Genomic DNA, 141,886 nt, shown 5'->3' with positions numbered 1-141,886 from the left:
AGGCGGTGATTGGTCAGCCGGTTGCTGGGCGGGAGGTGGCTGTGGCCGGGCGGGAAGGCTAGAGCGGTATGTAGAGTGAGAGATAAGGGAGCCTCTTTGTGGGGGAGGGAAAGAGAGCTTTCACATAGGGGCAGAGTTTTCCAAACATTCCCGACTCCTTAAAAGAAGAAAAGAGGGGGTCAGGGGCGTCGGTTGTCTCTCTGGCTACTTCCTGCTGACAAGGGTCGACGGGGGTTCTGAAGAGGTTTCTTTTCCTAAGGAGTCTGTATGTTCGGGGAGAGGTCCACTTTTAGCACTCCTTCAGGGTAAGGTTGGAGCGGCATCTGGTGGATGGTGACTCGAGTTAGTTCTTGAAAGCGCCGCTGTAGGAACTGTAGAAAGCAAGGAGCAATAAGTAAGATTAGGCAAATGGCTATTAGGGGCCCAAGCAACGGGGACAAGAGGGTATACATAGAGGAAGACCACCACGCCGTGGCTTCAGCCGAGAATTTTTGATTCTGCAGGTTAGTTCTGAGTTTCTGGAGGTTCTCGATTCGGGTTTCTACTAGGCCGGATTCATTGATGTAGTAACAGCACTCTTCCTGTAGGAAGATGCAGGTTCCTCCTCGTTCGGCGGTGAGTAGGTCCAGGGCTCTTCGGTTCTGCAAGGCAACTTGGGCAACTGAGGTAATCTGTCGTTGGAGTGATGCTAATGACTCAGCAGAGTCATCAACTGCAGTTTGGAATGTGAGGTTAGCCGGGCTATAGCTTGGTGAGAGTGGGTTAGTGCTCCTCCTCCCAGTCCAGCTGCAAGTGCTGAGGTTACTAGGGAGATGCCTACTGCTAGGGGCAGAAAAGCAGCTCGCTTGGTGTGGTGGAGCGGTGCTTGTAGCATTTGGAATTCGGCTGAGGAATATATAGTGAGTCGGGGGACTAAGGTCACTGGGAGGCATAAGAGAGTTGGGGATTGGCCGGTGTGGAGAGTTTTTGTGAGGGTTCTGTTACACCAGAAGAAAGTTCCCTTTGGAGCTGTCAGATTAGTAGTTACCAGTATGGTTTTGTTACAGTTGGAGTAGGTCCGGCCTAGGGAGTAGCATACTGGTAGCTGTGTAAAATCAGGTGGAGTGTAGAGATTTACTTCCCTGATGGGGGAGAAGGGAGAAGTTGAGGCTGAAAGGTTGAGTGGGATGGGGTAGGGGACTGCGACGAAGGGAGTCTGTCCTAAGGAGGCACACATGAGGCATTAGGTTAGGTCAGTTAATCCTGAGAGGTTAGCTAACTTGATTCCTTCTTTGAGAAAGGTTAGCCAGGAAAAAGGAGACGAGTGTGGTTGCAATTGGTTATTCAGAGATTTTTCTTGTAGGTTAATAGCGGAGTGGACTTGGTGGACCGTACGTACGTATGCCCGCCAAATGTACAGGTGGGAAGAGGGATATGCGGTGGTGCCGAGGTCATATAGGGCAGCTTTCTGGGGGTTTTTCCACCGGTCATTCCAAGGGTCAGGTATGAGAAGAGAATACCGTGTATAACCGGTTCTGACATTTCCTTCTCCATCTATGTCTGGAACAATTTTGAGCCAGGCAGGAATGTTTGGGTGCCGCTGTATGTCAAGGGCTGGATGAAGAGAGCAATCACCCCAGGTGCAGCCCATGTAGGAGCGCCAGGGAGTATCACTGCATCTTCCTGATGGTTGGTCATAGTTGAAACATACGACAGGTAAAATCCCAATTCCTTCATGGACATTGTAGAAATGAGTGATGTTTAGGTATATGGTGCTTTGGCACCAGGCTGTGGGGCAGTCAGCAGTTGCAAGAAGATGGTTGTGGCTGTATGGGGGGGTGTTACAGATAAAGTTGGTTTTGGTATAGTTTTCAGTTAGGAAAAATCTCCATCTGTAGGGGGTGTGGCTGCTAGGCCCTGGTAAATTTGACAGATAAAGGGCCAGTAGGAACAGCCTTCCAGCATGAGGAGGGTCCATGAGGGGCCTTTTTTACCCAAGACAGGTGAACCCAAGATGGGACTTCAGCGACTTTTATGGCCAATGGAGTAGTGAGGATGATGGTATATGGTCCCTCCCACCTGGGGGCGAGGGGCTTTGGGGAGAGGGATTTAATAAGAATTAAGTCCCCGGGGGAGACTTTTTGTGTATTTTCAGATGGCTGGGTGGGTTGGGGAAGAGAGGCGTCGGCGTGTTCTCGGAGAAGGCTGCGAAGGAGAGTAAAGTAGGGGAGGTAGCTGTCTAGAGGAGTGGTCTCTGGTGGTGGGGGAGTTGAAAGTAGGAAGGGGCGACCATACAGCAGCTCAAACGGGCTAAGCTGTGTTGGGCCTCGGGGGCTTGCTCTTAACCTGGTGAGGGCGATAGGAAGCAAGGTTACCCAGGATTGGCGGAGCTCAAGCATGAGCTTGGTCAGATGCTCCTTTATTAGGCCATTGGCCCATTCCACCTTACCAGAGGACTGAGGATGGTAGGCGGCGTGTAGCTTCCACTGAATTCCTAGAGAGGTAGAAACAGCATTAGTGACTTTGGAGATAAAGGCTGGGCCGTTGTCTGACTGTATGGTGGCCGGGAGTCCAAAGCGTGGGATGATGTCTTGAATGAGATGAGTGGCCACTGTCCCGGCAGACTCAGAGGCTGTGGGGTAAGCTTCAATCCAGCCTGAAAAAGTGTCAACAATGGTTAGCAGATATCGGTACTGTTTGTGCTTTGGCATATGAGTAAAATCGATCTGCCAGTCTTGGCCAGGTAGGAACCTGCGTAGCTGATGAAGCTGGCGCCGAGGATGACAGGAACCCTGGGAATTAGTTTTTGCGCAGACAGTACAGGAGGACTGGACTTCCTGTATGGTACTGAGGAGGTGGTGGGGGTGAAAAAGTGGGTTGAGGAACTGGTATAGGGCTTTAGGTCCAATGTGGAGTGAATTGTGGATGTCTTGGATTATTTGGTACCTTTGCTTTTCGGGGAGGATGAGGAGGTTATGCTTGAAGGCCCAGTCATCTTTGAACCGTACCCCGGGGGTAGACTGGAGGACCTGAAGTTCTGAGGTGGAGTATTGGGGGCTATATGACTTGGACAAGAAACAGAGAGTGGAAGTGGGTGGCGGATGGTTTCTTGCTGTATCTTTAGCCACCCTGTCTGCAAAGGCATTCCTCGCGGCTACGGGTGAGTTCAGGGACTGGTGTCCCTTACAGTGGACGATGGCTACCTTGCTAGGGAGTTGAACGGCCTGGATAAGGGCAGCAATGAGTTTTCCATTGAGGACGGGCATGCCCTTAGTGGTGAGGAAGCCTCGTTCCTTCCAGATCATGCAGTGCGAGTGAGCTATGAGGAAGGTGTACTTGGAGTCAGTATATATATTCACTTCTTTGTTCTGGGACCAGGATAGGGCCCGAGTGAGGGTGACTAGTTCAGCCTGTTGTGAAGTGGTCCCAAGAGGAAGGAAGCGGGTTTCTATAATTTCAGAGTGAGTTACTACAGCATAGGCTGCTCTCCATGGCCCAGTGGGATGGGGTATAGAGCTGCCATCAACAAATAGGGTGATGGAGGCAGATGGTAAGGGTTGAGGGAGCAAGTCGGGGCAAGGGGACTGGGCTAATTTGAGGATTTTAGTACAGGAATGTAGGGGGCTGGCATATGGAGGGCAAGGGAGGAGGGTAGCCGGGTTTAACGAGGAGCAGTGGGAGAGAGTGATGTTGGGGTTCTCAATAAACAGTAGGTGAAGCAATTGGATACAGGAGGGCCCGAGGTGGGGCAGGGAGTGTTGACTGAGCAGTTCGGTCAACCTGTGTGGAGAAAAGACTTGGAGTGGGAGTTGTAGATTGATCTTAAGAGCTTCTGTGGTTAGGGTGATGGCGGCAGCTAGGGCTCTACGACATAGACTTGACCCTCGCTCAGTTGGGTCAAGTTGTCTAGACAGGTAGGCTATGGGCAGAAGGGTCTTTCCTACTGGTTGGACTAGCACTCCTACAGCTGTGTGTTGTTTTCCATCTGTGTATAACTGGAAGGGTAAGTTGGGATTAGGCAGGGCTAGGCTGGTGAAGGTACATAGGGCGTTAAGCAGTGACTTGAATGCCCGGTTGACAGAACCTGGTGAGGAGAGTGGTCCCTCGGGGGCTTCTGCAGCAGCATGGTATAGGGGTTTAGCTAGCAAAGCATAATTAGGTACCCAGTGGTGAAAAAACCCTACCAGTCCTAGGAAGGAGAGGATTTCTTTCGCTGACTCAGGGGCCTGGAGCACCTTTAAGGCTTGTAGTCGGTCGATTGTGATGGACCGTCGCCCAGGTGTGAGCTGTATACCTAGGTAGGTGACGGTGGGTGAGGCTATTTGTGCTTTGGTTGGTGACACCCAGTATCCCCTATCTCCTAGGAAATTGAGCAGGGTGGTGGTGGCCTGGATACACTCTTGGTGGGTGGGAGAGCAAATAAGAAGGTCATCTACGTACTGGAGGAGGTGAGAGGGCTTGAGGTTGCAGTGGAGTAGGTCAGTGGCGAGTGCCTGGCTGAATAGGTGCAGGCTATCTCGGAAGCCCTGTGGAAGGACTGTCCAGGCCAGTTGTTGGGACATGTTCGTAAGGGGATCATCCCAAGTGAAGGCAAAGATAAAGTAGGAGTTGGGGTGTAGAGGTATAGTAAAGAAGGCATCTTTTAGGTCTAAGACTGAGAAACAGGTGGTCCCTGGGGGAATGTTAGAGAGAATGGTGTATGGGTTGGGGACAACTGGATGTATGGGAATTACGGCTTCATTGACTAAGCGCAAGTCTTGGACCAGTCTATATTGTCCTGAGGGTTTTCGTACTGGGAGGATGGGGGTATTACATGGGGAGTTAATGGGGATTAGGAGGTCTTGACCTTTTAGTTTCTCTATGATGGGTCGGATACCCATATGGTGGGCTTTAGAGATGGGAAATTGAGGGCAGGAGAGAAAACAAGGCGAGGAGTCTTTAAGGCGGACCTGAACTGGCTGGTGGTGTGTAGCTACAGACGGGTTGTTAATGTCCCAGACCTGAGGGTGGACTCTGGGGAGTAGTTCGGATAGGGCTTTTTGGGGTTCGGTATCTGAGGTGAGGGCTAGGAGAAAGAGGCTGTGTGGGTTGGCGGTGGGGAAGGTTATGACGGCCTTCAGCTTTGAAAGGATGTCTCATCCTAGGAGGGGTACTGGGAAGGTGGGGATTACTAAAAAGGAGTGGGTGAAGGGAGTGGAGTTATATGAGCACATGAGTGGTGGGGTTTGGTAGGGGATACTCGGGGTCCCGTCGGTTCCCATGACCGAGACCTGGGAAGGGGTGAGACGGCCAGAATAGGAAGGAAGTGAGGAGTAGGTAGCCCCCGTGTCCAGCAAGAAGGAGACACTTTTACCCGCTACCTGAAGTGTGACCCTAGGCTCGGCGAGGGTAACCAGAGTTGGAAAGCCAGGGCCCCGCTAGTCGTCTAGCAGCCCTAGTAGACTGGGGAATGGAGCTCCCTCAGAGGTTGGCTCCTGGCAGACAGGCTCCTCCCTACCGAGGGTGACTGCCAGCTGCGTAACGCCAGTGTGTCTGTTTTGAGGAACCAGCACCCTGGGGAAACTGGGGCAGTCTGACTTCCAGTGTCCCGGGAGCTGACAGATAGGGCAAGGCTTAGTTGGTGGCCGTGGTTGTGGACAGGCCCGGGACCAGTGTCCTTCCTTTCCACATTTGAAACATGCCCCTGGAGGGGCATGTGTTCCAGCCTTGGGCTTCTGGTTCCCTGCCGGCCTTAGGGCCGCCACTAGGGCTTGGGTCTGGAGGGCAGCCTTCTGCTTCACGTGAGTTTGGCGGGCAGCCTCAGCCGCATCTTCCCTGGCATTGAATACTTTAAAGGCCATTTTTACCAGGTCTTGGATGGGAGTCTCCGGCCCCTCTTCTACTTTCTTTAGTTTCTTTCTTATGTCGGGTGCTGATTGAGAGATAAAATGGGAGGCTAATACAGTGGCCCAGTTTTGGGAGGCTGGATCTAGCCGAGTGTACCAGACTAGGGCTTCTTGTAAGCGGGCGAGAAAGAGGGCGGGATTCTCATCGGGTAGTTGGGTGATTTCTCTTAGTTTATCATAGTTTACAACTTTGTTAGATACAGTATCCATTCCCCTGAGGAGGTATCTAATCATGCGGTCTCTCTTGGGTACATCAGACCCTCGATTAGCCTGATAGTCCCATTGGGGGTCTTCACCTGGGATTACTTCGGGGCCTAAGGGGATCTGGTTATCTATAGCATGATCTTTATCTGCTTGGTTTCTGGCTGCCGCTAGGATGCACTTGTGCTCCTCTACTGTGAGGGTGGAGGTACAGATAACGCGGATATCATGCCAAGTGAGGCTGTATGCTTGAGTGAGGTATTGGAATTCCTTAATATAGGTGGACGGGTTGGCTGAGAAGGATCCTAAACATTTCTCAATTTGGGACAGGTCTTGGAGTGAGAAAGGAACATGGACCCTGACTAAACCTTCCGCACCTGCTACTTCTCGGAGTGGGGCCAGGATAGCTGGTTGGTGAGAGCGGGTGTGGGCTGCCACCAGAGAGGCAAGAGGAAGTGCGGCCTCCGAGGGAGGGGGCTCAGAGGGAGTAGAGGAAGAGCGAGGCATGGCCTCTGAGGTAGGAGGTGCAGAGGGAGTGGGGGAAGGGCGTGCTGCTGATGGCGACTGGTTACCGAGGTTGGCAGGAGGGGACAGATGTTCAGGCAGATCCTCCAGTGAGGAGTAGGGAGGGGGAGAGGTAGTGGAGGAAGATTTACGAGGGGTACGAGCTAAGAGGATTTGGTAGGTGGAGCAGGAAGAACATAGGTCAGGGTGGGTACAGAGGTCCCAAAAAGCCTGAACGTAAGGAGTTTCATTGTCCTTGCCCATGCGGCGACAAAAATTGTCGAGATCTCGGAGGGTGTTGAAATCGAAAGTGCCAGTCGGGAGCCAATGTGACTGGTTACTGAGTTTGTATTGGGGCCAAGCCACCTGGGACAGGAAGACAAGCTTTTTCTTTCTGAGGGTTTGGGAGTATCCCAATTTGGTAAAATTTCGCAGCAAGCACCCAAGGGGAGTGCTGGAAGGTATTTTGGACTCCGAATTTCCCATGGCGGGCGCAGCTACAGACCCTCCAGCATGGTTGGGTAGATGCAAAGAAAAGGCGTCCCTTTTCGTTGCAAATTCCCCGGAGTACAGTTAAGTACAGTTAGGGAAGCGGTCAGAGGGGCATCCCCTGTCTGGCAGCTACCCCTTTGAAGGCTCCTGGAGCTGGAATGGAGGACTTCCTCGGCTCGGCCGAGACTAGGCGAGGAGTTCGTGCGGAACACCAGAGGGGAGCAACTGCACCATGCCGTAGGAGGAGGAGGAGAAGGGAAGGGGGGGGTAAAGCAAGAAAAAACTTGGCTTACCTTAATCAGAGCGTGGAGGTGGCAGGGCCAGTGTTGGGTAGGTCAGGGGAGGGGGCCGTGGCTGGGCCAATGGCCCCAGCTCCCGGGTTTTGGCACCACTTGTCCGACCTACCCTCTGCGGGAGGACTGAGCTCGTTCGGAAAAAAACCGGACCGCAGGTTAGAAGAAAGTCTTAAGTTCAGGCTTTATTGAAAGGAAAGAGCCTCCGGGCAGACCAGCCGGGAAGAAGAGGAAAATGGCCGTGCCGCTCAGAGGAGCAGGGTTCTTTTATAGGGGGATGAAGGGCTGAGGGAGTGGGGAAGCTGAGAGAGCCGAGGTGGTGGGCAACGGTTGGTCAGTTTAAACTGCTGGGCAGGAAGCTGGGCAGCGGGAAGCCGGGCGGCGGGAAGCCAGGCGGTGGGAAGCTGGGGAGTGCTGATGAGGCAGGCGGTGATTGGTCAGCCTGTTGCCGGGTGGGAGGTGGCTGCGGCCAGGCGGGAAGGCTAGAGCGGTATGTAGAGTGAGAGATAAGGGAGCCTCTTTGTGGGGGAGGGAAAGAGAGCTTTCACATAGGGGCAGAGTTTTCCAAACATCCAGCATTGGTGACTTATAGAGTTAGGATTTCAATACGCAAGCAAGTCTTTAAATACTACTCCTTAATCTGGGGAAAGTAAGACTAGGTGTCCTGCATTTACACTACAAATGAAGTGAACCTGGTAGGGGCACATAGAAATCCAGAAAAAAGGGAGTTGTTTCATGGCTCAAAATTGGAACAAAGGCCTTACATGAACTGTATTACAAATTGGGATTCCTATTAATGTCTCTTCCAGGTGGTAAGCAACTAACTCATCACCCTAAGAAGTTCATTGGATTTAAACTTAGAATTACCTGGAGTCAGATCAACAGACTGTCATAATTTGTTCTTTTTCTGGGAGAGAAGGACACTAGTAAAACTACAGGTGGGTTTATCTAGTCATATGTAGGTACAAGTGAAACAGTTGTTGTCTAATTCCTTGTAGACTCATTTGATGAAACTAGAATTTGTCAAATGTATTTATCATGGTGGTCTGGTGATGGATGCATAACCAATGTTGGTAAGATTGAGGGCAGTAATTACTGTTTGGGATAATGTAAGAATGGCATTAGAATGAGTATGTTCTGACCTAACTAACAAGTATAACAAAAATGAAAGAAAAGGGACAAAGGGCCATTGTGGGTAGATGATAACCAGGGGTCTATAGACAATGAAAAGAAAATTACCATAAGCAAGCAGATGAAAAACAAAACAATTTTTATAGAGGTCTTGGTCTGACATCTAGGGCAGAAGCTTTCTATTATTCAAGGTTATTCGTTCTGAGGGTCTTAAATTAGCTCTGTAATTCTGAAGATCAGCTATGTGCAGAATACCCTGGAGAATCCCCAGTTTGTAGTTTTCTATTGGAGTAGCCAACTTGTTTCAATTTTTAATTGCTTCCTTAGTTGTGAAATGAGTACAACTTGACTCCCTAGAGTTTGATTGATTGATTCCCTGGAGTTTCACTGCTGTATTTTTTGCTATTGGTACCTGATAATGTCCCTCACAATGAGGTTCAAAAGCAGTTTTTCTTGGATGACTTTTCCAGTAGACAAAATCTTATGATTTAACATTACAAAGAGGCTGTTTAGGAAGATGTGGGAAGATAAGACTGTTGGTGAGCGTACATGAGTCTTTTACCCTATTTTGCCATGCCTGCATACAGCATGGTAAAGTATAGCATTGGAGGTAAAATCCCTAAGTAAGTGGGCCTTCCAGTTACCGGTTCTTAGGGGGAGAAGTGATATGTCCGAAGGAAGTGAACCAAATGGCCATACAGGATTCTGGAAGTACCTTTGCCTAGAGAGTGCAAGGGTTTCTGAAAATTTTGTTAATTTTAAGTATGCCATTTATTCTTCCAAGCTTTCCAGAAGATTGTGGATAGTAAAAGAAGTATAATTTTTGGGTAAGGGGTAATGCCTTATGGAGTCTCGTTATACTGGTTCCTGTATTAGGCTGTTCTTGTATTGCTATAAAGAAATACCTGAGACTGGGTTTCGGGGGAACAGGTGGTACTTCCAGTTACATGAATAAGTTCTTGGTTACATTAATAAGTTCTTTAGTGGTGATTTATGAGATTTTGGTGCACCCATTACAGTGTACACTGTACCCAGTGTATAGTCTTTTATCCCTCATCCCCCTCCCACCCATTCCCCTGAGTCCCTGAAGGTCGTTACATCATTCTTATGCCTTTGCATCCTCATGGTTTAGCTCTCCCAACATCCCAACATACTTTTTTTTTTTTCAAGATGGAGTCTTCCTCTGTAGCCCAGGCTGGAGTGATCCTGGCTCACTGCAACCTCTGCCAAGTGTGTCGACTTTAGATCTTTCCTTGCCTCTCATATGGGCATTTATTGCTATAAAATTTCCTCTAGACACTGCTTTAAAATTGTCCCAGAGATTCTGATATGTTGGGTTTTTGTTCTCGTTGCTTTCGAAGAACATATGTTTCTGCATTCATTTCATTGTTTATCCAGTCAACATTTAAGAGCCAGTTCAGTTTCCATGAAGCTGTGCAGTTCTGAGTTAGTTTCTGAATCCTGAGTTCTAATTTGATTGCACTGTGGTCTGAGAAACTGTTTGTTACAATTTTCGTTCTTTTGCATTTGCTGAGGAGTGATTTCGTTCCAATTATGTGGTCAATTTTAGAGTAGGTGCGATGTGGTGCTGAGCAGAATGTATATTCTGTGGATTTGGGGTTGGAGAGTTCTGTAAATGTCTATTAGGTTTGCTTGGTCCAGATCTGAGTTCAAGTTCTGGATATCCTTGTTAATTTTCTGTCTCATTGATCTGTCTAATATTGACAGTGGCATGTTAAAGTCTCCCACTATTACTGTGTGGGAGTCTAAGTCTCTTTGTATGTCATTAATAACTTGCTTTATGTAACTGGGTGCTTCTGTATTGGGTGCATATATATTTAGGATTGTTAGCTCTTCTTGTTGCATTGATCCTTTTACCATTATGTAATGCCCTTCTTTGTCTCTTTGTTTGTTTAAAGTCTATTTTATCAGAGACTAGGATTGCAACTCATGCTTTTTTTTGCTCTCCATTTGCTTGGTAAATCTTCCTCCATCCCTTTATTTTGACCCTATGTGTATCCTTGCACATGAGATGGGGTTCCTGGATACAGCACACTGATGGGGTTTGACTTTTTATCCAATTTGCCAGTCTGTGTCTTTTGACTGTGCATTTAGTCTATTTGCATTTAAGGTTAATATTGTTGTGTGTGATTTTGATCCTGCCATTTTGATGCTAGCTGGCTGTTTTGCCCATTAGTTGACACAGTTTCTTCATTGTGTTGATGCTCTTTACTATTTGGTATGTTTTTGGAGTGGCTGGTACTGGTTGTTCCTTTCTATGTTTAGTGCTTCTTTCAGAAGCTCTTGTAAGGCAGGATGGAATCTCTGGTGATGGAATCTCTGAGCAATTGCTTGTCATAAAGGATTTTATTTCTCCTTTGCTTATGAAGCTTAGTTTGGCTGGATATGAAATTCTAGGTTGAAAGTTCTTTTCTTTAAGGATGTTGAATATTGGTCCCCACTCTCTTCTGGCTTGTAGGATTTCTGCTGAGAGATCTACTGTGAGTCTGATGGGCTTCCCTTTGTGGGTAACCCGACCTTTCTCTCTGGCTGCCCTTAGCATTTTTTTCCTTCATTTCAACCCTGGTGAATCTGATGACTATGTGCCTTGGGGTTGCTCTTTTTTAGGAGTACCTTTGTGGTGTTCTTTGTATTTCCTGGACTTGAATATTGGCCTGCCTTGCTAGGTTGGGAAAGTTCTCCTGGATAATATCCTGAAGAGTGTTTTCCAGCTTGGATTCATTCTCTCCATCATATTCAGGTACACCAATCAAATGTTGATTAGGTCTTTTCACATAGTCCCATATTTCTTGGTGGCTTTGTTCATTTCTTTTTACCCTTTTTTCTCTAATCTTGCTTTCTCATTTCATTTCATTGAGTTGATCTTCAATCTCTGATATCCCTTCTTCTGATTCAGCTATTAAAACTTGTGTATGCTTCACAAAGTTCCCATGTTGTGTTTTTCAGTTCTATCAATTCATTTATATTCTTCTCTAAGTTGTTTATTTTCATTAGCATTTCGTCAAACCTTTTTTCAAGGTTCTTAGTTTCTTTGTATTGGGTTAGAAAATGTTCTTTTAGCTCAGAGAAGTTTGTTATTACCCACTTTCTGAAGCCTGTTTCTGTCAGTTCATCAGACTCATTCTCCATCCAGCCTTGTTCCCCTGCTGGTGATGAATTGTGATACTTGTAGGAGGAGAGGCGTTCTGGTTTTGGGTGTTTTCATCCTTTTTTGCGCTGGTTTCTTCCCATCTTTGTGGATTTATCTACCTGTGGTCTTTGTAGTTGGTGACTTTCAGATGGGGTCTCTGAGGGGACATCCTTTTTGTTGATGATGAAGTTATTTCTTTCTGTTTTTTAGTTTTTCTTCTAACAGTCAGGCCCCTCTGCTGTAGGACTGCTGGAGGTCCACTCCAGACCCTGCTTTCCTGGGGATCACCTGCAGTGGCTGCAGAACAGTAAGGGTTGCTGCCAGTTTCTTCTTCTGCTATTTTTGTCCCAGAAGGATACCTACCAGATGTCAAGTCTGAGCTCTCCTTTATGAGGTGACTCTTTGGATATACAGGGGTCAGGGAGCTGCTTGAGGAGACAGTCTGGCCCTTTAGGAGCTCAAGTGCTGAGATGTGAGCTCCGTTGTTCTGTTCAGAGCTGTTGGGCAGGTACGTTTAAGTCTGCTGTATTGGAACTCATAACCGCCATTTTTTCCCAGGTGCTCTGTCCTGGGAAGGGGGGGCTTTATTTATAAGTTCCTGATGTGCTGCTGCCTTTTTTTAGAGATTCCCTCCCAGCGAGGAGGTAGTCTAGTCACAGTCTGCCAGCAGAGGCGTTGCTGAGCTGCCGTGGGCTCTGCCCACCTGCTTTGTGAACTTTCTTGTGGTTTTGTTTATAGAAGTATAGCTAGAACTGCCTTGGTAATGGTGGTGTTCTTCAGTAATGGCAGACTGCCTCGGTAATGGTCGACGGCCTCAGTAATGGAAGACTGCCTTGGTAGTGTTGGATGGCCTCAGTAATGGCAGACGCCCTTCCCCCCACCAAGCTGGACTGTCTCAGGTCCAGCTGTGATTGCTGCAAAATTCTCAATCCAGAGTGTTTCTGATTGCTGGTCTTTGTGGGGGTGGGACCCGCTGAGCCAGATTACCTGGCTCCCTGTTTCAGTCCCCTTTTTTTTTTCAGTTGAATGGGTGACTCTGTTTCCCAGGCGTTCCAGGTGCCAGTTGAAACAGCACCCAGATTTGTGTGAGTCTTTGTGCAGAGACCTACTGTGCTGGCTGAAACAGCCATGCTGGGGACTTGTGGCACTTTTCCACCCAGGAATCTCCTGGTCTAGGGGCAGTAAAAATTCATTTGGAAATGTGGTTATCACTCACCCTCTGCTTTCTTGCTGGGAGCTGCACTCCAGAGCTGTTCCTATTCAGCCATCTTGGATCATCTCCCAGTGAGTTCTATATAGTAAGTGAAATAAGTTCTGCCATCTGGGAAGATTTTACCTCAAGTAGGGGACTATATTCTAAAGAGAACTTAAATTAGTAATAGCTTATCCTGCTGAATAACCTCAGGTTCAGTTTTAAGGTATCATCCATCATAAACAACAACACAAATATTAGGCCATGGTTCTTACAGGCATCTCTAATGAATCTGAATGAGGTGCAGAAAGTTCCATAACTTTTTCTTAGGTAAGACAATTGTGAGGTTCCTCCCCCAATGTTTTTTTTTCTGTTAGGAGCAGGAAAATGGCAGGATTCAGAGTGCTGTAGTGGTGAACAGAGGTGCCACAGGGAGATAATAATAGAGTACTGTACACCAGGCATGGTGGCGCATGCTTAAAATCCTAGCACTTTGGGAGGCAGAGGCAGGTGGATCACCTGAGGTCAGGAGTTCAAGACCAGCCTGGCCAACATGGTGAAACCCTGTTTCTACTAAAAATATAAAAATTAGCCAGGCATGTTGGTAATCCTGGCTAGCTACTTGGGAGGCTGAGGCAGGAGAATCACTTGAATCTGGGAGGCAAAGGTTGCAGTGAGCTAAGTTCATACCACTGCACTCCAGCCTGGGCAACAGAGTGAGACTCCGTTAAAAAAAAAAAAATGGAAAAGGAATATTGTAAATGTTTAATTGTTTAATTAGTTGGTTGAACATGAAAAACTTTCTATTCATATATAGAAAATGCTAAGAAATCCATTAAAAACCTTTTAGAGGAAATGAGTTTAACAGTGTTGTACAAGATCAATATATGAAAATGAACGCTTTTATACATGTGTGGTGAATAATCCAAAAATGAAATTAAGAAACAATTCCAGACTAGATATGATGGGTGACACTTGTAATCCCAGCAAATTAGAGGGCCGAGGCAGGAGGATTGCTTAAACCCAGGGGTTTTAGACCAGTCTGGGCAGCATAGTGAGACCCTGTCTCTACAAAAAATACAAAAATAAGCCAGGCATGGTGGTGCGGGCCTGTAGTCCCAGTTACTTGGGAAGCTGAGGTAGGATGATTGCTTGAGCCCAGAAGGTTGAGGCTGCAATGAGCCATGATCATGCCACTGTATTCCAGCCTGGGTAATAAAGCATGACCCTGTCTCAAAAAAAAAAAAAAAAAAAAAAGAGAGAGAGAGAGAGAAAGAAAATACAAGACATCAAAAAGTATAAATTTAACAAAAGAAGTGGCAAAAATTCATATTCTGAAAGCTACAAGACACCGTTGAAAGAAATTAAGGAAGATAAAATTTAAAAATCCCACATTCATGGATTGGAAGACTTACTATTGTTAAGATAATAATACTACCCAAATTGATCTACAGATTCAAGGCAATCCCTGTAAGAATCCCAGCTATATTATTTGTAGAAACTGAAAAGTTGAGTCTAATATTTATATGAAATTGCAAGGGATCTAGAATAGCCAAAACAATCTTGAAAAAAAAAATAATAGAAGGACTCACACTTGCTAATTTCAAAACTTACTATAAAGCAACAGTAGTCATGATAGCACAGAACTGGTAAAAGTATGGATGTGCAGACCAATAGAATAGAATTTAGAGCTCAGAAATAAACCTATGTGTCTACGGTTAACTAATTTTCAACGAGAGTGCCAAGACCATTCAATGGGGAAGGAATAGTCTTTTTCCACAAATGGTACTGGGACCCCTGTACAGCCACATGCAAAAACTGGACTCTTAACCTAACCCAATATATAAAATAAATGCAAAATGCATCAAAGACCTAAATGTAAGAGCTAAAATGTGAAAACTCTTAGAAGAAAACAGGGATAAATTTCACGACCTCAGATTTGGCAATGGGTTCTTAGTTAAGTTAGTAGCTGCTTTAAGCTAGGGTGGCAGACTGGCGTTCGGGGAGAAACAGCTAAAGGGTATGGGGTTTATTTTTGTAGTAATAATAAATGTTTTAAAACTGACTCTGGTGATGGGTACACAGCCCTGTGAATATACTAGAAACCACTGAGTTTTACATTTTAAATGAGTGAATTGCGTGGTATATGAAATATATCAAAATGTAGCTGTTGTAAAAGGGGATGAGGTCAGCCCTAGGGAACTGGGGAGCCTTAACCATGACCTGAACTGCCTATATCTGGTTCTCCTGAGCATTGGTGGTGAGTGCTTCCAGGGAAACACCTGGGAGAGAGGCCTTAAAAAGTGGTTTGAATAACCAGTGTGCAGAAATAGGGGTGATCCCTAAGACTGAGGCCTAATTTGCTGGACTTGTTTGAGCAAATGAGTAAGGGTGATGAGATGTGGCTGGATATCCAGGGACCACCAGAAAGAATCTTTGTAAAAATCGCAAAGTTTATAATTTTTGAGAGGTTATCAACTCCCAGTATAAAAATTTGGCCAATATTCTTGGTAGGGGATATTCCTTTAGTCCTTGGTTTAAGATATCCATTCATGGTCAGCTGAACTTCTTTGAGTTCATATACTTATTACATGAAAATTTATATTTGGAAATAATTGTAGATTCTCATGCAGTTGTGAGAAATAATACAGAGAAATCCCATGTACCCTTCACCTAGTTTTCCCAATGGTAACACTTTGCAAAACAATAGCAATATAACAACCAGCATACTGGGATTGACACAGTTAAGATACAGAATGCAGTCATTCCTCAATATCCCTGAGGGATTGGTCCCAGGACCCCTATAGATACCAAACCTGAGACTGCTCGAGTCCCTGATACAAAATGACATATATTAGTATTTTCATATAACCCATGCACATCCTCCTATATACTCTATCTCTAGATGACCTATAACACCTAATACAATGTAAATGCTGTGTAAGTAGTTGTTATACTGTATTGCCTAGGAAATAATGACAAGAAGGAAGTCATCCATGTTTAGCACAGATACAACCATCCTTTATTTTCTGAATATTTTTCATCTTGTTTGGTTGAATCCACAGATAAGGAACCCATGCATATGGAGGGCCAGCTGTACTTCCGTTACCACAAAGATTCATCTTGCCCTTGTATAGCCACATCTCTTCCCTCCTGCCCTACCCCCTTCCTAACTCTTGACAACCACTCATCTGGTCTCCATTTCTATAACTTTGACATTTCAAGAATATTATGTAAATTAAACCATAAAGTATATGAGCTTTTGAAATTGATGTTTTTCTTTTTCTTTTTAAGACAGGGTCTTGCTCTGATGTCCAGGCTGGATTGCAGTGGTGCTGTCACAGCTCACTACAGCATCAACCTCCTGGGCTCAAGTGATTCTCCCACCTCAGCCCCTCAGAGTGCTGGTACTGCAGGCATGAGCCATCATGGCTGGCTAAGATTGGCTTTTTGCATTTAGCACACTTCTCTGGAGAGTCACCAAAATTGTGTGTATCAATGACTTATTCCTTTTTATTGTTGAGTACCAATCTATGACATGGATTTACCAGATTGTGTTTAACCATTCATCCATTGAAAGATGCATGGGTTGTTTCCAGTTTGAGGGCTATTACAAAAGAGCTGCCATGAACTTTCATAAACTGGTTTCTTTGTGTAAATAGAAGTTTCCATTTCTCTCAGATAAATTTTCAGGGATGCAATTGCTAGAGGTAGTAGGATTGGTGCATGTTTAGCATTTTCCCCCCGCCGAGACAGAGTCTCACTCTGTTGCCCATGCTGGAGTGCAGTGGTAGGATCTCAGCTCACTGCAACCTTCACCTCCCAGGTTCAAGCAATTCTCCTGCCTCAACCTCCTGAGTAGTGGGGATTACAGGCCCCTGCCAGCACATCCAGCTAATTTTTGTGTTTTTAGTAGAGATCGGGTTTCACCATGTTGTCCAGGCTGGTCTTCAACTACTGATCTCGTGATTCACCTGCCTTGGCCTCCCAAAGTGCTGGGATTACAGGTGTGAGTCATCGCACCCAGCCTGCATGTTTAGGTTTTTAAGAAACTGCCAAAATGTTTTCCAGAATGGCGGTACCATTTTATATCCCCACCAGCAATGTATGAGTGATCCTGTTTCTTATATCCTCATCAGTTTATAGTGTTGACACGATGTTTTACTTCAGCCATTTTCATAGGTGTGTTGGGATATATCATTGTGGGTTTGATTTGCATTTCCCTAATGGTTAATGTGGTGGGACATCTCTTCACATACCTCTTTGCCTTCTGTACATCTTTTTTAATGAAATGTCTTTTCCTCATTTTCTAATCAAATTGCTTGTTGTTTTACTGTTGAGTTTTGAGAATTCTTTAAAAATTCTAGATACTAGTGTTTTGTCAGATATGTGGCTTGCAGATATTTTCTTCTAGTCTGTAGCTTGTTGTTTAATTCTCCTCTCTCTCTTTTTTTATTTTTTTGAGATGGTGAGTCTCACTCTGTCACCTAGGCTGGAGTGCAGCAGTATGATTTTGGCTCATTGCAACATCCGCCTCTTTGGTTCAAGTAATTTTCCTGCCTCAGCCTCCCAAGTAGCTGGGATTACAGGTGCCTGCCACCACGCCCGGCTAACTTTTATATTTTCAGTAGAGATTGGGTTTCACTATGTTGGCCAGGCTGGTCTCAAATTCCTGACCTCAGGTGATCTGCCCTCCTTGACCTCCTACAGTGCTGGGGTTACAGGAGTGATCCACCTGTAATCCTGGTGCCTGGCCTGTTTCATTCTCTCAATGGTGTCTTTCATTGAATAAAAGTTTTTTAAAAATTTTTATTGAAGTCTAATGTTTTGACAAGGTATAAGGTTCAGGTTGTGGCTTATTTATTTATTTTGCCTGTGATTGTCCAATTCTTCCTGCACCATTTGTTGACAAGACTATCTTTTCCTCACTGAATTGCTTTGGCCTCTAAGTAAAAAAAAAAAAACAGTTTGGTATCATTTTAATGCCCTCTCATTCACTCTTTTGGTGAGAGGAGGATTCCAGCTCTGGGGTTTGGGGGACGGCTGAACACCTGACACTCAACACTTGAAAGAAGAGCTCCACAGCAGTTTATGAGTCACATGTACTGAGAGGAGGATACCCCATGTCCACTGGATAACATAGGGGCTGCATTTGGGAACAGAGTGAACCAGCAAGGGCTGTGGGAAATAGGCTCTGTAGTAACAAGAGGGAGAGATGACTCCTGGTTCCTGTAGCCTGTAGGAGGATGTACTGGCTTGTTTGAATATCTGTGGGCTGGTAGGAACTGAACCCTATTATTCTGAGATAAGCAGGAACTGTGCCTGGTCCCCATTACTCTGAGATAAGCAGTTAACTGTGCTTGGTCCCTTTGATAGGGGGCGTTATCCACCTTATCCATGAGGAAGAGTGGAGAGAAGATCTTATGGTTAGGCCATTAAGAGCCCTACTGATTTCACCAGATGTCAAGGCAGCAGTATATATTATTGGGCTTTAATTTTAGGCCTTACAACAGGCATATTTGTGTATTGCTGAATTTTCTAATCTGTTCCACCAGTCAGTCTATCCTCCTCCAAAACCACATATTCTTGATTACTGTAGCTATTATCTGACCCCTGGAGGCCTCTTCTTAGGTGTCTCTTTCTGGCTGACCTGTGGTTTAGCTGGCTGTGCTTAATTAAGTGGTGTTACCAGACTCCTCCGACTTGCCGACCAACAAAATCACTGTTGTTAAGAGTTCCCTTAGGTTTGAACTTCCCCAAACTCTGCTTTAAATAAAGTCAATTCCTTCAGGGGTAGCTTTGGAGCTCTCTAGTCTTGTTGACTCTCTCCCACTGGGCAAAATTTCAGAGCCACTACTCCCAGGTGATGGGTGGGGTGGTAGCCTCAGATCTTCTTGGCTTGATTCTCTTGGTGTGGAATGCCTGTCCCATGATTGAACTGAGATGAGGGCAATGGGAGCCCCTGTCTCCTCAGCCTAGTGCACCAGGGATCTAGGCTTATCCTGTAAGTTGGGGCAGTGTGGAGGAAGGAAGCCTCTGATCTCTCAGCTGCATACAGTAGGAATTTAGCCTCTTCAACTAGGAGTTGGAAGAGATGGGGAATCTTGTGGTCTGCCTTTCCCAGCCAGACACCACATCTCTTAATTGGGAGCTGAGGGGAGGGGGAGCCCTGTCTTCTTCATCACACCTGCTGAGAATGGAGCCTTTATCAAACTGAGCTGGGAAGGAGGGTGCTGAGGGATGGAGTGGATTGTAGCTCAAGTGCCACGACTCTTGTTCTTACTGAGTTTTAGTTGAGATTCCTGAATAAATGTTTCTTCATTTGCTGTACACCCTTAGGACAATTTCCAGATATTAAAAAGCTTCGCCAATTATGCTTATTTCACTGGGGAGGGGGTCTGCATAGCTCCTCACCATGCCATCCTGGAAGTGAAACTCCTCCCTATGCAAAACTTTCAGAGTCAATATTTTAGCTAAAGAGGCTAAAAATGTCATCAACAATTTTTTTGGTAGACTGACGGAAGTGTAGGCCCAGGGTGGCCTACACAAGAGGAAACTGACATACCAAAATTTCCTTGGTATACAACAGAGGAAGGGATCCAAAGACTTGGGGAGATTAGAATGTTAAAGTGGATTTATCTTATGAGACCTGCTCATCCACCTTGAGAGGGTCAGAGGATCCTCCTTTCACTATAGTTGTGACAAATAAGTTTTGAGATGAACTTCAGCATCCTTGAAGAGCTCTGTGATGGCTCTCTTTTTTCCATCTTTTCTCCTCCTCCTCCTTTTCCTCCTTATTCCTTCTTTTTGTCCTTCTTTCTTCTCCTCCCTTCTCCTCCTCCTCCTTCTTCCTTTTTTTGAGACAGAGTCTTACTTTGTCACCCAGGCTGGAGTACAGTGGCATGATCTTGGCTCACTGCAACCTCCACCTCCTAGGTTCAAGCAATTTTTCTGCCTCAGCCTCCCAAATAGCTGGGATTACAGGCACACACCACCATACCCAGCTAATTTTTTATTTTAAAAACTTTTTAGAGATGGCGGGTCTCACTATGTTGCCCAGGCTGGTGTTGAACTCCCACATTCAAGTGATCCTTCTGCTTTAACTTCCCAAAGTGTTGGGATTACAGGTATGAGCCACTGCATGTGGCCATGGCTCTTTAAGTAAAAAATACAGCGGGAAAAGCTACCATCAAACTAAAACACTAGGTCGGGTGTGTGGTGGCCCATGCCTGTGATCCTAGCACTTTGGGAGGGCAAGACAGATGGATTACCTGAGGTCAGGAGTTCAAGACTAGCCTGGCCAACATGCTGAAATCCTGTCTCTACTAAATATACAAAAATTGGCCAGGTGTGGTGGCAGGCACGTTTAATCCCAGCTACTTGGGAGGCTGAGGCAGAAGAATTGCTTGAACCTGGGAGGCAGAGGTTGCAGTGAGCTGAGAAGTTGCCATTGCACTTCAACCTGGGCAATAAGAGCAAATCTCTGTCTCAAAAAAAAAAAATAGAAAAAAGAAACAATGGTCGGCTGTAGTGGCTCACTCCTGTAATCCCAGCACTTTGGGAGGCTGAGACACAGGTGGGTCACCTGAGGTCAGGAGTTCGAGACCAGCCTGGCCAACATAGGGAAACCCCATCTCTATTAAAAAAAAAACCCACCCCCACAAAAACACTAAACATAATGAGCATAATGAGGTGAATGGCACTATGTGGTGGCACTTAATCACTGAACAGAAGTTGGGTATGGTTACCATATGGACAGTAGAACAAACACAGTCATCAGAATAGCCTGGCTCACAAGGACCTTTGGTGTTGCTACGTGGTGTTTCTGGAAATAAAAGAGATGGGGAAACCTACTGAAGACTTACTTGATTTGTATAAGCAGAAAAGATATAGGCCTAGTGAACAGAAGTCTGACATGAATCACCAAAAGAGAGAGTCATGTCTCCTCAATCAGACTTGAGTGAGTTCACAGATCCAGAGTCCCTTGAGTGAAGGGGTGGCTAGATCCCCCTTCATGAAGGACATTGGTACCCTACCAAAAATGTACACTGTTCATCTTCCTTTCAGCCTTCTCCAAAAGTACCTGCAGCCATTTACCAGGGTGACTGTGCATTAAGGACAGAGAAATATCCAGATGTTTTAAGGATTACTCAACACTGGTTCTGAGCTGACACCAATTCCTGGAGACCCAAATGTCACAGTGACTCATGAGAGAGCAGAGGCATAAAGAGGTCAGGTGATTGATGGAGTTTTAGGTCAGATCTGTCTCATGGTGGGCGCAGTAGGTCCCAGAACCTGTCCTGTAGTTATTCCTCCAGCTGTGGATTGCATACTTCAGATAAATATACTCAACAACTGGCAGAATCTCCACATGGCTTCTGTGACTTTATAATGAGAGTACTATGGTAGGAAGATCCAAGAGGAGGCCTTTGAAACTGCCTCCACCTACAAACATAGAAAATCAAAAACAATATCATATTCCTGGAGGGACTGCAGTGACTGGCATCACCATCAAGGACTTGAAAGATGCCAGGAGGCAAACTTGCCAATTTTTCCTCTTCAAATATAGATGGATCTTGGTGAATGATGGTGGACTATTGTAAACTCAATCAGGTGATGACTTCAATTGCAGCCGTTGTTTCAAATGTGGTTTTATAGCTAATCAATATATCCCCTGGCACCTTGTATGCATATTGATCTGGTGAATGCTTTTTTCTCTAATACTGTTCATCAAGAGTATTAGAAGTAGTTTACTTGCAGATGGCAAAGCCAGGACTTCGCCTTCAGTGTCCTACTTCAAGCATATACCTACCCTCTAGTCCAAAGTAATAATCTAGTTTCAAGGGACCTCTAATGCATTTCCCTATTACACTGGGCTATTACACTGATCATATTATGCTGATTGGATCTGGTGAGCAGGAAGTATTAACTAACCTAGATACATACATTGGCAATATACTTGCATGCCAGAGAGAGGGAAATAAATCCCACAGAAATTCGGGGGCCTTCCACTTTACTAAAATTTGTAGGAGCCTAGTGGTCTGAAGCATGTCAAGATATCTTTCCAAGGTAAAGTAAAAATTGTTGCATTTGGCCCCCTAAAAGGGACCACTAAGAAAGGGTCACAAAGCGTAGTAGGCCTTTTTGGATTTTGGAAGTAACATACATCTTATTTGGGTGTGCTACTCTGACCTATTTACTGAGTAACCAGAAAAGCTACCAGCTTTGAGTAGGGCTCAAGACAAGAGATGACTAGCAGATCCAGACTGCTGTGTGAGTTTCTCTGCCACTCTGCCATGACCCAGAAGATATGACTGTGCTTGAAGTGTCAGTGGCAAATAGGGATGCTGTGTGAAGCTGCCGGCAAGCTGCTGTTGGTGAATCACAGTGCAGACCCTCAGGATTTTAGAGCAAAACCATGCTGTCCTCTGTGTATAATAACTTCTCTTTTGAAAAATGCCTTGGAACAGAATAGAAAACCCATGTATACTTACATGGGTCCGGATGAATTTTTTTTTATAAAGGTGCAAAAACAATTCAATGGAGGAGCAATAGTATTTTCAACAAATGGTGCAGTAGTGATATACATAGACAAAAATAGAAATAAAAAATAAACCTTGACCTAAACCTCACACACTTGTCCAAAAAGTAACTAAAAATGGATCACATACTTAAATGTAAAATTGGAACACTTGGGTTGCTTGCACACTCGGGGTTGCTTTCACCCAACTGTCCATTGACAGATGAATGAATAAATAAAATATGGTCTATTCACACAGTGGAGAATTATTAATAATATTAAAAGTATGGAAATTCTGGCACATGCTATAGCTGGATGAACCTTGAGAACATCATGGTAAGTGAAATCAGCCAGTCACAGAAGGATAATACTATATAACTGCACTTACGTGAGGTATCTAAAGTAGTTAAACTCATAGACACAGAAGGTAGAATGTTGATTGCCAGGGCTGGGGGAGAGGGGAATGAAGAGTTCTTGTTTAATGGGTGCAGTTTCCGTTTTGAAAGATAAAAGCCTTCTGCGGATAGATGATGGTGATGGTAGCACAACAACATGAATGTACTTAATGCCACTGAACTGTACACTTAACAGTGATTAAGATGGTAATTTTTTAAAAAAAATTTTTTATTGCATTTTAGGTTTTGGGGTACATGAGCAGAACATGCAAGACAATTGTGTAGGTACACACATGGCAGTGTGTTTTGCTTCCTTTCTCCCCTTCACCCACATTTGGCATTTCTCCCCAGGCTATCCCTCCCCACCTCCCCCTCCCACTGGCCCTCCCCTTTTCCCCCCAATAGACCCCAGTGTTTAGTACTCCCCTCCCTGTGTCCATGTGTTCTCATTTTTCATCACCCGCCTATGAGTGAGAATATGCGGTGTTTCATTTTCTGTCCTTGTGTCAGTTTGCTGAGGATGATGTTCTCCAGATTCATCCATGTCCCTACAAACGACACGAACTCATCATTTCTGATTGCTGCATAATATTCCATGGTGTATATGTGCCACATTTTTCCAATCCAGTCTATTATCAATGGGCATTTGGGTTGATTCCAGGTCTTTGCTATTGTAAACAGTGCTGCAATGAACATTCGTGTACATGTGTCCTTATAGTAGAACGATTTATATTCCTTTGGATATATACCCAGTAATGGGATTGCTGGGTCAAATGGAATTTCTATTTCTAAGGCCTTGAGGAATCGCCACACTGTCTACCACAATGGTTGAACTAATTTACACTCCCAACAGTGTAAAAGTGTTCCTTTTTCTCCACATCCTCTCCAGCATCTGTTGTCTCCAGATTTTTTAATGATCGCCATTCTAACTGGCGTGAGATGGTATCTCAATGTGGTTTTGATTTGCATCTCTCTGATGACCAGTGACGATGAGCATTTTTTCATATGATTGTTGGCCTCCTATATGTCTTCTTTCGTAAAGTGTCGGTTCATAACCTTTGCCCACTTTTGAATGGGCTTGTTTGTTTTTTTCCTGTAAATCTGTTTGAGTTCTTTGTAAATTCTGGATATCAGCCCTTTGTCAGATGGGTAAACTGCAAAATTTTTTTCCCATTCTGTTGGTTACCGATTCACTCTAGTGACTGTTTCTTTTGCCGTGCAGAAGCTGTGGAGTTTGATTAGGTCCCATTTGTCTATTTTGGCTTTTGTTGCCAATGCTTTTGGTGTTTTGTTCATGAAGTCCTTGCCTACTCCTATGTCCTGGATAGTTTTGCCTAGATTTCCTTCTAGGGTTTTTATCGTGCCAGGTCTTATGTTTAAGTCTTTAATCCATCTGGAGTTATAAGATGGTAATTTTTAAGTTATGTGTATTTTACACAATTTAAAAATTTCTGGCTGGGCATGGTGGCTCCCAGCACTTTGGGAGGCTGAGGCAGGCAGATTGCTTGAGGTCAGGAGTTTGAAACCAGCCTGGCCAACATGGTGAAACACTGTCTCTACAAAAATACAAAAATTAGCTGGGCATGGTGGCACAGGCCTGTAATCCCAGCTACTCAGGAGGCTGAGGCAGGGGAATTGCTTGAACTTGGGAGGGGGAGTTTGCAGTGAGCCAAGATCACGCTACTGCACTCCAAAATGGGTGACAGAGTGAGACCCTGTCTTAAAAAAATAAAAATAAAATAAAATTTCTAAATATAAAAAAAATCACTTACAGGAATGTTCATGGCAGCTTTGTTTGAAATAGTTAATAACTAGAGACAGGCTGGCCACAGTGACTCATGCCTGTCATTCCGGGACTTTGGGAGGCTGAGGTGAGTGGATCACTTGAGGGTAGGAGTTTGAGACCAGCCTGGCCAACATGGTAAAACCCCATCTCTACTAAAACTACAAAAAATTAGCTGAGTATAGTGACACATGCCTGTAATCCCAGCTACTGGGGAGGCTGAGGCATGAGAATCGCCTGAACCCAGGAGACGGAGGTTGCAGTGAGCTGAGACTGTGCCACTGCACTCCAGCCTGGGCAACAGAGTGAGATTCTGTCTTAAAAAAAAAGAAAAGAAATAATTTCAGACAAACTAAATATCCTACAATGGGTGAATTATTAAACAAATGGTGGTACCATAGAATACTGCTCAGCAAGGTAAAGGAAGAAACTATTGGTACATGGAACAATTTGGATAGACGTCAAGGGTATTATGCTGAGTGAAAAAAAAAGCCAGTTTCATAAGATCATGTATTATATGATTCCATTTGTGTAATGTTCTCAAAACAATAAAATTATAGAGATGAGAAATATTAGAGGTTGCCAAAGGTTAGAGATGGTGGAAGAGAGAAGAAAAGAGGGGGTGGGTTTGACTCAAAGGCAGGAGCACGAGTGGTCTTGGAGATAGAACAATTCTGTATCTCAATTGTGCTGGTTACAGAAATCTACATGTGACATAATTGCATAGAACTACACACACACAAACACACAAACAAGTGCATGTAAAACTCATAAAATCTAAATAAACTCTATGGATTGTACTATTATCAGCTTCCTGGTTTTGATGTACTATAGTTATGTAAGATGTTACTACTTGGGAAAACTGAGTAAAGGATACATGGGACCTCTCTGTACTGTTTTTGCAACTTCCTATCTATATCTTTGAATCTGTAATTATTTCAGATTTAAAAGTTAGAAACAAACAAAACCAAATTTGCTTTGTGCCTTTACAGAGTCTGAAGCCTTCACCACTGACCAGCAACTTACCATGCAATTTAAGTTGCTCATCATGAACTGGCTGTTGTCTGATCACTGAGCCATAAAGTTGCATGTGCACAGCAACACTCCATCATCAAATGGAAGTGGTATATATGAAATTGAACTGGAGCAGGTTCTAAATCTGCAAGCAATTGCGTGTCTTCTCCATGTCCATGGCCCCTGCTATTGCTACATTATCCTCCCTCAACCCCTACCCACAGCTTCATTAGGAATTACCTATGACCAATTGCCTGAAGAATAAAACTCTTGGACTTGGTTTACACATGGTTCTGCATGATCTGCAGATATCACCTGAACATGGACAGCTGTAGTGCTGCAATTCCACTCTGGGATGGCTCTGAAGGATGGTAGTGATGGGAAATCCTCCCAGTGGGAAGAAGATAAGAGTAGTGTACCTGGTTGTTCATACCTGGTCAGAAGTATAGATCCATACTTTTTCATGAGCAGTGGCTAATGGCTGGATGGTCAGTACTTGAAAGGAACATAATGTGACAAGGAGGTCTAGGTAACCGGTACGTGAATGGACTTCGGCCCAAAATGTGGAAGATAATTATTTCCCACATGAGTGCTTATCAAAGGGTGACCTCCACAGAGGATTTTAATGAGATGGGTAGAATAACTCATTTTGTGGGTGTCAGTCAGCCTCCTTATCCAGACAAATGGACTCGTGAATAAAGGGCTAGGGATGGAGGTTACACATAGGGTCAACATGGACTTTCACTTGCCAGGGACAATCTAACGACAGCTCCTGATATGGCATCACTTCTGGGGTCTCAGCCAGCTATCTGGTTGTAAGTGAATTACATTGGACCATGGAAAGGGCAGCGCTTTGTTCTCACTGGACTAGACACTTAGGATACGGATTTGTCGTTCCTGCCCACAGTGCTTCTGCCAAAACAACTAACCCTGGACTTAATACTTTAGTATTTCACACACTGTTGCCTCTGACTTAGGAACTCACTCCACAGCAAATGAAGTGTGGCAGTAGGTCCTTGCTCATGCAATTAGCTGGTCTTACCATGTTCCCAATTACCCTGAAGCAGTTGGCTTTACACATGGGTGTAATCAATCTCTTTTAATTTGGCCAACTCAAGATGTAAAAGGTCTGTTGAAAATGGTGTGCATCAGAATAGCCTGAGCTGAAATAAATTGTCTATTTTAGCAGAGAAAATGGGAACAGAATAGAAGAAACAATTGTGTTCCTCTTGATAATGTTTAACTCTAGCTTGTCAGTATTTTCACTCTTCTGTATGTTTGAAAATTTTTATGCTAGACTTGAAAACCAGAAGCTTGTCTGAGCAGGCTACCCTCTTACAAGACACTGTACCCTTCCTTCTGTGTTGCAGGTGTCTGGGTCACTCGGGTAGGTAGATGGTATAGAGGCAATTAAAAAAACAAAAACAAAACCAAACATGGCCCAGGGCTGATATATGCATGTGCGACCAAACTTTAGAATCAGTATGAATCCACAAGTGCGCTGACATGCAGGTCATTTAAATGCTTAATCTAATGAAACTCAAACATTTACTGGAGTTGGGAATGAGCACTTTCTCTACACTCCTCGTCTTATTCGTCCCCTGGATCCTCATTGCACTTGGTCTCTCCCCTTCCGTGCTCCTATGAACGTCGCCGGGGTCCGCAGTGCCAGTTCGGGTAAGCCCACGGTCCCCAGCCAGCGGACCTCTCCCGAGCCCTTGAAAGCGCAGCCAAATTCACCTAGCCGGTTCCGCCCTCTTGCAGGCGCTCGCTGAGCCCCTCAACGCCAGGCCGCTGGTCCAAGCCCCGCCCTCGGGTCCTAACGCGAAGCCCCCGCGGGGCTGTCCGCGGCCGCGCCGGGCTCCTCCTGCCGTGTATCCCGGCCGGACAGTCCCCCACCCCTGCCTACGCTGCGGTGTAGACTCAGGCTTCGGGAATTCAGCTGCAGGCCTAGGCCCACCGTTTGATGAGGAGCAGTCGCGGTAGGCGGTGGGCAAGGCTGCCCTGGGCGCAGGCCGAGTCGCGGCTCGGGCTCCAGCATGGCGACGGCGGTGCGCGCTGCGGGCTGTCTCCCTGCGCTATGCCTCGGGACGGCGGGTGAGGGCTGGGACGCCGGGAGCAGGGGCTCTGAGCTGGCCGGGAGCTGGGGGTTCGCCTGGGGCCTGCAGAAGCCTGGGCGGAGGGAAGCGAGAAGCCGCGGCCCGGTTCCTCACGCCATGCTCCCACCCTTTGCAGACCCGCTGTGTGACCTTACCCGCGTCCTCTCCCTCTCTGGGTTTCGGAGCTCTGGTCTGTAAAATGAAGGGGAACTGGACGTCGTTCTCCAGGGTTGTTTCCTTCGCAAAACCGCTTGATCCTGCTTGGCGAAGAGGAGCGGGAACTGGCCAGTATCGCCTTTTGGGTGTGCGCGGCCCCCGGGTTCATTTGGTAATGTCGGGATGGGCTTGCCCTCCAGCATTACCCTCCGTGATAGGCTTTGCATTTTCTGTTTGCTCAATTTTTTTTTTTTTTTTTTTTTTTTTTTTTTTTTTTTGAGACAGAGTCTTGCTCTGTCGCCAGGCGCCAGGCTGGAGTGCCGTGGCGCGATCTCGGCTCCCTGCAGCCTGCGCCTCCCCGGCCCAAACAATTCTCCTGCCTCAGCTTCCCGAGTAGCGGGGACTACAGGCGTGTGCCACCACACCTAGCTAATTTTTGTATTTTTGAGTAGCGACGGGGTTTCACCATGTTGGCTAGGATGGTCTCAATCTCTTGACCTCTTGATCTGCTCACGTCGGCCTCCCAAAGTGCTGGGATTACAGGCATGAGCCATCGCGCCCGGCCCTGTTTGCTCAGTTTTACTGGAGGTCCACAATTCAGCGTTTGTAGTTTCGAAATCTGAAGACCCCTAAAACCCGAATATATGTATTTTAAAACTAATTTAGCTGCAGTCTTTGCAGTCATTTGGCAGAAAATCTGACTAGAACATTCTTTTGTCCATGTTGTCGCCGTCTCCTTTTTCAAGGCCCTGTTCAAATAGCTCTGTCGTAGCTTTCCTTCATTTTCCTCACTTTATCTTCACAATGCCTTCGTGAGATAGAGACTGTTACTTCCATTTTACAGATGAGGGCGTCAAGGCACACAGATTCAGAAACTTGCTTAAGGTTAGACTAGGTGGACATCAGATTTGGCACCCATACCACCTGACTCCAAAGCCTGTTTTTGGTAATAGCCTCCTTGTTGAGATATAATTCACATATCATACAATTAATCCATTTAAAGTATATGTTTCAATGATTTTTAATATATCACCAGAGCGGTGCAGCCAATATTATCACTCCAAAAAGAAAACATGTACCTTTTAGCCATCACTCCCCAGCTTCCCATTGGCCTCCAGCACAACCACTGATGTACTTTCCCTTTCTTTCTGTAACCTGCCTGTTCTGGACATTTCATATAAGTAGAATCATGTAATATGTGGTCTTTTGTGACTGGCTTCTTTCATTTAGCATAATGTTGTAAAGGTTCATCCTTGTAGCATCTCCTCATCAGTTGAACATTTGGTTTGTTTCCACCTTTTGGCTCTTAGGTCTATTTTGCAAGAAACATTTGTGTGCAATGTTTTTGTAAGTATCTTTTTATTTCTCTTGGGTATGTACTTAGCATTGTAATTGCTGGGTTCTATGGAAACCCGATGTTTAATGTTTCTTTCATTCCCACCTTCTGTCGCCCAGGCTGGAGTGTACTGGCACCATCACCGCTCACTACGGCTCACTGCAGCCTCCATCTAATGGGCTCAAGTGATCTTCCCACCTCAGCTTCCTGAGTAGTTGGGACTACAGGTGCATGCCACCATGCCCAGCTAGTTTTTCCTTACTTTTTGTAGAGAGTGGGTCTTACTATGTTGCCAATGCTGGTCTCTAACTCTTGGGCTCAGGCAATTCTCCTGTTTCCGGCCTCCCAAGTGCTGGCATTATAGGGTGAGCCTGTGCTGAGACCTATGTTTAGGTGTTGAGGAACTGCCAAACTGTTTTCCAAAGTAGCTGTACCATTTTACATTCCTAGCAGTATATGAGGCTCCCAGTTTCTCCACATTCTTGTCAGCACTTTTTGACTTGTCTGCCTTTTTGACTATAGCCATCCTAGTGGATGTGGGTTTTTTTTTTTTAATACAGGGTCTCACCCCATTGCCCAGGGAGAAGTGCAGTGGCACAGTCACAGCTCACTGCAGCCTCGACCTTCTGGGCTCAAGTAACCCCTCCCACTTCTGAGTAGTTGGGACTACAGGTGTGTGCCTTCACACCCGGCTAATTAAAAAAAAAAAAAATTTTTACAGACAGGATCTCACAGTGTTGACCAGGCTGGTTTTGAATTTCTGGGCTCGAGCAGTCCTCCCGCCTTGGTCTTCCAAAGTGCTGAGATTACAGGCATGAGCCTCTGTACCTGACCAGCATAGTGGACGTGAAGGGGTATCAGTTCGTGGTTTTGATTTGCATTTCCCCCATGAATAAGAAGCATATTATCATGTGTTAATGGCCATTTGTGTATGTTTTTTGCAGAAATATCTATTCAAATATTTTGCCCACTTTTAAATTGGGTTGTCTTTTAATTGTTGAATTGTAGGTGTTCTGCATATATTCTAGGTATAAGATGCTTATATCAGATAGATGATTTGCAAAATTTTTGTCCCATTCTGTGTGTTGTCTGTTCACTTTCTTGATAGTATTTTTGAGCCACAAGTTTTAAATTTTGGTGAAGTCTCATTGATCTGTTTTTTTCTTTTTGTTGTTATGCTTTAGGTGTCTCATCTGAGAAGTCATTGCAGAATCCAAGGTCATGATGATTTACCCCTATGTTTTCTTCTAAAAGTTTCATTGTTTTAGCTCTTACCTATAAGTCTTTGGTCCATTTTGAATTAAAATTTTTTTTTTTGATTTTGAATTAATTTTCTTTTCTTTTCTTTTTTTTTTTTTTTTTTTGAGGCGGAGTCTCGCTCTGTTGGCAGGCTGGAGTGCAGTGGTGCAGTCTCAGCTCACTACAACCTCTGCCTCCCGGGTTCAAGCGATCCTCCTGCCTCTCCCTCCCAAGTAGTTGGGATTGCAGGCGTGTGCCACCACACCCTGCGAATTTTTTGGGTTTTTAGTAGAGACGGGGTTTCACCATGTTGGCCAGAATGGTCTCGATATCTTGACCTTGTGATCCACCCACTTCAGGCTCCCAAAGTGCTGGGATTACCGGCCTGAACCACTGCGCCCGGCCCGAATTAATTTTTATATATGATGTGAAGCAGGGTGCCAACTTCATTCTTTTATATGTTGATATCCAGGTGTCCCAGCACCACTTCTTGAAAACATGATTCTTTCCTCATTGAATGGTCTTGACACTTTTGTCAAAAATCACTTGCCATAAATGCTTTGTCGGAGCCTGTTCTGGAGTGCCATAGTGTGTGAGGGGGCACACAGTACAGTCAGCCTGGTGCTGTGGGGGTTCCAGAGGGAAGTAGGAACACTGCAGAATCAGGGAGCCTTCACTAAGAGGTGATGTTTCAGACAGAGAACCTTGCAGAGACACAGAAGTGTGCAAGAGCACAGTGGGTTCACGACTGACTATAAGTATGGCCTGGCCAGAGGGAGGATGGAGGAGAGAGAGGTGGGGCAGCAGGCTGGTGTGGAAGCTTAGGGCCATATGGCAGGCCTGTAGGCTATGCTGAGGAGTTTTGACTTTGTTCTAAAGGTAGTAGGGAACCAGAGAATCATCTATCAGAGCTGTGAAGTGACAGGCCTGTTGTTTTAGAAAAGCATGAAGCAGAGGGGGAGAAATTGAAAGCAGAAAACCTGCTAGGAAACTGTTGTTAATCTGTGGCTGAGCGATGATGAAACTTGAGCAAATAAGAGTCATTGAGGCCACAGGAAAAGGTACAGCTGACAGGTGGATTGATTTTTGAGGAGACTGAAGGGCTTGGTAACTAGTTGGATGAAGGGAGAAGATGAGGTATAATGTCAGCTACTTGACAAGTTGTCCTGGAGCCAAGAAATTATTTCTTCCCTTGTCTTGGTTCTTTATTCTATAGATATATTTTATGGGTGTTACTGTTTAAAATGTTCCTTTTCATGTAGAAATGTATCTTCATTTTTTTTTTTTAATTTGCAGGTCATTTATTGGGGAGACAGCTTTTCCTAAACACCTTACCAACAGCTTCCGTTTTGGCATGGAAGACTGCTCTCAGCAATGGTGAGATTCATTAATGCTACTACCTTTTTTCATAAGATGTAATGTTGGAGTAGTTCCTGTAGTTTTTGAAAATGTAAATAATCACCTGCTTTTTTCTCTTCTTTTTTCATTTTTTAGCCTGGTTAGTTTTACTACAATAATCACATTCTTTGTGATAGAAATACATAGGATCTGAAGAGTATTTTCAGATTTCTTAATGATTGTAATTGTTATGATCCCACACTTTAAAAAATAGTAACTAAATAATAATTACGGGGTTGTTTCTGTGTATTAGAGCTATTATCTTGATTAATCCTCACACCAGTTTTTATGAGGGAGTTATGATTCCTGTTTTATAGACAGTGAAGTGAGTCTCTGAGAGGCTAAGTGACTTGTTAGGAACACACAGCCAGTACCTGGCAGGATTGGGACCTGAGCTGTCTGGAGACTGTGATGCTTTCTCATACTGTAGCACCAGCCCTTCACTGCCTTTCACTGCCATAGGACAGGACCCTCTCTTCATTCACTCTCTAGGAAGGAAGGAAACTAACCCATGCTGAGCCCATTATACTTGTGATCTGCTAAATCCTGCTTTTTTTACATGGAATATAGTTAGGACAGAATTGAAATCTTATTGTCCCCTTGAGTTCTTGGAACTCTCAATTGCTAGGCTTGGCTTTGACTCTTGTTCCCTTTCCTCTTGTTAACTTCACCTGTGAGATGCCTTTATACCTCAGTTGAGAGGTCCTGGAGAAGAGCTTAGCAGACCTGGGCTCTTCACTTTGTCTGTTCACTTGTTGGTTGGTTGATTCACTCACTCACTCACTCACTCACTCACTCACTCACTCACTCACACACACACAAGATGCTTCTCTATTACTGTGAGCCAGGCAGGGTCCCCGGCCTGAGCTAATGTGGGGCCTAGAGAGGGCTTCTGTGAGGAAAGCAGAGCAGAGCGTTTATGGCCAAGGGGACAGCCCCTGGCAAGGCCCTGGTTGGGGAACAGGCTCACTGTTGGAGTGAAAGCAGAATTCTCTGCTCCATTACTTCCTGTCTTTGCAGCCACGTAACCCTGGGAGCCCTTCTTTCCTCATCCATAAAACAGGGATAGTAGTTTCTACTTTGAACTGTTATATTATTTCTTAAAATGTTGACCTTCCAAAAAGGTACTAAAAGGATTATATTTTAAAACCAATTCCCTTTCCTACTCCTCATTGCCAGTGACACTTTTTAATTATTTCAATTTTCTCTGGTTATATTTATAAATTATGTTGTGATATTCTTTATCAACATTGTTATGTTAATTGAGAATTTAACTCTTCATTTTTCCTGCTTTCTCCAACATAGTTATAAGCACACTTTTGATTAATATCTGATGAGTATTTTTATTATTAAGTTTGTATATACTTATAGCTGAGTTAGGTAGAATTCTATCATTACATTCTCTTTTTCCTATAACAGTTTCCTTAGTACCTATTACTATATTTTTGTAAGTGCTGCAATAGATGGGTCAGACAAATAGCAATCGTTTTCTAAAATCTCTCAAACACATCATTGATCAGCTGGTTTGATGTAATATATGAGATTTAAATTAGGAGGAAGAAGTTCATCATGGTGAAAACTGTAAATGCTGAAACAAAAAACCCTTAAGATCAGACTCTGTGTGGTGTTTGTTTTTGAGAGTCTTGCTCTGTTGCCCAGGCTGGAGTGCAATGGCATGATCTTGGCTTACTGCAACCTCTGTCTCTGGGGTTCAAGTGATTCTTCTGCCTCAGCCTCCTGAGTAGCTGGAACTACAGGTGTGTGCCACCGTGCCTGGCTAATTTTTGTATTTTTAGTAGAGACAGAATTTTATCATGTTGGCTAGGATGGTTAGAACTCCTGACCTCAAGTAATCCACCTGCCTTGTCCTCCTGAAGTGCTGGGATTACAGGCATGTACCACCATGCCCAGGTAATTTTTGTATTTTTGGTAGAGACAGGGTTTCACTGTGTTGGCTAGGATGGTCTCGAACTCCTGACCTCAAGTGATCTACCCACCTTGGCTTCCCAAAGGACTCTGTGTCTTCGACTTGACCCACACAAGGGTGCTTTTTGGGCTTGGCGCATTTTGGACTCCAGGGCAACTGTTTCCTGAGACGGGGAGTTCATGGACTGAAATTAATAATAATTCAGAGAATGAGAGCAAAACTGATAATTGATCATTGACGGATAATCTATAACTGAGTGATTTAACATAAGCTGATGCCATCCCGTTTTAAAAATTACAAAACATTTTAAACAAAGTCGGTTGTAACAGTATATTATAAGTGACTGTTTCTCAACTCTAAAGTCAATTTCTTTCTGCTTTTGACAATTGGACGTTTTTAGGTACATTATTAGGAGAAATATTTCAGGCTTTCAAAAAAGGTTAAAGAATTCTAAATTTGTTAGTAACAATTTTACACTTTTTGAAGTATATCCGAGATTGCAGTACTAAACAGTACAAGATTAATAGAAAAAAAACAAGTTCCTCATATCCAGTTTTAAATGTATCGTATTTCTTCCCCAGAGGCAACTGTTGTTTCCAGGTTCCTGCATACTTCTGGGTTAGTCTATGAAGTGCATTCATGGCCACTCCTTATTTTTTGACATGAAGGGTAGGATAGTGTACATGCTCTCCTGCACGTTGCCCTTCTGACCAGGCCAGTTGCAGGTCTTTCCACCACAGTATGTTGCTGGCTGCCTACAGCAGAGGGCGCCAATTGCCCTGTGTAGACTGCTCACCTAGGTTGTTGAGGGCAGTGCAGAAACCCTGGTATCTTTCTTCACACATTGCGCCCATTTTGTGGATGAACTATAACTTTCCCAGTTAGGATGGGCATTTAGGTTGTTATTGGTCAAAAATTTTGTTTTGTTTTATTTTTAAAACAAAGATTGTCCTAAAAATCTGATTCTTAGAAGTTCAGGATTTTAGTGACTTATTTTCGTTAGTGATGATTATTTGATGTTAGCAGTGTTTTTCCACAGCCATGAAGCATCTAACTCAAAGTTTAACCCATCTACCTACAGGCCCTTTGTCATCACTGGGAACCAGAGACACCCATCCTTACGCCAGCTTGAGCTGTGTGCTGCAGACACAATGCCGTGTTTCTTCTTCTAGTCACCTGATGGGCCAGCAGTGTAGACCATATAGTTTCTTCACTAAATGTATGTAGAGTGGCCACAAACTTCCTGTTCCTTGAAACAGGAAAAGTATTTCTTGTATCTGAATTTTTCATCTTTTTTACATGAATTAAGATTTTAGTGATTAGAATGTACTGTTAAAATGAAAATGTTCCTTGATGTACCTCCTAGAATTATCTTACATGCTACCACTTGTATTTTGGGGAGTTCCAGTTTGCTTTAGTCCCCTCATTTGGGGCACCTGAGGCCTGAAGAATATTGAATCATGGCCAATATCCCTTGCTGACTTAGATTCACACCAAGAATATATTCATGTTTTCATTTGTGCCTTAGTTGAGGAGACAGAACATCTAATTGGGAAAAGTTAGTTTTAAGGAGATATATTTATTGACACTACTCTTATTTATGATAGCGTTGGAAAGAGTCTAATCTGAACTGAGACAAGCTTGTCAGGTAATAAACGGAGATTGAAGGCCAGGCGCAGTGGCTCATGCCTGTAATCCCAGCACTTTGGGAGGCCGAGGCAGGTGGATCATGAGCTCAGGAGTTCAAGACCACCCTGACCAATTTAGTGAAACCCTGTCTCTACTAAAAATACAAAAATTAGCTGGGCATGTTGTCACGTGCCTGTAGTCCCAGATGCTCTAGAGGCTGAGGTGATCACACCATTGCATTCCAGCCTGAGCAACAAGAGGGAAACTCTGTCTCCTAAATACATAAATAAATGGAAATTGAATTCACAACTCAGCATTAGGCAGGTTAAAAGAAATTAGTATTACAAAGGCAGTTCATTATTAGTTTAGAATATTTGGTAAATGCAGAAAAATAAAAAGATAGTCACATATATTCCTACTACCCTGAAATACTGAGTTTGCTGCTTTTTTAATGTAGTAATATATTACATTTTTCAATAGACTTCTGCAGTGCATTCTTAGGACCATAGACTATTTCATTGTCTAGATACAGCTCGATTTAATTTGAAAAATCTCCTTATAACTAGGTCATTTGTATAGCATCAACACAGAAAAGTTTTGGTGGGGGGATTAAGCAATATAGGCTTAGCTGAACCTGCAGATTTCAGTACAGAGAAAAGAGAGATGTGTAGAGTTGGGGCTGTTAGTCTCTCCCCTTGGTATCCATAGCCCCAGTTTTTCCTAAGAGTTCACTTAGTACTTTAGTGGGTATATCAGATTTACAAGCCTTGGGAATTTTTATTTTTTAATAGCCTTTTTCTGTTCTAAAAAGCCTTGTTCTAGAAGTGGCCTTACCCTCCGAGACCTAATCCTTCATGGTTGTTCTACCCTTGCCTCGGACTCTCTTAATTCACCGGTGTTCTTCCTCAGTTACAAGACTCAGAACTTTTGTGCGTTTATGGCTCCAAGTAAATAGTAAGATTCACTCTAGTGAGGCCAACTCAGTTGAAACTAGCATGTGGCTAGTTTATGCTATTTCAGTAGGAAATAGTCTTTGATTTTCTGAATCTCCAGGAAATAGGACATACTTTTTCAAAACTCGTTAAGATTTCCTATGAATATTGAACCTTGTACTTGCAAACCTATCTCTTTTCTGTAGAGGATCCACTGTTTAAATCCCTTTGATTCAAATTAGCAAGCTGTATTACTAGCATGATTAAGAGAGAAGTAACTCGGTATATAAAATTAGATACTACAGTGGATTTATGTATATGTGTGTATATATAAAACATGAACTTTATCTTTTATAACTGTGATAGTTCATACGTCTATATATTAACCTAGCTTCACCCTTCTGGAAAATGACAGAAAGGATTGAAATGATAGTAGATGTATTCTCACTAGCCATTTAGGTTATTTGGAATCTTAGACCTGTTGTAAACATAGTAAAAACTCTATTAAAAGAACTTAACCTAATTCACCTTACAGCCATTACAGAACATTATGATCATGAATCATATTTAAGAATATGGGAAAAGACTCACAAACTAATATATACTATGCATACATGTATAAAAAAAGGCAGAATGTACATTCTTATCTAACAGTGGTAATGGGATTATGATTATTACATTCTGTATTTTCCAGATAAAAAATAACTATTTTATAATTTGAAAAATGATTAAAAACATTTTTAATAGCATAATGGTATTCAAACGTTGACTAATGACTTGCTGTCTTTTTCTTTTTTTCTTTTTTTTTTTTTTTTTGAGACAGAGTCTTGCTCTGGCTCCAAGGCTGGAGTACAGTGGCATAATTATAATCTCAAACTCTTGGGGTCAAGCGACCCTCCCACCTCAGTCTCTCAAGTAGCTGGGACCATAGGCACATGCCACCACACCTGGCTAATATTTGAATTTTTAGTAGAGATGGTGTCTTACCATGTTGTCCAGTCTGGACTCAAACTCTGGGCTCAGGTGACCCTCCTGCCTCAGCCTCCCACAGTTCTGGGATTATAAGAATGTGACTGGTCAACAGTTGATTTTATAACTATAGATTGTGGTCCAGATTTATGGGTTCAGATTGAAATGTTGATTCTTGTTTGGATTAGGAAACTTAGGAAGGATAGTTATTAGTTATTTTACTGCTTATAATGGAGGCAAGAGGACAGGGAGGAGGCCTACATAAAATATCAGGGAAAAATACTTATTGGTAAGTAACTGAGATTTAAATGCTGGCTTTTAAGCAGTTAGAGGGAAAAATCAAATAGTGAGAGTTTTGTGGAGGAAAGTAGTAGAATTGTCTCTTCTTGGGCTTTCCAAATGTAACCATCTGATATGTGCAAAGAATGATTTAATCTTGCTTTTATTACCTCAGTGATACATGGGTAAAGCTATAAGCTGACCTCCACTTCCCTTAATATTCAACAGGAGAGCATAGACCATTGCTTGAAAACTGCAGAATTAAAAACCAAAACCAAAACCAAAACCCTGTTTCATTACAGTGACTGCAGGTGAGCTGTGGAAAGGTGCTTTAGCAGAGACTGGTGCTGGAACAAGAAAAGGAAGAGGCAAAAGAACTAAAAAGAAGAAAAGAAAGGATCTGAACAGGGGTCAGATCATTGGTGAAGGTAAACTTATTTATAAAAACAACTAAAGTGCTTTTTTAAGTTTTTTACCCCAGATTTTAAAGATATTTTACAAACGAGAAGCATCAAAACATTTCTCCTGAAGGGCAGTAGAATATATGGTTTTAGAATTCAACCAGATGATTTACTACTCATTTCCAGGATTCTGGGAGAGGAAAATCCCATAGAAATGGATTTATTCGTTCAGTGAGCATTAAATATCCCTGTGTGTCATCTCCTATAACAGTGTGTGCCCTCAAAGAGGTTATGATTAGTGGTAAAAGAGAGAATAAATGGAAAGTTGGCAAATATTCCCTGGAAAGGGAAGATAGTAAATGTTTTTGGCTTTGTGAATTACATAGTCTGTTTTGCAGCTGCTCAACTCTGCTGTTATAGAAATGTTTTGGGTTTTTAATACTTTTAGATGCTTTATATCTGTATAGCATCCAATTTTTCAACAAACAGCCACATACAACACACAGTGGAGTAGGTATCACTATGTTCCAGTAAAACTTCATTTACAAAAACAAGTGGTGGGCTTGGTTGGCCTGGGGGTCTTAGTTTGTTGACACCTAGAACACACGATTGTTTATCCTCGTGGTTTTGGAAGAGTAAAAATAGTGTAGTGTACTTCAATCAGTCTTGTATTGTGCTTGCTGACAAACCATCTTTGATAGTAATGGCCTTTCAGGAATAAAGAAAACACCTGCTACCACACTTCCAGCATCACATGTCTACTCGAATGTTTTTCTTTATTTCTTACCTTATATCTTATTTTTTTTAACACTTGTTTTTTAAAATCATAAGAATCATGTATATATACTTTTTCAGTAGAAAATGTAAAGATTATAGAGAAACCTAAAGTCCCCCTGGATGCTGCTTCTACCTTCTTCAGTCCTCTCTCCCTCAAGGAAACCCCTGGCTTCATATTGGTGTGTTTCCTTCAGTTTTAATACATAAATACCTAAAAAGGTATTACTAAAGGTATTATGTATTAAATTTATGGATAAATACCTAAAAAGAAATAGATATCTTCTTTAAAAATATAATTTAGATTATGTCACATGGTACTTGTCTGACAGTTTACTTTCTTCATTCAATAATAGGTCTTGGAAATCATTCTACATTAGAACCTAGAGAGCTACCTCGTTCTTTTGATTTAGTGCAGAATGTTTCATATGTTTGAGATGCTGTGGTTCGTTTAACCAGTCCACGATTGCTGGACATTTGGACTACTTGCATTTCTTGCTTTTACAAATAATATTTCAGTGGACATCCTTGTTCAAGCATCCATATGCTTTGTACCTGTATGTGAGTGTTTCTTTAGGTAATACCATGAAGTACATTTGAAATTTTGATTGTGCCAAGTTACCTACCAAGGTAATACGTTAGCTTAAGCTCCAGTGAACAGTGTCATCATTATCTGTACATGGATTGCCTGACTTTTTAACACTTGGAAAATGAGTACTTAAAAAAAATTACTATTTATAATATTTTTAAACCTTCAGGGCAATGTGGTTTTCTGTGGCCTGGTCTGAATGTTCCTCTTATGAAAAATGGAGCAGTGCAGACCATTGCCCAAAGAAGCAAGGAAGAACAGGAGAAGGTAGAGGCGGACATGATCCAGCAAAGAGAAGAGTGGGACCGAAGGAGGAAGATGAAGGTTAAACGGGAGCGAGGATGGAGTGGAAGGTCATGGGGAGGCGTCAGTCTTGGACCCCCTGATCCTGGTCCTAATGGAGGTAGCAGACTCCTGGTTTTGTTTGCCTTTGTGACAGAGAGAGTACTTGTAGTTTAAAATTTCCTTGAAATGGTATTATTACTTGTCTTTATATTGCCTTTTTCCTAAAAACATTTGAGCATCTTTGAAATAACATATATTAATATCCCAACTGTATTTTGTGGAATGCAGAAGCATTCTACTAACATGATAGAAAGCACTGGGTTCCTGGTGTTTATTGTGTACCTTCTCAGATCCTTAAATGTGGGGATGTGCACTGTAGACCTGCCGGAGCTGCCAATAGGATACAGTATTTTCCAAAAACTGTTGGCCACAGGTGCACTTGTGGAGCAGCATGGCCTGGGAATGCTATTTCCCTACTAGAAGTCAGCAAAGCAGATAGTTTTCATTAATCCTATAAAAGAACACATGAAGCAAATATTGAAAATACTTAGGCCAAATTTGAAAACAAAGTTTCCCGCTCCCTCTTTGAGTATGCAAAACAGTAAAAATCATCCAAGAAGCCTGTTCTTGTCGATGAATGAGAGAAGAGGAAATAGCTGAGAGTTTGACTGCTTTCTTAAGAACTTTGGCATAAAGAGGAGGGGAGAGGTTGAAATGGAGAGATTCCAAGGAACATGCTTAGAACTGATCAAAATGCTTCAGTCAGGAGGAGGAAGGTATGGAAGGAAGAGAACAAAGTCAATGAACCAAGTCCCTCACAACGGCCCAGATCCAGAGTCTAGAGAAATGGCTTCACTTGATCACAGAAGGAAGGGCAGGGCAGAGAATCAGGAGAGTCTGTGGGGTTGTAGTGGAAAGGTAGGGGAGGGTGTTGCGTGATGTGGCTGCAATTGGTCTGTAAGGAAGAGGTGGAATCATCTGTGGAGAGTAAGGTGGGGACATTGATGATTATGGCCTCCAGATTATTTATGAAAAGGTAGGGTATCTGAAACTGGCTTTGAAATTAGCCAGTGGAGTGAGAGTTGAACAGTTTACAGGAAGGAAGATTGGCTGTGGGTTGATGTGTGTTGAAGCTGACTAATGCATACATAAGCTTTTGTTGGTTCTGCTGTTCTATTTTTGTTTGATTGAAATTGTCTGTGATAAAACTGTTTAAAAAAAAAAAAAAAACATAGGGAGTCTTTGAAATGGCTGCAGTGGTAAGTGGAGAGAGACCTAACTGAAAGGACAAAAAGGCCAGCTAGCAGCCGGGAAGACTTGATAGAATTGGAGTCCATGAATTTTTATTGGCCCCTGTGTGTGAATACTTTGACTTCTCTCTAGCAGCATCCAGCAGGTCAGGAGTGGCCAAGAGCTGCAGGTCTGGCTAGTGTGGAGAGAGCAAAGGGTGAAGGGTTTGAGGGCATTCACAAGATCTGGTGGAAATGATGGACTATGGTGTCTTGGCTGAGTGGGAGAGGCCGCGAAGACAGAGGGAAGTGGAAGGGAAAGCAGGGATCCAGGGTCTGGAGGGGCCAGAAGCTGATGAGATAGAGATGGTCGGGGAGGAGGGTGCCGGTGGGGAGATCAGTGTCTGAGTTTATGAACTTACTGGTGGAGCAGTCTCTAGTGATGAGGGGTGACTGGGGCATGACCTTGAGAGTAGGACCAAAAGATCTGTGATGGTGCTCATGCTGAAAATGCTTTCATGTTAGTTGTGTACACACATTTCATCTGTATGCCTGTTTCTTTTCTTCCTGCAGAAACATACGAGGATTTTGATACCAGAATACTTGAGGTAGGCTTGCAGAATTAAATACCTGGTTAAGCCTTTGGAGAGGTTGGGGTGGGTGGGGCAGGGACAGGACAAGAGGAACTGTGAGGGAATGCCTTGGCATGACTATTTGTGTTACACAGCTGATCTGGGGAAGGAAATTATGCAACTTTAATTTCATTTACTTGATACTGGCTCTTCTGACTACTGTACTGTTTGTGGGGGTGCTACCAGATTGAGGTCTCATGATAAGGTGGTATTGTTAACTACAGGATTTGGAGATGAGGTTTAAATTTCCTCTTTCCTAAGACATTGGGAGTCTATTTTTGAATTATAGACCAGCTGTATCTAGCACTCAGTGCAGGAAGCTGGGGTTGGGTGGGGCCCTGGGGTAGGGCACAAAGCTTAAATTTGTGGTGCATGTCTGGTTTTTGATGGGGAAATGGTCTCTGGGTTGCTCACTAGCCTTTGAAACCAAGCCTGTATCAAGTAAACTATAGTCACTTTCCGGAGCATTCTCCAAAATAGTCGAATTCCCTTTGAGCTGGCACTGAATGCTCAGTGTTTAATACCATGTGGAATAATCATTTATTGAGTTTGTGATTGAGCCTCACCTAATATCTGTGTTGTTCCCTCAATATTAATTACATTGTAGGATTTAAAATATTTACCAATATTATATCTTTGGTATTTCCACTTAGAGCTTTTGAAAGTTAATCTCTTTGAAGAATTCGTATATATGTGGGTGATTTTCTATAAGATCTGTGGGAGTAGATTCAAGCTCCCTTTTTTCCTTTTAACCCCATTTTATGGGAAAGAGACAGCTATGTACTAGAGAGCCAGCTGCTGTGTAAGCAGTTTAGTTAACAGTTTATAGTTCCTGGCCTTTTAAGTACACAGAAAAAATATAAATTTTCCTATAGTTCAGAATAAGCAAGTATTTCCAAATATTTCCAAATATGCGAATCCTGCTGGGCACGGTGGCTCACACCTGTAATCCCAGCACTATGGGAGGCTAAGGTGGGTGGGTCATGAGGTCAGGAGTTCAAGACCAGCCTGGCCAACATGGAAAAACTCTGTTTCTACTAAAAATACAAAATTAACCAGGTGTGGTGGCACATGCTTGTAACCCCAGCTACTTGGGAGGCTGAGGCAGGAGAATTGCTTGAACTCGGGAGGCAGAGGTTGCAGTGAGCTGAGATCATACCATTGCACTCCAGCCTGGGCAACAAGAGCGAAACTCATGTCTCAAAAAAAAACCAAATAGCTTAATCCTTAGCATAGAGAGCCAGTCCTGTGCTGGTTATGTCTGTATACTGCATGTCATAATTTCTAAGGATTATTTTCCTCACATTTTAACATCTCTGACATTGGGATACATCTTACAATCAGTGATAAACTGTATCAAAGTTTGATCAGCAACTTTTTTCTTTCTTATGGTACATTCATTAAGACAGGATATATCGAGATATATAATGTCAAATTCCTTTAAAGTGTTTCTCAGTTGAACCCTCTCATAACCCTGTGAAATGAAGAGAAAGTCTCGTTTCCGTTTTCTTCCTGAAATAGTCCGGGAGGAGGTTTTGTTTGGAGAAAGTCTGCTACTTGTGCTCGGGAGTTGGAGGATGTTCTCTGTGTGTGCCTGTTCACCATGTATGCCGGCAAGAAAGGCAGGTCCCTCCAGTTCCCTCCTTCAGATTTTCTTAATGTGCTATATTTCTGAGACATTTTGCCTTTTAGGTAAGAAATGTTTTCAGTATGACAGCGAAAGAGGGAAGAAAGAAATCGGTCCGTGTGCTGGTGGCTGTGGGGAACGGAAGAGGAGCTGCAGGTGAGTGGGGAGTGTTGGCACCTCAGTGGCGGTGGTGTGCAGGGACAGGTGTGGTACAGGCCATGCTGTGGAGCCCACAGTATCATGCTGCTGGCCAGACTTTTTCCACTGATTAAACCTTTTAGTGGTTTGGGTTCACAAAGCTTGTGTTAAGCCCATGACATCCCTTAGAGAGAAAAGATGAAAATGCCTTTTCCTCTGAGGAAAAGGAGTATTATAAAAGGCTTAGGACATTATTTTATTATGCATAATAGTGGAAAATTAGAGAGAAAAACACTAAATGTTCAATGGGGCCATGGTTATAAAAACAATATAGCCATATAATGTAATATTCTGTATCTGTTAAAGAATTATGGGAAATTACTTATAAAGTAATGTGCTAAGTTAAAAAACATAAAAATTTTATATAAGACTATAAAATCCTAGTTTTTTAAAAAATACGTTTATATACAAAGAAAAGACTGGAAAACTATACACTGAAAAGGTTAATAGTATTTACTCCAATTAGTAGATTTGCTGGTCATTTACGTTTTTCTCCTATATATAGTTAACATAGTGGATACTGGTTTTTGAAATGTGTTCATGTCTATTGAGGGAAAAGAAAACAGGAAAATCACCTAGTTAGCCCATACTGACATATGTTTCAAAACATGTATATATATATATATATATGTATATATGTATATATATGTATTTATGTGGCCCAAGGAAACCAGGCCTAACAGCTACCTTTGTACCTTTTCTGAAATGTGATGTTCATATGATTGTCACATATCATTAAAAAATTTTACACAAAGGGGTCACATTATAGCCATAATTTTGCACCGTGATTTTCTTGCATAGTATTATACTCAGATATTAATACTCAGATTAACATAAACATTGTCCTTGATTATTTGTACTGGTTGCAAAGCGTTCCATTGTCCATGGATAATTTTTGTAACCTTTTCCTTGCTGAATATGTTGTTTCCAAATTTTTACTAATTATAAAAAATAGTACAGTTCGTGTATATGTAATTTGTTTTACTTCTGCAAGCATATCAATAGGGGAAACTTGTTGCAGTGAAATTGCTGCCCTAAGGTTATATGCATTTTGTGTTAATAAATATTTCGAGATTTCCCCTTCCCAAAAGCTTGCACCAGTGTATGTTGCTATACACCATCTCGCCCTTGCCAGCCTTGGGTATCATTAAATTTTACTGATTGTCGGTATCATTTGTGAAACCAATCTCTCAGTTTTTATTTGTATTTTTTAAAGTATGAGAGCTTGAACACGATTTTACATGTTTATTGGCTGTCATTTTTTTTTTTTTTTGAGGTCTGTTCATTTATGTGCTTTGCCCATTTTTCTGTTGGGTGGTTATTGTTTTCCTTATTGATTGGTCTAAGCTGTTTGTGAGTTAAGGACATTAGCCCTTTGTCAGTCAGATATTTTGACTTAGGTTTTAATTCTTTCCCCACACAGATGTTTTAAGCCTTTCTGTCACAAATGTATCAGTCTTTTTTCATGACTGGGTTTCTGTCTTGCTTAGAAAGCATCATTTGAAGATTATAAATATTAATAAGTGTCCTCATATTTTCCTCTGGAACTTCCATGGTTTCATTTGTTTTGTTTAAACTAGGAATTGGCATTCACAGCCTCTTTTGTTCCAGGTCTCAGAGGTCCCATGTATCGTACAGAGCAGTATTGTCTTATGTTATTTTCCCCTGTATAATGTAAACACAAAATATGTTGTTTAAAACAAGATACAGTGGCAGCAAATAATGGCAGCATCTCTGTAACTGCTGGTAAACCATATTTCATAGTTAAGAGTTTATAAACTAAAGAGTCATTGATTTGGATTTCTGGTTAATTAAAATCTGAATTCCATTTGACGTTCCAGTGAAATCATTGTTTAGTTTGTAGCAGTGGATGTTTTTTCCCACTGCTTCTGTTTTGTTTTCTTCCTTCCTGAGACAGGGTCTTGCTCTGTCACCCCAGATGGGGTGCAGGGCATCATCACAGCTCACTGCAACCTCAACCTACTGTACTTAAGTGGTATCCCGATCTCAGCCTCTTGAACATGCAAGGATAACAGACACCTACCACTATGCCTGGCTAATTTTTGTATTTTTGTAGAGACAGGGTCTCACTATGTTGCCCAGATTCGTCTTGAACTCCTGAGCTCAAGCAATCTGTTCATCTTGGCCTCCAAAAGTACTGGGATTACAGGCATGAGCCACCATGCCTGGCCCCTGTAATCTATCTTTAAATGTTCAAAGTGATTTGCCTAATTAATTTACAATATACTTAGTTTTTTAAAAGTTGAGTGTATTTTATCTAGCTATTTTTAAAAGGCCACATCTAACCTTGGCATTTATAAATACGTCTAAATTTATTATTTCCAGAATAATTCAAAACAGATCTCTATAGCTTCATGTTTTGTTATGGGTTTTTTTTGTTTGTTTTTTGTTTTGATACAGGGTCTTGCTCTATTGCCCAGGCTGCTTGCTGGAGTACAGGCATAGCTCTGTACCCTCAAACTCCCAAACTCAAGTAATCTTCCCACCTCAGCCTCCCAAGTAGTTGGGACCACAGTCAGGCACCACTATGCCAGGCAAATTTTTTAAATTTTATTTTTAGTAGAGACAGAGTCTTGCTATGTTGCTCAGGCTGGTCTCAAACTCCTGGACCCAAGTGATCCTCCCAGCTTAGCCTCCTAAAGTGCTGAGATTACGAGTGTGAATTACCATACCCAGCCAGTTATTGGTTTTGTATAGCAAGTCTTTCGTGGGTGGGGGAAAGATGAAGTGCTAGAAAATATTGTAGGAGGTGAAACGTGAAATGTGGTGAAAGCCACATGGGCCAAATTTTTGTCTCTTTTCTTAGTTTTGCTTTTTGTTTTTAAGGTTTTGCTCTTGGGAAAGCCACTGACCGGTTGGATGCTTTCAGGAAAGTACGTACATTCTTTTCTTGGTTGGCACTCAGTAAAAGATTAGTAAGCTATATGCTAGACACAGTGGGAACCACAAAAAGATAATAATTTGTCCCAGAACCTTCCCAGGAGGCTTGCTGTCAAGAGTTAATTAGCTCATAAAAATTAGTTTAATAAGTACTTACATTCCTTCACCCCATTTTTTATCAGATTTATAATTGCCTAGCCAAGTTAGGAGACAGCTGTGGAGGTTTCAACACTGACAGAATGTTTGAAGATACTAAGGAATTATTGTTAATTTTTTTTTTTTTTTTGAAATAGTGTCTCACTCTTTTGCCCAGGCTGGAGTGCAATGGCATGATCTTGACTCACTGCAACCTCTATCCCCTGGGTTCAAGTAATTCTCCTGTCTCCACCTCCCAAGTAGCTGGGATTACAGGTGCCCGCCCCCCCACCACACCTGGCTAATTTTTGGTAGAGATGGGGTTTTTCAATGTTGGTCAGGCTGGTCTTGAACTCCTGACCTCAAGTGATCTGCCTACCTCAGCCTCCCAAAGTGCTGGAATTACAGACATAAGCCACCACGGTTGGCCAGGAATTATTGTTACTTTTTTTTAGGCATGATAGTGATATTGTGGTTAAGAGTTTAAAAAAATAAGTCCTTATATTTTCGAAGTATATACTAACCTTTTTGCGTAAACGAATTTTTAATAATGAAACATTTTATTAAAAGTATTTTTGGAATCCTTGAAAAGATGTAAATTTCAACAGATTTAAGAAAAACATTTTCCTTTCAGGCAAAGAACAGAGCAGTTCACTATTTGCATTATATAGAACGATATGAAGACCATACAAGTGAGTGTTAATCTATTTTTTTTTAATTTGCAGGATTACATTTGTTAAAGTATGTGTGGCAATATATCTCTATAGATATCTTTGTATTCTCTCTTACATTCTTACAAATACATGAATCATGAAAACAATCTCCTAAGAAGGTTAGTAAAGTGCATGAAATTAGAGCTTATTTATCCTTGGTGAATGTGCACTGGCGGTTGAGGCTAGTATACATTGCTTTGCAATATTTGCAAAGGCATTAAAGCCACACACCTAAACCTTCTGTGTTTATGTTTTTACCTTCCAGTATTCCATGATATTTCATTAAGATATAAAAGGACGCATATCAAGATGAAGAAACAACCCAAAGGTAACTTTAAAACTCTTACCATTTGTTGATGATAAAGCAGAGTAATTATAACAGTTCTGTCCTCTCCTCTATTTTTGCTCATCTTTAGTTGAATTCATCTTGATTTAAGAACTCATATTAGATTTAAGAATGATGAGACTCTCAGAGAAATAAAGAATAGTCAAGGCACACAGGCTCCCATGAGCACGGGCTTGTTCCAGGAATACTTGATGGTGGGAGAGCACATTGGAAATGGGAAATAACAAATGAGTGGAGTAGGGTTTGGAGGAGTGGGAATATTAGTTCCTCATAGGGAATTCATTGATGCTTTTAGACATTTCTGTTCTAACTTATTCGGGTCCAGGTGTTTACTGCTCATCAAGTTCTGATTGGATGTCTTCTGTGAGCTGGGTGCTATGCCAGGCACTAGGGATGATGCAGAGATGGACTTTCCTGTTTTGTGGACAAGAAGGCAGGCAGGCAGAGTTCAGGGTCATGGGCTAGGGCAGGCATGCCTAGTGGTCTCTGAGTGTAGGATTCTTGAACATTCTGATTTGCATTTCACCTGTAAGTTCTACAATAAAGAATGATTTTATGTAACTTTTGGTATATAAATCTCAAAAAGTTTGAGTCAGAAGAGATAAAACATTGTATTTAAAATTTCTTATCAAAGCTTCTAATACAACTTTGCTAGAGCTATGGCTTGGAAACAAATAGCCCTCAAATACAGAATCAGTTGTGTTAATGCACCAGAACTTGCCTTCTGCTTTAAAACCATAATTAACCATTTAAATGCTGGATAAAAACCATATATTTTGTCATGAGAAAAGATGTTGAGTGCACTTCAAGGTTTAGATCTGTGCTGTCCCACGCAGTAGCCACTAGCCGGCCTGGCTGGTGAGCACTTCACATGGGGCTATTGAGATGTGCTCTAATTGTCAAATACACACCAGAATTCAAAGACCTAGTACAAAAAAAGAATATGAAATATTTCAAAAATGGTATTGTATTGATAACATTTTTAAATGATAATGTTTGGACATATTGGGTTAATAAAACACATTACTAAATAAACTCTTAAAAACCTTTAGAAAATGCATCTATGAGAATGTTTAAAATTCTGTATATGCATCTGCTTGTGGCTTGCATTATATTTATTTTGGGCAATGTTGTTTAGATACATTTTTATATCTGGATGATTTTTGAATGACTGCTTCAATTTTAATTTAATTGAAGAAGCTACCTTTTAAAATCTGTTCTGTCTTTTAGTCAAAGCTGTATTGTATTAGCTAGACCATTACCTGTTTATTGGGGTTAAATATTCTGATTTTGAAGCTAAAACAGTCTATAGTACTTTTAGACATTTCCTAAATACGTATGCATTTATAGACATTTTGTACATACATGTACAAATAGGCATTTCCTAAAAGATGTTCCTGTGTGTTGCTAGTTCTGTGGGAGATAGAAAGGACGCCAAATGTCAGAACAGGATTAAGGAAAGGCACCAAAAGTGTTTGTGCATCTTTGTGAATGTTGCAGTCTTTAATGCACTGCCATGCAATATGAATCTCCCAAGGGAAATGGAAAGTGTGTGTTTCCAAACTTATTTAATCATGGAACACTTCTACCTTGGCAATAGGACAGTATTCAGTTCCATACACAGCACTGCAAAACTTTGCCACATAAATATACATGTTAAGTTTTATTAAACAAGTGTTTTTTTGACATAGTCTTTGCGTGGAAGGTAGTCAAATCATTACCGTAAGACTATGACCACTGTCACGTGGGTGTTTGTGTATGTGTGACACAGTGGCCAGCATTTGTGCTGTGTCTGTGCTGGTCTGGGTACTGTGTATTACACACCTCGATGCTCACCAGCAGCACTGCTAAGTAGGTATTGTAGGGAGGAGCCTTCTTGTCTGGGTCATCCAGAGAGCAGTGGCAGGGTAGAGGCTGCCTCTCAGCTCCTTCCAGAATCTGCATGATACCCCTTTCCATGTGTACCTCTCTCTAGGTGTGTGTGCACCTCTGCTCATCCAGACATGGGTGCATTATGTTCACACATGGGCACATGTTCTGTGTGTAAATAACTCCACATGGAAGAACAAAGGACCCTATTGTGTCCTGTCTTTAGCTATCCTCTTAAGTTCTTGCATGCTTTAGCATAATTATGGAGGCCACAATTCATTGGCCTTTTCAAGTAGAAGGAATAGTTCTTGATCATAAAAAGTCAAACAAGAAAGACAGTAATGTCCAACTTCCAGAGTTAATCTTCTACCTTGGAGCAGAAGAGGTGTCTGCTTAGTTTCAGGTCTGGCAAATAAGAAAGTTAGAGGCCACACTTGGGCCCCTTCATGTTCGCTCACTCCACCTGCATTTGCCAGGTACTGCTCTAGGCTCTGGGGACAGTGTCGTAAACAAACAATATCCTGGCCCTTATGGAAGCCATCTTCCACTGAGGGGAAACATTGGATAAACAGGTTTCGTTGCGTGCCCTAATCAGGGTACTGTGTTAGAGTAGGAGGGAAGAAGGTGGAAGGAAGGATGCCACCTTGAGTAACATGGTCACAGAAGGCCTGTCTGAGGAGAAGCAATTTGGGTGGGACCTTGAAAATGAGAAGGAGCCAAGGGGGCAAAGCTGGGAGGACATTCCAGGCAGATGGAATCTCAAGTGCAGTCCTCAAGGCAGGGACGCTAGCAGGAGGTGGTGTGTCTCTAGATGAGGTCAGAGGTGGGCATGACTCAGGCACAGAGGGCTCTGTATAGGCCATGGCGTTCTTTATTTTAATCTCGAGAACAGTGAGTGGGGAGTGTCTTTACATGGGGAGCAAGATGTTTGGCTTGGTTTTTTAAGCTCTCTGGAGAAGGGATTACAGGTGGAAAGCGGTAGGGCAAGTGGCTGGAGGGAAGACCTCCTAAGATTTAGAGGCCAGGAAGGAGGGAAGGACAGGCCAATAGCTAGGAGGAAATCTGGGAAAGGATATGTTACCATAAGAAAAGAAGAGCTTCTCCAGGAGGAGGAAGTGGACCCTGTGCTCAGGGCAACAGAACAGACAAGGAGGGTGAGAAGAGATGTGTCCCTCCATCCTTAGTTAACACGGGTCTGGGGTACCAAGAATTTTCATGCATCTTTGTCAATCTTAATAACAGTCCTGTTTTTTTGCCATCTGTGTTCAAGATATTTATAGATGTCGTCTTTTTAATCCTTGTAGTATCCTGTTTAAGTAAGTGTTGTCTTAGAAATTAAGTAAGTTGTCAAGGGTCAACTCACTAGGAAGTGGTGATACCAGAATATGAACCAGTTTCCTGAAGCCCTGAGCCTGAAGCCATGTGAAAGTCGGCAGGGTGACTCCGCCCACTTCAGGCGAGTGGGCTGTGTTTCACCAGGTTTCTCTATTTCTAGGTTATGGCCTCCGCTGCCACAGGGCCATCATTACCATCTGCCGGCTCATTGGCATCAAAGACATGTATGCCAAGGTCTCTGGGTCCCTCAATATGCTCAACCTCACCCGGGGCCTCTTCCATGGGCTCTCCAGACAGGTAACCTTAGAAGTTTTAGTTTGTATTTCAGTTGTGTGTGTTGGGACTACTGTGCCCTGGGGCCTCCTGGAGATGCTTTTCTGTGGGCACCTGAGGAATTGGGCATTCTTTGCTGTCTGTGGCTGCATCAGTTTAGTTAAAGTCATTGAAAAGTTCATGAAAATTACCTTTTAAAAAGTACTTCATGGGTTTTTCTGAGTAGCGTTATTTCAAGCCAGGAATTATAATCTACGTGTTATTATGAAAATAACACATGCTATTCTAAAGCTCTGAAAGTATGGAAAAGTAAAATAGAAAGAGAAGGTCCATTTCCTAATTTAGTCCTTTCAGCCAGGGCTAGGGTGAAGCACTCAGGGCACCTCTGCATTCAGGGCAAGCACAGTTTCCTGTTACCTGCATAGGTAGTTTGGATGATGCCTGGGTTGGTAAGGAACTATAAACTTGCCAGGTTACTATTCCTCATAGGTGGGAATCCTGGGCCCAGCTGCCAGTCACCCACCGTGGAGGAGACGGCTGTGACTCCACTGTTCCCCATTCTTGGGTACCCTTCCTGCTTGCCCAGTAGGGCTGGCCTGTCTCTTGAAAGGATGGGTAGACCTTAGCATAGATGGGTCCAGTAGGTTTCATTTGCTGAACTCTGTTCGGTGAGGACTTTGGCAGGCTTCCTGATACTTCAAAAGTACAGTGGTAGCTTTTAGTTAAAGTGATCCAGGGAGTAATTTTCCACGTCTCTAGGAAAATTAGAAGAAAAAGAAGGCTTTGGGTAAAAGATGTTTTTGAACAGCTTTTTTGTGTGTGTTGGTATTGCCTAAAACACCTTTCACAGCACTTCTAAATTGAAACATTAGAGGTTTAATTAAGATGTTGGTTTTAGATGGTTTTATTTATGATCCAGTAAACTTGTTCTTTTATGTGATATTTTTGTTTTCTGTTAGTCTTTTAAACCTTCTGACATGATTACCATATATCATCTCACCTAAAATGCCATCAGCTATAAAAGGTTGCATTATTTAATATGCTACACAAAAAGAAAAAGATGTCACCAATTTAGATGATATGCCTTTGATTGAAAGATATACCAATATAAATTATTTTATTTTGTTTATGAAACAGCTCATCTCTTTTCTAATTTCAAACATACATAGAATTAGAATAGTAGGCAGCCATAAGGCCTGGGATCATGGGATTGACATACCAGGTATGTCATTGTACCATGAATAATGTCTACTGAACTAATCTCCCTGCTTCCATATCTCTGTGGCCTCCCTCTACAGTGAATCCCCATGGCCCTGTCACCTAGCTCATGACCAGTTGCTTCTCAGTACCACCTTCAGTTATTTTGAGCCAAATCTCAGACATTTTACCCCTAAATATTTTAGTATATATTTTCTAAGAGATAAGCATTAAAAAATACCCTATAATACTATCATACCTAAAAATTTAACAGTAACTTGTATCATCAAATATCCTATCAATGTTCCTACAAATGAACATTTGAACAACGTTCATACAAATGAACATTTGTCCAAAGAAATGAACAAATTCCATTTGTTAGGTTAAAAAAATGCTTTTTACATAAAGTGTTTGAATCAGGCTGCAGAACAGGTTAATGTATTCTATGTTTTTGCTATGCCTTTTCAATAGGTTCCCCTTGTCTTCCCCCTGCCCCTTACGATTTTTTTGCTGAGGAATCCACCTTGTTTGTTTCGTAGTGCTTCCCAGTCTGTTGCTGACTAAAATATCTGTGGGGTCCTTAATGTCGTCTCTCCCATATATTTACTGTAAATTGGTAGTTAGATCTAGGGGATTGGTGAGATTCAAGTTCAGTGTTTGGCATAGCATGGTGCATAATCAGGAGGGTTTAGAAGGCAAGGGACCAGCAGCCAAGGGCCTTCCTTTGTCCCAGTTTGGGGTGGGCAGATGAGACAGATGAGGCTGAAATGGCACCACCTATGACAGGTTACCAGAGTTTAGCCACAAAACACATTAACCCAAATCCACTGAAATGGGTTTTGAACTCCCCTAGGCTGTACTGCTCACTTCATTCTCCCTGTGGAAGGTCCTGCTCTTTACGTTGTAAATGTACTTCAGACTTCAGACCTAACCTGTTCTCAATTTGGTCTTGCCTAGGAAACCCATCAACAGCTGGCTGATAAGAAGGGCCTTCATGTTGTGGAAATCCGGGAGGAATGTGGTCCTCTGCCCATTGTGGTTGCCTCCCCCCGGGGGGCATTGAGTAAGGATCCGGAGCCAGATGATGAAGTTCCAGACATCAAACTGGACTGGCAAGATGTGAAGACTGCGCAGGGAATTAAAGGCTCTGTGTGGTCTAATTTAAAGAGAGGTGCCATGTAACCTTTCTGGCCTTGTGTAGCCAGTGCCTGTGCTGCCCCACACCTAGGAGAGACTCAGCCCCTCACAGCTTGGGGTGTTGCCTTGTTTTTTGTTTGTTTTGAGGAAAGTTTAATCTTTAAACTGTTGAGAAATAAATAATTACAGCTTTCGTTTATTGAGCACATGGTATATGCCAGTGTGATAGGATCTTTACTTGTATATCTCAGTTCAAGACTACTCTAAATATTCATCCAAAGTAGCAAAAGTAAATGAGACAGGGCTAATAATCTGACCCAATCAGTAATGTGCACAATAATAATTGCTATAATAATTATAGCTAATATATATATTAACTCATTCGTCCAAAGTGAATGTGATTAACTTCATTTTACAGAGCTGTTAAGTAACTTGACTGCCTTGAGGAACTGCCAAACTGTTTGCCACAGTGGAAATGGAAGCCTGTAGGCTACTGTTGGGAATGTTAAATGGTGTATTAATTGTACACCATTGTAATTTTGACTTGTGTTTCCCTGATGGCTGATGATGTTGAACATTTTTTCATGTGCTTATTGGCCATTTGTATGTGTTTTTGGAGAAATGTCTATTCAGAGCCTTTGCCCATTTAAAAAGTCATTTTTCATTATTATTGAGTTCCTTATAGTTTCTAGATATAAGCCCACTATGAGATACATGCTTTACAAAAGTTTTTACCCATTCTGGGAAACATATATATATATATAAACATATATATGTGTGTGTGTGTATATATATATGTATATGTATGTATATATTTTATTTCTTTGGATAGTTTTTCTGCCCCACTTACATCCTCTTTCTGGGACACTGATGACACAAATGTTAAACCTTTAATTATTGTCCCATGAGTCCCTGAAGCTCTGTTTATTTTTTTCCAAATGTTAAATCTTTTATTATTGTCTAGTGAGTCCCTGAGGCTCTGTTTTATTATTTTTTTTTCCAGTCTGTTTTCTCTCTGTTGCTCAGTTTAAGTAATTTCTGTTGTTTTATCTCAGGATAACTGGTTATTTTCTCTTTCCTTTCCATTCTGCTCGTGAACCATCCATGCAGTATTTTAACTGTGGCTATCATTGTATATTTTAAATTAAAATTTCCATTTGACTTTTTTTTTACATCTTCTGTTTCTTTGCTGAGGTTTTCTATTTGCTGAGACTTTTTTTTTGATTGCTTCAAAAGTGTTTATAATTGCTCACTGAAGCATTTTTATGATGGCTGCTTTAAAATCCTTGTCATCAGTTGGGTGTGGTGGCTCATGCCTATAATCCCAGCACTTTGCGAGGCTGAGGTAGGAGAACTACTTCAGTTCAAGAGTTTGAGACCAGCCTGGGCAACAAAGTGAGACCTCATCTCTACAAAAAATAAAAGTAAATTTAAAAGTTAGCTAGGCATGGTGCCTGTAGTCCCAGCTACATAGGAGGCTGAAGCGGGACGATCATTTGATCACGGGGTTGAAGTTGTAGTGAGCCTTGTTCATGCCACTCTATCCTGGGCAGCAGAGTCTTTTTGTCTCCAAAAAAAAAAAAAAAATTGTCATAAAGTTTCAACATCTGTGTCATCTTAGTGTTGACATCCCTTAATGTTTTTTCTCATTCAAGTTTACAATTTCCTGGTTCTTGTTATGATGAGTGACTTTGGCTGTATCCTGGACATCTTCACTGTTATGCAATGAAACTCCGGGAGTTATTTACATCTCAGCATGCTTCCCCTGACAGTGCTGGTGTGCAATGGGGCACAGCCTCATTACTGCCTGGTAAGGATGGAGATCCAGGTTTCCTGCTGTGGCTCTTCTTGAGACCTCAGCTGCTGCCTTTCTGCTGGAATTAGGAGGAGCTCCCTGATGACGCCACGGCATAGGGAAAAGGCTGTGTTAGGCTGGATGGTGAAAGTTCTCAGCCTGTTATATTTGGTGAGGGTGGGGCTCTTATTTCCTGTGGTATTTTGCTAGAGTAAGATAGTTTAACTTCTTTTTTTTTTTTTTTTTTGAGATGGAGTTTCACTCTTGTTACCCAGGTTGGAGTGCAATGACGCGATCTCGGCTCACCGCAACCTCCGCCTCCTGGGTTCAGGCAATTCTCCTGCCTCAGCCTCCCGAGTAGCTGGGATTACAGGCATGCGCCACCATGCCCATGCCCAGCTAATTTTTTTTTGTATTTTTAGTAGAGACGGGGTTTGACGATGTTGACCAGGATGGTCTCGATCTCTTAACCTCGTGATCCACCCGCCTCGGCCTCCCAAAGTGCTGGGATTACAGGCTTGAGCCACCGCGCCCGGCCAACTTCTTTTTTTAAATACCTAACAAATATCAAGACAATGAACTTTAAGCAACAAAGGACAATGATCCTTTGGAGAGGGGAAACAAAATTATCTGTACTTAATATCTGGAGAAGGTCCGTGGCTATAGGAAGGGTTGCCCCTTCAGGACCTGGCGTTCTCCTGGAGTTGACGTGCAGTTGGGCAGTCGAGGTGGTTAGAGCTCACGGGAGAATGCCTTTGAGGAGAGGGCAGAGCAGGGGAACTAAGATCTGTAGAGAGTTTCCATCAGATACTCAGTTACACACAGTGCATGCCTGTGAGGAAACTCACCCAAAAGAATAAGTGTTTAGAGCTGAAAATAGTGCTTGTTTTCAACAACCACAGTGGAAAACCTTGTAACCTAAGTGGCATTGGAAGAAAACTAAGATGCTCTAGTAGTAGAAAAATTAATTCTATATAAAAACTACCCCTGGTCCCAACACACAAAGCTTAAAAAAAAGACCACACGAACATAGCTGTTTCCAGTTAATTTAATTGTGTTCCAGAACATAGCTCAAGAATATAGGAATACAAAAAATACACCCGATAAAGTAAAATATACAATACTTGGCATTAATAAATCAGCAGGCATGCAAAGAAGCATGAAAATAAAGCTCATAATGAAGGGAAAAATAAGTCCATCAAAACTGACCCAGGAAGTAGACAACATTAAAGCAGGTATTATGACTGTATTCTGTATGTTCACAAAGCTAGAAAGAAAAATACTAAGTAGAGGGATGGAAGATACGAAACAAATTGAACCTCTAGAGATGGAAGCTATAATATCTGATGAAAAACACTGGATGCAGTTAACAGCAGATTGGACATCTCAGAAGAAAATATGAAAGAATTTGAAGACAGCAACTTAAACAGGAAAAAGACTGCTGAAGAAGAGGTGATAGGAGAAATTGGGCTTCAGAGAACTATGGGACAACTTTGGGAGCCAAATATGTATGTTACTGGAGTCCCTGGAGAAAGAAGGTATAAAAAATATTTGAAGAAATAATAGCTGAATTGGTGACAACTAGTGAGGCCCAAGAAATGCAGTGAACTGTATCAGTCACATTTCATCTAGCAGTGTAAGGAAATTTTAGAAGTGAGGAAGAGAGAGAACACAGCTTAGGTACAGAGGAAGAAAGGTAAAGACAGCAGCTTTCTTGTTGGAAATAATGCAAGGTAAGAAATGGAAACACCATTTTTAAAGTATGGAAAGAGAGACATTACCAACCTGGAATTCTTTGCCTAGTGAAAATATCTGTTAAAAATGGAGGGTTTTCCAGACATAAAATCTGAAAGAATGTAATCAGCAGACTTGCCTTATAAGAGTTGTTAAAGGAGACTCTTTAACAACAAACAGAAGATGGTAACATGGAAACCTGCTTCTGTGCAGAGAAATAACACTAGAAATGATAACTAGGTAGGTTATATGCATAAAGGATTCCTTTTATTTAGATGTCTTTAAAACCTAATTGACTAAAGCAAAAGTAATAATAATGTGGTTTTCAACATGTAGAAGTAAAATGTATAATAATAGCCCAAAGGCGGAGAGGGGAGAAATGGAAATATGTAGTTATGTGGTTCTTACATATTTGAAATCGTGTAGTATATGAAGGTGGATTGGTTTAAGCTAAAGATGTGAACTAAAAATCCACCCTAAAGGAATCACAGAAGTAACACAGTTACAGCTCTTAGGCCAACAGAGGATAAAAATGCAATCTTAAAACTTTTTTTTTTTTGAGAGAGTTTCTCTTGTCACTCAGCCTGGAGTGCAATGGTGCAATCTCGCTCACCACATCCTCCTCCTCCCAGGTTCAAGTGATTCTCCTGCCTCAGCCTCCCAAGTAGTTGGAACTACAGGCACCTGCTACCACACCTGGGTAATTTTTGTATTTTTAGTAGAGACAGGGTTTCACTATGGCCAGGATGGTCTCAAAGTCCTGACCTCGTGATCTGCCTGCTTCAACTTCCCAAAGTGCTGAGATTACAGGCAACAGCCACCGTGCCTGGCCAAAACTTTCTATTAATAAGTTTTAAGATTGCATTCTAAAAGAAGGCAGAAAATGGGACAGGGGAAAAAGGAACAGGCAAAATAAATAGAGAACAGGATGCAAGATGGTAGATATAAACCCAGCCATATTCATAATCACCTAAAGCGTAAATGGTCTATGTTCTTTATAACCAGTTGGTTGGTGGTGGTGCTGCTGAAAACTGGGTCCTTATTGATGTTCCTCTTGCGAGATCTGTCTGAGAGGGGTGTTGATGTCTCTAACCTATAATAATGTCCACCCTAAAGGAATCACAGCAGTAATTGTGTTACTTCTGTGATTCCTTTAGGGTGGACATTATTAGGATTCATCTATTTCTCCTTGCAGTTCTATCAGTTTTTGTCTCATGTAGTTTTTGATGCTCTGTTGTTCATTAAAGATTGTTTTCCAACCTAGGCAACGTGGTGAGACCTCGTCTCTACAAAAAAATTACAAAATTAGCCAGGCATGGTGGTGTGTGCCTGTAGTCTCAGCTATAAGGAAGGATCATTTTGAGCCTTGGAGGTTGAGACTGTAATGAGCCATATTTGCACCCCAAAAAACAAGGATATGTTTTCTTGGAAAATTGACTCATCATCATGTAATGCCCCAATATCTTTGCTGATTTCCTTGCTCTGAAGTCAGCTCTGTCTGAAATTGGTAGAACTACTCCCACTTTCTTTTGATTCGTGTTAGCCCGATATATCTTTCTCCAATTCCTTTACTTTTAATCTACATGCGTCTTTATATTTAAAGTGAGTTTATTGTAGATAGTATGTAGTTGATTCTTGATTTTTGATTAAGAATCAAAATCTCTCCCTTCTGACAATCTGTCTTTCCATTTGTGTATTTAGACCATTCACATTTAAAGTGATTCTTGATATAATTGAATTAATGCCTGCCATACTTATTACATTACTGTTATTTGTTGCCCTTGTTCTTTGTTCTATTTTTGTCTTCTACTTTCTCTGCCTTATGGTTCAATTTTCTCCCCTTTCTTAGCATATACTTTTTTTTTTTTTTTTTAACTTTCCTTAGTGGTCTACCTTAGATTTTACAGTACACATTTACAGCTAATCCAAGGCCAATTTCAAATAGCACTATTTTGCTTCTTGGGTAGTGGGAGTCCCTTGCATTAACAAAGTGTTCCTAATTCCCCCCTCATATCCCTTGCTGTCATTCATTTTACTTATATAATCTATACTCATCAAGTACATTGTTGCTATTACTATTTTAAACAAACTTAACTGTTAGATCAACCAAGAAAAATGAAGTTTTTATTTTTCTTCCATCTATTCCTCCTTTGATGGTCTTCCTTTATGTAGAATCAAGTTTCTGACTTACCTAATTTTCTTCTCTCTAAAGAACTTTTAGTATTTCTCACAAGTCATCAAATTCCCTGTTGTCTGAGAAAAATATTTATTCTCCTTTACTTTTGAATGATAATTTCACAGGAAACAGAATTCTGCATGGTGGTGTTTTTTTTTTTTTCCTCCTCTCACCACTTTAAATATTTCACTTCACTCTTTCTTGCATGGTTTTTGGGGAGAAGTTGGATATAATTCTATTTTTCTTCTCTATAGGTAGGACGCTTTTTTATTCTAGCTTCTTTCAACATTTAAAAAAAAAGATTCCTTTATGAGAAATATTGCACATTCATGATGCTCTCTAGTCAGAAGTTCTTTGAAATGACACTGTTGCTTTGGCCATTTGGAGAATGTAGTCATTTGACTCATTTGTTGTGCAAATGGCCTTGCAGATAGCATAGGTTTTGTTTTTGTTTTTGTTTTTTCGAGATGGAGTCTTGCTCTACTGCTCAGGCTGGAATGGAGTGGAGTGCAGTGGTGTGATCTCGGCTCACTGCAACTTCTGCCTCCCAGGTTCAAGCAATTCTCCGGGGTCCAAGTAATTGTCTGCCTCTGCCTCCCCAGTAGCTGGGATTACAGGTGTGCGCCACCGCGCCCGGTTAATTTTTGTATTTTTAGTAGAGATTGGGTTTTACCATGTTGGCCAGGCTGGTCTTGATATGACAAGTGATCCACCTGCCTTGGTCTCCCAAAGTGCTGGGATTACAGGCATAAGCCACCGCACTTGGCCAGTAGCATATGTTTTAAACTTGCCATTAAACCGGCCTGTTGGCTGGGTGCAGTGGCTCATGCCTGTAATCCAGCACTTCGGGAGGCCAAGGTGGTGGATCACGAGGACAGGAGTTTAAGACCAGCCTGGCCAAGATGGTGAAACCCTGTCTCTACTAAAAATACAAAAATTAGCTGGGCGTGGTGGTGGGCACCTGTAATTCCAGCTACTCAGGAGGCCGAGGCAGACAATTACTTGAAACGGGGAGACAGAGGTTGCAGTAAACTGAGATGACACCACTGTACTCCAGCCTGGGCTACAGAGCAAGACTCTATCAAAAACAAACAAAAAAAAAACAAAACCCTGCCTGTAACCTTGTCAAATTTGGCCACATTTATCTGGATGGATGTGATGTCCTTGGCACAAATGCTGCAGTTGCTGGTGGAGCATTTCCATGGGACATTCACATCCATGAACTCGCAGGCATTGTTTGGCACATCGAGGCTGTACTGCTGCCACTGATGCATGTGAGCAGAGAAAGCTTTCAAGGTTTTTTCTTAATTTTTGATTTTCTGCAGGGTGAATATGACGTGTAGGTATACTTTTTTGGCACCTTTGTGTGTGTGTGTGTGTGTGTGTGTGTGTGTGTGTGTGTCTGTTTTCCTGGATCTGTGGTTTGGTATCTGACATTAATTTGGGGAAATTCTGAGTCATTATTGCTTCAAATAGTTTTTCCGTTTCTTTCTCTTTTTCTTCTTTCTGATATTCCTGTTAGGTATATATGTTCCAGTTTTTGTTGTTGTTTAGTCTTTTTTCTCTTGGATTTTCAGTTTTGGAAGTTCCTATTGACATGTCCTCAAGCTTAGAGATTCTTTCCTCGGCTGTGTCCAGTCTCTAAGGAGTCCATTAAAGGCATTTGATGGGGCTGGGAGTAGATAAGACGGGTGTAAGGGAGGGATTGCAAAGGGGCATGAAGCAGCTTTTGCTGGTGACAGATATGGTCAACAAATTGGTTGTGGTGATGGTTTCATAGTGTATTCATAATCAAAACTTACCCAAGAGTGCACTTTTTAGTATGTAGTTTATGCTAAACATCTTTACAACCACCAGGGGGCAGAAAGAGCTTCCCAAATAATACAGTCCCAGTTTACTGAATGCTGCAATGGAGACATTGATGGTTGTAGTAGAAACCTATCTCTCTTCTCAGTGAAATAATTTGCAGTTAGAAATGCTTGTGTCCAGGCCGGGCGCAGTGGCTCACGCCTGTAATCCCAACACTTTGGGAGACTGGGACGGGCGGATCACAAGGTCAGGAGATCAAGACCACCTGGCCAACGTGATGAAACCCGTCTCTATTAAACATACAAAATTAGCTGGGCATGGTGGCGCGTGCCTGTAATCCCAGCTACTCAGGAGAGACTGAGGCAGGAGAATCTCTTGAACGAGGGAGTCGGAGGTTGCGGTGAGCTGAGATCACCCTACTGCACTCCAGCCTGGCGACAGAGCATGTCTTACCTATAGAGGTAATCACTTCTGTTTGAAATGCTAAATGTGAGATCTTGAAGGGCAGTAAGTACCTGCTAGCAACATGATTAAAGTTAAGCTTCCAGATTTGCAAGACAAAGATTACCTTGAAAGAATCACATTTGCTTCTCTTCCTCTCCTGAGGTGTTAGATCATGCATTCAAACTTCAAACTGCAGTTTATCACTAGCCTAAAGTGTAAGGATTGCAGGGGCAGAGGCAGGACACACATGGGTTCTGGGGACTGAAGCTTGAATATCCATCAACTTGCTGTGTGACCTCAGTGGTGCTGCTTAACTCTTCTCTCTGCCCCCAGCACCCTCCACTACCATCTTAACTTTCTGAAAGTAATGAGCCGCACTGCCAACCAGTGTAGCATAGGCGGAGAATAAAGCATCCTGCTGGGTGTCAGTGGTGGCTGGTAGACTGCGGGGGACAAACAGCAGCCCGGGGAGTGGAGCCTTCTGAGCTCCTCCTAGACCTGTGGCATGTGAGGTGGAGCTAGCATGTCAACAGCCTAGGGCCGCTGCTTCTAAGAGGCTCATTTATTTTTGTTTTTAATTTTTAATTTTTTTAGACAGTTTTGCTCCGTCGCCCAGGCTGGAGTGCAGTGATGCAAACAGCACACTGCAGCCTCAACTTCTGGGATCAAGGGATTCTGTACTTCAGCCTCCCTTGTAACTGGCCACAGGCACATGCCACCACACCCAGCTAATTTTTTTCTTTTCGTAGAGACTGTGTCTCACTTTGTTGCCCAGGCTGTTCTCGAACTCCTGTGCTCAAGCAATCCTCCTGCCTTAGCCTCCCAAAGTGCTGGATTACAGGCATAAGTGACTGCGCCTGGTCAGAGGCTTATTTATTTTCAGAAAGTGGCCAGCAAATGAGAGCTGAGCTCTAGGTACAGGAAGAAGCAATGTGTGTCTGTGCTGCACAGCACTGTCACTGGCTGCCACAGCTCTGTAGTCTGTGACCGCAGAAGCACCTTGGCCTTTTTCTTAGCACTCAGATCAGTGATTCTAGACCCTCAGAGATTTTGCTTATTACTTTGATGTTGATTGAGCTCCTCATTCTTACCTAGAATATTGTTTAGTGTGTATGTATGTGCTGTGACTTTAAGGTTTTTTTAAAAATTTATAATGTGCTGATATTTATTGAACACTTATGTGCTTGACAGTGTTGTAACCCACTTACATATTTAAATTAATAACCTTGAGCAGTTAGATTCCCAGATTAAATAACTTGTTCAAGGTAACACATAGCTAGAAAGGGGTGAGGCCAGGGTTGACATCCAGGCAGGCTGGCTCCAGTGCCCAGCTCCTAAGACCAGGCTGACCCAGTGAGGCTGGACAAGTTCCCTTACCTGGGAATCCCAGGTCAGAGAGTTGAGGGGAGGCAAGGGTTTCAAAGGCCTTTGAAAGAAAGCTCAAAGACCACTGAGGAGTGAAAGGATTTTTGTGTAGGGTCATAAGGGATGGTAGGAGGTGTGCGTGCACACATTGGGTAGTGGGCCCAGGGACTGTGGCCTCGGGGAGCTTGGCTAGTTAGAGCTGAAACTGGATTGCGTGTGGGAGCCAGGTGGGGCCTGAGCCATCCTGGGTGTCGTGAGCAGTACAAATTCAACGATAACCGTGTCTGTGCATGTTTGGCTTTCCGCAGTGTCAGACTTTGATGCTATTTCAATCACAGGAGCCATGAGCTCCACGGCAGTTTTCCTTAGGACTTCCTGTTTACTTCCTGAGTCAGAGCACACGGGCTCAAGCCATTCCACAAGTCAGTATTGCAAGCCATGTATAGTCATATACTTAATCAATATATAAATGTTACAGATTAAACACTCCACAACACACAGTTAACGTTTAACATCAAGAGAAAGGTGTTAGGAAAAAGGTTAACACACCAGTCCAGAGAGTAACAGAGAAAAAGAATCTCCTAGTCTGGACTGGTGCAACCTTCAGTACTTTTAGGAAGCATCTTTGATATGGGCAGATGTCAGGTGCTGATCACCAGTGACTGCAAGACTGGGTCTGTTAAGATGGCCATTTGGGGCTGCTGAAGTCCTGCTCTTGTGCCCACAGCATCCTCAGATGAGGACTGAAAGAAGGAGGCTGCTTGGTTATGTCCTTGGCTAGCTGAATGCAGTCTTTATCGATCAGGCAAAACGTGGTTCCTGTTAGCAACGTGTCCTATGAAATGTTAAGATACAGTCTTAGGCTGATGGAATTAGTTATGTCAAGGGTGCTGTATACATCGGGACACATAATGGTTGCCGGGCTCTTGGGGAGGGTGAAGGGAGGGGACCCTGGCAGCTGCACAGGCGCCTGTGGGGTGGCTGGGACGCCCCGACGCACTCCCGGGGCCCTTGGATCTCCCCAGCTCTGCCCAGCGGGCAGCTGAGCCCTAGTGGGGTCCCTGCAGGTGGGGGGCGCCCCGCCAGGATAGCAGCCGGGAAAACCTCTCCGTTTCGCCAGGCGCTCTGGGAGGAGTGGGCGGGGTGCGCTGGCCTTTGGGCCGCAGGTGGCGCCAGCTAGGACCTGGGGAGCGTCCCCTGCCTCCACCCTTGGGCCGGCGACGCGCTCAGCCACAGGGAGGAGCCTTTGTTCCCTGTTCCCGGCAGTCACACCCTCTTAGCTGCTGCTGCTGGTTTAAGGAGGGTTCTGTGCGGATCTAGACGCCCCCGCCTGAACAAGGTATTTTCAAGAGGGGTAAGTGAGTAAGCGAGCCCCACTCGTTTGCTCGGCGAACGCCACCGGCTGGCCCGAACGGGTTGGGCACTGGAGTTTCACGAGAGGGCTGGGTTGCCAGCCCCGCCAGGCGAGCTGCACCCAGGAGGCACCCTCCCTCCTGGGGTGACCGGGTGGGCGGGGCCTGCCTGAGGGTAGGCAGGAAGGGTGTTGCTGGAGGGAGAGCTACAGCTGGCCGAGGGCTCAGCACTCACTGATTGCGGTTTTTCCGTCTTTCCTTCCTTCCTTCCTTCCTTCCTTCCTTCCTTCCTTCCTTCCTTCCTTCCTTCCTTCCTTCCTTCCCTCCCTCCCTCCCTCCCTCCCTCCCTCCCTCCCTCCCTCCCTCCCTCCCTCCTCTTTTTTTTTTTTTTTTTTTTTTTGAGATGGTGTTTCGCTCTTGTTGCCCAGGCTGGAGTGCACTGGCGTGATCTCGGCTCACTGCAACCTCTGCCTCCTGGGTTCAAGCGATTCTCTTGCCTCAGCCTCCCAAGTAGCTGGGATTACAGGCACCCACCACCACACTCGGCTAATTTTTGTATTTTTATTAGAGATGCAGTTTCACCATATTGGCCAGGCTGGTCTGGAACTCCTGACCTCATGATCCCCTCTCCTTGACCTCCCAAAGTTCGGGGATTACAGGCGTGAGCCACCATGCCAGGCCTTTCCCCCGCCCCCAGATGGAGTCTTGCTTTGTCACCCAGGCTGGAGTGCAGTGGTGCGATCTCAGCTCACTGCAACCTCTGCCTCCCGGGTTCAAGCGATTCTCCTGCCTCAGCTGCCCGAGTAGCAGATACTACAGGCAAGCACCAGCACAGCTGGCTAATTTTTGTATATTTTAGTAGAGACAGGGTTTAACCATGTTGGTCAGGCTGCTCTCTAACTTCTGACCTCAGGTTATTCACCCTCCTCAGTCTTAAAATGTGCTGGGATTATAGGCATGAGCCACTGCGCCCATGCCCAGCTGATTGTGATTTTTAAAACAACTTGAAGTAGAAAAAACCCATGAGCTTCACTTTCAAGTATAAAGTGGGATACCAGGATTGGGTGTCATTGGAACGCTTCAGAGCGTTCTTCCTTGGCTCACAGTACATTGAGAGACTCTACAGACTAAGGGTCATGAAGAAAACACAATTTGCTATTCAAATGATGAGATAGGATCCAACCTGAATGAATAATAAAAAGGTTGAGTGGCCTGGGGCTGCCCTTGCTTCCTCCGTGTACTCAGCTTCCCTATCTGTAAAACAAAAGGACAGGCCAGGCCCCATGATCCTTAACTGGGGCTGAGGCTACAGCCTTAGCTTCCAGGGTGCAGATCTGGTTATTCCCTGGGCACAGTGCCTGAGCACAGCTTCCTTTCTGGGGAGATCAACTCACATCCCCAGGAACCCCGCTGGAAGTATCTGCCCGAGCAAGCAGCTCTGAGCCCTTAGCTGAAGGTTCATCTTTGATGATGGGATTCCTTGGAAAGAAAGAAAGCTGCCCCTTAACCCCGGGGGCTGCCCTGGGGTGCCCACACAGCAGGGCTGTAATATTTGTTTTTTATCCCTGGAGAGCAGCCCAATTCATGTCTAGTAAACACAAACCGGGAGGCCCTTTCTTTATGAACAGTGAATATGTAATTGAAAAACAGGCTCAGATCTTCATCTTACAAATGCAACTGCTGCTTCAGACATGGTGCTGCACCCAGCCCAGGCCTATGGGGATTCAACTCATAGATTCATGAACACACACGTAACCCACGGGACTCTTAAGGCCTGGGACAGCAGTCCAGAGCCGACTCTCTCTGCCTCCTAAGCCTCTGAGTCCACTAACACCCAAATCCTTTCACTCAGTGGAGGGCAGGCTGAGAACTCTTCTAAGAATCTAAGAGCCTGAAGTGTTGGGTGGGTTGGGGCCTCACTAGGATGGCAGCTATGGTGCCCTCAGCCTCACCCGAGGCAGTTCCATGGTCAAACGTTTCACTCTGTCCCAGCCCTCCTCTGTAATGCTGCCCTCCCTGTCACAGATTGGGATGACTCGAGTCCTGGACCGCACCAGGGCCAGCTGCCACCCGGGTGGGGTGGGAGTGGGGTGACTGCCTGTCCAGCAGCCAGGGTGGCAGCCACACAGCTGCTCATTAACTCAGAGGTGGCCACTGGCTCCATGGAGGCCCTCTCCCCAGGACTTCCCAGCCTGTCCATGCTTGAAGATCTCTATTTAATATATATATATTTTAAATTCGCACGTTGGTCCTCTATCCAAGATGCATTGGATAGGTACAGTTACGACTAGTAACTGTCGATGGAGACATAGGTTTGTAAAAAGTTGCTCTGAGGTTAGCAGTGTTTTTCATGTAGGCGCCACAAACACATGTATACACTTTGAGAAACAGCACCGAAGGCACTGGACTGCAGTTGGATGTGCAGAGGTAGTCCCCAGGGCCCTCAGGGTGGAAGCCACAGGTTTAGAGTCTCCTTGAGTTTCCAGTGAGAGCTGGACTCAGCAATGTGCATGCAGACACACACATTCTTGCTCTATTTGGGTTAGAACTAACACTAGAGGATGAGGCTGTAAGGCCCATGGTGACCATGCCATCTCTGAGAACTTCCAGGTGCTCCTCGATCTCAATGACACTGAGACCAGGACCTTCTAGTACTTTCTTAATCAGTGGTTTCCAAACCTGGCTGACCATAAATGAAACCTTCTGAAAAACCTTTTTAAAAATGCAAATTTCTGGCTGGGTGTGGTGGCTCATGCTTGTAATCTCAGCACTTTGGGAGGCCGAGACGGGTGGATCATGAGGTCAACAGATTAAGACCATTCTGGCCAACATTGTGAAGCCCCATCTCTACTGAAAATACAAAACTTAGCTGGGTGTGGTGATGCATGCCTGTAGTCCCAGCTACTCAGGAGGTTGAGGCAGGGGAATTGCTTGAACCCAGGAGGCAGAAGTTGCAGTGAGCTGAGATTGTGCCATTGCACTCCAGCCTGGGCAACAGAGTAAGACTCTGTCTTAAAAAAAAAATTCAGATTTCTGTCCAGGTGCAGTGGCTTACACCTGGTATCCCAGCGCTTTGAGAGGCTGAGGCGGAGAGACTGCTTAAAGCCAGGAGTTTGTGACCAGCCTGGGTAACATAGTGAGACCCAGTCTCTATGAAAAATAAAAATTATCTGGGCATGATGGCGTGCACCTGTAGTCCCAGCTACTTAGGAGGCTGAGGCGGGAGGATGCTTGAGCCCAAGAGTTCAAGGCTACAGTGACCTGTGATTGCACTACTGCACTCCAGCCTGGGCAACAGAGAGATAAGAGAGAGACCCTGTCTCAAAAAAAAAAAAAAAATGCCGATTTCAATGTCCATCACTTGGCAACTGGATCAGAATCTCCAAGGTTTTGGGTCCAGGGCTCTATTTTTTAAAGCTCCCAAGTCTAGGCAACGCACAAAAGAAAAGGGCATGTCAGTTCCATGAATGCATCCAAAAGCCGAGCTCCCCCAAATTATGACACATCCATAGAACATTGTGGTATTCCTGTGGGGGAACCTGCTGAAATAAGAATTATTTCCTTTTCTGGGCGAAGCTTTTCTTTGATTCCTTTGGTATCTGAGGGATGAAGTTTTGAGACACCAACAGAAGGAGGCCAGTTAAAGGCTGCTCATCTCTGGTCATCTCTCTTCTAAGGTACAACTTCTCCTGAGCCTGAATGTCCTGGATTCCAAAGCTGGCGGCTCATGTGGCCCCATAAGTGGACACAGATGGGTTTGGCTGCAATCCACAGGTAGGTTCTGAGAGTGGGACCCGGTGGGCATGGGGTGTTCTGGCTCTTGGTTATAGCCCTTAAAGCAGAAAGCACAGGTCTGGGCCATAGTGTGCTTGACTCCTTCCTCTAGGACCTGAAGTGGGTATCTGGTCATTACACAATAAGCAAACACAGCCTTGGAAGACACATTCGGCCAGGAAACTGCAGACCCACGTGACACAGCAACCTGAGCTGACCTTCCCAGAAAGAGGATCATAGATCGTGGTGGAACTTGCCTGAGTTCATGGGTCCTGATTTGATCTCTGCCTTTCTCCTTGAGAAAGAAAAATCCTCACATGATGGGGTTGGGGTGTCCCTAGGACTGACAGAACAATGGCCCCAGGACTGGTTCAACCGTAGTCTGTAACTGTAATTTACTAGAGCATCAGTTTAAAAGAAGAAAGGCTTGTGATCAATCGCTTCAAGAGAAACCCCCAAAACTGATAAAAGTCACACCCATTCTTGATAAGTCTCTTGGCAAACTAGGAGTAGAAGGGAACTTCGTTGAGATAAATGGTGCTTACTAGAGTAAGCCTGAGATTGAATGGTGCAACTTTAGAAACATTTTTCTTTTGCTGCAGGGAACAGGGCATTCATGCTTTCTCGTTCACCATTCAATATTCAATTCTGTCTTGGGAGCTGACCCAGCACAGCAAGCCAAGAGGAGGGACAGAAAGGAACAAAGCAGTCTTCATCCAGGGAACATGATTGTCCACACAGATAATCCAAAAGGATCAATGGCAGACTCTTAGAGCAAATGAAAGCAAGCCTCAAGGTGGCCCGATACAGGTGACCTCATAAAAAATCTCAAGGTGGCCAATGCCCTAGCAATGGCCAGTTAAAAAAAAGTGACATAAAAGAGATTCCAGGCGAGGTGCAGTGGCCCATGCCTGTAATCCCAGCACTTTGGGAGGCGAAGGCGGGTGGATCACAAGGTCAGGAGTTCAAGACCAGACTGGCCAACATGGTGAAACCCCATCTTTACTAAAAAATACAAAAACTAACTGGGCATCGTGGCTCATGCCTGTAATCCCAGCTACTTGGGAGGTTAAGGTAGGAGAATTGCTTGAACCCGGACCCGGGAGGTGGAGGTTGCCGTGAGCCGAGATCGGGCCACTGCACTTCAGCCTGGGCTACAGAGCGAGACTCCATCTGGAAAAAAAAAATGGGTGGGGGGGATTCCAGTTATGGAGCACAAGTTACAAAGCACAGGAAGCAGAGGACTTTAAGCTAAGTGAAATAGTGAAATAAGCTAGACACAGAACGACAAATACCAAATGATCTCACTTATATGTTCAATCCGAGAAAGTGGAACTCAGAGAAGCAGAGAGTAGAATGGTGGTTACTTTGAGGAGATGGTAGTCAAAGTATGCACAAGTTCAGTGGGAGGAATAAATTCAGGAGTGATCTGTTGTACAACGTGGTGACAACAGCTGCTACTAGTAATGTATTGTATGCCTGAAAATTGCTAAGAGAGTCATTTTAAATGTTCTCACTACAAAAAAAAGTGAGGTAATGCATATGTGAATTAGCTTGACTTAGCCATTCCACAATGTACACATATATCAAAACATTGTGTCGTATACTATATATACAATTTTTGCCAGTTAAGTATTCTTAAATTTAAAAATATATATACATTAAACATGCAGTGTATGCCAGACATTCTTTTCAGTGTGTTGACTCTTCAGTTCTTGCAACACCTTGAAGAAGTTGGCATTAATTCCAGAATAGGCAAAGAAATTAATGGAACAGGCCAGGCTCAGTGGCTCACGCCTGTAATCCCAGCACTTTGGGAGGCTGAGGTGGGTGGATCTCCTGAGGTCAGAAGTTCGAGACCAGACTGGCCAACAGGGTGAAACTCCATCTCTACTAAACATACAAAAATTAGCTGGGTGTGGTGGTAGGTACCTGTAATCCCAGCTACTTGGGAGGCTGAGGCAGGACAATTGCTTGAACCTGGGGGGCAGAGGCTACAGTGAGCCAAGATTACGTCATTGCACTCCAGCCTAGGCAACAAGAGCAAAACTCCGTCTCAAAAAAAAAAAAAAAATTAATGGAACAGAATAGAGTTAACCATACATGTTAACCATACATGTATGGGAATTTAGAAGATCTTTCAGGTTATCTGTTGAAGCAATTGTTTATCCGATTTGGAAATAAATAAAGTCAGACTCCTATCCCACAGTATTGATAATTAACTTCACGAAAAAGTAAGAGCAATGATAACCAAATTTAATCCTACTATGTCAATAATGCTTGTTAATACATGTGCTGGTTAGTAATCGATATTCTAGCTAACAGCAGTCATTTGTGAGTGCGCTGAGTGCTGTCTGGGCCAGGCTCTGGGCCTGGTGCCGCCCTGCATCATCTCATTTGATCCTCACAAGAGCCCCGAGAAGTGGACACAGATAGGTCAAGTCCCTGCCCAATGTTGCCAGCTAGTCAGTGGAGAAGCTTAGGATGTGAACAGACTATGGTGTTCTGGTGCTTGGTTATAGCCTTCAAAACAGAAAGCACAGGTCTGGGCCATAGCTTGCTTGACTCCTTTCTCCAGGACCTGAAGTGGGTGTCTGGTCACTACACAATAAGCAAACACAGCGTCCAAAGACAGATCCGGCCAGGAAACTGCAGACCCACACGACGCAGCAACCTGAGCTGACCGTCCCAGAAAGGGGATCGCAGATCATGGTGGAACTTGCCTGAGTTCATGGGTCCTGATTTGATCTCTGCCTTTCTCCCTGAGAAGGAAAAATCTTTTTTTTTCCAACAAAATAACATGCATATAAAGTATTTATTGTAATTTTAGTAAAAAAGCTAAATGAATATGCCTGCAGCCCAGAAATAGGGAAATTCAGCTTAATCTCAAAAAGCCAATGCCATGAACTCACGATGGACCATTTGACTACATCCACACTAAAAACTTTCTGCAATAAATTGCATCCTCAGTGTTACAATATAAGGGACAGATTGGGAGGAAAGAACAACACAGTGGAAAAATAGGCAAAGGATATAATAAATAGGTGATTTTCATAAGAAGAAACACAAAAACCAATATGCATATGAAAAAGGCACAGAAACTCACCAGCAATGAGGAAAATATGAATTCAAATGACATACTTTTTTTTCACAAAAATTAAAAATATCAGTAATATGTGTGGGGTAGAAAGAAACAGACTCACACATTTTGGAGACACATTTAACATTATCTGTCAAAATTTAAGATGCACATACATCACCTACTTTTGAGAAGTTTCACTTCTTGGCATCTACCCTGGAGAAATGCTCCCAGAAGGGATTCGTGATAGTCCTCGTACTGTTTTTAAGCAGTGGTAACAATCAAGTGACTGCTGACAAAAAGTCCTAATTAACAATGTGTAATAAGCATCTATCCAGATGTGCAGAGTTCTATGGGACGTATGTTCATGAAGAGAGAAGTGTCCAAAAACAAGCACACCCCTGCTCATAAGCAAATCAAATGTCAGTGTGTGCCTCTCCAGACCCTTCCACTGCATCCACCTAGAGATCACTTCACTTTACAGATAGGAGTTGATGGAATCCTCCAGCCTAGGAGGTCAGGTTTGGGTGGCAGCCATCTACAAGCCAAGGAGAGCAGCTTCAGCATGAAACCAATTCTTGGAAGACTGAAAGTGTCTTTTTCTTTAAGGTTGGGAACAAAGCAAGGATGCCTGCTTTGGCCACTTCTATTTACATAGTACTGAGTCTCAGCCAGAGCAACTAGGCAAGAAAAAGAAGTAAAAGGCATCTAAATGGAAAAGGAAGAAGTAAAATATCTCTGTTTGAAGAAGATATGATCTCATATGTAGAAAACCTAAAGATTACACACACACACACACACACACACACTAATCTGTTAAAATAAAGAATTCAGCAAAGTAGCAGAGTACCAAGTAAATACACCTAAATTCATTGCATGTCTATATACTAAAAATGAACAATCTGAAAAACAAATTATGAAAAAAATAGTACTATTTACAACAGCATCACAAAGAAGCTTAAAAATTAACTTGACCAAGAAGATGAAAGATTTGTATAAGGAAAACTACAAAACATTGCTGAAAGATTTTTTTTTTTTTTTAAACAGAGTCTTGCTCTGTTGCCCAGGCTGGAGTGCAGTGGCATGATCTCGGCTCACTGCAACCTCTATCTACTGGGTTCAAGTGATTCTCTTGCCTCAGCCTCCCTAGCAGCTAGAATTACAGGTGTGCACCACCACACCCAGCTAGTTTTTTTGTATTTTAGTAGAGACGGTGTTTCACCATGTTGGTCAGGTCTCAAACTCCTGAGCTCTGGTAATCTACCCACCTTGGCCTCCCAAAGTGCTGGGATCACAGGTGTGAACCACCGCACCCAGCCAGGTTATTTCTTTTCAGGTTGCTGAGTTGTAGGAGTTCTCTATATATTCTGTATATCAATCTCTTATCAGATACATGATTTGCAAATGTTTTCTCCCATTCTGCTGGTTGTGTTTTGCTCTGTTCATGTTGCCTTTCGGTGCACGAAACTTTTAAATTTTCATGGAGTCCAATTTGCCTACTTTTTCTTTTGTTGCCTGTGCTTTTGGTATCATACCCAAGCAACATTGTTAAACCCAACGTTATGAGTTCACACTGTAAACAAATGTTCTTTAGTGCCTCTTCTTTTACATCTGGTGCTTTTGGGTTAAATGGCCCTCAAGCCCAGTGCTGAAGTGCTGTTGAATGCTTGAGAGTGCTTCAATGTGCCTTACAGAGAAGATACACATGTTAGAACAGCTTTGTTCAGGCATGAGATATAGTGTTGTTGGCCATGATTTCAATGTTAATGAATCAACAACATACATTAAATAAGAGTGTCTCTAAATAGAAATTCACGTAAAACAAGGTTACATATTTCTTAGCTGAGAAAAATATTGTGACTATAAGCTCATAAGAGCCTAATCCTATATTTATCCTAAGAACAGCAGTTCAGTATTCTCTAATTCAGTGTTGTGAGTTTATAGAACATAACTACTGTGGTTAACAAGAATCGAGTCTACCTGTCTATCTATCTGTCGTCTAACAGAAAATATGCAAAAGATTTGAATGCGTACTTAACAAAAGAAGACATACAAATATCCAATGATCACATAAAAAATTGTCCAACATCATTAACTGTTGGGGAAATGTATGTTCAACTCTGAAAGGGCTACCACTATGTACCCACAAGAATGGCTAAAATTTTAAAAGATTGATAATAGCAAGTGTTACTGAGGATGTGGAGAAATTGGAACTCTCATACATTTTTGGTGGGAATGTAAAATGGTACAACCATTTCAGAAACCATTTCGATGATTTCCTATAAACCTAAGCTTCATTGACCATTTGACTTGGCTATTCTACAACTGGATGTACTCACATGAAGACTTTAATGTGAATGTTCCTAGCAGCTTTAGTCATAATAACTAAAACTGAACCAAGCCAAATGTCCATTGGCAGATGGATGAATAAATAAACACAAATTCATACGATGGGTAACTGGGGGGAAAACAGCAATTATAAGAAATAAACTGCTGAAGAACTCAACAACATAAATGAATTTCATGCACATCATGCTGAACAAAAGAATGCAGGCACCATGTACACTGTATGAGCATACCGTGTAAGATTGTATTTACATAAAATGCTAGAAATGACAAATCTAATCCATAGTGAAGAAAGCAGATTAGTGGTTGCCCGGGACTGAGGGGTGAGGGAAAGGGCCCCAGAACTGTCTTATATGATGGAAATGTTCTTTCTTTTGATTGTCGTGGTTGTTACATGCATGCATGTATATAGCAAACTTATTAATTGTGTTTGGAAAATGCTTGCCTTTTATTAAATGCAAATTGTGCCCCAATAAGATTGTTTTTATTTATTTATTTATTATTTTTTGAGACAGAGTCTGACTCTGTCTCCCAGGCTGGAGTGACTGCAACCTCTCAGACTCAAGCAATTCTCCTGCCTCAGTCTCTCGAGTAGCTGGGACTACAGGCATGCGCAGTACCATGCCTGGCTAATTTTTGTATTTTTAGTAGAGATGAGGTTTCACCATGTTGGCCAGGCTGGTCTTGAACTTTTGGCCTCAGGTTATCCGCCTGCCTTGGCCTCCCAAAGTGCTGGGATTACAGGTGTAAGCCACTGCGCCCAGCCCCAGTAAGGTTGTTTTAAAATAAAGATAATCAGAAATCCCAGGAAGGCCTTTAATATAAAACAGAGAGATCAAAACAAACAAAAAGTGAGTTGAAGGGAGAAGAAAACATCCACACAATTATTAATATCCTAGGAGGGAAAAAAAGAAAAGCTAACAGATCCATGAAGCAAAGAAGGATGACTTTTAAAACGAAAATCAGAGCACCGAAGAAAGCTCTTAGAAATAAGTTTTAAACGCTAACAATAAAAATTAAAAACTCAGTAGAAGGATAGAAAGACAAATTTGAGGAACTTCGCAGAAAGTAGAGCAAATGACAAAGAGATAAGAAATCAGTAAAATAAAGAAGCTTAGAGAACCAGTTCAGTACACTGGATACACAAATAATAAAAAGCCCTAAACAGGACAGAGAAAAATCGGAGGCAATCATGGAAGGAACAGCAGCTCTGTAAGCTTAAATGCAAATAGAGCTATGCCTCCTACATTTTACAAGGAAATTATTTTTAACCCCAATTCTACTCCCAGCTTAACTATTAATCAAGGGTGAAGGTAGAGGAAAACATTGTCCAACAGTAGCAGCCTAAAACCCAGCCTCCTCAACTCTCATTAAACAGTTTGCTAGGTCAATGGAGCACGCGTTCCCAAAGGAGCGGGCCGAGCAGGAGCAAGAGCTGTGCGTACAGCAGGAAAGGGGAACGGGGTGCAGGGGAGGGGAGGGGCACCTTAGGAAGATGACACAGGGACCGCTGGCCCCAGGCAATGAGGGCACCCAGTGTGGGTGGGAAGGCTCTGGGAAAGACCCCCTAGGAGGAGGAAGCTGGTGGAATACGTGATGTGTCTGACGATCCTGAGGGAAACTTAGAAAACTGTCACCACCTAGGAGTTTGGACCAGCCTGGGTGACATAGAGAGATCCCATCTCTACAAAGAAAAAGGTCAGCCAGGCGTGGTGCTGCACCTCTGCAGTCCCAGCTACTCAGGAGGCTGACGTGGGAGGGTAGCTTGAGCCTGGGAGATTGAGGCTGCAGTGAGCTGTGATCATGCCATTGCACTGCAGCTTGGACAACAGAGCGAGACTGTCTTAAAAAAAATTGTCACCAGATTTGAGTTGAATTAATGATAAGTAAATAGAAGAAAATAAGCCCCTTCTCTTGAAAAACAAGCAGAAACCAAACCCAAACAGCAGGTAATTATTAGCTCCACAGGAAATAAAAGAAAGGGGAAGTAGTTCTGGTGCATTGCATGGCTTATCTCTGAATAGCATGACATAGCTTAATACAGTGCTGTAAACGATGAATTCTGACCTGCACAAGATTACCATGCAGCCACACAGGAGGGTGGAGGGAGGGGAACTGAATGCAGGAGGCGGCAGATGGAGATGGACAGGAGCTCAATTCTCATCATCCAAAGTGAGGAGTCTGTGAATGTACTTGTTTTTTTTTTCTCCTTTTTGTGGAAAACAGGGTCTGGCTATGTTGCCCATGCAGGTCTGCTGTGCTCAAGCAATCCTCCTGTCTTTACCTCCCTAAGTGCTGGGATTACAGGTGTGAGCCACCACACCCGGCAGGAAAACCTAAATCTAAAAACCCAGGAAGCCTAACACAGACTTGTCATTTACATGATTAGTGAGAGAGGTGGAAGTGGCTGCCTCTCTGCCGCTGGGGAAAGAGGAGGGTGCAGGAGGGCAGGAGTCCAGGGCAGTGTTGGGTGTTTTTATGAACAATTTGAGCCTTCTAACCGTGTTCACATGTACACTTGGTAGAAATAAAAATGTAAAGATTACTAACACAAACGAAGAGAGCACGCTGGCGGCAGAGAAATGGGCAGAGCCTCGGGCTGGCTCTTTCAAGGAGTCAGGCTGGGCAGGGGAGAAGAGGGGCGGGATTGGCGGTTTTCTTGGGTATGGTATGACCTGGGTGTTGTGAGTTTTTCACATTTTCATTTTTGCTGATGTGTTCGTCTGGTTTTGGTTGTGGCGTCGGTGATGTTGTCTTGAAGGATGCAGAGATTGGACCAGATGCCGTGGGGGCGACATCGCCGGGAGCAGAACAGCCGCTGAAGACGGGAGGCAGCGGCTGGAAGGAGGCCTGACGTCTGGCAGTGGGGGGTGGATGTGACCCAGAGGATGGAGGTGGGTTTGTAGAGGGGGAGGGATGGGCAGGAAGAAGGGGCCCAGGAAGAGTCCCTTCCTCTAATAGGGAAGCTTTTTTTTTTTTTTTTTAATTACAAAATTTCTATTTTTAAAAGTAGGAGGTGAAGTTAGTCCCTGGCCAAAGGGAGAGACCAATAGGGGCTTGAGGAGTGAGTGAGTTCTGCAGGACGCTTCAGTCGCTGGCTGACTCCCTGTGGGGTTGGAGGCAAGGATGCGTGGATTCTGTGAAGCCACGGTCTGTTCTCAGCACCCCGGGTATGAGGGCAGGAAGGGGGAGAACTGGGTCTCCGTGCCTGGGGACGAAGGAAGGTTCCCGGTGCCCACCGTCTGAGCCGGCGGCCAGAGCACGGCTTTGCACCTCCCGTGGTTCTGCGCGCGGATGCGGAGGCCCAGCGTAGCAAAAGCCACAAGCCAGACCCACGGGCCAGTGTGCTGGTGCCCAAGATTGTCATCTATGCCTGTCCCTTGCACCTCTCTCTGTCCCCAACCACTTGCCACAGACCTCAGATGGCTTCTGCAGTCATGCCGGTTTTCTCACAGCTGTCTCGGAAATAACTCGGCTGGAGCTTGCTTGAGTCTGCTGGGGCTTCCTTACAGCTCCTCACGGACTGGGTGAAGGGGCTTCTCTGTGGGTTTGTCCTCTCACCCCGGCAGGAAGCACACGCTCAGCAGACAGGGATTCGGAGAAGGAAGGAGTGAGCAGACCTGAACAGCCGGCTTCTTCCCAAACCTGGACCCTCTGCTCAGACCAGGCCACTGTCAGGGCCGGGGAACCTGCCTGTCTGGAGTGAGAAATGCTTGAATTCCATTCCCCTGAAACAACACAGAGTGTAAAACAGGACTGTCTTCTTCACAAAAGTCTCATCTGAGTCCTGTTAGGTCAAAATATTAGCACCATTCCTGTTTGGGGTGTATAATAAGCACTTTTTTAAACCTGTTTTTGGCGATAGGATCTTGCTCTGTTGCCCAGGCTGGAGTGCAGTGGCCCAATCATAGCTCACTGCAGTCTTGACCTCCTGGGCTCAGGTGATCCTCCCACCTCAGCCTCCTGAATAGTTGGAACCACAGGTACACACCACCATGCTCTGATACTTTTTTTTTTTTTTTTGTAGAAACAGGGTCTCCCTGTGTTGCCCAGGCTGGTCGCAAACTCCTCACCTCAAACAAACCTCCCACCAAAGTACTGGGATTACAGGCATGAGCCACTGCACCCTGCCTGTAAGTTTTACTGTAAAACATTAGTTTTTTTGGTGGGGCGTGGTGGCTCATGCCTGTAATCCCAGCACTTTGGGAGGTCGAGATGGGCAGATCACAAGGTCAGGAGTTCCAGACCAACGTGACCAACATGGCAAAACCCCGTTTCTACTATTAAAAAAAAAAATTATCCGGGTGTGGTGGTGTGTGCCTATAATCCCAGCTACTGGGGAGTCTGAGGCAGGAGAATCACTGCAACCCTGGAGGCAGAGGCTGCAGTGAGCCTAGATCATGCCACTGCACTCCAGCTGCTTGGGTGACAGAAGGAGACTCTGTCTCAAAAAACAAACAAAACAAAAAAAAAACGTTATTTTTTGCTTTCCAAATCCCCAAATACTCCCCATTCTGGTGTCCCATGCCCCACCAGGAGCACCTTCGTTGTGGATTTTCAAGGGTCTCTGGCCAAAGTGCAGGGGTCTTTGGGAACAGTAGCCCTTTTAAGCCTCAGAGGGAAGCTGGAACAGTAGAGATTATACATCTAGCACAGTCTGCGTACGGGGCTAGGGTGGGAAGAGTGCTCAAGAGAAGACAGACTCACAGGGAGGCAGGGAACGTCAAGATGCAGGAGTCTACTCCATGCCTCTGCCTGGCTCCATCTGTGTGTGGTGTTAGCTGGGCACAGTTCAGCCTCAGAGAATCTGCTTCCTTATCTGCACGGTGGAAATGATCATAGCATCTCCCTAGGAGGATTGTCTCCAGGTAACAGTGGAGTGCGCATGTGGAGCTCTTAGTTCCCGTCATATGGAGAATGCACGCTGGCTGCTGTGGGGACTTGTGTTTGATACAGGAGGTAACGACATTCAGCAGATGGAGCTGGTGGGATGGGGCCCCAGGCTGACCATTTGGCCAGCTTTCTCAATCCCTCTGTAACCTCTCTCCACCCACCTTTCTGCCAAGTGAGGCCAGAAACCCTGCCCCTTCCATTCCAGCAGGGCAGTGCCAGCTTCCGAGAGCACACCCTGTAGGGACAGCCACAGGGCTGGGTGTCCTTCACCTGTCAGTACCGGAGCCAGAAAACTGCCTGCCTCAGGAAGTGGGGTGAAGGGCAGGGCAGGCCCTATTGAGGCATCTGGCTGCCCACACCGGCTTGGTTGGGCTGGCTGTTTTGGTGCACATTCCTGTCGCTGTTTGTCCGAGGTGGGGCGCAGGCTGAGATCAGAGGTCCCAATCCCAATTGTAGAAGTGAGTAGTCCATGAAAATATGCTGTCCCTCCACATGCACTTCCCCTTCGGGCCACCGTCTTCTGGCTTGGGTGTCGGGGATGAGTCATAGGTGAGGCCCTCAGGGTCAGTTCTCTTCCTCTTCCCTTGGCCAGCACCTATCCTGGGGCTGTGTGGGGCCCCTCAGTCCTCCCAGCCTTTTGGGGATGGATATGGGTGAGCATCAGCAGAGACCCAGCCATGGTGTCTGGGAGGCAGTGGAATCTTGGAAGTGGGGTCTGGAGGGTGGGCGCTTGCAGGCTTAAGGGCAGCGGGTGGGGTGTGGGGAGCCAGGATGCCCAGGAGAAGGAGTGGGACAGGTGTAGAGCCATCGAGGAGGGGGCACGTGAGCTGGGCAGGGTTTAAGCCAGTAGATGACATCCTCATCACCGTCATCATGCCACCTAACATCCATGGTACAACACACCTGGACTGTGCTGGGTGATGTGTTTGTGATGCGAGGAGCAGGTATGCCCCTCATTCCAGCCACTGGAGGAGGCAGGTCCTATGCAATCCACCAGCTCTCACCCCAGAAAATGGAGGCCAAGGGGCCAGACTCCCTGTGGGCAATAGACTTGGATGTTGCCATCAGCGAGCCTCCCGGGCCCTTTTAGCCCCCTTTCCGTCTTTATCATGGGTTACTCATTGCTCTCATCAGCCCCTGCCTCTTTCTCTGCCTCAGTTCGAGAAGCGGTAAGGTACCCTTGCAGGGGAGAGAACCTGGGAGGCAGGGCCAAGGCCAGCCTGGCACTGACTTGTCCAGTGCCCTGGGCCGACTCTCACCCTCCTGGGGCCTGGGCTCTTCATCTGTAAATTCCCAGGCTTCTCCCAGTACTGCTGTGCTGGTGGCTGAGGCTGTTGTGACTTGGCTGCTCATGCCTGGGGCCGAGGGAGCAGAGAGGCCCACCCAGTAACTGCGACCCTCTCAGGCCCTCTGGGAGCTCCTCCCTCAGTGACAGGGGCTGTGGCAGGAATGGCCTCTCCCCGAAGCACTGGAGCTTGGTTTGCTAAGTGGTACTATTTTAAGCTCTTAAGATTAAACGTTTAATTCTATGGGAAAAAGCAAAAGCACCAGTCCAAGTTTAGGATAAAATGCAAAGAACATGGCATTCTGTGTTTAATGAATAAGCACAATGTGAAGCCATCATCTGTCCAGGCTGGAAATTTCAGGATCATTCTAGACCTTCCTTTTCTTCATTCCCGCAATGATAACAGCGGCTCGTACTTCCTGAGATGTCCTTGGTCCCAGGGGCTTATCTGAACCAAGTCCTCAAATCCTCCCAGCAGCCTGTGAGCTGGAATTAATATTCCCATTCTGCAGACAGGAATCTGAGGCTGAGAGGGGCCACACACTTCGGCTGGTTCAGGCCACACCCTTGGCCACCTCTCTTCGGCTGCTCCCAGTTCACCAAAGTCGGGCCAAGACTCTCCCCTTTCCCTGGTCTAGCCTGTCCACCCACACCCACAGCGTTTCTCGGCTGGATGGCTGTCACTGCCCAGCAGATAGCCACACAGGGCTTGCCCCTTGGGTGAAAGCCAAGCTTAGCTCTGTCTGCAGGAGCAGCCCAGGCCCTTGTAACCTTCGACACACACCTGACCCAGATCAGCCTTGCCCTGCCCAGGGAAGCCCTTTCTGACTTCTTTGTATGGCAAAGTCTCCCTCATCTAAGACAACGCTGCCTGGCAGGTTGGGCTCCTGGCTGGGTTTTCCTGACACTCAAGTGCCATTTGGAGTTTTCAGTATTGGTGAAGTCAGTATTGTGGGTATGAAAGACTTCTTAGCATGTCTGTGTCCCCTGCTCTCAGAGGGACAGGGACCCTGTCATAGTGAGACATGAAGCATGATGGTTAACCTCAGGGGTCCAGGAGCCACTCTGCTGGAATCAGGATCCACACCTACTTGCTGTGTGACTTTGGGTAAGTCACTTAACCTCTCTGTGCCTCACAGTCCTCATCTAAATTGTATCTACCACATAAGGTTGTCACAGGATTAAGTGAAGAAGTAAAGCACTTCAAGCAGCACCTCGCACCCAGTGGCACTGGCAAGTCATCTCATGATGCATGTGCTGAGTGCCTGCCTCTGGCTGAAGGAAGTCCAGCAGCTGAGCACGCTGTGTGGATCCAGCCTCTCTGGGTACCATCTAGAGAACCTGGCAGTGTGATGATCATGTTACCTGTGACGGAAGAGAGCAGCCACAGCTAGGAACCCCTGTGTCTGCCCCAGCGCCCCAGATCTTAGAAGTTGCTGTCACTGGAAACGATGCAGACAGAACAAGTCCCCTGAATCGTGTGGAGTGGGAAAAATCACTTCAAATCTGTTTTTTCAAATCACGTTATTTTAAATGCCCTGGGCAGATGCCCACGTGTGCAGGGACACTCAGCCTGTCCAGAGGCGCTTTGTCTCTTTGAAAGGCCCTATTGTGACCCCACACCGGCCCCAATTGATTCCCAGAACAACAGGCCCTTGTGTGGGCCCCAAAGGCAGGCTTGCTCCAACCCACGGCTGGCAGCGCAAACCCTTTGCTGTCTCTTTAAGGTCAGTGTACAACAGCCTTCAATCCTCCATTTGGGCTGCTTTGCTGCAAAAATAGTCCTACAACCTGTGGGGGCGAGGGTACGAGATGCTGCTTAGAATTCAGCTCTTGAATGTTCATGAAGCCCGGTTCCTATAAACCATGTCTTCTCTAGAAGGGGGCTCTATCGTGTGCAGAATGGGGGGCAGGAGCTTGGCTCCCTTGGACACCTCCCAGGCCACCCTTCCCCTGCACAGGGAAGGCCATCAGGAGGGTACCCCAGGAATCCCCCTGAAGCAAGGTGCCACAGCCCGGAAGTGACAGGCCATAGCCTCTAAAATGTCCTGGTTGAATTTGGCTAGTAGCTGCCTTTTGCTGATTGCCCTTTGGTGACACGCACCCTCCCCATGTGTGTCCATAACAAATCATAAGCCCTGTGGAGCTGCCTGAGGGCCATGGAAGACAGGAGGGAGTGCACTGATGAAATCACTGTCCAGTCAAAGCCACACCGGAGCGCTCCCAGCCAGTGTCCCAAAGCCCTGGCCGAACCCCACTCAGAAGCCCCCTTTCACCTGGCATCTGTTCACAACAAGGTCTCGTCTCACTGTCATTTCCTGAGAGGCCAGAGGACAGATATGCATGAGCTCAGGTCAGCTAGAGCAGCCCTAGGGCGCTGGGCCTGCTCACTCATGCGGCCGTGTTTACTGAGCACTGGACCCATGCCCTCCTGGCACCTGGCCGGGTGCTAGTGTTCCTCGGTCCACGGATAGCACACAAGCCACAGGGACAATCAGGGGAGGAGGAGGAGGCCCTTAGCAGTGACTCAAGAGGCCCAGTTGGTCCAAACTCCCGGTCTCTTCTCTGTTGGGCCCAAGACTTGGTAGGGATGGCTGTGGGGTGACTGACTATGGTTTGGCCTATTCTGTAAACTTTGGCTCTTGGTCACATCATAAACTTTGGCTTCTTCCTAATCCTTTCTCAGGCTTGTGGATAGATTTAGCTCTTTATTCTCTGAGCATAAAAATACCCAGTTCCTCACCTTTGCAGAGTATCAGCTGGACTGGGCTAGCCTTTGGCTCTGTGCGGGCTGCAAAGTACACCCAGTCAGTTACCTGAGCTGTTGTGGCTGTGACTACAGCTCTGAGCAGCCAGCTCCTCTCCAGAAGACAGCTGAGTCCAGGGCCTGGCCATGGCTTGCTGTAGGCCCTGGTGGTGATCCGGGGCTGTCTTAAGTGCCTGGCTTCACTCTCTGAAGGGCCCTGCCTACTGGCATCATGGCACCACTAAATCTCACTGCTACTTTCTGGGAGGTGGGAGGACAGCCCCTTGTGAGGACAGGTCTGGGCACCTTGAGAGCTCCAGGGCCAGAGGGAGGCGGCCCTCAATCTAGCTGCACTTTTCACCACCTGCACCAGCCTCAGTTTCCTCATCTGTAGGATGCCACTGGAAAAGTGACAAAGGCTATATATGGAAGGTGCTTACGCAGTGCCTGGCACAAGACAAGAGCCTCAAAATGGCAGAGAAGATGGTTACACAGGAGTGAATTTGGGTCTTCTGGGCAGTTATATTCGATCCAAGTGAGGGTCACCAAACAGGCAGTCTCTGAGTGCCTTGGGTGGCACCAGGCTCTGCCCTAGAGGAAGTCCCCTCCTGTATAAGACCCAGAGGTAGAGAGGTGAGGTGTGCCAGACAGAAGCAGCTTTGGGAACTAGACATCATCCTCCCAATGGTCCCGGCACACAGAAAGTGCTCAGCTGGTGACCCTGCTCTGCAGCCTGCTTCACCTAGCAGGCTTATTTAATGTCCTCATTCGCAGCCCTTCCTACCCAGGCACCGTGGGCTCCCAGGGGAGCAGCACCCATGGCTGGCAGGGCTGCTGCCAGCACACATGTGTACCTGCAAGCATGAAACAGCCGGAAACGGCCAGAGCTGGGCACAGAGTTGCTGGAGCAAACAAACCTGACAGGGGGTGGGGGTGGGGGCGGGGGGCAAGGAGGAGAAGCAAGACTGGGAGGGGGTATTTTTTTGAGGCTGGAAATGAAATCTTGCCTGTTCAATTCACATCCAAGTCAAATGTGAAATGAAACTGCAAATTGAAAACATGCCCAGGGATAGAAGGACTAAGAAAGTGGTGGCAGAGGACCATCTGCAAAGCCTTTGGTTAAAGAGAAAATAGAGAAAGAGTATATGAAAGGTTTTTAGAAAGACAATGATTAAAATGTCAAAACAGTGAGAAGCCCGTGGGAAACTAAGCCTTCCATTTCTTCTTTTTTTGATGAGAGTAAGAAGTGAGCTTCATTAACATGATGTTGCTGGCTTCCTGTAATGCAACTGGACAGTTTTGTTGAAAAATGAGGCTTTCCTCCATCAACACTTGATGCAAGTTTTGTTAAACATGTAACAAACTTCCTATTACTTCTCATTGGTAGTTGAGTTTTTTAAGGTGAGTCTCCAGGCAAACCTTTTACTCATGATGTACAATGAAATGCTGGCTGTTTGAAGTGGACTTACTAAATGTGGTTGGTTTCTGGTACCAGTTATCCTGGGTTAACAAAGGACCTCCTGAATAGACCAATTTAGCTGTAGAACCTCCAAGGTGAAGAGGAGTAAAATGTCCACTAAACTCACCACTTGAGGCTTGAATTTTATTTTATTTTATTTTAGAGACAGGGTCTTGCTCTGCTGCCCAGGCTGGAGTGCAGTAACACCATCACAGCTCACTGCAACCTCAGACTCCTGGGCTCAGGTGATGCTCCCACCTCAGCCTCCTGAGTAGCTGACCACAGGTACCTGACACTGTTCCTAGCCTGAAGCTTGAATTTTTGCCTCCATGGCTGCCAGCAAGAGGTCGCAGATGCTCTGCCACACACCTCCATGGCGGGAAGCTCGCACGTCTTGGAGCACCTGTCCTAGGGTCTCATCACTGGAATGGCGCTAATTCCTGGGAGCCATGGAGTAAAGGAGCATTTCATAACAGAGCTGTGCTTTCCAGATTCCTAACTCAGTGCCTTCCTCCTAATCATCCCATCTCCTTTCAACCCAGACATCTCAGATCGGAAACATGGCATTCCCCCTCTTGTCACTGTACTTCCTTTCACTCCGTAATTTCCCTTCCTTTCTCTCCTATGGAGTGGCCTAAGGAAATTCTAAAATAATGTATGATCCACATAATTGGAACAGAACAGACTGTGCAGAACATTCCGATGAGTTTCACAATGAGTGAATGGAAACTTCTGCACTGTGTTTTCTTTTGGAGGTTCTAGTGGGGCACAGACCACTGTGTCTTGTAGGAAAGAGAAGGGTCCCTGGGCTGGCACTTAGCCAGTTTCCAGAGAGAGGGGAAGCCATCTGGGCAGGTGGCTGGGAGGGTGGGCTCCCCAGAGTGCAGTGGCTGGGCACACACAGTGTTGTCTGAGCTGCCACCTGATGCTATCTCTTGAGATTCAGGTTAAGTCAAAGGATTCCTCAGAAAGAAAGCTGAAATGATGGCATTCCTGATGCCTGGGAATTCAATCCAAACCCAAAAAACACCCAACAAATGTATTGAACATAAAGACACTTTATAAAGTATTTCAAAGGGTTATCATCTTCCACCATGGATATTTGGAAAGATCTGTTGAGTGAGTTTTAGTCCCCATGACACGCAGACATCCATGAAGACTTAAAACATGCCACAAGACGGGGTGCTCAGGAGAGCCTGTGGAAAATTCCAGATGGCCCTTCTCAAAAGCTGGTCCAGGGGTCAGCAGGGGATCTTTGTTTCCTTCTTAGGTCATGGTCCCCACTTCCCACCCCCGAACAAGAAGGTCCCCTTTCACAAACAGGAGGTGACCTAGCAGACAGTGAAGCAGTCGGAAGTTAGACACAGCAAGCTCCCAACCCGGACTCGAAGGCACACTGGAGAGTCAACATAGCACCCACAAGCAACAGGGCAGGGTTTTTTTTTGGCGGGGGGAGTTGTTTTCTTTTTTTCACCGTCGAGGGCATTTCTGTTTTCTAAAAAGTTATGCTGGAAGGTGGGGCGACCAGTTAACACCATCTGGGTTTTCAGCTTAAGTTCTGCTGCGGCTTTATGAAGACTTCCACCTGATTAAAGAGAACACTGCATGGACCACGTAGAGCAGTGTGGCTACGTAGGAGAACACCTGGAACCAAGAGAAATGGCCGTTAATGGGCTTGCTCAGGGAGGACAAGGCACAGTGTTTGCACTGCATCCAGCCCCACATGGCACAGGGTTACCAGACCCAGAGAGCATGAGCTGCCATTGCTTCTCATCCCTCACGTGGAGGACGCCCTCCCTGCTGAGCCCAAGTGTGCACCAAATCCTCTCAGTACGGAGCTGATGTGACCTATGGGCTCCTGGACCTGGTGTGCAAGGTAAGAGTCTCCACTATCACCCACCATCTTCAGCTTGAGGTCTCAGCTGACTTAAGATGGAGTCCTCAAAGGCCCCTCCAGTGAAAGCATCTCAGGCAGGGACAGCTTCCCTCCCCACACCAGTGAGATCAGCACCCACCAGCTGTGGTCCTGGTAGCTTGGTTGAGAGATTGTAAAGAGCTGAGTTTGCTGGCCCTGGTGAAAGTCTCCATGCTGCTTGGACATCCTTGACCTCTCAGGATTGTGTTCTAGGGTTCTTAATATCACAGGTGTGGCCAAGGGAGCCAGGCTTCATAGGAAGTGAGGGACAGGGATTTTGAGCTTTTGTCAAAAGAAGGGGGCTTACTGTTGGGACCATGCAGTCAGACACTGTGGCCTGGGAGGGATGGCCCTGCTCTCTGGGGACTTGCTGTGTCCTCCTGGGCACCGTCTGCTCCCATCACCATACTCCCTAAACATTTGCCTGCTGCCAAATCCAATCTCTACACCTGGTTTTGTGACCTTGAGTGGAGGTCAGAGTTTCCAGTTCAGGCACAACATCCATTTAGGGTGGCTATGCTTCTGTGACTCCTGAAAATGCCCATCAACCCCAGCCCTCAGGGTGCCTGCCCTCCTGCCCCCACGCCTGGGCAAGCGCTTTCTCTCATGGCCTGGAGGTGGTGAGTAAGCCAAATTATTGAATAACACATTTACGAGAATGTATCCAGGGAGGAGCAGTCACACACCAGAGGCAGCCCTCCAAAAATGTGGGCATTCCAGACCAATGGGAGCCTTTGGCAGAAGCACCTTGGAAGTCCCCAGCAGGAAGAGCAGTGGAAACTCATTTTCCAAGTAGGACCAAGAAATGGCCCACTGGGAAAACATAGAGCTGGCATGAATGGACATGCTTTGGCTTCAGAAAGCCCTCTCCCTAAACTGCAGCCATAAGTGCCCACCATAGTTATAATCGAGAAGCCTCCAGATTTCTCCAGAAATCTCCATCTCACCTCAGTCAGCTTCCACCGGTCCCCAGGGTCCCTTTAGGAAAGCAGCTCTGCCACCCACAAAGGAGAGAGGGAGGAGCTCAGTTTGGGACAGACCCTAATTAGTAGCCACAGAGTGGATGTGAGGCAGGCTGGCTGCCTCCAAAACCAGGTTGTGTGAGAGAGGGTGTGAGGCGCCTCTCTGTACCCGAGTATCCCCTGGACTGGGCATGCTGTGGCTCGGGCTGGGGGGTCTGGGGTTGAATCCTGAGTAATGAACTTCTTTCTCCCCCACGAACAGATGCAGTTGAGACTGTGGGTAGAAAGGCGTGACTTTACATCCAGCACCATGCGGATTCCCCCTTGGTGGTTTTGTTCGGGCGCATCTGCCAGCTGAGAACACTCTGGTTCTTGATTCTAATGGTCCTGTCTGCATGAGCTTATTTGTGTCTATCCAACTCAATTAAAAAAATGGGGAGATGGTCAGTTGTGGGATGGATAAATAGCTGTTGGTCTATTCCTACAAGGGAGTACAATATAGTAATGAGAACAAACAAGCCACATGTACAGCCAGCCACATGGATGAATCTCACAAACACAAGGGTGAGAGAAATAAGCTGCACATGAGTACCCACTGTGTAATTACACTATATGAAGTTCAAAGGCAGGCAAAACTGAACGGGTGCTAGAAATCAGAATTGGGTGGCGGTGGGAGTGCACAATGATGGGGATAGGATTTGAGGGCATTTCTGGGAGTGGTTTATCGGGCTCTATTTCTTAGTCCAGATGCCAACTACATAGGGGAATTCACTTTATGAAAGTTCATCAAGCTGTGCGCTGGTAACTGCACACCTCTCTGGCTGTGCGCTGCATTTTGATCAAAGGTAAGAGAAAAATCAGAAGGCAGTAGAGCCTAGTGGTTCTCAACTAGTGACCTGTCCAGTGGGAAGGGGCATTCATTCCCCTGTCTGGGTTTTTTCCATCAAGTGCTGACCCACTACCCACATCCCATCTACATTTCACAACCCTTGTCCATAACAATTTTATGGAAATTGTTGTCAGACACTTTGCTGATATTTGTTAGAAGGCTTGGTTGGGATGGGGGAGGTATGAGGCAGTCTTGGGAGAGGGAGATGAGACAGAACTGTGTGAAGAATGATGGAGGGTGGGTCACCAGCCTCCTGGGGAAGGTTGATCCATCAAGATGACACCTGGCTGTGTTGCTGCTTGGAAACCAGCCATGTTGGGAGATGGGCCAACACGGGAAATGTTTCCACACTGTGAGGCCCCTGGGGAGATGCCAGGATCCTGAGGGGGCCCTCTTTAAGGGAGCAGTTGTAGGCTGGGAACTTGAGGGCAGTGTGTGGCTTCCCCAGGCCAGGGGACTGTGCAGAGGGACCACCAGGTGAGGCTTTGAGGGACCCTCCCCTGAAGAGTTACCTCACCAACCTCATTCCCAAGGCCCAACTCTGCCCATCTGTGGGTCTTCTCTCAGCCTCCGTCCTACACTTTTCAAAAAGAGGGGACGGCACAGCTTTGGCCACTGGAGCTGTTATCTCAGGATCTATCACCACATTCTACCTTGGGATTTGCATAATTCATAGGTCAAGTTCTAGAGATCTGAAGGATGCTATTTTGGAAACTTCTTACTTTTTAACAATAACCCGTGGTTAGAAGCATGTTTTATATTATAGACTGGTGCAAGGGAACACATGCACAGCTCTGAAAAGCGCTTGATGAAACAATACATTCTGTTACCCTGTCATTCTGATCCAGTCCATTAAAAAGAAAATCCACTTGACTTCAGCGTTCCCACCCCTGGCTGGATGCTTCAATGGACAACCACTCAGGGAGAGTCAGGAGACCCATGTGGCCAGACTCACAGCCCTAAACTGGTATTGAGAGTGTGGGGACTGGGCCCCCAGCCTCAATGCTGGGCCCCACAATGACTGGTGATCTTGGGCCAGTCACCCACACTCTCTGGCCCCAGCTCTCCCTCTGTGAGATTGGCGTCATGACCCTGGATTGTAGGGTTCCTGTGGATGCTATCAGATTGTTCATGAAGCACTCGGACAGGGCGCTGGGTGGCCGTTATCCCTTCACACGTCTGCCTTCTGCAAAGCCCACCCAGGCCTGGGACATGCAGCCCTGACTGGAAGAATAAGTGGAGTCTTGTGCACGACACTCCCCTTCTCAAAGGCTTTCCTGCTTCAAGGATGAGGGGAAGGTTTGACCTCACGGAAAAATTAGTGAGCTGAAAACAGATGGAGGGCCTCGGCAGCCTCTGCACACCCCCTGCCAGCTGTGGAGCTGCCCACGTGAACACAGCCCCAGATGCCTGGACTCACCACGGCAGCGATGTTTTCGTGGTAGTGTCTGAAGGTGAAGCCATCTTGGATCCTGATGGTGGCCAGGGCCTCCAGGACTGAGGCGCTGAGATAAAAGAGGGCAGCAGTGCAGTGGTAGGCTGCGTCCTGAGGGGCAGATGGGGTGTCAGAGGGATGGGGAGAGAGAGATGGGGCCCAGATGCAGAGCTGAGGTCCCCTCCACCCCTGCCCTAGCCTCTTCCCCCACTTTCTTTGAATTCCACCCCTCCCGGCCACCTCATGGAGGTCCCATGCCTGCCTTGCAGTGCTGAGTCTCACTTCACTGCTTGGGGTCAGAGCAAGCACTTCCCTGCGGATGGGACACTGGTCTCCCCTGAGGAAGGGTCAAGGGAGAGGTGGAGGAGGGGCCAGCAACTTGGGGTGCCCCAGGGAGAAGCTGGTCCTTGATCTGAGAAGTGTTGTGCATGACCACAGTCCAGCTTGGGTGTGGCCTCACTGGCCAGTGCAGGGCGAGGGCGGTCCACACTTTCTATTGTGTTTTTTTGTTTTGTTTTGTTTCATTGCTTATTTTTGGCTCCTGGTATATTTAAAAGCATTAAAGGGCTGGGTGTGTGACTGTAATCCTAGAGCTTTGAGAGGTCAAGGCAGGAGGATCTCTTGAGGCCAGGATTTGAGACCAGTCTGGAAAACATTCTGAGATCCCCATTTCTACACAAAACAGTAAATCTTAGTTGGACACAGTGGTACATGGCTGCAGTCCCAGCTACTCAGGAGGCTGTGGCAGGAGGATCACTTGAGCCTGGGAGGTTGAGGCTGTAGTGAGAAGAGATTTCGCCACTGCACTCCAGCCTGGGCGACAGAACAAGACCCCCAACTCAAAATAAAGAAATAAATAAAAGTGAAAAGATACTAAAGCAAGGTTTTGTGTAGTTATGATTTGGAAAGAGGCTTGGCCAAATGGCCTCCACCACCTCTACAGTAGGGAAGGGCAGTAACCCACATGTAAAAGTTAACTTTTCATAGGCCTCAAAGCAGAATTTATATAGAATAACCACTGCAAACCATTTCTGTTTCCCAGTGTTCTCTGAGAGCCCTGCTTGGAAGTCAGTGGCTGAGGACCCAGACAGTAAGCATGGCCTGACCCCAAGAGCCAGGGCCAGTTTCCAGCCTGTGTCGGCCTCCGGGGCCCTGCTCCCCTGAGACGAAAACAGCCCTCCTGGATGATGGGAGAAGTGGCAGGCACCTGGTGGGTGCAGGTGGTGTGGTGGCTGGGCAGCTGGTTATCTGTGGAAAGGCAGTTATGCAGGAGAACACAGAACAGGTCCAGTGAGGGTTGGCAGCACGGACCTTGCCTCTGTCCCTGACTCTCCTGATTCTGCTTCTGGGATCCCTGGGCAGGCTCAGCCTTGGAACATGGTGGAGTGACATCTATGGGGAAGTCTCACCTGGCACTGGAAAAGCCAGGCCTACTGGGCCAGGGGCCAGTACTACCCGCTCCCACAGCTGCCCTGGGCTGGACTCACCAAGGTGACCCAGGAAGTCTCCCCACCGTGGGCTCCAATTATGTACAGGACGATCAAGGTGGTGGTGGCCACAAAGCAGAACACCGACACGAACATCACCCAGCCCTGGACCAGGGGCCAGGGCACTAGGGAGGAGGCCACCAGGATCCACACCAGGCCCCCGAAGACCTGCAGGGGAGGAGCAGAGTGAGTGTCAGCCCAGAGGAGAGCCCCAGCCCGGGAACAGCCCCTGACCAGCAGTCACATGGGGTGACTGGGGTGCAGAAACACAGAAAGAGGGAAAGAGAACAGGGCAGGCATTCTCCTCCTCATTAAAAATGCAGCTTTAGTCCCCCCAAAGGCCCTGGGCTGGATCTCATTCCCAATCCCCTGCACATTTTCTTTGATTAACTTTTTTAAAAAAATGTTTTCTTGAGACAGAGTCTTGCTCTGTCGCCCAGGCGTGAGTACAGTGCCATAATCTTGGCTCACTGAAACCTCCGCCTCCTGTGTTCAAGCGATTCTCATGCATCAGCTCCCTGAGTAGCTAGGACTACAGGCATGCGCCATCACACCTGACTGATTTTTCTATTTTTAGTAGAGATGGGGTTTCACCATGTTGGCCAGGCTGGTTTTGAACTTCTGACCTCAGGTGATCCACCTGCCTCAGCCTCCCAGAGTGCTGGGATCACAGGTGCTGTGAGCCACTGCACCTGGCCTGATTAACTTTTTAAATACAGTTTAAATTTTTTATTTAACAAACACTTATATCAGACCTACATGCCAGGCAGTATCCTAAGCACTTTACAAGTAATAACGCAGTGATTCTCACAGCAACCCTATGAGTAATGCTGACCTGTTCGCCAGATAAGGAAACCGAGGTAGGTGGAAGTTAAGTAACTCATCATTCTGAGAAAGGATTTATGTCATTCAGTATCGTCATGAGAAGGCTACTATTTATTCTGAGATTCTAGGCTTTCTACTTGCTTTGATATTAAAATGTCCTTTCTTTTATGCAACTGTAGCGACCAGCAGATCCTTTCCGTCTTTATTTGGCAAGACAAATTAGCCACATTGTCAGTAGCCCCCCCAACCTCCTTTCTATCTCTCTTCCCTCAGTTTCCCTTCCCCCACCCTTTCCCCCACTCCTGCTCCACCTCCCTTCCCTTTTTCCTCCTTCTCCTCCTCCTCCTCCTTCTTCGCTCTCTCCCCCTCTCTCTTTCTTTCTCTTACTTACTGTTTCTTCTTCTGGATTCAAGCCCTTACATCCCCAAGTCTAGGAAGTGTTCTGACCACAGATGTGGAGTTGGAATAAAGTAACTCAAGTCAGCCTGGTCTCCTTGGGCTGCTGAGGATGGGAGTGAGGGAAGCACAGCCTCGTGGTTATCCACAATATATCCCAGTTGATGTCCCCAGGGTCAGTGAGCCCCATTTACTCAAAGAAGAGCAGACACAGGAGCCAGTAGTGCCCTCAGTGGCTTAGCCCCACTCCTCACCACGGATGGGCACATACAAACCCCGGCGGGGACTTTCTGCCCTTCTCTTTCCCTTCTCTTCATCTCTCTCTGCTCCCCCCAGTGAGAATCAGCTCAGCCTCATCCACAGGTTCCCCACTCAGATGGGGACTGAGCTCAGAGACTCTAGACCTATATGGAGATTCCTTTGCAGCCAAAAGTCTCCAAGGTACTACAGAGACATCTGGGGGACTGAGGATGGGATTGCCCTCTGAGGCCTATGTCCTCTGCAGTGTGAATTCACACAGCACCTTGACCCCCCACCTCCCTGGACCTGCTATCCACCTGCTGGGTGAGAGATACTACTGTCTTCACAGGTGTTCTTTTAGCTGCTTGTCTGAGAAGCATCAGGAGAAAATTGCACTTGGGTAGAAAAATCAGTGCAATGAAGACTCTGGATTTATTAAAACCAAGTTGTTCCCGAGGAATCAGATGTGGGTGTCTCTGATGAGAAGGCGTCCTCTGCTGATGGATCTTAGTTGCCTGAAGGCACATGGCAGGGCCGGTGGGATGCATTGTGCACCTTATAAAAATGGGAGCAAAATCAATTAAATAAAAATCCCCAAACCGCCATGAATAAGATATGTGTGTGGCTTTCATTCACCGTTGAGTTTAAGATCAAATGCGGCCTTTTCCATAGCGGGCACTGATGGAATTCAGGAGGCATGTGAGGGTGGCATGGAGAAATGGGAGGATCCACTGGACACATCCACAGGGCAGAGAGTGGTCCTGGCCTGGGAATCCCTCCCCTAAGCACCCTTTGCCTGGTGGCCACGTGACCCTCCGAGGAGGACCAAACTAAGTTGCCTCCTTGTTCACACGCTCTCGGGGAGTCCTGCATGTCTTCTCTGTAGCACTCAGCACAAACACAGGGGTATTGGATTAGGGACAACGTGGTGCTTCCCCTGACCAGGTGATAGTGGGCTTGAGGTCTGCATTGCTCACAGCTGCCTCCCTGGAGGGGGCCCGGAGAAGACCCATTCAGCCACCCATCAGTGTCCAAGTCAGCTAATGGGCCTTCAGCCTCCTGGTACCTGGGTGTGGCTAAACTAGAGCCACTTATGAACCAAACCCCAAAGGAGCAGCTTGGGTTGCACATGGTAGGGAGGAGACTCTGTTATGGAATCCCAGTGGGACCCCATGGGCCGAGGTGGTTATGGGTGACCAATGGGCATGCTATTGAGGAACACTGAATTTCACAGTGAGGCAACGATTCCCTGCTCCTTTACTCCTTTACTCTCTTTGCTTTTTCTGATGAAGGCAAGAAGGGCTCAGGGTGGAGCTGGGTGTCTGGAGTTCTCTTATAGTGCAGATAGGCAAAGGCGAACTGGATAATGACATTGTTTCTATGCTTATGATTGCAATGTCATCATTTGGGGGAAAATTAACTGTAAAATACATATGAGGTGAATTAATGCACAGGTGGCACTTGGAAATGGCAAATCTGAGAAGGTGGCCCCCAGCTCCTATCTGCAGAGTCATCTCTCTCCACTCCATTCTTCCCATGTGGCTTGAGATGTGATATGTGAGGAATCAAGGGCAGGAAAAGTGAGGGGAAGTCAGTGCGTGGAGGGCTGGCCACAGCCTCTGTGTGCACCTTGCTGACTGCAGCCACAGTGTGGGCTCTGAGCTTCCAGCAGCTGTGTGGAGAGCCTCGAGGTCAGGCTAGACTCTGCCCTGACTGTTCCAGTGAGTGCTTTTACCAACCCGATGAAGACTATTTTCCAGCTCCCTGGGAAATTCCATGCTCCCCACACTGGCATGCAGATTCCTGCAGTCTATAATGGGAACCCTGTCCACAGTTGCCCATAGAACAAAGCCTACCATGGGCTCAGCCCCAGCCTCTGTCCCCTGACAGATCTCAAAACCCCATCCAAACTCCAGGCCCTTCACCTTGCAAGTAGGTCTTTTAAAAAATTAGGCTGACTTTTTTCCTTTGCATGGTACATTCAGAGTGGAAAGGGAATATTTCAAGCTCAGAGGATGCTGAAGCAGTTGTGAGGGCTTTGGAGGCTGAAGGCTGGGCAGCTGGGCACAGGTCAAAGAGTGGCAGAAGATGAGGCTTGAGGGAGGGTGAGCCTCCAGCCCTGTTGTATGTAAAGCTGAGATTTGGTGTGAACCATGAGTCAAAGCTGGTTTCCATCCTGCTCCACCTACTAAATGTACAGAGCAAACAGAATAAGCAGGGCACCCTCACCAAGGAGATAAGGCACTCCTGGGCATGGAGCAATCCACTCCAGCCTGGCCTCAGGACCCACCCCACTGGCCAAATATTTGTTAAGAGCAAGGGAGTAGGTGAGGGCTCAAACATTTTCCTTCATCAAGGAAACTCTGGTGGCTCCCAGCTTCCAGGTGGCCATGCACAGAGGCAATTATTTTGAAAACATTGTTGACACTCTGCAGGCACGGCTCTGTATCCCCTTGGTTTCTGTCAACAGGTCAGACTTTGCCTGAGCCTGCAGCTGCACCCTGTCATTGTCCATCAAAATAGAGATGGTACAGTTGGCTGGGCAATCTCAGACAGAGATCTCCAGTTGCATGGCTGGAGAGGGTCAAGGGTTAAGCGCTCTCTGGGTCCCAGGGCCTTAAGTAAGAAGATGAGGATGGGGCCTTGGCAAACACTCTATCGTCCTCAGCCCTGACTATACATTAAGTCACCTGGGACACCTTTAGAAAAAAACACCAAAGCCTAGGACTCATGCCCAGAGTCTGATTCTGCGGGAAAGAAGCAGAGTGATGGGACAGATGCCTCAGACTCTTGGCCAAGGCCTCGTGATGTGCTACCGTAACATAAGGCCGTGGGCAATGCTCTGTAGCTCCTGTCTCAGGGCCCTGCCTGTCCCCCAGTGATTCCAGCTGACTGCTCCCCTCCCGGTCCTGCCTGGCCTCTCAGTGCAAAATGTCACCCTAGTGTTTCCTCTCCTCTCTCCACCTCTCCTCTCTTCGAGCTTGGATCTTCATCTTGCCTGGAACGTGAGACCGGCTTGTCCCTGGATGTCCTCTGAACTCCGAGATGCAGCCTCACTGTCTGAGGATGGGGGCCGAGGGGGTGCATGAGTAATTGGAGGCCCCTCCCAACTCTGATATGACAGAGCTGGAAACCACCCATCTTTAATTCAGTCCAGTTGGGGGTGCTGAGCAGAGTTGAGCTTCTCTAAGAACAGGGGATAATGTATAAAACTGGACAAAAAGTTTCCAAACAGTTCACACCTGTGGTCTACGTGGTGAAATTATGTTTGTGAAAAAAATTCTATCAGGAATTGTTTTCCTGGAAGCTCTTGTGTGAACTCGGAGAAGCGTCTCATGATTTCTTTCCAAATTAATCCATGGGAAGTAGCCAGGTTGTTAAGGGGTAGTTAATGGTGTATACTTTGGAGCCAGGGTTGATGAGTTTGAAGTGAGCTCTGTCACTAGCTGGGTGACCTGCTGTCCCTGGGCAAGTTATTGAGTCTCTCCATCCCCTCATCTGGAAAGTAGTGATAATAGTAGTTGTGACTCAGGTTATACCTGCAGGGGCCGGTACCCGGCTGCCACTAAGTGCTTGCTGTCACAAATGTCGTTAGATGAGGCAGCCTCTTCTGTAACTATGAAAAATCCCAGTGGTCTCAATATGATGATCTCAATATGCACGATCATCTCCTCCAAAACTTGTCCAAGAAGAGCCAGAATTTTAAAATAACCTCAAAAGCGTCAAAAGGAGAAAAATCTATGGTCTCCAGAAACCAAAAATTGAGAACAATGTGCCTGCCCCGAGCAAGGAAGCCCAAAGGGCACTAAGATATGAGCCAGCTTTCCTTCCAACAACGAGCCTGGTCATCAAGAACGGGAAGAGGCATTCTCGGGCACATTCTTGAGATTCGTCTGGAGTTTCCACTGCCTGTGTCTGAAAGAACTCTTCATCCACAGTCCCCAGTGTTTCTTCTGCTGCAGGGCTGGGTAACAAGGGCAATGCGGAGGGCTTGCTCAAATTCTCTGGATATTTTTCTGGGGTTTCATTTCACTCTGTCAGGGCCTCCAGAAGCAGAAATTCTTCCAAGGACACATCAAGATGTGAACCTAAGAGGTCCTCCTAGGCAAGGCTTTCCATCTACATTGATGGCACGGTCCCCAGAGCCCAGCATCAACGTTCTCAAAGGCATATGTGAACAACAATTTTTGCCTTGAATTCTTGAGAACTAAAGGAAACTGGCCACAGAACAGAGGCTGTGCATCACTGCTGAGCTCCCCTGTCACTTAGATCAAGTGGCAAATATCATCTCCCCAGGAAGGAAAAGAATAGATGTCCTCGCCAGATGAGGGACACATGGAGACTCATCCCGTCTGCTGGGAGGACCCCAGGGAGCTCCCCGCCCTTCTGTGCCCTCCTAAGGCCACCAGGAGGAGCAACCCCCACTCATGTTGCTGGCAATCTACTTACTGCACCGTTTTAGCAGCCAAGGATTATTTCAATGCCAGGAGGACATTTTGTGTAGGTGATCTGACCAGAAAAGTAACTGCTTCAGGAGAGGCTCACAGTCTTTGCCCAGCTCTAAGGGTTGATTTAAAACAAATCATTCTTGGAGTGAGATAGAGAGTAGAAAGCATTTTCCTGTGTGTATGTATGCATATGTGTGTGTGCGCACATGCATGCTTGTGTATATGTGCATATATGTGCCTATATGTATGTGTGTGTATGCACGTGTGTGTGCATGTGTATGTGTGAGCTTCTCTGTGTGTATGTATATGTTTGTGTGCAGATGCATGCTTGTGTATATGTGCATATATGTATATGTATGCACTTGTGTGCATGTGTATATGTGAGCTTCTTTGTGTATATGTATATGTGTTTGTGTGCAGATCTGTATGCATGTGTGTATGTATGTGTGATGTCCGTGCATGTGTATGTACATGTGTATGGTGCATGCATATGCATGTGTATATGTATATGTGCATATGCCTGTGTATGCTTGTGTATGTGTGTGCATGTGCATGCCTGTGTGTGCATGTGAGTGTGTGTAGGTTGGTAGAGTGGGGTTAAGGATGAGCTACTGTAGAGCAGGTAAATGGCACAACAGGCCTGGATGCTAGGGTGAAGTCAAGAGGGTGCCAAGCACCAGGTGGTGGGAGAATGAATATACACAGAGCAGGAGGTTGGGGGGAGACCCAAGACCCCTAAATGCTGAAGGCTTCCTCAAAGTCCCGCAGCTCTTCTGCTCAGAAAATGCATCTGAGAGGGAGGATGGAGGACTCCATTCCAGTTCTGAGAGGCAAGGAAGCAAATACGCACTGGCTTCTCTACTTGTATTAGCCCTACGTACCTCCTAGTACCAAGGAACTCAGTACTAGCAAGTCAGGGGAGCTTTCTTCACTCACTAAGTCACTCAGTCAGTCAGTCACTCACTCAGTCAGTCAGTCACTCACTCACTCACTCTCTCACTCAGTCAGTCAGTCAGTCAGTCACTCACTCACTCACTCACTCACTCTCTCACTCAGTCAGTCAGTCAGTCACTCACTCACTCACTCAGTCACTCACTCAGTAACTCACTCAGTCACTCAGTCACTCACTCGGTAACTCATTCAGTCACTCAGTCACTCACTCAGTAACTCACTCAGTCACTCACTCACACACTCAGTTTCTTTTTTCTTCTTTTTTTTTTTTAGAGGGAAAAAGAGAAGAAGAAGGGGGAAAAAAGAAAAAGAGGGAAAAAGGAATATTACTTCATTCCTAAAATGGGTTTCAATAATGGCCAATCAATATTTTGAGTGTTTAAAGTGGTTAATGCATATTTTATGTGTTTAAAATGGAGAGCTCTATTGTGTTTATTTGTTCTGGCTCTGAGTTCAAGTCCTGGATATCGTTATCAATTTGTTGTCTCGTTGAATCTAAATCTCATTATGTGTCTTATGTTAAGATACATAAGATACATAAGATACATAAGATACATAAGACTTATGTTAATATCTGGGTGTTAAGATCTCTTATTGTTACATTAATCCTTTTACCCTTGCATCCTTGTGGCTTTGAAATCTATTTTATTAAGTGTGAGAATTGAAACTCCTGCTTTTTATTTATTTATTTTTGCTCTCCATTTGGTTGGTGAGTTTTTTTCCATCCCCTTGTTTTGAGTCTTCGTATATCTTTAGATATATCGTTAGATTTTGTGGACAATGTATATTTTGTGTGTTTAAAATGGAGAGCTCTATTGAGTTTATTTGTTCTGGATCTTAGTTCCAGTCCCGGATATCGTTATCAATTTTCTGTCTCGTTGAATCTAAATCTCATTATGGGTCTTATGTATCTGGGTGTTAAGATCTCTTATTATTACATTAATCCTTTTACCCTTGTATCCTTGTAGCTTTGAAATCTATTTTGTCAAATGTGAAAATTGCAACTCCTGCTTTTTATTTATTTATTTTTGCTCTCCATTTGGTTGGTACGTTTTTTTTTTTCCAACCCTTTATTTTGAGTCTATGTATATCTTTGGATATACCGTTAGATTTTGTCTGTATCTTTTGATTGGGAGATTTCATCGATTTAAATTTAGGGTTGCTGCCATTTGATATTAACTGGCTATTTTGTCCTTTCGTTGATAAAAATTCTTCTTTATGTTAATGCTCTTTACTTTTTGGTGTATTTTTAGAAAGGGTTATACTGGTTGTTCCACACTCAGTTTCTTATGCAGTCACTCACTCACTCAGTCACTCAGTCACTCACTCACACACTCATTCAGTCACTCACTCAGTCACTCAGTCACTCACTCGCTCAGTCACTTAGTCACTCAGTCACTCAGTCACTCAGTCACTTAGTCACTCAGTCACTCAGTCACTCAGTCAGTCACTCACTCACACACTCATTCAGTCACACACTCAGTCACTCAGTCACTCACTCACACACTCACTCATTCAGTCACTCACTCACACACTCATTCAGTCACTCACTCAGCCACTCACTCACTCAGTCACTTAGTCACTCAGTCACTCACTCACTCAGTCACTTAGTCACTCAGTCACTCAGTTACTCAGTCAGTCACTCACACACTCAGTTTCTTATGCAGTCACTCACACAGTCACTCACTCACACACTCAGTCACTCACTCGGTCACTCACTCAGTCACTTAGTCACTCAGTCACTTAGTCACTCAGTCACTCACTCAGTAACTCACTCAGTCACTCACACACTCAGTTTCTTATGCAGTCACTCACTCACACAGTCACTCACTCACACACTCAGTCACTCACTCGGTCACTCACTCAGTCACTCACTCAGTCACTTAGTCACTCAGTCACTCACTCAGTAACTCACTCAGTCACTCACACACTCAGTTTCTTATGCAGTCACTCACTCACACAGTCACTCACTCACACACTCAGTCACTCACTCAGTCACTCACTCAGTCACTCACTCAGTCACTTAGTCACTCAGTCACTCACTCACTCAGTCACTTAATCACTCAGTCACTTAGTCACTCAGTCACTCACTCAGTAACTCACTCAGTCACTCACACACTCAGTTTCTTCTGCAGTCACTCACTCACACACTCAGTCACTCACTCAGTCACTCACTCAGTCACTTAGTCACTTAGTCACTCAGTCACTCACTCAGTAACTCACTCAGTCACTCACACACTCAGTTTCTTATGCAGTCACTCACTCACACAGTCACTCACTCACACACTCAGTCACTCACTCAGTCACTCACTCAGTCACTCACTCAGTCACTTAGTCACTCAGTCACTCACTCAGTAACTCACTCAGTCACTCACACACTCAGTTTCTTATGCAGTCACTCACTCACACACTCAGTCACTCACTCAGTCACTCACTCAGTCACTCACTCAGTCACTTAGTCACTCAGTCACTCACTCAGTAACTCACTCAGTCACTCACACACTCAGTTTCTTATGCAGTCACTCACTCACACAGTCACTCACTCACACACTCAGTCACTCACTCAGTCACTCACTCAGTCACTCACTCAGTCACTTAGTCACTCAGTCACTCACTCAGTAACTCACTCAGTCACTCACACACTCAGTTTCTTATGCAGTCACTCACTCACTCACTCAGTAACTCACTCAGTCACTCACTCAGTCACTTAGTCACTCAGTCACTCACTCAGTAACTCACTCAGTCACTCACACACTCAGTTTCTTATGCAGTCACTCACTCACACAGTCACTCACTCACACACTCAGTCACTCACTCAGTCACTCACTCAGTCACTCACTCAGTCACTTAGTCACTCAGTCACTCACTCACTCAGTCACTTAATCACTCAGTCACTTAGTCACTCAGTCACTCACTCAGTAACTCACTCAGTCACTCACACACTCAGTTTCTTCTGCAGTCACTCACTCACACAGTCACTCACTCACACACTCAGTCACTCACTCAGTCACTCACTCAGTCACTTAGTCACTTAGTCACTCAGTCACTCACTCAGTAACTCACTCAGTCACTCACACACTCAGTTTCTTATGCAGTCACTCACTCACACAGTCACTCACTCACACACTCAGTCACTCACTCAGTCACTCACTCAGTCACTCACTCAGTCACTTAGTCACTCAGTCACTCACTCAGTAACTCACTCAGTCACTCACACACTCAGTTTCTTATGCAGTCACTCACTCACACACTCAGTCACTCACTCAGTCACTCACTCAGTCACTCACTCAGTCACTTAGTCACTCAGTCACTCACTCAGTAACTCACTCAGTCACTCACACACTCAGTTTCTTATGCAGTCACTCACTCACACAGTCACTCACTCACACACTCAGTCACTCACTCAGTCACTCACTCAGTCACTTAGTCACTCAGTCACTCACTCAGTAACTCACTCAGTCACTCACACACTCAGTTTCTTATGCAGTCACTCACTCACTCACTCAGTAACTCACTCAGTCACTCACTCAGTCACTTAGTCACTCAGTCACTCACTCAGTAACTCACTCAGTCACTCACACACTCAGTTTCTTATGCAGTCACTCACTCACTCACTCACTCAGTCACTCACTCAGTAACTCACTCAGTCACTCACACACTCAGTTTCTTATGCAGTCACTCACTCACTCACTCAGTCACTCACTCAGTAACTCACTCAGTCACTCACACACTCAGTTTCTTATGCAGTCACTCACTCACACACTCAGTCACTCAGTCACTCACTCACACACTCATTCAGTCACTCACTCAGTCACTTAGTCACTCACTCGGTCACTTAGTCACTCACTCACTCACTCAGTAACTCACTGAATCACTCAGTCAGTCACTCACTCACACACTCAGTCACTCAGTCAGTCAGTCACTCCATCACTCACTCACTCAGTCACTTCCTCCTTCACTCAGTCACTCACTCAGTCAGTCACTTAATCACTCAGTTGGTCAGTCAGTCTGTCACTCACTCACTCACTTGGTGGTTCATTCATTCATTCATGCATGCATTTAACAGGTGCTGAGTGTGGCCATGATCAACACTGAGGTAATGGATCTCATTCAAAAGCATACTTTAATGAATGGAGCCCACCTCTCCCTTCCTCTCCTTTCTCATGCCACAGTTCCCACTGGAGCAGCTCTGGGTCCACAAGGGTGGATTCAGGCCCTGGTGAAAGTGTCAGTGTTTGAGCAAGGGTCACCAGCTACAAATGTCACACTGGGCAGGGACAGAACCTGTTAGTTGGCACAAGATCCCCATCTGAGTCCATGGGGAGAGGTTAGGGGTAGGGGTCAGAGATTCTCTGGATGGTGATCCTCTTCCCACATCAACTGAAAAGTCAGATTATCAGGAGTCTGACCCCTGGGGCTGCCCCCAAAGAGAACCCTGGGTGTGGGAGTGGGGCTGGGATTTGACTTGGTTTACCTACACCAGTCACTCTACCCTCCTGGCCTCTTCGTCAGCAGGCTTCTTTCTCTCAGAGGGACCCCTCACACCATCATCCCCTGACAGCTAGCCTTAGACAGTGTTCCTTTATCTAATCTGAAGACAAGACCAGGACTCAAAGAGTTTGGATGTGTTTGTGAAGAGGGAGATAGAGATTTGAGATTAAAAATTCTAAGAGCTGAGTTCAGGGCCGCAGTTTATATTAACAAGGCAAGTTGGACTGGGAAGAGCCCCTTGTTCAGGCTTGCAATCCCACCCACCTTAAACCCCAGGAAAGCCTTCTCTCCTTATAGCACATGCTGCCAGCAGGACAAAGTGACTGCTGCCTTAAACCCACCTCCCTTACAAGCTAGAGGACGGTCACTAGTTCCTGAATGAAGGAAAACTCCCCTCAGACCCACAAATCTAGGGACTTTCTGATAGGCATGTCTTCGTTTGGATGGAAAATTCTGCCTACCACAACTACACCCACTGGCTTTACCCAGTAGGGTAAACAGAAACCAAGAGGTTCCATGAAAATACCAGGTAAGCCACCAGTAAAAGGCAAAATCCATGGAAACGCTAGACCAGACAGGAGTGGCTTAAATGCAAGAAAAACAAAAGGTATTTATGGGAGTCACCAGGTGGGTTAGTAATGTGAGCAAATCAACAATACAGGCGTATACCTGCAAGAGGCAAGAGGAGGCTGCCTGCCCAGGGTCTGGGAGGGTTCAAGGGAGCTGGAACTCCCAGAGTCTCTTGGGGACTGGCAGCCTTTGTCAGTTTCACCCTCTGTCTGCCCTTGAGGCCAAGGACTCATGATTAATCAATATTAGGTAGGTGGGAGAGGAGATCCGAGCCCCTTCCCTACTGACGCTTGCTGGGAACAAATGTTTCAGAATTCTAAGTCTGTGCCAGGTATGTGAGCAGACTCAGGGTGTAGGCATGAGACAGACAATAAGCAAGGTCTGCAGGAGGTGTTCTGGGTGCCAGGAAAGGGTGCTAGGACGGTGGGCTTCCCGGTGGAGGTGATGGGTAAGCCCAGGCTTAAGGGGCCCCCTCCAACAAAGAAGCATTCCCACTGCCGCCCCCCAACCCAGCCACAAACGGAGATGTGGGAGGTCTGTGGCTGGTTTTAGAAAGAGACCTGAGACCCACAATCTGGGTGGTTCCTTTCCTGACAGGGCCTTCAATCCGATTGTGCCCACCTGCCAAGCAGCTGGGGGCCAGGATGGAGGCTGGGGGAGATGAGGGTACATGTTTGTGCCAGAGGCTGCCCCTCCCTGAACTGATGCCCTTGCAGACAGCAGACACATTGACACTAATGACAAATCACTTTTGAAAGCTTTAATCTGAGTCTACTGGCATTTGTTCCTATGCCTGTGGGCAGATATAGCAATGTATGTCAGTTAGAATCCACAAAGCTTTCCTCGCCTGTCCTGGCACCATGCTGTCATTGTGGTGCAGAGAGGCTTAGAAAGCAGCTTGCTCCCTGGCAGAAGGCAGGCTAGAGCTGCCATCCTGTTCTCTCCTCCTTGGCTGCCCCGTCAAGCTCCTAGCTGAGGACACACCGACCTCTGCCCTCCATTGTTCCTTCTTGGTGAGAGGAGAGCCACTGGGAAGGCCCCAGGAAGGTGGTGTCTGTGCAGGACTTGGTGACCCCAGGGACAAGTCAAGTGTGCCCTCCACAGCCTAGCCCAATCCCAATCTTCATGTGGCACCTACAGCAAAGGTGATGGGGGCAGGCCTTGCGGACTCCACTGTGGACACAGGTTGGCCAGTTTATCTCAGAGCAGGTGTTTAAATTATTAGTCAACTAATAATAACAGCACTTGATAGCTGTGGGGGAGTAGCTCCATGAGGCAGATGCTGCTGCATCCCCATTTTACTGATGCAGAAACTGAGGCACAGTTACCTGCCACATTCCCACAGCTGCTCTGGCTAGCTGGCTGAGGTCCAGGTCCAGGCCCCCATGGGTATGGCAGTTACCTCCTGTGTCTAGGATCAGCTTTGGAAATGGCTATGAGACTTTTTGTTTTGGTGACAGGTTCTCAGTCTGTCAGCCATACTGGAGGGCAGTGATGCAATCACAGTTCACTTCAGCCTTGACCTCCAGGCTCAAGCGATCCTCCCACCCCAGCATCCTGAGTAGCTGGGACTATGGGTGCACACCATCATAGTTGGCTAATTTTTTACATTTTTTGTAGAAATGGGGTCTTGCTATGTTGTCCAGGCTGATCTCAAACTCCTGACCTCAAGTGATCCTCTCACCTTGACCTCCCAGAGTGCTGGGATTACAGGTGTGTTCACATGGAGGAAGGAGAATAACCCATTAGTTTTCAGGCCACTCCCAGATGGCTTTTCCCTCCCTGGCCTACCACTGAAACAAAGAGTCTCAATAACCTCTGTTCTTTAAGAGGAAAACAATAGCAAGGTTTGTGTTTAAGACATATAAAACACGAGATGAAACGCTGAAGAATGCCACTCCCTCTTTGACAGATGTCAGCCTGGAATTCAGTCGGAAGAAGAGGGAAGGGCTGCCATGCAGACCTCACTCCTCCCCACTCCACCGATAGGTCAGGGGATGTCACCTTCTGTCTTTCCTTATGGCCCCATTCCTGGAGTGCCCACCTCCCGGGTCCCCCGTGGGCCTCCCGCAAGCTAGTTCTGGGACTTTCACTTTCCGTCTCCTCCCCCTGCCCTTCCAGCCCCTTCCCTCCTGGCCCACTGCACCCCTACAGGGACTGGAGGCTCTGGCCAGGAACTGCAGGCAGTGAGACTGGCTGTGGGGCCCTGCACCTTCTCTTCCCACTGCCAGTGTATGTGGAGGTGCTGTGGCTCATGACAGGCTTTCCTTTGATTTCCTACATATGTTTTTCAGGACCCAGGGCCTCGGTACAGTAAAATGATACACCCAACACATTAGCTGTGAATGAGCCAAGAGTGTCAGAGAGCCTGGGACAAAGTGCTGCAGATAATCAGAGTGTGGCACATTCATGACCCCAGGAAGGGAAATGGTTACAATGCTCGTGTCCAGCTAGGAGCTCACCGGGAACCAAACCTTTCCACCAGGGTGTTGAAGGCAATTTGGAGCCTTCCAAATTGATAAGAGACCACCAGGGACCTACTCCATTCTCCACGTCCCTGGGAACAATCTGAAAGTTGTGAGAAGGAGCTGACCACACACCCCAGGGTGTTCCTGCTTCAAGTACACAGGGTATTGACTCCCACTGTCTTCACACCCATCAGCACCAGGAGGGAACACCTGCCAGGGCATCCTCTCAGCACTGCCTCTGGGGCCTGCTGGTCCAAAGCACGGTGTCCAGGGACTGAGACTGGAGGCCTCAGGAAGAAGCCCCAGAGTGGCTTAAGTTGGCCCCCGACCCCTTCTAGTTCAAGTCTGGCTGGCTCTGTCCTATGTCAAGGCAGGTCCCAGGTGGTCCAGTCCCCACTCCCAGCCCCTTCTCTGGGGAATATCCTGGGCCCAGGACAAAGTCAGCCTACTGCCAAGGGTTTGGAAAGCTGGCCTGTGCTGGCAGCACAATATGCTCTGCCCCTTGCCCACTGGCATGGCGGGTGTATGTGCAAATAGTCAGCCCTTGGCCCTGGCCAACCTGAGCATGAGTCCTGTTGGCAGCCGCATTGTGGGGCCTCCTACTCACTCCTGAAAGCACTTGGACAGAAAGGGTGTGTGTGCACCAGTCCTGGCATTGCCCCATCCCCGTGAGGTGGGGGAGTGACTTATGTAAAGCTAAAAGGCAATCTTTTAAAATATAGCTCAGGTGTGATGACACATGCCTGACAATCCTGTGAAGCTGAGCCCCATCATCACACTTAGCAGTTTCCAGGGAGCAGCTCAAAGTCACTGAGTTCTCACCAAAGCCGGCCTCTGGTCTTGAAAAACTGGAAAAGTCACTTCTCTACCAAACCCCTGTAAGACCTCTGTCTAGAACACTTCTCCTCCCTTTAGAGAGGGAGAGAGGAGAAGATATGGCGGATCAGGCTGTAGCCCCCTCTAAATAGCTACAGAGAGGGGACAGGGCCAGCAGCCAGTGGACACAGTCAGGGAAGGCCAACTCAGCCACCATCCTGTGCTGGGTCAGCAGGGCCTGCCCCACTCCCTGCCTGTAGGAGAGGCGCCTAGCTAGAGCAGCAGGGAACTTTCTCTAGGAACAGAGGAGTCCCTGGCCTGACCTGTGAGAACCTTGGAGCACCTGGCTGCTTGCCCCAGCCTCTCTCTGAGAACTGTTCCCACTATTCTGTCCCCCTGTAACAAATAACAAGAGGGTGGCCTGGCCTCCAGATTCCCACTCCAAGTCTCAGCGAGTCAGTGGCGGTGTGCCGTGCTTACCCAGTGCGGGTTCTTGGACCTGCCCTGGACCTCGTGACTCAGAACCTGCAGGGTGTGTTTTTGACAAGGAGACCCAGGAAGTTCCAGCTTCCCAGTGGCCCTGAGCTGGCCATTCATTCTGCTGGGGGTGAGAAAGGATCCAAGACTTTCCCAGGGCTGCCAGGTGGGCAGGGCTGCTAACTCAGGATCCCTGGGTCCCTTCTGGTGCAAGCAAAAGTCCCGCGTGGCTGTTTAAGTGAAAATAGAAGCCTGGATGTGACCTGCTCGCTGCCAGAAGGGCTTGCTGGACCCTGGATCCGATGAGCTGGGCAAGTTGCTCCCTGTCTGAGCCTCACTTTCCTGCCAGCTCTGAAAGTGACGTTTCTGTGATTCTACAACTCTGGTCTCCTGGGAGTTTCTATGCTGCCTTCTCAATGCAGCCAGACCACTCAATGCGAAACTGCCTTGCCAGCCCATGGCCTGGTCCCGGCTCTGTCAGGCTGGCTCTTCCCCAGCCAGGTAGAAATCAAGGGTAGGTCCTCAGACTTCTCTGGTCATTCTTAAATAATAAAAGCCCAGTCAGTTTCGGTCACAGAAAAGGTGTCATTTTAGTCATTACTCTGTCCAGTTTACTGCTTTAAAACTACAAACTGATTCCAGGTGGCCCCCCCACCCCAAATCCAACACATGGTGTGAGCACACTCCTCTTCACATTTCTGAGGCACAGAGGAGGAGGGTGTGCCCCTGGAAGGCTGGGTGGGATTCCTCGAGCTGTCACTCACAACCCCGCCTGGGGAGGAGGGGGCTGAGTAGATGATCTCACGGCCCTCTTCAGGCCCTTCCTTCAAAAGTCCTGAAAGAGTTGGGGGTCTCTCCTGGCACTCTGTGAAAGACATTGCCTCTAGGGGCCACAGTTGAGACAGAAATCCTTCCCTGCGAACCTTTTGTTCCCTGAATGGTGGCCCAGTGTCATGAAGCCCCTGGCTTAGAATGGAGAAAGAGGAGGAGACAGAATGGCTCCAAAAGGAAAAGTTCCTCACTGGGTGGAACTTTTGCAGGGCAGCAGACCAGAAGCAAAGCCCTGGGTTTTGTTGGAGGAGGGGAAAGCATTGGCCATTTCACCCCTGGCCTATATGGGGCTGCACAGATGACCCCACCATATGCAATAAGGGCACAGCCTCTGTGGTTTTGAGAGTGTTTGGAATGGCAGTCTCACTACCTAGTTGGGCCTGCCTTCCTCTTCCTGTGAAGACACTGCAGCTTTCAGAGGTCAGGAGCTCTGAGATAGGGGTGCTGGGCTAAGGAGAGGTCGCTATGCCCCACCCTGAGCTGCCACCCTCGCCTACTCCAGTGGGCAGTCCCCTCAACATGGAAGTGGCGCTCCACCCTGATCGCCTTGGATATCTGTTCCTCCCAGGCTGCTGGGAGGTCAGGCATGGGAATCTGAACTATGAGTCATCGGCGACTCAGTAGACTACAGATATAAAAAAATAATCAAGCATTTCATACCCATCGGACTAGCAGAAAATTATAAAGTCTGACGCTACCAAGTGATGAGGAACAATGGTGACTTTCATGCTCTGCTGGTGGGACCAGGGAAGGTCCAGGTTTAGCCTGAAGCTTAAACAACTGGGGGAACCATCTTTATAAAGAATCAAAATTAGTCAGAGTCTTGGAAGGGGCTTGAGTAAGTGGAAGTCTTGAACTTAACATCATCAGCTTCCCAGTAAATCTGCCCCTGGGGTATGTAAATTGGAACTACTCTTTTGGACGGCGATGTGGTAACATATGGGAAAATGAGGATGTGGATATCCCCTGTCATCCAGCAAGTCAAATCCTCCGTGTGTTTCTGGGAGAAATTTCCAACACGTAACTACAGAGGCAAATATGAGAATGTTCTTGGCAATGCTGTCTGCAGTAGCTAAAGGCAGCAAATCAGAACTATCCAAAATGTCTATTAACAGAAGACTGGATAAACAAAGTCAATATGTATGAATCTCAAAACATAATGTTGCCCGGAAAGCATGTTGCAGAAGAATATGTACTGTACGCTGACATTTTCATAAAGTATAAAAACATGTAAAGCAATGCCATGTGTAGTTCATATGTGTGCAGTAAAAGTCCAAACTGTGCTCGGCAGTGATCACCACATTCAGCCTACAGGTGCCCTGAGTACAGAGGGAGAGAGAGAATAAGGTAAGAGAAGGGTGTCTAGGGGGCTTAGATGCCATCTGAAAGCTTCATTCTCTTAATACATAAAAGCAAATAAAGCAAAATATTAAGATTTGACAAAGTTGGGCAATAATTATGTGGGTGTCTGTTAAAATATTATATATAGGGAATAGGGGAGGGACAGCGCGGGGGGGAGGGGGGAGGGATAGCCTGGGGAGAAATGCCAAATGTGGGTGAAGGGGAAGACGGCAGCAAAACACACTGCCCTGCCATGTGTGTACCTATGCAACTATCTTGCATGATCTGCACATGTACCCCAAAACCTAAAATGCAATTAAACAAAAAAAGAAAAAGAAAAAGAAAACAATACATAACAAAAAAAAAAAATTATATATACTCTTCTGTGGCATTTGAAATATTTCTAATTGTTTTCATTTTTTAAAGTTGAGGTAAAATTCACATATCATCAAACCAACCATTTTAAGTTGACAGTATAGCGGCATTGTACAGTCATGATGCCATGCACCCACCAACTCGATTTAATTCCAAACATTTTCATTACCGCCAAAAGGAAACCCCGTAGCAATTAAGCAATTGCTCCCCTCAGTCCCTGGCAAATCACCAGGGTTTGTGTTCCGTCTCTATGGATTTATCTATTCCAGATATTTAATATAAATGGAATAATACACTATATGACTTTTTGTGCCTGGTGTCTTTTGATTAGCACAGAGTTTTCAAGGCTTATTAACTTTATAGGACATTTCAGTACTTCGTTCCTTTCTATGGCCAGATAGTATCCATCATTTGGATATGTCGCACTTTGTCATTCAGTTCATTGCTGATGGACGGACGCTGGGCTGTGGGTTATTGTGAAGAGTGCTCCTATGAACATGCATGTGCCGGTACTAAATTTGAATCCTTTAGTTATATCCCCAGGAGTGGAATTTCTGGGTCAGAGGGTAATTTTTTGAGGGACCATCAAACTGTTTTCCACAGTGGCTGAACCATTTTACATTCCCACCAGCAGCACACAAGGGTTCCAGTTTCTCCACATCCTGGCCGATACTTGATGTTTTCCATTTTTTGGATAGTAGCTATCCTAATGGGTGTGAAGTGATATCTCATTGTGATTTTTAAAATTTATTTACTTATTTACTTTTTTGAGACTGAGTTCTTACTCCATTGCCTAGGCTGGAGTGCAGTGGCGTGATCTCAGCTCACTGCAACCTTTGCCTCCCAGGTTCAAGCAATGCCTGTGCCTCAGCCTGCTGAGTAGCTGGGTCTATAGGCATGAGCCACCAAGCCTGGCTAATTTTTTTTTTTTTTTAATTTTAAGTAGAGACAGGGTTTCACCATGTTGGTCAAGCTGGTCTCAAACTCCTGACCTCAGGTGATCCACCCACCTCGGGCTCCCAAAGTGCTGGGATTATAGGTGTAGCCACCTCGCTCAGTCTCATTGTGATTTTAGTTTTGTTTTCCTAAAGCCTAATGATGTTAAGCATCTTTTTATGTGCATATTGGCCATTTGGATATCTTCTTTGTGGAAACCTCTGTTCAAGTTCGTTGTCCATTTTCTAACTTGGTTGTCTTTTAGTTGTTGAGTTGTAATATTCCATAATTAAAAAAAATACTCTCCTGGGGTGGTCAGTGCCTTCTTAGATCCTCTAATTCTCTACTCCTTCCACACATCAAATATATACAGCTTCATATTTACAGTCCATGCAGAGGAGAACTGAGAGGCTTGGAGTCAGCTTTCTCCTCTTCTCTCCCAGGCATCTGCGAGCCCACCCCTAACCTAGAGCGTGAGGAAGACACCAGGAGATGACTACGCATTGAGGGTCTCCTGGGAAGTGAGGAAGGGAGGTAGAGAACAGGGGTGAGGTGGATAAGTGACTTTCTAAGACAGCTGAGAGAAGCTTTCTGGGCGAGGAAGAAATTCTTTCCTCTTGAAGCCAAAAAGCCATGCTGGAGGAGCAAGCTGCCAGTTGTGGATGGCTTCAAGGTTTCTCACAGCCCTGTAATCTCTGTAGCATTGGTGGGTTGGGTTGGAGCCTTTGGCCCCCTTTCCTGCAGATGAGGTCTAACTGGACTGTTTCTACTTGCAAGGGCACTCACTCTTTCTTTTTTTTCTTTCTTTTTTTTTTTTTTTGAGACGGCGTTTCGCTCTTGTTACCCAGGCTGGAGTGCAATGGCGCAATCTCGGCTCACCGCAACCTCTTCCTCCTGGGTTCAGGCAATTCTCTCGCCTCAGCCTCCCGAGTAGCTGGGATTACAGGCACGCGCCAGCATGCCCAGCTAATTTTTGTATTTTTAGTAGAGACGGGGTTTCACCATGTTGACCAGGATGGTCTAGATCTCTTGACCTCGTGATCCACCCGCCTCGGCCTCCCAAAGGGCTGAGATTTCAGGCTTGAGCCACCGCGCCCGACCTCACTCTTTCTTATATGCTGAACTTCTAAAAGAAGGCCAGAGGGGGTCGGCTCTCTGTAAATGGTGGAGCTAGGTTCATTGGCATCCAGGGATTTTTCTAAATTTAACTGCTTGGATTCTGCCAATCCCTAGGATTTCAAATCACTAGTTCCATCCAGGTTTGGGTTCAACTCGACTTTCACCCCAAGTTCAATGACAACCCTGCTCACAGAGCTGTGGCCCTCTTAACCCCTGCTCCCAAGCCCTCCTTAGATGAACTGACCTGACCTACCCTTTGGTACTCACGCCCTCCCCTCCAATCAGGCAATAACAACCTGGGGTCCAATTTTTAAAGTCAGGCTCCGACATTTTCTTTCCTACCCAACTATCCACACCGATGCTTCTGAGGCAGGGGTGCCGGAAAACGTGTCGCTGAGGCGATGATGTACCAAATCCACATAATATACAAAGCACACCCCTCCCAGTTGAGGGCGAGCGGCCCCCAGAAAGTTGAGGCTGAGGGAGGTCACTTCAGCCTCGCGACGCCGTGAGTGCTGATCAGGAGCCCTCAGTAGGAAGCGCTTTTCCGCAGTCTCAGGCGGAGACCCTGTGCGCAAGGCGGGACCAACAGCAGGTGCAGAGGCCTCGGAGCTGCCCAAGGTCAGCCGAGGCGCGCGGATCGCTCTCGCCCGCCCATCTCGTCCACTCCCACCCCACACAAGAGGCAGAAGGACTACGGCCGAGCAAACGACGGCCTCAGTTTCCTCATTTCCAGATCGAATTGGTCGCAAATACGTGAAACTTTAAAAGGCCAGAAGAAAATAAACCGGATTCAGCTCCCTCTCGTCTCCGAATCTCGGTTGGTAATACTAACATTTCTTTTGATGATTTTTTTTTAAATGAAACCTCCTTCCTTGAAAAAGCCGGGCACTTCTACCCAACCGCCCGAAGGGCGGCTTGAGCTTCGGTGGCGCTGCGCTTGCCAAGTGGGCCACACGCGCAGCTTTGGAACCGGCGCACCAAGAACTGTCCCCACCTGGCCCTCTGCCAACATCTGACCCAGGTTGCGAACCCGGTTTTTCCTCCATAGTCCCGTAGACTGTTCCACTCATTCCGTTGGTCTAGAAGGGGGCAAACGACCAGAGATGGGAGGGGACTTTACTGGCTTAGTCCCCGCCCTGCCCTTGCTGCCCCGCGGCTCCCAGGACCTCCACTGCTCCCAGGACCTGCGCAGCTCTCGGATCCAGCCCGACAGCTGTGCGGGGTGCCCGCGAGAACGCAGGGCTCAGCCCGTCCCCTCCTTTCCCCGACCGCAAGTCACTCACAAACTCAAAGATGAAGAGCAAGTCAGGGAAGGTGGTGAAGACCGAAAAGCCACTGGGCAGGGTGCTACCCCCCGACGCCGCTGCGGGGGCCATGCCGGTGTGCTGGCTTCGGCCTCGGGACTGGACGCGCGCCGCTCAGGCTCCGCGCAGATCTCTTGCTTGCTCCGCGGAGCCTCGTGGCCTGGGCGCCCCCACGCGCGGGTTAAGAGCAGGGGAGCCCGAGGCAGAAGTGGGAGGAGCCCTGGCCGCCGCCCAGCCCCGCCCCTCCGTCCCGGGGGACCCGGCCCGAGCACCGCGGGCACCGCCCTGAACCACTTCGAGGGCGGGCTGCGGGCTGCAGAACTGAGGACGGTGGTCCTGACTCTTGCGTTCCAGCCCTGGGTACCACCTCTTGCGGGAAGCAGGGCAAAAGCACTTCGGTCAAGCGCTCCTCACGCTTTTCTAGCTTGGTAGGTGAGCAGCGTCTCATAAGAATGATAACTATCAGTAACCAGGACCCCAAATCTTCCCACCGAGGCACCCCTCCAGTCACCAGTGCTTTAACTTTGAAGTTGGGTCTCCTTCATCTTTCCGCTGGATGCATTAATATCCGTTACCCACACCTCCAGGAGGTTTCCTGGCCGAATGGGACCACCGCCTCAGGCTGGGGTTCTACCGTGGGGGCTGGGACCGGCCTCGGCCGCCTGCTCCTTCCGCGTCCACCTAGCCAGCGCAGAGACCATGCACTGCCTCTCTACTTGGTGCTGCGCGTCTGCCTGAGGGTAGCAGGTTGCTCCCAGCCGCGCCGGCCCCAGGAGAAGGCTGTGGGTGGTATTGCTGGGGCAGGTCTGCCTTGAATCCATGGGACAGGAAAAGACGTTACCAGAGGAGATGCATCGCTTTCTCCTGTTCTGGGCAGCACAGCCCTTCGGAGGGTGGGACCGCTGCTACCCCCAGCCCCGTGTTCTTTGCCTGACTGTTGACTGCCGGCATTTCCTGTTTTGTTTTCCTGTTTCACTATTCATTAGTTTTTGTATTTTGCCTTTAAGCAAGTATTACCATACAGCAGTTGCCCATTTATTTTAATTTACTAATAATAGTATGATTGCTGTGTTTTCTCTTAGTATAGTATGATTGCTGAAGCCTAAAATCTGCTCCAGCCCGGATCCTCTCCTGCCAAGAGGGAATTGGCCCCGCAGCCTCCAGCTCAGACTCCCAACTCTCCTTGCTTTCCCCTGGCAACTGCTGCAGGCAGAGCAAGGGGCTCCCTTCTATCCACTGGGGCCCGCACTCTCCCCGATGCACAATTCTTCCTCCTTCTCAGTCCCTAGGGAGAGAAGTACATTCCTGGACCCATTTCCCAAAGCAAAAGTAGCATGCCCATGAGCTGGCCATTCTAACTGCTCCTGTAAAGGGGTCAGGCATTTGAAATGAGGAAAGCCCACTGCTCCTCTGTGAGCTGCCAGCCTGGATGGCCACAACCAAGGTGCCATTGTGTCAGGTCCCCAGGGCAGCATCCTTCGAGACACAATGGGCTGTGGGACTGTCAGGAGCCCAGGTCCTCACCCGCCTTGGACATCTCATAGCTCATTTGTTGGACCTGCTGGCCTCTGAGAGGACATTTTCCTCCCCGAGAGACCGTTCTGGAAACAAACCTTAAAGCGAGGTGGTCACAGGACGTCGTTGCCTGCCGGGGGTGAGCTGACCCGCAAGCAGTCAAGCAAAGCTTCTTGGAGATTTCCTATCAGCACATACTAAATTAAAACAGAAAGATCCTATCAGCTCCTAATAATGTCTTTGCCTGGCCTTGAGGGCTTTTGTTTGTGGTTTGGTTTGGTGTTTTGCTGCTTCTTTCAAGCCTTTGCTGCTAACCCTTTCCTACTGAGCCTGAGCCTCTGGGGAAAGGGCTCACTCCATGGGGCACCTCAGGGGAGCTCTGCAGTCCCAGCCCTCCTTTGATAAGGCAGAGGGGCATCAGTCTCTGAAAGAGGCTACAGAGAATGAGGAAGGCAGACCAGCCAGGGTCAAGGGGTTTGTCCCTATCTCTGTGACCTCCTCCTCCCACCTGGAGTTCTCCACTAGATGTTCATCTTCCTGACTGGACTCTACCCTCAGAAGGGCATCCTCTAACCAACCCCATCTGCCACTCTTGTTCCCTACCCTAGCCTATCCTTAGCACCCAAGCAGGACTCAGTCTCTGGTGAGTGCACATTAAACCTTAGCCAATGCTGGATGGCTCCAGCCTTATCTGTGCCTGACCACCAGTGGGGGAAGTGTAAGCACCTTGTTTGGGTGTAAAAGCACTGGTCAGCAGAGAGGCACTGGTGATAGAAAGACATTGGTAAGAGAGAGGCATTGGTGAGAGAGCGGCATCGGCGAGAGAGAGAGAGAGAGAGAGGCATTGGTGCGAAAGAGGCATCGGTGAGAGAGAGGTATTGGAGAGAGAGGCACTGGTGAGAGAGAGGCACTGGTGAGAGAGAGGGCATTGGTGAGAGAGAGGCATTGGTGAGAGAGAGAGAGGCATTGGTGAGAGAGAGAGGCATTGGTGAGAGAGAGGCATTGGTGAGAGAGAGAGAGGCATTGGTGAGAGAGAGAGAGGTATTGGTGAGAGAGAGAGGCACTGGTGAGAGAGAGGGCATTGGTGAGAGAGAGAGAGGCATTGTTGAGAGGGAGGCATTGGTGAGAGAGAGGGCACTGGTGAGAGAGAGGCATTGGTGAGAGAGAGAGAGGCACTGGTGAGAGAGAGGGCATTGGTGAGAGAGAGGCATTGGTGAGAGAAAGGCATTGGTGAGAGAGAGGCATTGTTGAGAGAGAGGCACTGGTGAGAGAGAGGTATTGGAGAGAGAGAGGCATTGGTGAGAGAGAGAGACGCATTGGTGAGAGAGAGAGAGGCATTGGCGAGAGAGAGGCATTGATGAGAGAGAGGTATTGGAGAGAGAGTGAGGCACTGGTGAGAGAGAGGTATTGGAGACAGAGAGAGGCATTGGTGAGAGAGAGAGAGGCATTGGAGAGAGAGAGAGAGGCATTGGTGAGAGAGAGGCATTAATGAGAGAGGCATTGGTGAGAGAGAGGCATTGGTGAGAGAGAGTGGCATTGGAGAGAGAGAGAAGCATTGGTGAGAGAGAGGCATTGGAGAGAGAGAGGCACTGGTGAGAGAGAGGGCATTGGTGAGAGAGAGGCATTGGTGAGAGAGAGGCATTGGTGAGAGAGAGGCATTGGTGAGAGAGAGGCATTGGTGAGAGAGAGAGAGAGAGGCATTGGTGAGAGAGAGGCATTGGTAAGAGAGAGGGCATTGGTGAGAGAGAGGCATTGTTGAGAGAGAGGCATTGGTGAGAGAAAGAGAGAGAGGCATTGGTGAGAGAGAGGCATTGGTAAGAGAGAGGGCATTGGTGAGAGAGAGGCATTGTTGAGAGAGAGGCATTGGTGAGAGAAAGAGAGAGAGGCATTGGTGAGAGAGAGAGAGAGAAAGGCATTGGTGAGAGAGAGAGGCATTGGTAAGAGAGAGGGCATTGGTGAGAGAGAGGCATTGTTGAGAGAGAGGCATTGGTGAGAGAGAGGCATTGGTGAGAGAGAGAGAGAGGCATTGGTGAGAGAAAGAGAGAGAGGCATTGGTGAGAGAGAGAGAGAGGCATTGGTGAGAGAGAGAGAGAGAGGCATTGGTGAGAGAGAGAGAGGTATTGGTGAGAGAGAGAGGCACTGGTGAGAGAGAGGGCATTGGTGAGAGAGAGAGAGGCATTGTTGAGAGGGAGGCATTGGAGAGAGAGAGGGCATTGGTGAGAGACAGGCATTGGAGAGAGAGAGAGAGGCATTGGTGTGAGAGAGAGAGAGGCATTGGAGAGAGAGAGGCATTGATGAGAGAGAGGCATTGATGAGAGAGAGAGGCATTGGAGAGAGAGGCACTGGTGAGAGAGAGGCATTGATGAGAGAGAGAGGCATTGGTGAGAGAGAGGTATTGGAGAGAGAGAGGGCATTGGAGAGAGAGAGGCATTGGTGAGAGAGAGGCATTGGTGAGAGAGAGGCATTGGTGAGAGAGAGGCATTGTTGAGAGAGAGGCATTGGTGAGAGAAAGAGAGAGAGGCATTGGTGAGAGAGAGAGGCATTGGTAAGAGAGAGGGCATTGGTGAGAGAGAGGCATTGTTGAGAGAGAGGCATTGGTGAGAGAAAGAGAGAGAGGCATTGGTGAGAGAGAGAGAGAGAAAGGCATTGGTGAGAGAGAGAGGCATTGGTAAGAGAGAGGGCATTGGTGAGAGAGAGGCATTGTTGAGAGAGAGGCATTGGTGAGAGAAAGAGAGAGAGGCATTGGTGAGAGAGAGGCATTGGTAAGAGAGAGGGCATTGGTGAGAGAGAGGCATTGTTGAGAGAGAGGCATTGGTGAGAGAAAGAGAGAGAGGCATTGGTGAGAGAGAGAGAGAGAAAGGCATTGGTGAGAGAGAGAGGCATTGGTAAGAGAGAGGGCATTGGTGAGAGAGAGGCATTGTTGAGAGAGAGGCATTGGTGAGAGAGAGGCATTGGTGAGAGAGAGAGAGAGGCATTGGTGAGAGAAAGAGAGAGAGGCATTGGTGAGAGAGAGAGAGAGGCATTGGTGAGAGAGAGAGAGAGAGGCATTGGTGAGAGAGAGAGAGGTATTGGTGAGAGAGAGAGGCACTGGTGAGAGAGAGGGCATTGGTGAGAGAGAGAGAGGCATTGTTGAGAGGGAGGCATTGGAGAGAGAGAGGGCATTGGTGAGAGACAGGCATTGGAGAGAGAGAGAGAGGCATTGGTGTGAGAGAGAGAGAGGCATTGGAGAGAGAGAGGCATTGATGAGAGAGAGGCATTGATGAGAGAGAGAGGCATTGGAGAGAGAGGCACTGGTGAGAGAGAGGCATTGATGAGAGAGAGAGGCATTGGTGAGAGAGAGGTATTGGAGAGAGAGAGGGCATTGGAGAGAGAGAGGCATTGGTGAGAGAGAGGCATTGGTGAGAGAGAGGCATTGGTGAGAGAGAGGCATTGTTGAGAGAGAGGCATTGGTGAGAGAAAGAGAGAGAGGCATTGGTGAGAGAGAGAGGCATTGGTAAGAGAGAGGGCATTGGTGAGAGAGAGGCATTGTTGAGAGAGAGGCATTGGTGAGAGAAAGAGAGAGAGGCATTGGTGAGAGAGAGAGAGAGAAAGGCATTGGTGAGAGAGAGAGGCATTGGTAAGAGAGAGGGCATTGGTGAGAGAGAGGCATTGTTGAGAGAGAGGCATTGGTGAGAGAAAGAGAGAGAGGCATTGGTGAGAGAGAGGCATTGGTAAGAGAGAGGGCATTGGTGAGAGAGAGGCATTGTTGAGAGAGAGGCATTGGTGAGAGAAAGAGAGAGAGGCATTGGTGAGAGAGAGAGAGAGAAAGGCATTGGTGAGAGAGAGAGGCATTGGTAAGAGAGAGGGCATTGGTGAGAGAGAGGCATTGGTAAGAGAGAGGGCATTGGTGAGAGAGAGGCATTGTTGAGAGAGAGGCATTGGTGAGAGAAAGAGAGAGAGGCATTGGTGAGAGAGAGAGAGAGAAAGGCATTGGTGAGAGAGAGGGCATTGGTGAGAGAGAGGCATTGGAGAGAGAGAGGCACTGGTGAGAGAGAGGCATTGGTGAGAGAGAGGCATTGGTGAGAGAGAGGGCATTGGAGAGAGAGAGGCACTGGTGAGAGAGAGGCATTGGTGAGAGAGAGGCATTGGAGAGAGAGAGGGCACTGGTGAGAGAGAGGCATTGGAGAGAGAGAGGCATTGGAGAGAGAGAGGCATTGATGAGAGAGAGGCATTGATGAGAGAGAGGCATTGGTGAGAGAGAGGCATTGGAGAGAGAGAGGCACTGGTGAGAGAGAGGCATTGGTGAGAGAGAGGCATTGGTGAGAGAGAGGGCATTGGTGAGAGAGAGGCATTGGTGAGAGAGAGGCATTGGTGAGAGAGAGGGCATTGGAGAGAGAGAGGCATTGGTGAGAGAGAGGCATTGGTGAGAGAGAGGGCATTGGAGAGAGAGAGGGCATTGGTGAGAGAGAGGCATTGGTGAGAGAGAGGGCATTGGAGAGAGAGAGGCATTGGTGAGAGAGAGGGCATTGGAGAGAGAGAGGGCATTGGTGAGAGAGAGGCATTGGTGAGAGAGAGGCACTGGTGAGAGAGAGGCATTGGAGAGAGAGAGGGCATTGGTGAGAGAGAGGCATTGGTGAGAGAGAGGGCATTGGAGAGAGAGAGGGCATTGGTGAGAGAGAGGCATTGGTGAGAGAGAGGCACTGGTGAGAGAGAGGCATTGGTGAGAGAGAGGCATTGGTGAGAGAGAGGGCATTGGTGAGAGAGAGGCATTGGTGAGAGAGAGGGCATTGGAGAGAGAGAGGCATTGGTGAGAGAGAGGCATTGGTGAGAGAGAGGGCATTGGAGAGAGAGAGGCATTGGAGAGAGAGGCACTGGTGAGAGAGAGGCATTGGTGGGAGAGAGGGCATTGGTGAGAGAGAGTCATTGGAGAGAGAGAGGCATTGGTGAGAGAGAGGCATTGATGAGATAGAAGTATTGGTGAGGAGAGAGAGAGAGGCACTGGTAAGACACTAACATTGGTAAGTAGAGATGGGTCTGTCTTCATTTTTCAGCACAGCTTCCCCAGGTGTTCTGAGCCACCTGCTGATGAATGAGGTGGTTTATACTTACCAGAAGCCCAGGACCATATTTTGTTCCAGCAGGACATGAAAAAATAACTTCAGCCAATAAAAACTCAGTGAGCGTCCTCAGTCTTCCCAGTGGGTGTGAATGAGAGGGTGGGTCTGGGGCTTTTGTCAAATTAATAATGTGGCCTAGGGTGGGTTTCCACAAAATCGGAATTGTAAAGTCACAATTGTAGAGCCAGCCTGGGGAAGGAAGGGGTTACCAGCTTGTGTGTGTTCAGGGGGAGGGAGGAGATTGTGGGGAGGGATGTGTTCAGCATGAGTCACAGGGCAGGCATTGCCATCGGTATTAGCTGGTGCGTTGGTTTTTGAGGTAGGTAAGATGACTCCTCTTATACTGATGAAGTCACAGAGGCTCAGAGGGGTTAGGAAGCTGCCCAAGGGCACAGAGCTGCTGAGTACCTTGAACCTGAGTGATGCTGCACCTCTAAAGCTTCAAGCCCTTGATGAAAACCCTGCTCAAGATAGGCAATTGCAAGTCAAATGCCAGCTCCATGCAGACATCAGCAGCCTCCCAAATCCAGTTTTCATAGTCATCTCAGGCGTGGCCCTGGGCACCTGCCCTGGTGGACAGGGCTTGGGACCTTCTTCCTCTGGGAACAGGAGGAAGTAGGTGTTGTCATCCCCATTTACGGACACTGAGGCTAGGGCAGACATGAGTTCGGAGAGCTACCCTGACCCCGCACTTACCTCTAGGGATCTTACCTGTCTCAAGACACAGTCACCCACAGCACTGGGTTCCACAGATGGTGTGAAGCAGTGAGAGCACCTGCTAGTGGATGGTGGAAGGGCAAATGCAGTTGCCTTGGCCTCAGTGTGGGAATGGAAGCCGTTACTGAGGGCCTGCTAAGTCCCAGCACGGCCACAGGCACTTTGCCTGCATGGCCTCATTTAATCCCACAGAGCCCTGCTGGCAGCATCATACAGGCCGGGAGTGGGAGGTGATGTGCTCAGGCCACATGGCGGGTGACCAGGCCTCTTGATTCCTGCAGGCAGGCCGTGTGTCTACTGCACGAAATCCACAGACTGGAAAATCAGAAGTGGTGGCTGCTTATCAGGGCACTGTCCTGTGATGGGCATGGGTTCGTGTGCCTGCTGCCTTTGGGGACAATGATCCGCATGTGCTCTTTTCCCCCATCCTTCTGTAGGATCATGTTTTCTAGCACCAGGACATGTGGCACTCTGCCATCGTTTGGCAGTCCTCATGAGATTCTAGCATAAAACAGGCTGGCATTATCTGGGTGTCTTGTGGATGGGGATGGAGGATAGAGGGTGTGTGAGTAGGAAAGTCAGAGTCCCTGCTTTTTACAAGGACGCTGATGCCATTCATGAGGGCTCCACCTTTACGATCTAATCACTTCCCAAAGGCCTCAGCCCTGATACCATCATCTTGGGGGTTAGGATTTGAACATAGGAATTTGGGGAGGGAACACAGACATTCAGATCATAGCAGGTGGCACATGGACCAACTGTTTAAGAACAAAGTTGGGGTGGGGGCAGGCTGCACAGTGCGGCCCTATTTCTGAGCACCTCGGGTAGCACCTCTGTGCCCACCCTGAAGATGTAATAGTAAACTCAATAGATTCTCCTGCCACCAGCCCAAGTTTAGTAAGCACTGGGTGATGGGGACACCATGGAGGAGGGACTCCTGCCTCTCTGAATCTTATCATGAGGTGTGGGAGGCAGACTTTACTAAAGCACAGCACACTGAGCCCAGGCACACCATCAGCCCAGGCTGACCTATAAGGAAGCTTGTGGGAGAAAGTGTCCTTTGGTCTGGTGGGCAGCGGTTGCCAGGTGAAGGGAGAGAGCCTTCCTGACACAGGAACAGCACACATCAGGCCCCTTGTCGTCTCCTGGATGAGGGTCTGGCACCGCACCACGTGCTGCGGGCCTCCAGTGGACATAGAGAGAGCAACAGTAACAGTCTGAGGAAGCCGATAGAGCAGGGAGGAGACAGAAGCCACAGGCGTCCAGGGCAGAAGGAACAGGCATGGGGGCAGGTTCTGGAAGGGGAGGAGGACAGAAATAGTGCTACAGGGGAGCTCGAGGAAGGCCTGCGAAGCTGCATGGAATGTGGATGTTCAGGCAGAGGGAGGATGGGTGCCAGGCCAAGGGGACAGTGCAGATGAGTCCTGGGGCCAGGGAGGCCTGTGACGTGTGAGTAGGTGGCTCCTGTGCAGATTTAGAAAGGCCAGGCACAGGCTGGGCTCAGGCAAAATGCCAAGGGTGTGCTGCACACCTTGAATTTAGTCAATTCCCATTGTTCAGCCCCAAAAGTAAGATACCTCTTCTTCCCTGTTTGGAGCCCATCTTCTCTGCCCCGGAGAGGGACTGGACCCTGCACCTCCACATGAGAGCTCACAACCTGCCCAGCAAGTTGCACCAGGAATTTGGCCCAACTTGCCCGAAACATCAGACCCACAGGGCTGGGCCAGTGGGTCTTTGGAATGCAGTCTCAGCGTGTTTGGGGCTAGGCTGGTTTGCTCCAGTGCAAAGCATCTTCCTTCCTCATCCAGGTTTCACTTACAACAGCCTCAGATGGCCGCTGCCTGCCTTCTTAAACTCTGGAGTGGCTATTAAGTAAATAACAGAATTTAGCCGATGCATCCTGCAATGAACTTGGCCCCAGTCTTTTCCTGCTCAAACTTATACTTCCACCTGGGGCTTCCTCCAAAGGCACCCTCCATCTTGCAGTGAGGTCACTCCCTCATGGATGGCCAGGAACCCATCTTCTAGAGAAGCCGCCTGGCCCTACAGTCAAGGAGAGAGATGGTGGCAGTGGGGTTCTCCTGCTAGATATGGTTCTTCTTAGCATTCCTATTTTCTGTTGGAAAAAACACTCCCTTACCTAGAAAACAGAAAAACAGCATTGCCCTAATGCCCACGATTCTTCCAAAGCAAGGCAACTATTTTCATTTTTGCACATGATTTTGTAGAACTCATGGAGAGATGAACTCATTCCCTCTCTGAGCTTCTCTTTCCAGCTGGTGACTTGTCCATTCATTCAGCCTCAAACACACTCCCCCAGTGTCACGCCCAGGCTGTGCAAGCACAGGCAGCCAGGCTGGACTGGGAGGCGCATGTGGAAGCCTGTGAGGTGCAGGTGCAGGCACTCCAGGGTGCGGCCATCGAAACCTTTGACAAGGACAATGTGGGTTCTCCTCTGGGAAAAGAAAGCAGGGTCCAGTGAGGGTTACAGTTTCTGCTGTCCCTTGAATGCTTGGCCAGGCCCAAGCACTTGGAACAGAGCCAGAAGAAACAGGGCACAGAGACCAGCCCAGATGTCTCTGAGTTGGCGCAGGGGCCTTGGGGGTCAGGAACAGCGTGAAATCAGGAAACACAACAAAACCATAAAACCTCAATGAAGCAGAATGCAGAAACCTGAAGCAGAATGCAGAAACCTGCTGCAAAATAATGGCATGTTTGCATGGAGGGTAGTGGGAACTTGCTGCTTCATGTCTCAGTGCCCGGTGCTTAGCGCAGTGCCTGGCCCATGGGCGGGACCACAAGTGCTTATTGAGGGACAGGGAGAAAGTGGGGAGAAATGAGCTCGCAGGCAGGCGTCTAGAAAGCTGAGGAATGCTCAAACCCCACAGGGCCTGTCCTGTTGGTTTCCTAAACTTGCTGCTCATGACACAAAATGCGTCCTTTGGGTGCATTGGTTCCTGTTGTGGTAACAGACCTGCTTTTCCAGCTGTAGGGCCTAAATGAAGAGGAAGGAAAAGCTCTTGGCTGCCCTAGGCCTTGGTCTATGTGTCAGAGCAGCCAAGCCTTAGAAAGAAGGGAGGGGACTTGCCACCACCCCACCTGGATGACAGATGAGGAGGCACCCACAGAGGTGCACCTCAGAGGCATATAGGAAACCAAAGGGCAGCCACAGCCACAGAGGGAAGGGCTGCCTGCATCTGACCAGCCTGGCTCGTTTAGGAAGCAGTCCTGACTATGCAGGACTAGCCATTGCATCACGGGGAGGATTCAGACCCATCCCCTCTGCCTCACCTCTCAGACTCCAAACCCCCAAGACCCATCTCCTTCCAGACCCCACTATCTTCCCAAACCATCACTACTTGCCAGACCCCATCACCTCTCAGATCACCTCCAGCAAACCCGTTAAAAAATCAGAGAGGTCAGAATCTTGGCACTACCCACTCCTCTGAGACATGACAGTCTTCCCCGACTGGCTCCAGGCCCGATCACTTGTTCTTTATGTGGGAAAGGACAGTCCCTTCTCACAAAGTGTCCATTTCGCTTGGCATAGGGGGCCTGTGTCCAGGATGACACCCTCCCCGGGGTGGAAGAGGGACAGTAGACGTCCATGTGCTAAACGTGTCCCAGGAGGATACTGGGACAGCGTCCTTTCGGGGTAAAAGAGGAAATGGCAGAGCTGTACTTAAGGTGTAATCCGTTTTTTGCTGCTAATAGAATGTGTCTGCAGATACAGAGGCAAATGCACACCTGGACAGGCAGAAGCTGCACTTCTCACAACGGCTCCCTTTGAGGATGGTAGGATGGTATTGGGGGTGAGGAAGAGCTGGGCTGAGGGCAGGAGATGTCACTTTTTTCTTTTTTTTTTTTTTTTTTACACAAGAACAGAAAATGAAATATCGCATATTCTCGCTCATAGGTGGGTGATAAAAAAAGAGAACACATGGACACAGGGAAGGGAGTACTACACACTGGGGTCTACTGGGGGCAATAGGGGAGGGACAGCGGGTGGGGGGAAGAAAGGAGGGATGGCCTGGGGAGAAATGCCCAAATGTGGATGAAGGGGAAGATGGCAGCAAAACACACTGCCATGTGTGTACCTATGCAACTATCTTGCATGATCTGCACATGTACCCCAAAACCATTCAATAAAAAAGAAACGTGTTTTTAATCTTCTGAATCAAAACATATATTCAATCTACTTAGGGCAATGGACACACAGCAGAGCAGTTTCAAAGATATCTTTCTTCTCTGTTTTACAGGCAGATTTGCTGCTATTTCATATAAGCTGGGAATTGCTGAAAGTATCTGCTTTTAGATTCTCCATAGAAAGGGTTTTTAAACTGCTGCATACACACATAAGTTTAACTCTGTGTGCAGTGAATGCACACATTGACAAGCATTCTCACAGATAGCTTAGTTTAATTTTTAAGATGAGATATTTCTTTTTATATTATATACTCACATTAACACTGGAATGTCCAAATCTAGCTCCAATATGAAATGTGTTTTTAAAATTCTTTTTTTTTTTAAGAAAGAGAAAGAAAAAGAGGGAAAAAGAGAAAAAGAGGGAAAAAGAAATATTACCTCATTCCTAAAATGGGTATCAATAATGGCCGATCAATATTTTGTGTGTTTAAAGTGGATAATGTATATTTTGTGTGTTTAAAATGGAGAGCTCTATTGAGTTTATTTGTTCTGGATCTGAGTTCAAGTCCTGGATGTCGTTATCAATTTTCTGTCTCGTTGAATCTAAATCTCATTATGGGTCTTATGTATCTGGGTGTTAAGATCTCTTATTATTACATGAATCCTTTTACCCTTGTATCCTTGTAGCTTTGAAATCTATTTTATTAATTGTGAGAATTGCAACTCCTGCTTTTTATTTATTTATTTTTGCTCTCCATTTAATTGGTAAGTTTTTTTTCAACCCTTTATTTTGAGTCTTTGTATATCTTTAGATATACCGTTAGATTTTGTCTGTATCTTTTGCTTGGGGTATTTGGTCCATTAAAATTTAGGGTTATTGCCATTTGATATTAACTGGCTATTTTATCCTTTTGTTGATGTAAATTCTTCTTTATGTTAATGCTCTTTACTTTGTGGTGTATTTTTAGAAAGGCTCATATTGGTTGTTCCTTTCTATGTATAATGCTTCTTTCAGAAGTTCTTGTAAAGCAGGCCTGGTGGTAATAAAATCTGAGTACTTGCTTGTTCATAAAATATTTTATTTTTCCTTCAATTGTGAAGCTTAGTTTGGCAGGATATGAGATTCTAGGCTGAAAGTTCTGTTCTTTAAGTATATTGAATATTGGCCCTCACTCTCTTCTAGCTTGTAGGGTTTCCGCTGAGAGATCTGCTGTAAGCCTAATAGGCTTCCCTTTATGGGTAACCTGATCTTTCCCTCTGGCTGCCCTTAATATTTTCTCCTTCGTTTCGATCCTGGTGAATCTAACAATTATGTGCCTTGGGGTTGGTCTTCTTGAGGAATATCTTTGTGGTGTTCTCTGCATTGCCTGGGGTTGAATAGTGTCCTGCTTTGCTAGATTAGGAAAATTTTCCTGGATAATATCCTGAAGAATATTTTCCAGCTTGAATTCATTCTCTCCATCACATTCAGGTACACCAATCAAATGTATATCAGGTCTTTTCACATAGTCCCATATTTCTTGAAGACTTTGCTCATTCCTTTTTATCCTTTTTTCTCTATTCTTGTCTTGTTGTTTTATTTCATTAAATTGGTCTTCGACCTCTGATATCCTTTCTTCTGCTTGATCCATTCGGCTATTTAAGCTTGTACATATTTCACTAAGTTCTCGTGTTGTATTTTTCAACTCCATAAGTTCATTTGTATTCCTCTCTATATTGTCTATTCTTTTTATCATTTCATCGAGCCTTTTTTCCAAGTTCTTAGTTTCTTTACATTGGGTTAGAACAAGTTCCTTTAACTCCCAGAAGTTTCTTATCATCCACCTTTTAAAGCCTACTTCAGATAATGGAACACAGTCCTTTTCCATCAGGGCTTGTTCCGTTACTGATGAGTGCTTTTCCATCAGGGCTTGTTCGGTTGCTGATGAGTCCTTTTCCATCAGGGCTTGTTCCATTGCTGATGGGTTCTGATTTTGGGTATACTTGGCCTTCTTAGGCTGTTTTTTCCCCTTCATTGTAGATGAACCGCCTTTCTAATTAGGTTTCTGAGTCGACGTCCGACTTATTGATTCCCAGTGCTGGGATCTGAGCCACCCACTGTGGCAGCCTAAATAGCAGCAGTAAGACTGATGGTGCTCTTCTGCCCGGGAATCTCTGGTCTGGCTTCCCTCTTGAGTCCGCAACAAGCGGCTCTGACTTCCCGGAGCTCCCGGTCAGTAGGGGAAGCAGTCCCGTTGGCTCTGCATGAAGAGTTGCTGCGCCGAGACGCTGGCAAAACCGCTGCGGCAGCCACAAGAGTCTCGCTGGCGACCCGTGGGGCTCCTCCACTGGGAATTGGCTGATCCGTGAGTGATGAAAATTCGTCTAAAAGTGTGGTGTCGTCTCGTTCTCTGAGCTTTCACTGGGAGTTACAATCCCGAGCTGTTAGTGATCGGCCATCTTGGATCGGTCTCCCCCACTTTTTTCTTAAACAGTGGACAAAAGATGTAGAATTTGCAACTGAGAACCCACTAAAGGAATGCATGCCTTGGCTCCAGCCTGCTGACCTGCGGAGGTGTCTTCCTTCTGCCTGGCTGGGACTCCTGTGTGTTGCAGAGCTGGCTGGCTGCACAGGAGACCTTGGATGCCACATTTCTGGGGACTTCTTCTTTCTTTTCCCCACCCTCACATGGTCCCAACCTTAAAGAGGCAGTGTTAGAGATAGGGCTGGGTAGAGATGGCTGCAGGTTTGCTGTCCCTGGGAGGCCTGGGGCTGGTGAGTGGCCCCTCTGTGTTGGCCTCACTGTCCTGTACCTTAGCCTTCCTTCCCAAGAAGGGGTTGCCTGTTCAGGTGCCTGGCATTTCTGACCTGGGGCCTCTGGCTTTCTCTTCTGCATAGTGCCTTCCCCAGAGATGGCTGCACAGAGGGTCAGTGTGGTGGCACCTCTATCTTCTCCATGGCATCACCCTCCCTCTGGTCACATCGTGAGTATATCACAGAATTCCTCCCTTCCGGGAGACCTCAGAGAGCACTCAGATTAGAGTGACCTCGGGGCCTGGATTGAAAATCTCCCTTCTAGGATGGCTTGAGCCCAGGAGGCGGAGGCTGTAGTGAGCCAAGATCATGGCACTGAACTCCCACCTGGGCTACAGAGTAAGACTCTGTATCAAAAACAAACAGACAGACAGACAGACAGACAGACAAACAAAATCTCCCTTCTGCTATTTCCTTGCTGTGCAACTTCAGACAAATTACTTGACTTCTCGGTGCCTTGGTTTTCTTGTCTACACAATGGTGATGGTAATCTCTCTTCCAGGGCTATCTGTGGATTAAACCAGATAATGTGTGTGAGTGCCCTTGGCAGTGCCTGGCATAAGGTAGTGCCCAAGATGTGGCAGCTGGTGTTGACATAAATGGAGGCTCCCTGGGTTCCCCCAGGATTCTTCACCATCCTGCACGTGCCATGCCTTGTCTCATAGCTTTACTCTCAGGAGAAAAGTTTTCTTCCCTATTTGAAAGTAGCTTCTATTAGGGAACATTCTGGTTCTCACACATGTACCTGCGTCCCCACCTTTTCTCCAGGCTGTCACCTCCCAGGCTTAAGGCTATTTCTGTACCTACTCTTCCAGCAAGTGGCAGTTTCTGTTCTGGTCACTGCCGGAGCCACTGCACTGTGAATTCCTATACAGCAGAAGATGGGACGGCCACATGACCCAGCCTCACAGCTGACAGCTGAGCTTCCGGCGAAACCCAAGGCTGACACAGTGTGAGTGTCACTGTGCCTCACTATGAGCTCTTATAAAGGGTCACTGTGGCCTTTCAGTGCTAGGGAAGGAAAGGAAATTCAAAAAGCTCCTGGAGTTGTACTGAGAGCCAGTAAAGTCTCAGCTCCAGCCTTCCTGGGAACCCAGCCCTCATGGGGTCGCTCCCTCCACAGTTCACTGGACCATCAGGTGCACTGTGTCATGGTGTATGTGGAGCATCTGATACGGGGCCCTGTCAGCTGCAACTGAAAACCCACTAAAGGAACGCATGCCTTGGCTCCAGCCTGCTCACTTGTGCAGGTGGCTGCCTTCTGCCTGGCCAGGAACTCCTGTGTTTACAGAGTCAGCTGGCTGAGCAGGAGACCTTGGATGCCACATTTCTGGGGCCTCATCATGGAGCCTTAGTCACCTGCTGAGCTGGCTCTGGAGGTTTCACCTCCAGTGGCCTCTCGGGCCTTCGAGGGAGGGCTAGGGCCCGCCCAGCTCAGAAGTATGACAGGGCAGGCTCACCACTGGCAGGTTCTGCTTGGGGTCAGGACTGGGTCAGGGGTCCTGAGCGACAGCTTCAAGCCCAGAGGTTTCATTTCACTGCTGGGAAGCTAATGTGATTCACAGAAGTTCTGCCCATGTATCTGGACCCACTGCACTAATGTGGGGACTCGGTTCTTCCTGTTCTTTCTGTGTTGGGGATGGAGGGGTGAGCAGTACGCTCACGCAGTTGAATAAAGAGATTGGCTCACATATGATGAGGGCCCCCTACGGGGCTGTCAGACCACTCATGATAAACCAACAACTCATTTAACAGATGCTCCCTGAATCTTTCTTGGTGGCAGTTGTTCTTTTTCTCTTTTTTTTCTTCACCACTTCAGTGAGATATAATTGATGTGAAATACACCACACAACTTAAAGTGTATAACTTGTTAAGTTTGACATATGCATACATTGTGAAACCATCCCAAATTGACACATCAGCCTCCAAATTTCTTTAGTTCTCCAGCCTTATTGGGGTATAATTGACAAATAGAAATTGTAAATATTTAAGGTGTACAATGTGACAATTTGATACATACATTGTGAAATGATGACCACAACCAAACTAATTAATACTCCTATCACCCAAGTAACACAGTTACATTCCCCCGCCCCCCCATGAGAACGTAATATCTACTTTCTCAGCAAATTTCAAGCATACAATACAGTGTAATTAACTATGGTTACAGTGTTGTACATTAGATCCCCAGAATATATTCGTCTTATAACTGAGTTTGTTCCCTTTGATCCACACCTCTCCATTCTCTCACCCTTGACCCCCAGGTGTCACCTCCCAGGTGCTTTTGTTGGAATTAGTTTTTTTTGAGACAGCGTCTTTCTCTGTTACCCAGGCTGAAGTGCAATGGCACGATCACAGCTCACCGCAGACTTGAACTCCCAGGCTTAAGCAATCATCCTACTTCAGCCTTCCTAGTAGCTGGGGCTATAGGTGTGTGCCATCATGTGGCTAATTTTTGTATTGTTTTGTAGAGACAGAATTTTACCTTGTTGCCCAGGCTGGTCTCAAACTCCTGGGCTGAAGTGATGCTCCCTTTTTGGCTTCCCAAAGTGCTGGGATTGTATGTGTGAGCCACCATGAGAGGCTGGTGGTGGTTCCTTCCTTCCTTCCTTCCTTCCTTCCTTCCTTCCTTCCTTCCTTCCTTCCTTCCTTCCTTTCTCTCTCTCTCTCTCTCTCTCTCTTTCTTTCTTTCTTCTTTCTCTCTCTCTCTCTCTCTCTCTCTCTCTCTCTCTCTCTCTCTCTCTCTTTCTTTCTTTCTTTCTTGAGACAGAGTCTTTCTCTGTTGCCTAGGCTGGAGTGCAGTGGCACGATCTCTGCTCACTGCAACCTCTACCTCCCAGGTTCAAGTGATTCTCCTGCCTCAGCCTTAGTAGCTGGGATTAGAGGCACGCGCCACCACTCCTGGCTAATTTTTGTATTTTTAATAGAGACAGGGTTTCACAGTTGGCCAGGCTGGTCTTGAACTCCTGACTTCAAGTGATTCACCTGCCTCGGCCTCCCAAAGTGCTGGGATTACAGGTATGAGCCACTGCACCTGGCCCTGGTGGTGGTTCTTAACAGACAAAGGTCAGTGGCTTCCTGGACTTTCTGAGAAACTTGTGCATGAATGGAGAGGGTCCTCAGGGACTCTCCGAACCCGGCTAAGTTTGATATTCATAAATGAGAAGTTTGGTACCTGAATTTTATGAGGCCCCAGCTCAGTATTTCCCTAAGAAATCTGTCTGAGAAGCAGTTGTCTAGCTTCTGAGCCTGCACACACACACATACATGAGCGTGCACACACATGCATGGTTACAGTTTCTGCAATTTTCAGGAAGCCCTCAATATCTCAAGAGTTGTTGCCATGAGTTTCTCATGGTTTTCAGCTGCTCCTGCACTCTTATAGACAAATACAGCCTTAGAGATATTTGCTGCTTTCTTTTGTTGATGGCTTTGTTCCTGCGTTGATCTATCACTTCCATTTCACCATGGTCTGTGCGGTCACCATGTCCTTTCTGCATGGGAAAGCAGAAACAAGTCTGGTGAGTGGCTGCTGAAAACCTTGCAAGCCCTGACTGAAGAGCTTGTGTCTAGAGATGGCCTCACTCAGTTGATCCAAGAAGCTTCCAGATAGCCAAGGGGTCTGGGGGAGGGTGACCTCACAAGGAACTGAGGACGTGGGAAACCACCCTTCATGCAGGTGAAATAGACCAGCAGGTGCAGGCTTGGCTCCATCTAACATCAGGGAGGCCTCGGTCGCTGTGTCAAGCTTGTGGGGTGCTGTTGGCATGACCCAAAGGGTCAGCTGTGTGGAGCTAATGGGTAGCTGTATGGAGGCCCACCGGCTTAGGGGCTCTGAAAGCCTTCATTTTCGGGAAAGCCCAGTATATGGCCAGCAATGTTTTCTCTAAGGTGTACAGCATGGAGCCAAGGAGGGCAGTTTTTTTTTTTTTTTTCAACAGAAGCCCACAAGCAACTCACAGCTGCATAGGTGATCCAGAGACTCCAGGAGGCTGGAGGAGGCTGCCAAAGCATCTGCAGGGAAGGAGTCTCCGAGTGCACTAATGCGAGTGGTAGCAGGGTTGGGAGGATGTGAAGCAGCAAAGTGTGCAGCACAAAGGTGACCTGTAGGCGGCAGCTCCCACCTGAGCAGCATCAGCATCGAGGCCAGGGTTTCACTTCTGTACCAGGGGTGAGGGGATGGGGGAGCACCACAACACCTTCTTTCACAGGAGTTGCTTTAAAGACACAGAAAAACCAGGATTCTGCCCAAATAATAGTGAACACTGATGTTGTAGAAGTAATGAGCCCTAGGATGGGCCTCCCCCACCCCACAGGAGGAAAAGAGCTGCTTTGGTCCTCATCACTTCCCGCACCCTAATGTGGGCCCCTGGGCTGGTGTCTTGTCCTGGAGTTTAGACAGTTAGCTCTGTTCACTTTGAATAGTCCCATGCTGAGCACATTTGGGGGCAGGGGAGACTTGGCAATCCCTGGCAGATTCAGTAGCAGGCAGCTTGGCTTAAGTTGGCCTGGGAGAAAGTGGCAAGCCAATGGCAGTCCCTGACAAAGCTGTCCAAGAGCCAGTGCCACAGCCATGCCATCCTGCTCACAATGCCGATTGTTTTGTAATATTTCAATGTTCTTTTGACAGTGGACACAACACAAACACTCTGGAAGAGATGAAAGGCAGAGCTTTTTGTGACATACAACTCCGAAAGAGAGCCAGCTGCCAGGCAGGGCCATGCAGGGGAATCACTGGGGGAGGGTGGACCAGCAGGCCGGGGCTGTCAGGGTACCTTGTGCATGGCAAGTGAGGTGGGCTTTATGGGCTTCCTGGGAATTGATTCACTGACACAATTTTGCAGGCTCAGGAGCTTGAAAGGCATCCCTGGTTGTCCGGAACTTCACCCCAGGCAGTTAGGGCGGGTGTATGGTGGTCTGGAGAGACTGCATTGTGACAGCCCCCTAAGGGAGGTGGTTGGAACGTAGACTTAAGTGTTCAGGAAATTAAACTACCTGGCCTCTAACCAGGGCTGCAAAACTGGGTCAAGACAGTATATATATATTATAATATATATATACTGTGCTCCCCAAGTTATAATGTTATTATAACTGGTTCAGGTGGCAGAGGCCTCTTCCAGGCCTAAAGAAGCCATACCTCAGCATCCAGGACCTGCCCACCCCTGCACACCAGAAGAGGAGCGCCCAGGTCGAGGCCAGTCCTGGCAATGCCAGTCTCCCTGCTGCTTGTTGGCTAGGGTGTAGGCATGCGACACAGCCCAGGCAATGATAGAGTTGATTCGTTTGGTTTCTACCTGCACATTTACTCTACTTGCAACGAGCACCTGCTTTTTTCTAGGCACTATTGTGTGAACAGGGAATTTGCATGGGATAGAACAATGTCACTTCCTTGGGGAGCTTCTGGCCTAGGGAGAGAGCTCTGCTGTGGGTCAGGGTGTTTTCAATGGCTCTCACTCACCCTGCTGGTGAGGAAAGGATTCTCATCCCAGGGTTATGGGGGATGGCCCAACACATGACCTCGACACACTGGACAGATAACAAGGACAACAGTCTGGGAAAGGAGGACACAGGGCCTGTGGGTGCTGCAGTGGGAGCAGAGGAACCCAACAGGGGCTGGGGAGGCAGGCTTTGCAGTACCAAGGGGATGGGAACCCTAGTTCCCATGTGATGATGTGACTGGCTTGTTTGAATAATTCTGTGGGGCAGGGAATGGAAACGCGGGGACAAGCAGGAACGGTGCCCAGCCCCCTTGAGAAGGAGGGTGGAGGCTTACAGAGGAGAACTTGTGGTCAGGACATTCAAGGCCCTCCGGGTTGTAGCAGATGTCAAGGGAACACATAATGTCATTAATAATATTAGTTTTAGGCCTTACACCACAGAGGGCTGCTTCTGGGATGTGGCTTTTTATGTTCTTGGGCCTTGTTGTATAAAGACATGATGCTTGGAGCTGCTGCAGCCTCTGTGAGAAGATGACTAAAAAACCACAGAAATGACAAAGAGGCTGACTCGGGTCCTGACTAGGGTGGAGCTGCTGAATTACTCAGTCTGGAGGGTGCTGTGCCTCCAGCCTTTCCGTCATGTTGGATGTGGCACTCAGTTTCTTCTTGTTTAGGCTTCTCTGGGTCAGGATTCTGTTCCTGCCACTGAGAAGTAGCCTGGTCCTGTGCTCATACTGCATGATCCCGTGTGTATTGTGACCCTAGCTCTGCGGTGCTGAGGCGCACAGAGCAGATGTGGGTTCCTTCTGCATCTGTGCGTGTCTCTGTGCAGGTCTGATGATATCTGGTGTGTATCCTTTTTTTTTTTTTTGAGACAGGATCTTGCTCTGTTGCCCAGGCTAGAGTGTGGCACAATCGTGGCTAACGGAAATCTCGAACTCCTGGGTCTAAGTGATTGTTCCTTCTCAGCCTGCCAAATAGCTAAAACTACAGGTGCATGCTAACATGGTTGGATAATTTTATTTTTATTTTTATTTTTTCGCAAATACAGGGTCTCATTATGTTGCCCGAGCTGGTCTTGAACTCCTGGTTTCAAGCAATCCTCTCACTTCCTCCTCCCAAATGTTGCGATTACAGGCATGAACCACCTCACCTGGCCTGATGTGCATTCTGTACAAAAAATATAACAAGCCCCAATGTCTCATTGGAGGGTAACAGGAGGAGGAGTCCATGTAGGGTCTGGCCAGTCCTGGAGCCAGAGTGCGGGCCTCTCAGGAGGGATGTCTCCCTTGCGGGGACTGCAGACCGGCAGGGCTGAGGTGAGTCTTCGGCCACTCTGGCAGCAGGGGAGGTCAGAATCAGTGACCCACACTAGTCAGCCAAATATGAGGAAGCTTTAGAATAGGGGAGCGTCCCCTCTGTTGTTGTCACTGATGATCTGAAGACCCTTCTAAGTGCTGACTGATGACCAAGAGAACAAAGTGCTGGTACTCATGACTTGGGCCACCGTGAGTCACTGCACCTGGAGGTAGAGGAGCCCTCTAAAGGATGGCAGCCTATCTCATGGCCAACAGTAAATTACCTGTGTGCTTGTTGGGCTTGGGGACTCTTCCTCACAACCAATGACTTACACACAAGGTCCCTGGTACAGGGAGCTCTTTGCCAGGTTTCTGGTTGGTGGCTCGAGTCATCTGTTTGCCACTTCTGTCCTCTAAACCCCACCTGCCCTTCTGAGAATTAGAGGAAGGGCATGGCCACTTATTGAACACATATTAACTGACAAAAGTTTTTTACTCGTGATCTTTAAACCTTACAACCTTCATTATAAACAAAGGAAGTGATGCTCAGAGAGACTAAGTGACTTTCCTAAGCCCACACAGCAAGAAAATGGTGGAGTGTGGTTTGAATCCAGGTTCCTTCTGGAATGCAGAGCCTGCTCTTCCCTCTGGCCATCATCCATGTATTGAATGCTTTGAGCAGTTGCCTCGGTGGCAGGCTGCTACCTCTTCCATGAGCCTCAGTCCCCTCATCTGTAAATGAGGATCACAAGAGTTGAGAAGGCAGTGTCTGATACCTGGCACAGGGCAACCCTTGACTACTGATGCCAGCCCCTCTTCATGACTCACCTCTGGGTCAGACTCTGACCCTCTTTAAAAATCTCTCTCCACAAACTGGAGGCAAAGAAGAGGATGGCACTAATGATGGCAGCATTGAGTCAAGCCTGAGGTCTCAGAGAAAGTCACAGATGACTGCATCACCTTGTTGTTCACCACAGAGCCCAAGGCACAGAGGGCCTCTCACCCTGACGGCTCCCAGGTGGCAGTGTGCACGGGGTGGGGCTGCCAACAGACTGTAGGCTTTATAGCCTGGTGAGAGACCCTGGAATGTAATCTGGGCTTTCATCACTGCAGCTGGAGCCAGGCAGGTCACCACCAGCCTGCGCCGGGCTGGGCTGCTGGTCACCAGGGAACTCTAGACCTCTGTCCAAAGCAGACTACCAGGCCTAGAGCCCAGGGAGCCAAAGGTAGGACTGATGGAGTGGGAAGAGGGAAAGGCGACGCCCCTATTCCTCCAGCAGCATTGGAAGGGAAGCCTGTTCTAACGGCCTCCTCCAGGTGGAGGGAGTGATGTTTAGGGGGCAAGAACAACAGGGACCTGAGGAACGGCCCTCAGTGAGCTCCGTGAAGCCTAATGGGTGCTGGGTCACATGGCATGAACTCCAGACCCCTTCTACCATCCGGAGACTGTGACAAGTTCTTTCACACTCATGTGTGAAGCAGGCATCCTGGTGGTACCTCCCCGTGGGGTGGTTGAGGGGTTAAGGGAGCTTTTCCTATCCTGAGCCCACCCCATGTGTGTGACTACTAAAGGATGATCACAGCATTCATTACCCCTGGGAGGGCCTCCTGCCTATCCTCTCTCTGCCTTAGCTGCCCCAGCCACCTTCCCACTCAGCATCCAGGTTTCCAGCCCCCAGAACTGGGAGACATAAATGGCTGTTGTTTCAGCCATCCAGTCCCTGGTATTTGGTTACGGCAGCCTGAGTTGACCGGAGTAGAGCCCACACCCTCTGATTTCCGCTGAAAGTGGTAACAATAGTGCTCAGAGCTACCACGGCTTTGTGCAGCAGCACCTGTGCCAAACCCTGATGTAAATGAGTTCCCATCAGCTCCATCAGGGCAGCAGTCATGCAGGCGTGCCCATTGTAAGGATAAGGCAACAGAGGCACAGAGAGATGGAACTTGTCTGGAATCACAATGGTCAGAAAATGGCAGAGGAGAGATTTGCCCTTTTGGGCTCCAGAGTTCAGTCTTTTTTTTTTTTTTTTTTTGAGGCAGGGTCTTACTGTGTCGCTCAGGCTGCAGTGCAGTGGCGATCATGGCTCAGTGCAGTCTCCACCTCCCATACTCGGCTAATGTTTTTTACATTCTGTTTGTAGAGACGGGGTTTTGCCAGTTGTTGCCCAGTCTGGTCTCAAATTCCTGGGCTTGTGATCCTTCTGCTTCTGCCTCCCAAAGTGCTTGGTTTACAGGTGTAGCCATGGTGCCCAGCCCAGTGTCTAGGGTCTTAATTACAGTGTTCTATTTTGTCCAAAACCAGCTCAGTTGTCTCTGGGTCTCAGAAATTCAATTTTTAAACTTGCTATTTATATACCCACAGTCTGTGAAATATACACAACACATAATTGTGTGGACACACTGCCCGGTCCCCTTGCAGGGCCATGGAAGGAACCGGCCAGCAAGGGCCCAGCTGCTGAGACTGCACAGCCCCACAGCAAATCCTCCCTGCCCTGAGCAGAGCTCAACCATACAAGAATTGAAGAGCAGGTTTATTAAATAATGGAATACATGATGAATTTTGAAATTATTGCCCAGATAATACAACTTTGGAGCAATATATAAAAATCGTGACCCCCTAGGGGAGGCAGGTGTTATCTTGACTAGACTTTCCCTGTTTTAAGTTATGCTTATTCTTTTATTCCACTTTTTTGCCCACAGTGGTCTGGCTTTAGGGTCGGGCTTTAGGGTCACTCTGGCTTCCTCTGGCCCCAGAAAGGAGGCCTCCTTCATGGCCACTTTTACTGTCCTTGAAGAAAGTTTTCGGTACAGGAAAGGTTAACCAGAGATTATTCTGTTTTATAGAGTTAATATCTCATTCATTAACCCCACACATTCAAAAACCCAGGTTTACTCAGGCGTTTAATTTCAGCCAGCAAATTTTAAAATTGTACATACATATTTTTAAAATCTTACATTTTTTGGCAATTGTTTTAAGAGCAACTTTATTTCTTAAGGATTAAATTCCCTTAAACCTTTAAAATTGTATTTAAAAGAGAATAGTTTCTATTTTTCTTTTAAGTATTCCAAGTATTTAAATTATTAAAAATCTTCCTGAATATTTAAACAACTTATGAATCTAATAGGTTAAATCTAGAAATAGAATGTGTTTTAAGTTCTCTCAAGTCATCTAATACTGCTTATAAATTTAGGACATTTTAACTGAAAATCACAAATCCCAGCTGATGACGTATTTTAAATTAGAATCAAAAGAGGTGAATTTTTACTCCATTAAGGCTAATTTCTTTTAAACTTGAAAAACACCTAGAATTTGTAAACTATGTGCAAACATACATGAAATACTATTATTCTGGGTTTGGTTTATTTAATAATCTCTACTTTATTCTGACTATTTCTGGGCCATGGTGACTCAGAGACAGGTCAAGTGACAAGTGACACGTCATGAGGTATAAGGACAAGAATGCAAATGGCTCTTTCTTAAGTGGGAGAAATGGGGAGTCTAGTACTTTATTATGCCAAAGAGTCGCAGAAGAAACTGCATCCCATGAAATGGGAAATACGGTGCTATTTGCTAAAACTTGGAAGAGTGAATGCGAACCTCTCATCTCTCCACAACTTCATATGCTGCGGACTAATTTTAATCATGGCCACAGCTGGGGCAACATAATTCCCAAAGCAGAAAAAGTCCCAGTTTAATAAGGAATGTAGTGTTAAAATCATTCATAAGGAATTCTTTAAAACCAAATCCTTTGAAATCTAATTCCTGGGACTTCTAGGTTTTTGTAATTAACATATTAATTTACTTCTTCAATAAATTGTTAACTTCAAAGTTTTACTTAATTTATATCCTTATCAAATTTGTTAACTGAATTAACAATGGGCTGGGTCCGTAGAGAGCAAGGCATCCAGGGCTTATCGAGGGCCACTAGCCGGGGCTGCTCCTCTCCCTGCTCTTTAAGTGATTGTAACAGAAATGGGTGACCTTAAGCCAAGCTGAGAGGAGGTTTCATTACACCTGCCTTGTAGGGATTCTGGGATCTGTCATGGGAACACATTATAATATGTACCTTCAATAAGATGGAAAGATGTTCAGTTACACTCCACACATATATACACATCAAAGGGAGGGATCCCTTTTTGCTTTGCATGTGTGCAGTAGATGCTTACACAGAAGGTTCGGTGAGGGCAGACAGAGACAAGAGGCTTTGCATTTTGGGAAGGAGCAGATCTCCACAGTGTCCAAGGAGCAGGGCGAGGTACAACTTCCTGGAAACTGAGGGGCAAGTTCTCAACTTGACCCTCCAAGGGCACAGAGGACATTACCGCGCCGGTGCACAGCTGTAGAACAAAAATGTCCTGTGATAGAGACTGGAGCGCCTGATGAGAGTAGAGCCATCTCTTTGTGTGTGATCACAGTCCTGTGACATCAGGTGTGTCATGTGCTTGCTGGATGATGAGGCCCAGAAAGGGGTTTTTGGAGGTGGCCACTAGGCAGCACTACTGTAGGATACACTTATAAGGAAGCTTTTGCCAGGACTGGGCAGGCAGCTGTCCTGGGAACTCCAACCCCATCGTGCTTCTGGCTTTCCTCATCATTAGTGTCTCCTTTCCTGTCAAATATCCCAGCAGAGCTTTAATATTAATTGTGTTTATCTCCTGGGCCAACCACCTGCAGAATCTCCATGGAGGGGCTGGGAAAATGCTTTGCAGGACCCCTCAAAGCTCCCTCTCATCAAGGGAAAAAAGGCTGAGAGATGGGCCTGAGAAAGAACTTTGTGGGAGCCAGGAGCCATCCCTGGGGAGGAGAGGGGTGCAACTGGTCTAGTCCATCTGAAGTAAGGGCTTTAAGGAGCCTGCTGGGAAAGTTGAACCTGGGACCCTGCAGCACGAGGGACAGAGACTGGCCTCAGACCCAGGACTGGATGATCCAGAGGGCGAAAGTAGGCTGACTGCCTGCCTGTCATGCTGGAGCCCATGTGGGTCATGGGGAGGAAGAACCAAAGAGTTCCCATTGACCAGAGGCCAGGTGAGAGACTGAGGTGGCCCAAGGTGGTGGCAGCTCCTGTGGGAAGAGACCACCGGTGGGGCTGGAGGTGAGACTGACTGCCCAGAGGCTGAGAAGGAAGTGAGTGACCAATCTGAACAGAGCGGCCTTCTCCTCCTCAGAGCCTGCAGCCAAAGGTGCGCCGTGTAGCACCTGTTGTCACGGGTGGAGGGGAAATCTCGGAAGGAGTCAGGAGAACACCTCTCTGAGAAAGAGGCTGTCTCCACCTCTGCTGGGAACAGATCCCATCACAGGCCCACCGGATGAAAGACTCCTGCCACTTTCCGTCCTCCCTTTCCCGTCTTCACACTGGAAGGGTTAGAAGTGGCTTTGAGGATAAGGGCGGTGAAGAGGAGTGAGACAGCCCATTGTGCCACACCGCCCCGGCTGCAGCAGGCTGGAGGGGGTTTTGGGGGGTGGCAGGAGGAGAGGAGGGGCTCCATGTTGGATCCAGTTTTTATCACCTAAGAATGACCAGACTCTCTGCTGTGCTTTCATCCCAAACAGGAACTGCCCACAAGAGTGAAGCAGAGGGGTGGTGGGAAATTCCCGTGCGGCTGCTGCTGATGTCTTGTGCCATCGAGGCCCTGCATAGTCTGTTGGAAGGGAAAAAACAAAAACAGGAAAGTAACCTTCATCATCCTCCCCTCACCCCTTTGAATGCCAAGCAGAGGCCTCCTCCCAGCCCTGGAAGAAACCTCAGCTGTGTCCTCGTGCTGTAGCGTCGGAGAGAAAGATGACCAGAGCCCAGCGGCTGCATACCTAAGCTTCCATGCTCTAGTGGCCACATTAGAAAAAGTAAGATGGAACAGGTAGAATTAACTTTAATAATGTATTGTGTTTAGCCCCAAGATCTCTAAAACATTATCTCTTAAACATACATTAATACAACAATTTTTGAGATACTTTACTTTCTGTTCCAGTTCTTTGAAGTTTGATGTGTATTTTACACTCACAGCACATTGCTATTTGGACCAGCCTTGGTTTGAGGGCTCAGTTGCCACATGTGGCCCTCAATATCAAGGGGTGGGTATCAAGGAATGTTTTTGTTTTTCAAGGTTGGAAAATCCAGTCCAGTCTGAAACCAAAGCTGCAATCCTTTATCCAATCCAAACACCCATCTCCCCACCCCAGGCTTGAAAACCTTCAGTAGAAGGGGTGGCTTGTCTATGGGGGCTTTTCTCTCTTCCTCACTTTACCTTTTCTCCTATTTAATAACTGTCCTCTTGGCCCCCCACCCTGTGCACCCCTTCTCCTCTGCCCAGGGGCAAAGGCTGAACCCTAGGTCGCCGTGGCTCTCTGAAGTTCTCTCCGTCAGGTTGTGTCCTGAACAGGCACCTTCTCTCATGCTATGGTGCTTTTGCACTAGGGGCCGCACCTGTGGTTCCTTGATGGGGTTTTTCCTCTGCTGGCTCTTTGCTCTTAGCTTTGGCCTGCTGGCTGCCCACCCATCTGGGATTCTCCTGGTGGGGGACTCACCTTGCCTATCCAAGCCATTTAGGCCCCTTGGAGATGCCAGTTTGTGCAGATGACCCTGCTGCCCAGGGAAGGCCAAGTGCTCCTGCTCCCTCTGCTGTAGAGACTGCAGCTGCTATAGCCCTTGCTGTTAGATTTTCCAGGCACACATCCTGTGTTGGGTCCTGGTGCTCCCCTCCCAAACTCCAGGGACCCAGCCAAGTTCTCCGAGCACTCTCTTGACACTCCCTGTATTTGGCTTGGGGTATGCTCCTACCTTCCCCTCTGTCATCAGCATGGACAATGCACTGATAACAGTGCATTGGAAAGTCCTACATGGCTGGACCTTCGTCATGGGGATCCTTTGGCATGTCCTGTTCTCTCCATGGAGAAGCCAAGACCCCCTTTTCATCCAACATATTTACAGATACAGCCAGGAAGGACTTGCCACACCAGCACCAAAATATTCACATTGGCCATTGTGGGGGCAGAGGAGCCCTCCAAGTGATTTCTACTTTTACTTTATGAATTGTGGAATTTTCTAAAATATTTTTAAAAATTCTATAATTTATTATTTCTATAAGGATTTTTTTTTGAAAAAGAAAAACCAATAACTCCCTAGAGTCAAATAAAATAAAAATATGAATGTTGTCCAAAAAATAGGACATCAAGAAGGAAGCTCAGACATCAGGACCTCTTGTCTTGTGATCCTTGATCTCTGGGTTACCTCTCGTCCCCCTTTGTACTCCTTCTGCTCTGAAAACTATCTGTAATCAGGCCCCTGAATTAATTTAAATCTCTGCTTTGTGAAATACCCAGCATGGTTTCTGTTTTCCAGACTGGACCCTGGCTGACTCAGGCATGCACTTTTCAATCTCAGCCTGGTCAGCTCAGCATGTGACATCCTCCTTCTTGCTCTTCTCTCTGTAGCTCCTGGGTGGCTCATATATGCTTTGCCCCGGCTCTGTTTTCTGCCTCCCACAGAGAGCAGGTGCAGGTCATAACATGGAGCATCTGGCCTAAGGCCAGTTTGGCCAAGCCTGCAGCAGCCAGTGACCCCCACAGGCCAGTACTCCTGGTCCTAGTACCTAACATCCTGTGCTGTGCCTGGTATTGAGGTCCCCCAGGGGACAGGACATGCCTATAGAGGCCTGTCCACTCTGTGTAGCTGAGGAGCAGCCTCTTAGACCTGAGGCCTCAGGCCACAGCAACACGAAGGCCTTGACTCCAGGCTGTCCACACTGGAGGACAACTTTGGGAAATTTAAACTTATTTATTTATTTATTTTACTTTAGGTTCTGAGGTACAGGTGCAGGTCATGCAGGGTTGTTGCACAGGTGCATACATAACGAGGTGGTTTGCTGTCTCTCTTCCCCCTTCATCTATATCTGGCGTTTCTCCCCATGTTATCCCTCCCCACCCTTGTTCAGTAATTGTTGCTAGTTCAAGCAAAAAGATTGACACAAAAAAGTATGTACATAAATGGAAGCCCAGGTTTCTCATTAAGTTTTTTTAAAAAACTTGGTTTTTATGTTTTATATCAAATCCACCTTTAACACCTCCCCAATACCTCTAAAATTATTTTTATCATAGTTAAATATATACAGAAAGGTAATGATTTTTTTTCACAAAGCCTCATATAATTACCTACTTTATCCAATTGTGCAAAAATATTGTATTATTTTCTATGCATTCCATGATGTTTGAGATTGGGAAGTAAAATATAAGAAGGTTCTACTGTGCCAGGTTCTTGATCCACATTTCCCTATTTAGTTCTCACAATAGGAGTGAATTGCCCAGGACAAAGTCTCTGACTCCTAATTAGTTGGCTCTCAAGAGACACTTGCCAAAGGAAGAAATGGCCTATACCTACCATTCACACTTTAGTGTTAATTTATTTCTACAGCCTTATTTTTACTTTCTGTGTGAAATGAAAAGCAAATTTTCACTTAAGCAGCCGTAGTAAGAGACACCTATGATGCTGGCTGGTTCTAGTTGTGCAGGTGTTTCGACCTGGTGCTGCAGAATACTCTGGTCTAATTCAGTGCTGAAAACAGAAACCTTGGGCCAAGGAGTCCACCTGCCTTGGGTGTTTTGAATGCACCCGGGTAGGAGGAGAGCCAAGAAAAAAGCCTGACACACAGTAGAACCTTCTGGTATGTTACTTCCCAATCTTGTACACATCATGGAATGCATAGCAAGTGATGCTTTTTTTCCTTCCCTCCCTCTCTCCCTCCCTCTCTCCTTTTCTTCCTTCCTTCCTTCTTTCTCCCTCTCTCTCCCTCTTTCTTTCTTTTCTTTCTTCCTTCCTTCCTTCCTTCCTTCCTTCCTTCCTTCCTTCCTTCCTTCCTTCCTTCCTTCCTTCTTCTTCTTTTCTTTCTTTCTTTCTTTCTTTCTTTCTTTCTTTCTTTCTTTCTTTCTTTCTTCTCTCTTTCTTTCTTCTCTTCTTTTTTTCTTTCCCAAGGTAGGGGCTACTCAGGGGAATCTTGCTGATCCCGCCTCTTCCCAAACACATGGGAAATATGACCATCCCCATGTCTCACACACACTGTCTAACGACTCAGCAGGCCGTGAGGTCTGGGGAAGAGCCCTGGCTCCTCCGAACCTTCCTCTTGGTACTGGGGGCCATGGGTGCTTCCGTGAGTCAGACCTAGGCTTGAATGTGGCCCCCTCAGTCACCCACTTTGTGAGCTGTGGGCTGG

General features: G+C 46.3%; 2 protein-coding genes and 1 long non-coding RNA gene across 18 annotated transcripts; 2 read left to right on the top strand and 1 right to left on the bottom strand.

Moving 5' to 3' along the window:
- The first annotated feature begins 27,369 nt into the window (after positions 1–27,369).
- Positions 27,370–54,311, top strand: MRPS5 (mitochondrial ribosomal protein S5). 13 transcript variants are annotated; one of them, XM_078348553.1, is made up of 15 exons: positions 27,370–27,522; positions 27,776–27,967; positions 29,106–29,142; positions 30,316–30,349; positions 31,667–31,747; positions 34,777–34,914; positions 37,807–37,932; positions 39,438–39,671; positions 41,356–41,390; positions 43,107–43,197; positions 46,087–46,133; positions 46,910–46,967; positions 47,254–47,316; positions 50,699–50,835; positions 52,966–54,311. In XM_078348553.1, the coding sequence occupies exons 6-15, from the start codon at positions 34,875–34,877 to the stop codon at positions 53,188–53,190; spliced, it is 1,056 nt and encodes a 351-aa protein (XP_078204679.1). In that variant the 5' UTR covers positions 27,370–27,522; positions 27,776–27,967; positions 29,106–29,142; positions 30,316–30,349; positions 31,667–31,747; positions 34,777–34,874; the 3' UTR covers positions 53,191–54,311. The 13 variants fall into 13 exon arrangements, with proteins under 13 accessions (XP_078204679.1, XP_078204671.1, XP_078204675.1 ...); XM_078348551.1 differs by lacking the exon at positions 27,370–27,522 and adding an exon at positions 27,558–27,637; XM_078348545.1 differs by lacking the exon at positions 30,316–30,349.
- Positions 54,312–63,732: 9,421 nt separating this feature from the next.
- On the top strand, positions 63,733–77,113 carry LOC144579206 (uncharacterized). 4 transcript variants are annotated; one of them, XR_013526251.1, is made up of 4 exons: positions 63,733–63,822; positions 67,498–67,594; positions 75,781–75,913; positions 76,033–77,113. It is a non-coding gene; the product is annotated as an uncharacterized LOC144579206 (long non-coding RNA). The 4 variants fall into 4 exon arrangements; XR_013526253.1 differs by having other exon boundaries at positions 63,733–63,807; positions 76,033–77,109; XR_013526252.1 differs by lacking the exons at positions 75,781–75,913; positions 76,033–77,113 and adding an exon at positions 68,197–69,280 and having other exon boundaries at positions 63,733–63,807.
- A 7,331-nt stretch (positions 77,114–84,444) lies between these two features.
- Positions 84,445–111,838, bottom strand: MAL (mal, T cell differentiation protein (MAL blood group)). The gene is made up of 4 exons (XM_002757363.6): positions 111,661–111,838; positions 90,091–90,258; positions 88,589–88,714; positions 84,445–85,046 (listed from the first exon to the last, which is right to left on the bottom strand). The coding sequence occupies exons 1-4, from the start codon at positions 111,751–111,753 to the stop codon at positions 84,972–84,974; spliced, it is 462 nt and encodes a 153-aa protein (XP_002757409.1). The 5' UTR covers positions 111,754–111,838; the 3' UTR covers positions 84,445–84,971.
- Between the last annotated feature and the right edge of the window lie 30,048 nt (positions 111,839–141,886).

Source organism: Callithrix jacchus, chromosome 14 (genome assembly GCF_049354715.1).
Source record: "Callithrix jacchus isolate 240 chromosome 14, calJac240_pri, whole genome shotgun sequence".
In the NCBI taxonomy this organism is placed as follows: Eukaryota; Metazoa; Chordata; class Mammalia; order Primates; family Cebidae; genus Callithrix; species Callithrix jacchus.
Note: the sequence above shows the minus strand (reverse complement) of the source record. Positions and strands in the feature narration are given on the sequence as shown.

Bases quoted from the DNA above. Each gene is read 5' to 3' on its own strand.
- MRPS5 (XM_078348545.1), top strand. From the start codon at position 27,839: ATGAAGGGGAACTGGACGTCGTTCTCCAGGGTTGTTTCCTTCGCAAAA. The intron at 43,198-46,086 runs GTGAGTGGGGAG...TTTGTTTTTAAG, and splicing joins GAACGGAAGAGGAGCTGCAG to GTTTTGCTCTTGGGAAAGCC. The intron at 47,317-50,698 runs GTAACTTTAAAA...CTCTATTTCTAG, and splicing joins GATGAAGAAACAACCCAAAG to GTTATGGCCTCCGCTGCCAC.
- MAL (XM_002757363.6), bottom strand. From the start codon at position 111,753: ATGGCCCCCGCAGCGGCGTCGGGGGGTAGCACCCTGCCCAGTGGCTTT. The intron at 90,259-111,660 runs GTGAGTGACTTG...CCTCCCCTGCAG, and splicing joins TGCTCTTCATCTTTGAGTTT to GTCTTCGGGGGCCTGGTGTG. The intron at 88,715-90,090 runs GTGAGTCCAGCC...TCTGCCCCTCAG, and splicing joins AGACTTCCTGGGTCACCTTG to GACGCAGCCTACCACTGCAC.